This window comes from Schistocerca serialis, chromosome 3, assembly GCF_023864345.2.
Source record: "Schistocerca serialis cubense isolate TAMUIC-IGC-003099 chromosome 3, iqSchSeri2.2, whole genome shotgun sequence".
NCBI classification, from domain to species: Eukaryota; Metazoa; Arthropoda; class Insecta; order Orthoptera; family Acrididae; genus Schistocerca; species Schistocerca serialis.
The window spans coordinates 39,261,328-39,405,506 of record NC_064640.1 but is presented as its reverse complement, the minus strand read 5'-3'; positions in this window follow the sequence as shown (position 1 = coordinate 39,405,506).

The following is a 144,179-nucleotide window of genomic DNA, read 5'->3' as shown; positions in this document are numbered from 1 at the left end:
AGTAAGCAGGGCACAATGAACCATGTATATTTCAAATACCTACCACCATACTCAGAAATACAATCAATAAGAGTGATCCATAGACAGTCCAGGAGGTACAGCACTAGAGCACAGAAAATTCAGTCGATGAACCAGAGATAGAAGCAAATAAAGTTTGCAAATGTTAGTTTTAGTGTCTAATGACGCGATGAACACCTGTTGCTGACAACTGTTCAAGGGGTGCACATGCCCGTGGGAAAAAAATCTTCGCGATACTAGTTGACAGTGCTGCATTGGTTTCTAACACCAAGGCCTGAAAAATAGCAAAATATAATGTCGAAACTGGTTGCCTAACAAATGAAATCAAAATAACGGCTGTTGGTATATTATTACTGGAAATCGACCAGCCGAAGTCCCGCACTCCGGACATACGATGGAGTTACATTTATTGAAGACCACATGTGTCGTGATGAGCTTTCGGTTCGAACGTCGGTTAGCACACGTGACGGCGTGTGGTAGACTGGTGTCAGGTGGCACGGCTCGCTAGTGGCGCCATTGCTAGAGAGAGCTGTCGTGAACTGGAGAGGCACGCATTAAGATCGTTGCCCACGCTGTAGCCGGCCTGTGCGGCCGAGCGGTTCTATGCGCTTCAGTCCGGAACCGCGTGACCACTACGCTCGCAGGTTCGAATCCTGCCTCGGGCATGGACGTGTGGGATGTCCTTAGATTAGTTAGGTTCAAGTAGTCCTAAGTTCTAGGGGACTGGTGACTTCAGATGTTGTCCCATAGTGTTCAGAGCCATTTTGAACCCACGCTGTATTCATAGCAACGGGTGGACGAGCTATGCGAGTGTTCGGCCTGAAATGCGGACAGGAATTAGGCTTCAGGAGCTGACATCACATCCCTCCCCCTCTGCGGTGGATTAGACAAGAGGGTTTAAATGGGTAGAACGACTGTAGACTTGCTGATGATGCTCGGCTAATGAGGCCGAACTTGAGGGAGGAGGGTCCTCATGTAGCACAGGTCGACCCCCTTGAAGGTATCTGCTGCGGTACGCCTGAAAAGCTGGCAAATTGACTTATCTAGGAACCATAGCGGCGACAGCACGAAAAGCGGTAGCGCCATCGGGACACAGCGATTCACGGAGGGACTCCTCGTGCTGGTCCAATATGGTGGCCTGGTTCGGGGAGCTCGTCACGACTGGGCGGATACAACAGCTGCGACAAGGGTGACAGTGGTACGGTGACAGTGGCTGCATCGCTGTCGGAGACGAGGATGGTGATCCCAAGGGAACATGATACGTAGTCGTGGTTCCGAGCTGCGACTGCGACTCAACCGCTCGGTGTAGCAGTTGCAGTCGTGGCGGTGACTGCAACACCGGTGGGAGTGAAGTGGACGGCTGCTTGGGTGCCGGCTGCTGTGGCGACGGCGGTGACGGTGGCGGCGGCCCCAGCGTGAACACACCAAAGCCCGACAGCTATGCGACAGCGGAGCCTCGACGAGGTGGGCCTGCAGGCAAAGGCAACTGGGCGGCAGTATTGCAGCTAGGGGGAGGCCTACGGATTTCATCCTGGTGCCGAAAAATCCTGCCACACTGGCTAAGATTAGATACATCGAAAGCCCCTTGTCACCACAATAATCCCATAGTCCCACTTCTTGATACAGAAATTGCTAAAATAAACATGTTGGCCAGTTGTAAACTTCCGTTTGGTTGCCAGGGTCTCTCTGCCGAACGAAGGGTGTAAGAGATGAAGCAATGTCCAGTGCCGCCGGCCATGCAATAATTCAGCCGGTGAGCGCTCGCCGGTAGGCATGGGATGGTATGAACTTAGAAAAATCAACGAGTCATCTCCTTTTGTGTGGCACTCCTAAAGCTTGAAAATTGGCTGCGTGAACGTGTAAACCAATCGCTCCACCTCACCGTTCGACTGAGGATGGAAGGGGCAGTAAGCACATGGAAAATAGCATTGCGGTGACAAACATCGGAAAATTACAGCGACACAAATTGCGGACCACTATCCGATACGATGATGGTGGCAGTCTGGTGGCAAAGATCTGGGCTACCATGCTGGCATCGTCACGGGCCACTGGCAACTGCGATATGCATCCGCGTTGGCACACTATGTGTACGGGGGATATATGATATATTTATACTCATTTAAAAGCAAGACCCATCGCAGTAATTTGTCCGCCGCCATTTCTCATATCAGTCGGTGAGGACTGAGCAATGCGACGAGCGCCCTGTGATTGGTAATCAGGGTAAATTTTCCACTGTAAAGATATTGGTGACAACGACGAACTGCAAACATGATGGTTAGGACCTCTCTCTCGACCTGTCTGTATTTGATACGGGACAGGTTCAGCGTCTTTTAGGCAAACACTGTCGTTCTGTCACGACTACAGCTTTCAGCAATAAGACGACTCTGACGCCGTACTGGGAGGGGTCGGTTGCTAGCACTAGCAGTCTCGTCGATCAAAGTGAATCAAGCATAGTCTTAACAGCAAATCTTCCTTCATTGTAGTGTAAGCATGGACGCACTGCTGTGTATAGACCAATTTTCAGCCTTTGCGTCGCAATTTGTTAATAGGTGCGGCAATTTGTGCTCCATTAGGAGTAAACCGCTCGTAATAAGCTATTTTACCCAAAAAAGCCAGAAGTTCCTGTAACTTCTTGGAGGTGGATAGATTTATTATTGGTTGAAGATGCTTGCTCAGAGGCCGTATACCACAACCATAGATGACGTTGCTCACGTATTCGATTCGTGGCTGGGAAAATTGGCACTTGAGGCCGTTGCAGCGAAAACCTAAGTATTTCAGTAATTGAAACAGTTTCTGAAGATTGGCGAGGTGGTTCTGTTGATCCTTTCGGACAAAATAGTGTCGTCCAAGTTGTTGCAGCAGCAGTGAACCTTCTTGGTGCCTTGACCAAGATATCGTTGAAATACTGCTGGGGCTGAGGAGCCTCTGGAAGTAACCTATTGTACCTCTATAATCCTTGCACTGTGTGAATCACCAGATTCTGCTTCGTATCGTCCCCCACTTCCTTTTGAATACATGCATCTTTGAGATTGATCGTTGAAAATTATTTTCTCCCGTCAGCCTGGCAACCAAATCTTCAGGGTTTGGCATCGGATAGGTATCCCGTAATGCCTTGTGCGTTGATGGTGACTGTGAAGTCTCCACACAATCGAGTTCCATAATTTTTCTTGCAGACAATCAGTAGTGGGATGTAGCATTCGCTACATGCCACCAGTTCCATGACACTTATAGCTTGTAATCGATTCAATGCAGTTTTCACGCTGTGTAGCAGAAGGAAGAGCACACTGTGTGCTCCGCAGAAGATAGGCTGACAGTTCGGTTTCACGATAGAGTGAGCTTGAAAATACTTGATGTGGCCTAAGGACTCCGAAGACAGATACCCGTACTGAGCACACAAACGATCAACTCCCTAGGTAGAACAGCATTAGACACAAGGTGCACTGCGTCGGTAACAATAAGCCAAGGCATCAGTTCGAAGATATTCTGAATGGCAAATTGGCTGACGACTTTCACTTCCAAATCTCGCAGCATCTGGTTATAAGTAGCAGAAATAGTGCAGAATCCTTTCGAAGGAACGATCGTGTTGTAGTATCCAACCAATTCTACCTGCCTAGGCTGCTTAAACGGGGGGCCTATGAGCTGGTAACTCCCCAGGTTAAAGAGGCTTTTAGCACTTCCAGTGTCTAGCTCAAAGACTACGCCCTCGCCATTAGTCTGCAACGCGATGAGAAATTTCTTCGGGCGCGAGAATATAGTTTTCTGAATAGTATGACGAGCCTGTGAAGAAATTCCTGTCTCGGCATGGAACTGAACAGACCCCGCTGTCTGAGAACGATGTGTGCTGTCACTAGCTACGCTTATCTTATAGGCCTCCATTGTTCTAATTACTCTTAAGCGACAAAGGAATCTTAAAAAACGTAAACGAGTTTGAGAACATACTTCAGTGACGGGTTACTGATGCTTAGTACCTGGTTACGTAGCTTCTGGTCATGGAGGTGCTTTATAACCCAATCCCGAATCGTTTCGTCCGCGTACTTAGCCTGACAGCATGGTTAACGTACTTAAACTGACACTCTCTTGACAAGCCTTGTATTTCCATGATGTAGTGCTTAGGTGATTGTTAAGTGCTCTTAGCCGGTCCAAAAATTCTAAGACGTGCCGTGCTGAAATGTGATGAAAGTGAGCAGTAATTACGGAATTACTGGAGCTACTCGTCATAGTCAGCTATAGTGGGGCTCTGAAGATCGCACAATTTCATAGCTAATATGTAAGCAGTGCTGTCAGCTCACGCAAAACTGCAGGCAGGGTGTCGTGACTCAACGTTTCCTTACGTCGTGAATTGCTGATGTAACCAGGATACATATTCTTTCCAGTCCTCTAACTCAAAGTTAACCGTGACGAACGGAGGTGACGGCAAGGCCAGTGTGGCAGATCGAGTCTGTCTTTCGTCAGTTAGCACCTGCAAGAGTTCAGTCTGCAAACTGAGCAGTTGTTTAATCTGGTCACACGTCGTAAATCGTAGGAGTATAAGAACCTTGAACCAGTACACAGCTGGTAGTCACGAGGAGACAATCGTCCTTAAGTCGTCGTTGCCAATAAAGTATGCAAAATGCAGACTTCACAAGGAAACGTCAAATCAGGATCTGCAATCAGGAAGCTGGGTACAGTGAACCAGGTATATTTCATACATAAAAATATAAACAAGAATCGTGCTCCCTAGACAGCCAGGTAGTATAGCACTTCAAAACATACAGGGCAAACGATGACTCAGAGAGAGAACCAAATAACGTTTGGAAATGAAGTTCGTCTTAGAGACTGACGAGGCGTAGAGCACCTTAGCTATTCACTTGATACTGAAACACAGGAAGCCAAAGGTGCATACCCTTATGACAATCTCAACACTGGAGAACTGATTCTGCAGTTTGTTTTGACAATGAAGAGAGGACCTTAGTTTGAGTCGTACAGTGGTATGAAGTAAGACAGGCTTAAGAAACGAGTGAAGAAGACGAAAATGTAACATATGATAACAGAGTTGTTATCCTATAAACATCTTACTAGTACAACAATAACAATGTTAAAACGTCGCTGGTAAACATTTGAAATATTCCCAGTTCAATCCACATTTATGCTTTTGTATTTTCATTAACAATAAAATCTTCTTTTGTATGTCCTGTAACAAATGTTTCAAAAACTGTGGATGCATTTCTGAATATCTGAGCCGATCTGTAAGTACTATATAGACAGACAATTACAGCAGTATACAGTAACCATATTTAGTTATTACAGTCATACATACAGATCCACTAGTATTTGAGCACAAACGAATGGGAGACAGACAGTCACATACACTTGTACGCTGAGGTTCGACATGCTGCTGAAGAGGCCATGGTATTATAGTCAGTTAACTGAGCTTTGATATTCTCTTCGCATTATAATTGCCAAGAGCAATAGATTAGCAGCGTAGGGAGCTGTATCTGGAAGTTGAGATTGTTAACGGACTCGTACAGTATTTTACACTTTGCTATATACATGGATGTTAACAAGGTTTAGAGACTGATTAAGAACAGATGACCAAGCGGTTGAAGATTGTTTGTAATGCAGTTGATTTAGAGTATGTTCCACGGACACTTCACGAACGCATGGTTTGGATCGTCTTCCGCAGCATCTGATTGCCAGTGGCTGCTAGCGTAGGGGTAATGTGTTTGGACATGAAATTGCCAACTGCGCTTGCTGTCGGTTCAAATACTGGTGACGACAATACTTTTTCCTCCTCTGTAACATATAATCTCGAAGGCAGATCAACAGTCAGCAAAGACATCGACTGGAAACCTCTCAGCCATTGTATCGCTACCTCTATCCCATAGTCCGTGGGTGTATAGACACAACAGAATTGCACACATGTTAATCCCTTTCTTTCGGCATATGTCAATAATATTGACTTAAGTGTGACACTGAATGATTTTTTTCACTTTATCTTGCTAATTCGTAATGATTTGAGGTATTTTCCCTTAAGAAGGCACACTTTTTTGTACCGTTATCATGAGAAGTTGTAATAAATTTATATTTGTATATTACATATTCCATATGGTCTTTTCGGTAGTTCATTAAACACGACACACAACAATGAGGGAGATATTAATCAGCAGCGCTGTAGCTCCCATATGATTCACAACAGTCTGACCAAGTCATCTGTTAAGAATTAGCTTGGCATTTAACGACAGACATTAACATCGCTGCGGCCCGCATCTCGTGGTCGTGCGGTAGCGCTCTCGCTTCCCACGCCCGGGTTCCCGGGTTCGATTCCCGGCGGGGTCAGGGATTTTCTCTGCCTCGTGATGGCTGGGTGTTGTGTGATGTCCTTAGGTTAGTTAGGTTTAAGTAGTTCTAAGTTCTAGGGGACTGATGACCATAGATGTTAAGTCCCATAGTGCTCAGAGCCATTTGAACCATTTTTTAACATCGCTGCATTTTGAATAATGTTTTAATTCCATATTTTCGCATTTTACAAGCATCGTTGCTAAGCGCAAATAAATAAAGAAAAGCAACACGATTTCTGCTCTCAAATAAAAGTTTCAGCAATTAATTTAATTTTTATGTGATTAACGAAAAACTGTATATTTCCGACATTAAATGGAAAAGTATTCACTATACATTGAAGGAACAACATGATTACTATATTTGGGCAGATGGTTCTAAAAATGATCAAAGAGCATATACCTTTCCGTCAATGACATGTGTAGTAGCAGCATAATGAAGATAATAATAGCAATCAAGACAGTAATCATCGAATTATCTGGTAACCTCACATGCTGCAGTTGTATATCTCGAAGTAAAACATCAGTTGTCATAGAAAATTTTCATATTGGCAACAAATCGGAGCTATGAAGACTACAATGGTCCTTATATCACGCAATCATGAGAGTCGAATAACACCCGCATTAGAAAGTAGCAGGTAACTAAGCAGTAAATCTAGAGAGCCGGATTTTTTCACAGCTTCTAGGCGCATCGTCGGGCCTAATAACACAATCAGGACTTGCTAACCGTGAGTTACAGTGATCTACAGGGTTGACTGCAGTGTGATAGTTGTGTATAATTTCGATTCTCACTCATGGCGTATATTTCTAACATTCACGAAAAGATCTAATTCACCTACGGTAACACCTAGTCCCGAATGTTAGATCGCACAGAGATTCATAATCCGCATTAAACACAATATCCCTTCACTACCAACGGCATCAGAGCCTGTTGAAATGGCGCCGTAACAAAGGCTGCAGCCGCCGAGGGCACAAAGTCGGTCGCCAGTAAACCAGCACTAAAAATTTTATTTCATTTAATTTAGGAATGGTTATTACGTTTACAGTGTCCATATTTAATTTGTACTTGAGACATTGCAATTTTGGTCCACGACTGGAATTCGAATTCAGATATCTAGGAATGGAACGTATCTGGGTTGCAATCCTTGTCCAGCACAAACATAATCGTAATTTCAATTTACGCCCTTGCATGTGGACAGTGACCTACCAGCGAAAAATAATATGCATATATAATTTCTGTTCATGAATTGTCAACAATGACGATGGGTACCGTTATTTCTAGTGAAACATGGGAGCACCTCACTATTGGTGAGCAAGCAGTTGATACTTAACGTCTATTTATGGATGTGAAACAGCGACAGTACGCGCCGGGTTCGATTCACGGGCAAGCAAAACAAATTGTACCCTCATCTCATATTGATACAGCACGCTGCTGGTAAATAAATTCTATTTTTAACATGTGATTTTGATTAGTTAACAATCGGATAACGTTTTGGGTAGAAAATCCCGTCACAACATTTTAAAACATAGCATTCCAACTTTCAGCACGTGCGTACTTGGTTACTTGAGAAGTAGAGTATATTAAACATCTTTCGTGGTTAGTTAACAGGGCGATAATTGTTTTGATGCAGTAGAAACAATTTCGGCATTTCCTTTCAAGTTCAGATGAGTTAACTAATATTGGTGAAAACCTTTATATTTCACGTCTCTTTACGGCTAGTCAGCATTGATGATCGTTGACTTGATCAAGTAAAGAGCAGGTGCGAAAGTGTATGTTAGTAATTGTGGCTACGTCTGCTGGGTTTCTGTTCAGATCCAGAACAAAAATTCCGTCATGTCATTTATAGTTCAAACATGTGGGCAAATAATTCCTCACGAACAATTAGTACAGTGACGTTACTGATTACACTCCATTAATATGGAGCTCTTTAGCGCGTTTTCTTTAACTAGTTCCTATAACGACTAGTTTATGCGAAAACCATTCGTCACTCGGACATTTAGCAGGTGCGGGTAAACCTTATACAGAGGAAAAATACTTCGAACTGGCATAGAGCTTTATTAGTCCAGACATTGTCTCAGAATATCTAGTTCATGCAAACATTTACTTTGTTTAAGGATTGCTATACAGTTTATGTGCCACAGTTAGTTGTTTCAGATTGTAATGAGATGGTAACGCTTTTGAAAATCATTGTAACCTGCACAAGCGTTTGGGACTAACTCATCTCTAATTACGTGTTTTTGTAGTTTTTGCAATTTCGTGGTGTGATGTAACATCGAACTGATTGCTTTAAAGAACAGTGTTGTCTAGTGGTCTCTAGTGGTATCCATTTCGTACAGTCGAACGACTGTACCGCAAAGCCATTGGAGGACCCGCTAGACAGCTGCATTATGTTGGTTGCATGCAAATCAGGCTTATCGCAGTTTAGGTCGTTCGGGTATTTTTGTGCATGACAGTACGAGTGGACTGCCTGCATTTGGGGTAGGATTTAGGTTTCAGGAGCCGACACCAATCTTCAATTATAGAATTTTTGGTGAGTAATACGTATTTTTGAGGTAAATTATATGAAGCGTTGACGTTTAACCCTTAATTCGTCGGTCATGAACAATCTTCTACCTTAAAACGGAAGAGGCACTGCCACCATGGAACATGTGATATTTGCCATTGAATTGAGGTTCATTAATGTTTTAACAGCTTTAACTGTTTTGAAAACGGACTTTTGTGAAGTTACTCAGCATATATTTCGAAATATATTTCACTTTTATGTATATTTGATTCTGTTGTTGTTGTTGTCTTCAGTCCTGAGACTGGTTTGATGCAGCTCTCCATGCTATTCTATCCTGTGCAAGCTTCTTCATCTCCCAGTACATACTGCACCCTACATCCTTCTGAATCTGCTTAGTGTCTTCATCTCTTGGTCTCCCTCTACAATTTTTACCCTCCACGCTGCCCTCCAATGCTAAATTTGTGATCCCTTGATGCCTGAGAACGTGTCCTACCAACCGGTCCCTTCTTCTTGTCAAGTTGTGCCACAAACTCCTCTTCTCCCCAATTCTATTCAATACCTCCTCATTAGTTACGTGATCTACCCATCTATTCTTCAGCATTCTTCTGCAGCACCACATTTCAAAAGCTTCTATTCTCTTCTTGTCGAAACTATTTATCGTCCATGTTTCACTTCCATACAGGGCTACACTCCATACAAATACTTTCAGAAACGACTTCGTGACACTTAAATCTATACTCGATGTTAACAAATTTCTCTTCTTCAGAAACGCTTTCCCTCCCATTGCCAGTCTACAGTCAATATCCTCTCTACTTCGACCATCATCAGTTACTTTACTCCCCAAATAGCAAAACTCCTTTACTACTTTAAGTGTCTCATTTTCTCATCTAATTCCCTCAGCATCACCCGACTTAATTCGACAGCATTCCATTATCCTCGTTTTGCTTTTGTTGATGTTCATCTTATATCCTCCTTTCAAGACACTGTCCATTCCGTTCAACTGCTCTTCCAAGTCCTTTGCTGTCTCTGAAAGAATTACAATGTCATCGGCGAACCTCAACATTTTTATTTCTTCTCCGTGGATTTTAATACCTACGTCGAGTTTTTCTTTTGTTTACTTTACTGCTTGCTCAATATACAGATTGAATAACATCGGGGACAGGCTACAACCCTGTCTCACTCCCTTCCAAACCACTGCTTCTCTTTCATGCCCCTCGACTCTTATAACTGCCATCTGGTTTCTGTAGAAATTGTAAATAGACTTTCGCAGTCTGTATTTTACCCGTGCCACCTTCAGAATCTGAAAGGGAGTATTCCAGTCAACATTGTCGAAAGCTTTCTCTAAGTCTACAAACGCTAGAAACGTAGGTTAGCTTTTCCTTAATCTATTTTCTAAGATAAGTCGTAGGGTCAGTATTACCTCACGTGTTCCCACATTTCTGCGGAATCCAAACTGATCCTCCTCGAGGTCGGCTTCTACCAGTTTTTCCATTCGTCTGTAAAGAATTCGCGTTAGTATTTTGCAGCAGTGACTTATTAAACTGATAGTTCGGTAATTTTTACATCTGCCAACACCTGCTTTCTTTGGGATTGGAATTATTATATTCTTCTTGAAGTCTGAGGGTATTTCACCTGTCTCATACATCTTGCTCACCAGATGGTAGAGTTTTGTCAGGACTGGCTCTCCCAAGGCCGTCAGTAGTTCCAATGGAATGTTGTCTACTCCCGGGGCCTTGTTTCGACTCAGGTCTTTCAGTGCTCTGTCAACGTCTTCACGCAGTATCGTATCTCCCATTTCATCTTCATCTACATCCTCTTTAATTTCCATAATATTGTCCTCAAGTACATCACCCTTGTATAGACCCTCTATACACCCCTTCCACGTTTCTGCTTTCCATTCTTTGCTTAGAACTGGGTTTCCATCTGAGCTCTTGATATTCATACAAGTGGCTCTCTTTTCTCCAAAGGTCTCTTTAATTTTCCTGTAGGCAGTGTCCATCTTACCCCTAGTGAGATAAGCCTCTACATCCTTACATTTATCCTCTAGCCATTCCTGCTTAGCCATTTTGCACTTCCTGTCAATTTCATTATTGAGACGTTTGTATTACTTTTTGCCTGCTTCATTTACTGCGTATTTATATTTTCTCCCTTCATCAGTTAAATTCAATATTTTCTCTGTTACCCAAGGATTTCTTCTAGCCCTTGTCTTTTTACCTACTTGTTCCTCTTTCCATCTGAGCTCTTGATATTCATACAAGTGGCTCTCTTTTCTCCAAAGGTCTCTTTAATTTTCCTGTAGGCAGTATCTATCTTACCTCTAGTGAGATAAGCCCCTACATCCTTACATTTGTCCTCTAGCCATTCCTGCTTAGCCATTTTGCACTTCCTGTCAATCTCATTCTTGGGACGTTTGTATTCCTTCTTGCCTGCTTCATTTACTGCGTTTTTATATTTTCTCCCATCATCAGTTAAATTCAAAATTTCCTCTGTCACCCAAGGATTTCTACTAGCCCTTGTCATTTTACCTACTTGGTCCTCTGCCGCCTTCACCACTTCATCCCTAAGAGCTACCCACTCTTCTTCTACTGTATTTCTTTCCCCCATTCCTGTCAATTGTTCCCTTATGCTCTCTCTGAAACTCTGTACAACCTCTGGTTTAGTCAGTTTATCCAGGTCCCATCTCCTTAAATTCCCACCTTTTTGCAGTTTCTTCAGTTTTAATCGGCAGTTCATAACCAATAGATTGTGGTCAGAGTCCACATCTGCCCCTGGATATGTCTTAGAATTTAAAACCTGGTTGCTAAATCTCTGTCTTACCATTATATAATCTATTTGATACCTTCTAGTACCTCTAGGATTCTTCCAGCTATACAACCTTCTGTTATGATTCTTGAACCAAGTGTTAGCTATGATTAAGCTATGCTCTGTGCAAAATTCTACCAGACGGCTTCCTCTTTCATTTCTCTCCCCCAATCCATATTCACTCACTATGTTTCCTTCTCTCCCTTTTCCTGCTCTCGAATTTCAGTCACCCATGACTATTAAATTTTCGTCTCCCTTCACTACCTGAAAAATTTCTTTTATCTCATCATACATTTCATCAATTTCTTCATCATCTGCAGAGCCAGTTGGCATATAAACTTGTACTACTGTAGAAGGCATGGGCTTCGTGTCTATCTTGGCCACAATAATGCGTTCACAATGCTGTTTGTAGTAGCTTACCAGCACTCCTATTTTTTTATTCATTATTAAACCTACTCCTGCATTACCCCTAATTGATTTTGTATTTGTAACACTGTATTCACCTGACCAAAAGTCTTGTTACTTCTGCCACCGAACTTCACTAATTCCCACTCTGTCCAAATTTAACCTATCCATTTCCCTTTTTAAATTTCCTAACCTACCTACCCGATTAAGGGATCTGACAGTCCACGCTCCGATCCGTAGAACGCCAGTTTTCTTTCTCCTAATAGCGACGTCCTCTTGAGTAGTCCCCACCCGGAGATCCGAATGGTGGACTATTTTACCTCCAGAATATTTTACCCAAGAGGACGCTATCATCATTTAACCATACAGTAAAGCTGCATACCCTCGAGAAAAATTACGGCTGTAGTTTCCCCTGGCTTTCAGCCGTTCGCAGTACCAGCACAGCAAGGCCGCTTCGGTTAGTGTTACAAGGCCAGATCAGTCAATCATCCAGACTGTTGCCCCTGCAACTACTGAAAAGGCTGCTGCCCCTCTTCAGGAACCACACGTTTGTCTGGCCTCTCAACAGATACCCCTCCGTTGTGGTTGCACCTACGGTACGGCCATCTGTATCGCTGAGGCACGCAAGCCTCCCCAGCAACGGCAAGGTCCATGGTTCATAGGGGTTCTACTTAATTTTATTTCACCCACTGATTGTTGGTGTGTAGAAAATTAGATTGTAAGAGGTACACTATCAGGTACAGCATAGGCAGAATTTTCTGGAATGCAACACTTTTAAATTTCCACAGAATGTTCCTAAGTATATGATCATGTTGCACATTGGAAAATATTTTTCACTTTCCCGTAACACTCATTGACAGTAGCTAAAAAGTCTGTTAACGATTTGTAGAGGTCCTCATTACAGTGAAGTTGAGCGCTATAAACGAGCCTACGACTGTGCGATTTCTCGTGCGTAAGATACACGTCTATGGCAGACAGTTACTGCGAAAAACATTCGTGACGTGTATCTGAAGTGAAGTTATCCACTCGTATCGCCCGCTTGCAATGTCTGGCTGTTACAACTAGCCCACATTATCACTTTTTATGACGAGTTTAGATGTTGCAACACTTCTCAATGTTTGAGCTCAGTCTATTTTCTAGGAGTCTTCAAAAAATGAGATAGCAAGGTAACTTTGCGCATTCCTTCTATTATTCTTGTTGTTGTCACGTTTGCCCATTGCTTTTTTTCTAGTCACTGAATAGTGTTTTCTCTTCAGGAATCTACAGTATTTTATGGCTAAAATGGGAGGTAACTCAGCTGTAAATTATGTATGGTGTATGACAGGGATCCAGCTGTGCCCTTGAGCATTGCTTAGTTTCAGTGATTTAGTTTATTCTCAACGCTATTCCTCTTTGCAGTGGTGCAAGACGTAAACGGGTTAAGATACGTGTATCTACTTTAGTGAAGGAACATTTGAAATCGGAATTAATTACTTCTGCTTTTGGTATGATACAGTGAACTTCTATTCCTGTGTTATCCGTGAGTGCCACTGACAGCATTGACAAATGAGCAGATTTTCTTCACTTTTGTGAGTGACTTCGGAGACAATAGTCCTTGAACGATTCATTGTCTGCTCTCTTAACAGCCTAACACGTTTCATTCTATATCTATCTGTTGCTCTGTGTTTGATTTTGTACCTGTTACGAAGAGGTCACCCTTTCGTGATTTTCTTTCTACAATTACTGTGTGCCGTGGGGAGTTCTTGCCACAATAAAGTGATATACTAGGTACATTCCTATCCAGCATGTGGTCACCTATGTTTATCTTTTTTTATTAAACTTGACCCAGAGTTATTCTATAAGTTCATTGTAGAGGTAAATGTACTGAGTCCCTCTTCGACACGTCACACGATTGCGTTTCTACAGAACTTACTAAATACGTAAATCTTCCTACTTGTTTTGGCTAAAACTTACCTCCTCCCGAACAGACCATGAAGGCCCAAAGGTACCTACCGGCCTCCGTGTCATCCTCAGACCATAGACGTCACTGGATGCGTACAGTAAGGGGCATGTGGTCAGCACACCACTCTCCCGGCCGTGTGCCAGTTTCCGAGACCGAAATGTTTTAGCTGCTTTATGTAATCCAGTAACCCATGTTGTTTCAACTGCCTCGTGGACGATGGTACCAGTTTTAATACAGACATCCTCAAAGAAGTCAGGTCTTTTTGTTCCCATTTGGTCCAATATATCTTCGTCAGCAGCAGACTCCCTAACTGACCTCGTTTATTTCTTGGAACAATTCTGCAGAGTGTTAGATCCTTTGAAACTCCATGAGCAAGGATAGACTTCTATACCCTCTGTAACAGTCTTTTCAATGATCTAAGCGTGGCCTCAAACCTTAAAGAATAATCTACTATATCCTAGTTGCAGTAAGTCATCAACAGTGGGAATTACAATGTCCGAAGAGTAGAAATCTTTCGAGACCAGAACACAAGCCAGAACGTCTGTCGCATAAGTAATCAAGACATCAAATAAGAAGTGCGTCCCATAAACACACAAATGTCTATGTGACCGAATATCTACACGTGAAGCTACTAAGGTAGTAAACACGGAAATGATTTGGGTCGGCGGCCGGCGTAACTTGTCGCCTCGGAAACCAGAGGCTCTCACCAGTACACACGGCTCGGGCACCCCCTGTCGACGGCCGACGTACCCAGTGCGCTGGCTGCCAACGTCGTTGCCTCTGCGTCCTCCATAGCCATGGCATTATCGGTAGGTCCTGATACGAAGACCCTCCCCATTCTAATTGGTATCCAAAGGATAAAACGCCCGTTTCTGTGTCTTTAAAGTCCGGGAGGGGAGCAGGAGAAACTGCAAGCCCGGCAAGTGGTTCAAACTACACTGAAGAGCCAAAGAAACTGGTACACCTGCCTAATATCCTGTAGGGCTTCCGCGATCACGCAAATGCGCCGCAACACGATGCAGCATGAACTCGACTAATGGCTCAAGTAGTGCTGGAGGGCACTGACACAATGAATCCTGCAGAGTTGTCCATGAATCCGTAAGAGTACGAGGAAGTTCGAATCTTTTTTGAATAGCAAGTTGCAAGACATCTTAGATTTGCTCAATAATATTCATTTCTTGGGAGTCTGGTAGCCAGGGGAAGTGTTTAAAGTCAGAAGAGTGTTCCTGGAGCCACTCTGTAGCAATTATGGAAATGTGAGGTATCGCATTGTCCTGCTGGAATTGTTCGTCCAAATGCCCAATGGATATGAATGGATGCAGGTAATCAGACAGGATGCTTAAGTACATGTCACATCTCAGAGTCGTGTCTAGACGTGTCAGGTTATTCCATATCACTCCTATTGCACACGCTCCACTTCATTACAGAGCCTCGACCAGCCTGAACAGTCTCCTGCTGACATTCAAGGGCTGGTCCCGGCGGTGGTTCGAGTCCTCCCTCGGGCGTGGGTGCGTGTGTGTTTGTCCTTAGAGTAATTTAGGTTAAGCAGTGTGTAAGCTTAGGGACTGATGACATTAGCAGTTAAGTCGCATAAGATTTCACACCAATTTGAATTTGACATTCAAGGTCCATGTATTCTTGAGGTTGTCTGTACACTTCCATCTGCTCGATACAATTTGAAACGAGACTCGTCCGACAAGGTAACATGTTTCCTGTCATCTACCGTCCAATGGTGGTGTTGACAGGCTCAGGCGAGGTGCAAAGCGTTGTGTTGGAAGTCATCAAGATTACACGATTGGGCCTTCGGCTCCGAAAGCCCATATCGATTACGCTTCTTTGAATGGTTCGCACGCTGAAATTTGTTCATGGTCCATCTTTGGAATCTACAGCTATTTGTGGAAGGGTTGCACTTCTTTCACGTTGAACGATTCTCTTCAGTCGTCGTTGGTCCCATTCTTGCAGGATCTTTCTCCGGCCCAGCAATGTCGGAGGTTTAATGTTTTACCTGATTCCTGATATTCGCAGTACACTCGTGAAATGGTTGTGCGGGAAAATCGCCACTTCTTCTTCACTACCTGGGAGACGCTGTATCCCATAGGTCGTGTGCCGACTATAACACAACGTTGAAAGTCACTAAAATCTTGATTACCGGCCATTGTAGCAGCAATAAACGACCTAACAACTGCGAGAGACATTGGTATTATATAGGCGTTTCCGACCTTTCCGCCGTATTCTGACTGTTTACACATCTCTATATTTGAATACGCATGCCTGTCCCAGTTTCTTTGGCGCTTCAGTGTATTACAACTGTTCTTCGCCTAGTACAACAGGCTGCGGAGCTGTTGTCATATGAAGCGGATTAACCTCAATTGGTTGCTACCCGCACGCTGTGGAAGAGGAACGACGCCGCGATCATAAGTAATAATCAGGGTGTGTGGGTGGTGAATCCAATTGCCTCATATGCTGCAGGGAAAACTGACATTTTTACAGGGTGCCAACCCCAAAAGAGGCTCCTGATTTTGCAGCTGACTGTGCACCTGTGTGGCCGTAATTGGTATCAGGGTCTCTCGCACCTATTGTCTTCGACCTCAATAAGTTGGAGACCCCTGTGCTCGACTCTAAGCCCTTCTGTCAATCCCAGTCGATGGCCAAACGTGCAGACACGAACTAATGAACGCTTCCAGAAGTGGGACATAAAACGAGACTGCTTGGGTCAGGCTGTAGGGCACAAGACATACAACAATGTACAGGAGCATAGTCTCACACAGCAGCCCTGTCAGACTACGAACATTTACCAGAGTGGTGCGGTGCATATCTAAGTAGTGGAAAGAGACTTCTTTGCTGGCATAGTTTGCAGTGCATTCCTTGTTTGGGTCTTAAAGGCTCGGCCATCCGATCCACCTACAAGATGGATGATTCCAGAATGAGATTTTCACTCTGCAGCGGAGTGTACGCTGATACGGAAGTTCCTGGCAGATTAAAACTGTGTGCCGGACCGAGACACGAACTTGGGACCTTTGCCTTTGGAGGGCAAGTGGTCTACCATCTCAGCTACCCAAACACGACTCACGTACCGTCCTCGCGGCTTCAATTCTGCCAGTATCTCGTCTCCTACCTTCCAAATTTCACAGAAGCTCTTCTGCGAACCGTGCAGAAATAGCACTCCTGCAAGGAAGGATATAGCGGAAACAAAGCTTAGCCATAGCTGGGGGGATGTCATTTAGAATGAGATTTTCCCTCTACAGCGGAGTGTACGCTGATTTGAAACTTCCTGGCAAATTAAAACTTTGTGCTGGACCGAGATTCGAACTCGGGATCTTTGCCATTTGCTGGCAAATGTTCTACTATGTGAGCTACCGAAGCACGACTCGGTCCGGCACACAGTTTTAATCTGCCTGGAAGTTTCATATCAGCGTACACTCTGCTGCAGAGTGAAAATCTCATTCTGGAAACATGCCCCAGGCTGTGGCTAAGCCATGTCTCCACAATATCCTTTCTTCCAGGAGTGCTAGTTCTGCATGGTTCGTAGAAGGCCTTCTGTGAAGTTTGGATGCTAGGAGACGAGGTACTGGCAGAACTGAAGCTGTGAGGATGGGTCGTGAGTCGTGCTTGGGTAACTCAGATGGTAGAGTGCTTGCCTGCGGAAGGAAAACTTCCTGAGTTCGAGTCTCGGCCTGTCACTAAGTTTTAATCTGCTGGGAAGTATCCGATGATGTATGGAAAGGAACAGTGGTCTGGTGCTGAACACCATTGTGGTGACACACTGCCTGAAATTTTGAAACTACTCGTATAATCAGGCGGCCATTATAAGAGACCAGCTTGAGTGATGCAGCCCCTGTGGCAAAAATGGTTGTGAGTGCACTGATTGTGGGTCTCGATGTTGTGGTGGACATCAATATCACATCGCAGAGGAGTGATGGAGTGTCGACCAGCATGAACCACATCTCCCCAAGACAGGGACTGGCGAAATCCATATGTATCCTATCCCATGGCGGAGCCACATGAGGTTATGATAAAAACTTCTGGGCAGATTCCGCTTCGTTCTTCGAAAAGAAGTGATGCTGTTACACTACAGGTTCGATATGAGTGATCAATTCAGGCCAGTGCACATGCCAACGAGCAAAATCTTTCATGCTAGATATCTCCCAGCTAGACTGCCACAACAGAAGGACGCATGGACTGAGTGAGTGACTATCCACTATGGGACTCCTGTCAACCTGAACTATAAGCAGCAACATTCCCTGACATACACTGAGCAACTCTTTCATCCTGAAATATGATCTAAAATCTGGGGGAGGGTGGGGGGACATCCTTAGGAAAGGGCATGGGCCTTCCCGATTCAATCACTTCAACAATGCTGCACAACATGGGGATGTAACTTGTGACTACCGCTACATCCTTGGTGGTGGTGGGAAAATATTCCAGCGTCGAGTCTAATGCATCATCAAATACAAAACAAACTGCAACAACCCCATCAAACTCCACATCGAGGCTCATGGCAAACATGGACAACACACCATCATTCACATATTGCACAGTAAGCAATAGGCGTAGGTCATGAAAATAATTACTAAGTAACAGCGCTGTGCACTGCAGTCTCCGAGCCACCTAGTCAGGAAGAACAGCCTTATGATTGAACAATGATACCTAATGTTTATGATCCACGATCAATTGAAATTTGGAGCCATACAGGGAAAAGTGGAATTTTTTAACACCCTAGACTGTGGTCAGTGACATCTCTACTATTTGGGAATAAATCATTTGGGCGGGTGAGAGATCCTTAGATGTGAAAGCCATTGGCGATTCCGACCTGTCCGGATTTCTGTGAAACAGTGTGGGATCATTCCCATGCTGTGGCTTGTGTCAGGAGCTAGTAATAAGCTTTTCTTGGGATTAAAGGTAGTAAGGCAGGGAGTAGTAAATAAACAATGTTTAAGCTGCAAATAAGGGTCGGACCAAACAAATTTCACATGTCTCTGGCGATGCTAACTGAGAGGTTGTGAGATGACCAGTGCATTTGGTATGTATTTGTTACAATAGTTTATCTTTCCAAGGAATGACTGAAGCTGCGTCAATTTCCAAGAGGCGGGCACTTTATCTGTCACTACCACATGATCATCGAGTGGTTTATTGCCCTCCCTACTTAAGACTAGCCCTAAATGTTTGACACTGTATGCAAGAAATGAAAACTTGTCCAATGTACAATGCAGAACACAGCCCTCCATTGGCTGAAACACTGCCTTTGTGTTTTGCAAATGATCTTCCCAAGTGGCAGCCATGATAAATCTTCCTGTTAAGTTCCACACTTTGGGATACCACGACCTTTCTGCTAGATAGAACGACGAAATATTCCCGGGGATGATGTAACATCAGATATAAGTTTGTAAGGTGTCAAACAAATAACCCACCTTAATTGAGTTCCTAACAAAATTTCGGTTATCTCGATATGTCACAAGACATAGTTACATGAAACTGCATGAATTTTATTAATATGCAGATCTAATAAATAAGCCAGCTTTTCGTGACTATAAACCACTAACTCTCACACTAGTAATATCACACAAGTAATTTTCCCAACCCAAGCTACGAGACGCAGTTCTGAGGACAAGAAAACTTTACGATGTCAATGCCCATCCCATGTTTGCTGACAACTTCGCTGCAGGGCATCTACGGGACACAATGAGACGCCACAGCCACTGCATAGGCCATTGGAAAAAGCCGCCCTATGTCCCTGCTTTTAACGATGACCCTTCGGAAAGCCATTCTACAGGAACATAGCGGGAGATGCCAGATAAAATGTCTAGAGAAACCCAACACAAAATATTCGTGACTCACTGTAACCACCTGTGTTGAAAACTCGCATGAAAGAAAAAGCTGTTTATCTCAGTATTACATAGCAGATCTTAAACTCTGCCCTACGAAAGAAACGACGCCTGTGACAGGCTGCAAAAACTGTAGTGAGTAGATATATATTAAGCATGAACGCTCTGATTGGCCAGAGAGATAATACGTGGCAACCAGCTTTGATATAGGCAAATTGCAGAATAACTGGCCTTTTCTCTTGCAGAAAATCGTTGAGTGTTTAAGCAAGGCGACTCGCGCCGCTCTGAGACGATTTGCGATAGTCATTACGTGAACACTTGTTCACAGGCTCATCTTAATTAGTAAGGAGTTAAACTGCAAAGTCTCCTAGTACAGAGAATCGCACCGAATACTAACAACGCTTGCGAGCGATTTGAGGACAACAACGTACACGCTGTTCCAGCCGAGTAGCGTGTACCATGCCAATTAACTTAGCTAGGGAATAAGTAGGAGTTTCGGCTTCACCAAGGATGTAGGATACGTATCAGACTGGTGTTTAACAGCAAGAGAGATTTAGAACAGATTCTGAGAGTCACAGCTCTCGCTTACAGCCTCCATCCCGGCACAGATGCAAGCTAATCACACGTGCCTGTGCTACGCTAGCAAGTGATATACAATTGACACTCAGAACTGTGGTCGTCTCCATCACTCTTAATTTTCGTGCATTCAACCACGACCTGCCGTTAAACATATTTATGACCGTCAGGCTTAACTGAAGCAAAAATGCGAGATGTACAATCCAGCGTAAAGGATTTATCAGCCACTATAGAGTTATGAATTGTTTTAATAGTGTACTTCTTTTTGGTTTGCTCTTTACCGACACTCATTCAGTTTTGGTATTTTCATTGTGCTTTTTATCGTAATTGATATCTCTAGGCGCAACTGTATTTAATTTGTTTGTATTTTTATCGACCACCAGACAAGGTGATCAACCATCTTATCGTTGAAGAACCTTATAACAGTTAGGAATTTCGCTTCACAGTTGTGAACAACCAGTATCAATATTTTACCATCCTGTACGTAATGTTGCTAACATTGCTATATCATGTATTCATACTTAGAATGAAAATAAACCTTAATAACGAAAATCAAAGATTTTCATATTTGCTAACATATAGTTACACCTGAACTTGTACACTAATTTCTGTTAGCAATAACGTTTCCTTTATAGGGAGTGTAGTGGAACCTAGATTGAGATCATCGTATAATTACATCACTGTCTGTACTGCTGCGCTCTTCTGAACTCTGCATACATGAGGTGGTATCTTCCTCCTTTGCAGCCGGCCGGTGTGGCCGAGCGCTTCTAGGCGCTTCAGTCTGGAACCGCGCGACCGCTACGGTCGCACCTTCGAATCCTACCTCGGACATGGATGTGTGTGATGTCCTTAGGTTAGTTACGTTCAAGTAGTTCTAAGTTCTAGGGGAGTTATGACCTCAGATGTTAAGTCACATAGTGCTCAGAGCCATTTGAACCATATGAACCTACTTTGCAGGCCTTAGGTTCAACACCAAATTTCTAAAACACTCGCAGAGCGTACTTGTACAACTGTGGTAGTAAGATAGATCAGAACCAGTTTCACACGTGTTAGAAGGCGGTAAACTTGAAGAGGCCAAAAGGCGTATTATTAATTGGCAACTTATGTGACTCATCATCGAAGGGCAGTTGCATATAGACGTCTCGCTAGTTATTCTTCGAGAAATACTCCATCAGCCAACCTCACTAATTCCTCAGTGCGAGGGATTGAATATACCTCTACCTCACTCTGAGAATTAATTGTGGATTTAAATCGCCACACAGCCGAAGTGCCCCATTAATTTCTTTAACCACAATCAGCTGTGCTTCCCGTTGACTGGATGCTACAGGCGAAGTAGCCCCTAAGTGCTGGAACCTGTCTAATTCAGCTTCAGTGCCATCTATCATTCCAAAGGTATAGCACGGCAAAACTTAATGGTCGCAGATGGCTGAAGCTGAATAAGGGCAAGAAAATCTCTTGCATTATTTCGAACAAATGTTTATGGGACTGCGAAAGCGGCTGAAGGTCATGAAAAGGAATAACGGGAGACACTAATCTAATGTGAACAAAACAATTTGGAAATCAAACGCCGTAAAATCGTCCAACCCAAAATATTCGACGCCGGGGTAAAATCGACCACTAATAATGTTACTTGGTACTCCATATTTTTATATTTTGCCGCCACACTAATTTGACCCGTCAACTGAATACGTTGGCGAGGAATCCACTATTTTCGTGTTTGCTTGTAATGGGGCTACCCAGCTTATGACACGTAGCCACATTGATCAACGAGGCTGCTGCCTGAATATCAGTCTGAAACTCAACAGAGAGTCCCAAAATAGACACTTACAGCACAGGCTCAAGACCAGTCTGCCAGATGTTTCAGCTTGGCGTGGAAAGAGCGTTAATAGACAACCGCTCAACACTCCGAACAGGGCGGTACGTAGCACAGACCGCTGTGATGTGACCCCTGCAGTTGCATGTGAAACAAACTTTCTTTAAATGCGGACATCTCCACCACTTCTGCTGGCTGTGAGAACCTGGACAAGCTCTACAATCTAAAAAACCGGCTGATGCCGAAAGAGGACGTCCGTTACTGTCTGACGTGTCGTACCAAGAATTGCAACGACCACTTTGCCGTTTGCGAGAAAGGCAGGGAGAAACGGATATCTGGCATCCAGCGTATTCAGGTGCTTAAGAAGGTGGCAACAAGACTGCCTCTTCACAATTAAAGGTTACCTAGGCTTTTTAGACCCTAGGAAACGAGACCATGCTGTGTTGTCCGACTACGGGAAAAACTACAGTCCATTTCATCTTATTAACTAAAGCTACCTGAGCCCCACAGACAGCTAGTATGACCGTACTAACTCTGCCACGTCAGCCAGATGTCAAAAGACCTTAAGGCGCTTGAAAGGAATTAGTCTGTCTGGAGCCAAGTGAATATTTGCATCGAGGGTAATAAAATCCACGCAAGATACGCCACTCTGACTACAATCAAATTTACTTTGCCACTCAGTAACTCCGCTATCCATTCCGAGTACAAATCATTAATCCGCCTTCATCATTGATTTAACGTAAGATGTTCTTCCACAACGTGCGATAAAAAATGTGTTGCCCACGCCGTACACACCTTATCGGATTTCAACGAAACATGGTCCACACGCGAACAAACCTTTTGCACCAAATTATAAAGAAAGGAATTCGAATAGGGGAGGAGAGCCGGAGAGGACCTTGAAGACGACGTCGCCTGTTCCCGCGGTTGTTCTCGAAGTGCCATGGGCTACAGAAGCTCACCATGTTGCTGTAGTTCCTCCTCCTGCAGCTGCTGCTGTTGTAATTGTAGCTGCTCCTGCCATACAGCGGTCGTCCATAAGGAAACAACCCGACCCATACACCGGTGAGTAAGCCTCCTAGGCACTTCACTACATCGTAGCCGCGCCAAGTGCTCCTCAGCATTAATTATAACGTCCGAATAGCAAAAGTATCGATGCCAGAACACAAGCCAGAACGTCAGCCGCGCAAGTAACAGTGAGATTACACAGGAAAAGATTCTCTTAGCACGCAAACGTGTAAGTGACCGAATATACGCACTTCAAGCGGCTAAAATAGTAAACACACAACTGACCTGAGTCAACAGCCACCTAAATTTGGCGCTTCGGAAACCAGTAGCTCTCTCCGGTGCACATAGCACAGACGCACCCTGTAGACAGCTGTCGTACCCAGTTCACGTGGTGCCAACAATTTTGGTTCCGTGTCCTGCGTTACTACAGCGTTATCGGCGGGAGCGTATATCAAACAGGCATAGTTCGTTCCAACATGTGTCGCATTATTCATTTCGCTGCCTTTTGTTCTCTCAGTGGCTACTGTTATAGCCCCTTCAGAAAATTGAATGGTGCCTCCAGACATAGACTCAGATCACACAACCTGACCTTCCTATAGCTTCCTTCCTTTCCCCTGAGGGGTGCCGTTATTTGCTGTACGTGTGTAAAGTCAACGATGAACAAAACTCAGCACATTTCTGATACATTACACAGCAGCGCGTCTCACTGAATGAAGTTCAGTTCCAGTGGGGGACAGCGTCGTAGAATGTGTTGGTTTGGGGTGAGTTGTCTAGGAAGCCTGCCTACTCGGTTATCTAGACATACAATCAAACCAGTCGTATTTATGAGTTTTATTACAATAAGAAATTTACAATACTTAACATTGGCAATTACACAGATGTGTCGCAAACACAGGGCGACATACAAAATGATTAATCTTCTTCACTACAGACAATCCGAAGTTTGTACTACATAGAGAGTACAAGTGAAGTGATCTAGCGTTGACGCTGTTATCCAAGTCACTATTCTTGAAGCTGCTATTGAACTGGGCCGTCACAAGAAAACACCCAGAAGGGTACGTTTCCACCTCCTGAGGCCATACCCAGATGTCGAAGGCGAAGGCTGCTGTTGTGTGGGCGTGTTCGATAAGATCGGTAGGACTATTGGAGGTGGAGGAGGCGAAGGCTCCGTCTCCATGGGGTCGTCCCGCAGTCCCCTCTGGTGGTTGCTGTTGCCGCGGTGTCCACGGCAATATGTGGAAGAAGATATACAAGGATCACTGTGCACGTGACAGTGGCGAACTTGATAGTAATGTCGGCGCTGCAATCCGTCTGGGCCTGATATGAGATACATGCATGCTACAAGTCAACGAAGGATCTCGTCTCGCTGTCACTAAAAACCCAGAAAACACAATATCATGCGGTGCGAATCGATACATGCAGCCTTCCTTCGGTGCCGGATGCTGAGAAGGTTGGATCAGGTGGAGCACTGTCCTGTGGCGGTGGCTGGGAAGCAATTCCGTCGGCGATGGTCCATCTCGTGAATGCGAACGACAGGCGGCGAGGAACAGTTGCAGTGCTTGATCCCTGGTGTGTGCGGTGCGAAATTTGGCAATCTGTTGCTTGAAGGTTCTGACAAAAAATTACGCTTCGCTGTTTGACTGTGGATGAATGGTACACTAGTTAGATACTGTACGGCACTGCGTTCAAAAAACTTTCCAAATTCATTAGTCGTGAACTGAGGGCCGTTGTCCGACACTATAATTTCAGGCAAACCAGCGAGGCAAAACATAGAGGCCAATGCTTGAATTGTGCTACGTGACGTTGTCGAGTTCATTGGCACAGCCAAAGGAGACTTGCTGCAAGAGTGTACCACAATCAGCCAACGAGTGTTCCAAAAAGGTCCCGCAGAGACTATGTGCACACGTTGCCATGGTGATTGCTACATAGGACAAGCAGTGAGTTTTAGCGGCGAAGCGGACTTGTTTTCCACACATGCGTGACGCTGTGACATCATCTGTTCTAGCTGGGAGTCCGTACCCTATCTAGTACAGTGTTGACGCGCTGTCTGTTTCGTACGAACGATCCCCCAGTGTCCTTGGTGAAGTAACTGCTACACTTCTCTCTGTTAAAGCTTTGGGGATTAACACACTCGACTGTCCACTGTCATTTTGAACAAGAATCACACCTTGCGGTATAGTGAGGCTACGCCGACGTGCAAAGTTTCGGCGCACTGCAGGGATCATTATGGTATGCAATGAGCGTGGCCAATATGTGCGTATGTATTTTATCAAATGTTCAAATCTGAATCAGCTTCCGTGACCTATGCGACTTTCCTGTAATTCAGAGGAAAGGATTGAAGCAATTAAGAATTGTGAGTATCTATGCGACAACAATGTGCAGCAGAAGCGTGAAAGTCTTTATCAGGGCCAGTCGGAAGACGTGAAAGTGCTGTCAGAGTATACACAATCTCATACTGGCATTGTGACAGCAACAAAGTCCATCTTTGCAGTTATTGAGCAGTTCGTACAGGAACTGGCTTCATATGGATGAAAGCAAGACTGCAATGGCTTGTGATCCGTTACTGAGTATAATTTTCTGCCATACAAGTAGTGGTTGAATTTAGTGACACCATACACAATAGGAAATGCCTCATTCTCTGTTTGTGAACAGTTACACTGAACTCTAGACAACACTTCTGACGCGAAAGCAATAAGGCTGTCTTTATCACCAAATCCGTGCGGAAGCACTGCACCGATTCCGTAAGAAAAAGCGTCAACGTACAGCACAGCGGGGTTGTCAGGATCAAAGTAAACCAAGCATCGATAACTGAGCAATTCATTTTTAAGTTTTTGAAAAGTTTCTTGGCACTCACCTCTGCAAGCAAAGGGTCATCCTTGCGACGTATATGATCCAGTGGTGTTGCGATTTGTATTCGGTATGAACCAAATATAATTCTTCATTTTCCCTAAGACTGACTGCAAGTCGGTGACATTACGAGGAACTGGCAGGTCAAGCATGGCTAACGAATGCGACTGAAGAGGATGTACACCTTGACTGTTAAGACATGACAAAGATACTGCAACGCAAGCTTAAATAATGTCACACTTGTCTAGTCTACACGTTAGTCCTGCATCATATAACACACGAAACAGTGCAAGCAAATTTTCATTGTGTTCTATAGGTTTCAAACTTGTTACGACGAAATGAAATGAAATGTCGTGTGACTAGGGCCTCCCGTCGGGTAGACCGTTCGCGGGGTGCAAATCTTTCGATTTCACGCCACTGCGGCAACTTGAGCGTCGATGGGGATGAAATGATGACGATGAGGACAACACATCACCCAATAACTGAGCGGAGAAAATCTCCGACCCCATCGTGAATCGAACCCAGGCCCTTTGTATTGTCATTCTGTGACACTGACCACACAACTACCGGGGACCTACGTTCCGACAATATTGTTCAAATACTTTGAATAGTTAGGTACATGAGCAGTCAGCTGTTCCAAATACCGTTGAAAAATGGAGGGTGCGGAAGCAATGCCAAAATATAAACGCTAATATTTCAACAAGCCCAAATGAGTGTTCACAACACATACGGTTTGAAATTCTTCATCTAGTGGTATTTGCAGAAATACATCATGCAAATCAATTTTCGAAAAGTAGCGTCCCGTGTCTGATCAGTCCATGAGATCGTGGCAATGGATAAGTATCAACCACAGTTTGTGGGTTGACTGTAGACTTAAAGTCAACTCAGAGGCGAATGGGACCTGAGGGTTTGGGTAGCAAAATCAGAGGACATGCCCACTGACTGGCTTGTATGGGTCCAATTGCTCCAGTACCTTGCAGTTGTTTAAGTTAAGCAGTGACTTTGTCCTATAATGCAATTGGAACAGTTCTAGCTCAGCAAAATTTCAGCTGAGCATTGCAACAAAATAGTTAGCATAGCGAATACCTTCAGGAATGAGATCAGGGAATTCTTTTAGCAAGCAAATTACTCTGTCTTTGGCATTTATTGCAGTCACTGAGAACACATTGTGCTGAATTTTAAAACCAAGCAAATCAAACGAATCATGGCCCAATATGTTCTCACAATTGCGTGATTGTAGCACAGTTGCAACGTGGCAGAATAAATGAAGGTCAGATTCGCACCTTACATGAGAGCTTTATGCATCACAACGGGAAGGTGAATTTGGCACCTAACTTAATTCGGCGGTAATGAGCAAGTTTGCCTAGCAGTACATAATGCAAAAAGGGATGACATTCAATCGATGGTAATTAACACACCGTTCCTATAATACAAGTTTGAGCGGAAGGTGAAACAAGCAACGAGAGGCATTTCAGTTTGGAATTCAGAGGGACGACGCAGAGGTAAGGCTGCACTACAGGGGTTACCACGGAAAAAGGGGTCCCAGGCAGAACATCAGTGACCGACCAGGTGACTCAGACAGGAAGAGCGAGTATAACGGCCCATCTGAGGGAGGACAGGAAATAAAGCTTTTAGAAAACTGCATTCCAGAAATCCAAATAGATACGAAACAAGACCAGTGACGCATTTTCGATCACCAGTCCAGCGAGTGGTACTCATGAGATAGAGTCAGTGTACGCCTTTAGGCATCTGGAACGGGCACAAAACGTCCGATTGGCGGAAACGCACTAGGAAGGAGAAAAGAGCCAAAGTTTTGAAGCAATTTAAGGGGGGGGGGGGGGGTAGGACGTCAAACGGACCGACTTGGAGCAGGAGAGGCAGCACAGAACATTTTAATTTCCACTGTCTATACTTTTACAAATAAATTCATAGAACATTGTCAGCATGACCAGAATTCACACTCATAGCAGTGGAAGTTCGAAAACATAACGAAGTAATTTTTCTTACATCTGAAATTTCATCATTTTTTTCACTTACTAATGGCAGCATTTGTTGCTATAGGTACACTTTTCTTCATAAGTAAGAGAGATTTTTCGATGACTTTTGCACGGCATACAAATCATACTTAAAGGTGTATGAAAGTCTAGAATTTTCCAAATCTATTAAAAACTGTGGTAAAAACTGAGGTAATTATCTATAAAATTTGTGTTTTTTCTAAACGCGAACTTTAAAATATAGCAGCTCATTCATTTTTCCATAAATTAAATAAATTATAGAGTTTCATACACCTGTAAGTATGGTATGTATGCTGTGCAAAATTCATCGAAGAATCTCTCTAACTTACGAAGAAAAGTGTACCCACAGCAACAAATGCAGCCATCAGTAAGTGAAAAAATGATTAAATTTCACATGTAAAAAAAAATTTCATGTTTTCGAAGTTCCACTGCTATGAGTGGGAACCCTGAATCCTTCGGGGTGATGCTGACAAAGTTTCATGAATTTATTTGTAAAAGTATAGACACTGGAAATTAAAATGTCCTTTGATGCCTCTCCTGCTCCAAGTCGGCCCGTTTGGCATCCTACCCCCCTTAATGGTAGGGTCCTTGTTTCCACAAAATAAGAGGAAAGCTCCTATATGTCGAAAAAAACCGTGATGTGAAGAACGAAACAACCCAGGTGGAGAGACAGTTGGGCTATGAGCAAGACAAGATGGTAATTTTCAGAAACTCTTCTCTGATTTGGTGTCAAGTGCAGAACGGAGCACATAACGCTCTTTATGACGCAGAGGAGTAATTTGTGTCAACACTGTGTTCACAGCGGCTTATATCCAGCTAGAAATTAGCTGTAGCATCGTTTAGCTCCAACTGTGGAGAAACGAACCAGCCAATTAGTTAACTGCTCTTGCGAGAACTGAGAGTGCATTAAAATATGCACGCTGCTCCAACCATGCGCGTGTATATCGGTACAGTCTAAGACTAGGCATGAGTACATGTTCTCTCACCAAACAAGAAACAAAGGGAAAGATTCTCCTGGGGAATTCAGCACAGGGGTAATTCGTTTTATAGGAATTTCAGCGGAAGAGAGCATTCTAGCAGACGACAGCTCATCGCAACTTAAGGTAAATACTGCCTGCCGAGGTGTTAACTTGTTGGTTCACCAGCTTGCATCCACTGTAAACTCGAGTGGTCTTGGGTAATCTTTAGCTGAATTTGTTGCATAACTTACCATCCACCATAGACTGATTGTCATCCTAAAAATAGTACCGATCTTTGAATGGGAATCGGACGATTTTCGCAGTACTGACCAACATCATAAGTAAGTGTAGGAACAATTTGGTAAAAAAAACTCTAGTTAAACTTTTATATTGTTGTGTTTAGGATAACTTAACCTTCTGTGAGTTAATATTTAATATTATTGTGTTTAGGATTATTAAACATTTTGATGATGACGAGATGCGCTACCCTGACAACTGTTTTTTTCTTTTTGTCACATTGAAAACTTGTAAAAGTGCGTAGTTTTGTGCTAATATTGCGACATTAAACATGTCATTTCAACTTACACTGTTGTCTTCAATCATAGAATAAGAAAACCAAAAATATTGCTCAATACACAGTGAAAGTCGCAGTTCCCGTGTGCGAGCAACACATAGCAGGCAAAGTAAATTTTCGAGAAAGGGAATGTCTTGTCCATTATAAACCATCAGGTGCGTGCTAGTGTTAGACAGGCGTGGGGGGCCTAACAGTTCATATGTGCTATGATTCAGCAACGTAACTGAGGCACACGTGCCCAACTGACATTTCACGTTTTTCGCTAATATACGAATGAACAAAATCTTTGTTGGACTGGCATAGCACTGATGAAACTGTTTGCTTGCTAGTTTTACTAATGTCTGCTGCAGGCTTTGAATACACTGCATTGATAACATGGATCCTGTGACCAGATTTCAGTGAATGGGTGGAATTCCTGTGTTTGTTCCATTGTAAACACACTGATTGTACGAGACCTTCCTTGCCACAAGCGTAACACCGTGCTTGTCTGGATGGACAGTCTTGGCGTTTGTGCCGTGAATAGAACCAAGGGCATGACTTATTTGTGTTCGCTTGTGTTTACGCGGCTTGACGCACAAACTGTTTCTGCCTACTGGACCACTCTTGAGCAAGGAAATGACACAACTCGAGAAATTTATGCTGCTCAACTTTATCGGCCGCTACGGTACTGGAATCATGCTAATCTAGGATTTGCAGTATGTGATGAAATGAAGGATCGGACTGTTTCAGAATCTGTTCTCTAAGTCTGGCATCAGTTACACTGCACACGATCACATCACGCAACATAAATTCTGAATACAAAGCACCACAAGCACATCTGAATTTGCATTTGAAATTTGCTTTTCCTGTTACACTCTAACGATAAGTTTGTTCTGACCTTTTCTTGCAATGAAAGAATTAGTACCTAGCTGCCACCACAATCACTTGTTGGTCATAATAGTTAGTTAGAGAACCTATAACCTATAGCCTGATCATAGGAAAGTTCACTCGCAGAGGCGGTAGAGAACAGTAAATGAAGCGATAGACTGCACTTCCTACTGTTGGCAAAAATGTAATGTAATTTCACAGTACCTGGTACCTTGTGAGCAATGATGTGGGCTTCATACTGTTGCAACCACTAGAGCCATTCCTCTTCTTTTTCATTAAACTGGCGAAAAGGCGGTATGTCACTCGGAGCTGTTGCTTGTGGCGCTGCGGTAGTGGCTTGATTGGCAAGTACCTGCTCTACCGTGCTTAGAAGTATGGCAAACTTCTGCGTCTGAAATTGAAACATCTGTGTTAGCTGCGTTTTATCTATCGCTTGCCGCTGTGGCGCCTAAGCAGGGAGTGGGACAGATGGGATGTTTGTTTTGGAATAGGCAAATGTGATAAACAGACAATGCAAGCAATAAAAATAAGCACACCAGCAAAGAAAATTCCGGCAACGCCCACCTGAAAACACTGAAAGAAAAGAAAACACTATATGACATTGTTAAAATACGTAAACACACCCCTGCAAAGAAAAAGCCAAGGTATAACTAAAGCGCTCGTAAAACACAAAAGCCCATGACAAAACAAAATTGTGGCAGCCAGGTGCTGGGGTGTCGCTGTGAGTTTCGTTCACCTCCTTATCACCAAATATGTGGTGTCTAGGAAGACTACCCACTGGGTTCGCTAGACAAACCATCAAAAAATCGTATTAATGAGTCGTCTACATATAGGGGCCGCTTCTTTTGCGTTGTCGTCCTAAAGGGAGGCTCGGTCTGCGTGCGATTGGCTGTCTTCTTCTCATAGCCGTCTCTCCCTTGTCGTTCCCGACTGTCATGCCGGGGCATAACTTTACGCCATAACATGGAATGTGGGTATAAAACCCTGAACGGTCCAGGGTCGTTGCCTTCCTTTTAACGGACCTCCAGACGTATGACTATCACGTCACTTTAAGTGAATTCAATGAGTGGCCGTAGATCCATTGCTTGTGGTGAACAGATAATATCAGCATAGGAGAACAGTATTTAAAGCTATGTGTTCTTGGTATCTCTGGAACATGTATCTCGGCATTTCACCAAACACACCCTTTCGAAGCAGCATGCAATCGCTTGCCAGCATACAGAGCATTAGCCAGCTGCTTACAAACCGAAACTAATTCATCACATACCCGAGAAAAGCGTTCGGAGTGGAGGGAATTAATTACGAGTGCAATGTTTACCTGAACACCAAAAATTAAATTTTAAATTTTAATCGCTGGTATACATTTTACATCAGGATCTCTTATGCTACCAGTATAGCAAGTTACCGTTCAAAAATAATGCTACAACGACAAAGAGAGGGATTCGTCTACATAAGGAAGGAAAACTTGAATCAGATTTATCGAAGACAACTTTCTCTCGAACTTTTCCGTTTTTATGTTGTCTATCAAACTCGTGACTCAATGTCTCAGACAGTGATAATATAAGAAAAAATGGACGAAGTTGACCACTGTTGAAGTGGTTATATGCGCTACATAATGCACTCTCTTGCTTGTTTCCATATATTACGAACCATAATTATATGTTCTAATAACTGTCTCGTAGTATAAACAACGTTAAAATATATAGTAAGAGCAAATACATCATATTTACAGATAAATAATACTTACATTGCAAAATTGATTTCAGTATCAGGACTGGTTCAATTATTCCTGTATAGTCTATTGAAAAGATTTTGTTCGAGGACGTTTATATGGCACGTCGCTGCAACATTACGTTGCCTTTATCCGTTTTCTTCATTTATTTGCATGTTCTTGAAACACAGTTTACGATCACGTATTTCACACTTTTGAGATACACAGTGTGCAAGTTGCTAGAGCCATACAAAGAATGTGATCGAGTAGACAACAAAATGTATCAAACTCAGTGGATACTAAACTCACCCGCACTTGGTTCCAAAAATTAGTATATATATTACGAACCCAGAAAAGCATATAGTCCAAACTGTATTAACACGGCTTTCTTAATTCTAATTTTTTTCAGATTTAATTCTTGTCTTATTTTCTGAAAGAATTATGTAAGTGAAGGGTTATAGCTTTCGTGATTATTTAAAACAGGCGACAAATTTCGGCAATGTGAAAAATGGAAACTTCCTGTATTTTTTGTAAAATTGATACCAGTACCGATGGTAAAATTACATAAAGTATAAATGGAGATACAAATTTTGTTTACATGGAAACTGGAACATAACAACCTTATATCTACTGTGGTGGCTGGAGTCAAACATAGGGAGCGAAAAGATATTTACAGTTTGTACAGAAACCAGATAGCAGTTATAAGAGTCGAGGGGCATGAAAGGGCAGCAGTGGTTGAGAAGGGAGTGAGACAGGGTTGTAGCCTATCCCCGATGTTATTCATTCTGTATATTGAGCTAGCAGTAAAGAAAACAAAAAAAATTCGGAGCAGGAATTAAAATCCATGGAGAAGAAATAAAAACTTTGAGGTTTGCCGATGACATGTCAGAGACAGCAAAGGACCTGGATGAGCAGTTGAATAGAATGGACAATGTCTTGAAAGGAGGATATAAGATGAACATCAACAAACGCTAAACGAGGATAATGGAATGTAGTCGAATTAAATCCGGTGATGTTGAGGGAATTAGATTAAGAAATGAGACACTTACAGTAATAGATGAGTTTTGCTATTTGGGGAGTAAAATAATTGATGATAGTCGAAGTAGAGAGGATATAAAATTTAGACTGGCAATGGGAAGGAAAGTGTTTCTGAAGAGGAGAAATTTGTTAACATCGAGTATTGGTTTCTGTGTCATGAAGTCGTTTCTGTAAGTATTTGTATGGAGTGTAGCCATATATGGAAATGAAATATGGACGATAAACAGTTTAGACAAGAAGAGAATAGAAGCTTTCAAAATGAGGTGCTACAGAAGAATTCTAAAGATTACGTGGCTAGATCACATAACTAATGAGGAGGTACTGAACAGAACTGGGGAGAAGAGAAATTTGTGGCACAACTTGACTAGATGAAGGGATCGGTTTGTAGGACACGTTCTGAGGCATCAAGGGATCACCAATTTAGTGTTGGAGGGCAGCATGGAGGGTAAAAATCGTAGAGGGAGACCAAGAGATGAATACAATAAGCAGATGAAGAATGATGTACGTTGCAGTAGGTACTGGGAGATGAGGAAGCTTGCACACGATAAAGTCGCATGGAGAGCTGCATCAAACGAGTCTCTTCACTGGATACCACAACAACATCTAATTCAAACTGGTTTTTTCATTATTTAAGTTGACAACTGTGATAACTAAATTTAATCGATATAACGACATGCGTTAATACGAATGATTAAAATATAGTCTAACAAATATAGCTTTTCGGTAATCAAGTATGTTCAGAGAGTTCTATAGATAAGAAATATGTATTTTAAGTAAGGAAATAAGTAAATGACTTTTCAAAATATGTACGAAATCGAAAAGTTCGTCTAACCTGTGAATGTTTCGAGGAGGTTAGGTTGATTACAGCAAAGTAACTATTGCAACACATTTGTTAAATCCTTGAGAGCAAAAATTTACGTAACAATCTTAAGCCTTCAGACACTGACTCAGAGGAAGCATGGCAGTGTGCGAAAGAAGTGGAAATATTGCACTAATCGCCCAAGTAATCAAACAGAAACTGATTACAAACTGAATTGCTGTCGAAATTTCCAGAATAAGCAACTGTCGCTAAACATTTACTGTGGAATATGTTGCGGAGAACACAAATGTCATCCGTGTGCCTATGGAGATTGCTTGTCGAGGAATGTATAAGCATCTTCGCAAAATGCAAGACAGATTCAGAGGTTAACAACAATATAGGCAGAATGGTACAAATTATTTGCTCTGTGAGGTTACAGACCCTTTTCTCTTCGAGCTGACTGAGTAGAATAGGACACACCAGTAGACGCCTAGCTGTGACTTGTTAGATGACTTTGCTACATACAAATTTTGCTACACTACTGGTCATTAAAATTGCTACTCCACGAAGACGACGTGCTACAGACGCGAAATTTAACCGACAGGAAGAAGATCCTGTGGTATGCAATTGATTAGCTTTCCAGAGTATTCACACAAGGTTGGCGCCGGTGAAGACTCCTACAACGTGCTGACGTGACGAAAGTTTCCAGCCGATCACTCATACACAAACAGCAGTTGACCGGCGTTGCCTGGTGAAACGTTGTTGTGATGCCTCGTGTAAGGAGGAGAAATGCGTACCATCACGTTTCTTACTTTGATAAAGGTCGGATTGTACCCTGTCGCGATTGCTTTTTATCGTATCGCGAATCTGCTGCCCGCGTTGGTCGAGATCCAATGACTGTTAGCAGAATATGAAATCGGTGAGTTCAGGAGGGTAATACGGAACGCCCTGCTGGATCCCAACGGCCTCGTATCACTAGCAATCGATATGACAGGCATCTTATCCGCATGCCTCTAACGGATCGTGCAGCCACGTCTAGATCCCTGAGTCAACAGATGGGGACATTTGCAAGACAACAAACATCTGCACGAACAGTTCGACGCCGTTTGCAGCAGCATGGACTATCAGCTAGGAGACCATGAGTGCGGTTACCCTTGACGCTGCATCACAGACAGGAGCGTCTGCGATGGTGTACTCAACGACGAACCTGGGTGCACGAATGGCCAAACGTCATTTTTTCGGATGAATCCAGGTTCTGTTTACAGCATCATGATGGTCGCACCCGTGTTTGGCGACATGGCGGTGAACGCACATTGGAAGCGTGTATTCGTCATCGCCATAGTGGCGCATCACCCGGCGTGATGGTATGGGGTGCCATTGGTTACACGTCTCGGTCACCTCTTGTTCGCATAGACGGTACTTTGAACAGTAGACGTTACATTTCAGATGTGTTGCGACCCGTGGCTTTACCCTTCATTCGATCGCTGCGAAATCCTACATTTCAGCAGGATAATGCATGACCACACGTTGCAGGTTCTGTACGGGCCTTTCTGGATACAGAAAATGTTCAACTGCTGCCCTGGCCAGCACATTCTCCAGATCTCTCACCAACTGAAAACGTCTGGTCAATGGTGGCCGAGTAACTGGCTCGTCGCAATACGCCAGTCACTACTCTTGACGAACTGTAGCAGCGTGTTGAAGCTGCATGGGCACCTGTCCCTGTACACGCCATCGAAGCTCTGTATGACTCGATGCCCACGCGTATCAAGGCCGTTATTATGGCCAGAGGTGGTTGTTCTGGGTACTGATTTCTCAGGATCTGTGCTCCCAAGTTGCGTGAAAATGTAATCTCATGTCAGTTCTAGTATAAAATATTTGTCCAATGAATTCCCGTTTATCATCTGCATTTCTTCTTGGTGTAGCAATTTTAATGGCCAGTAGTGTATATACTTGTACGTTTCAACCATCTATGTAAGTGAGACAGATGGAAAAAAGTAAGTAAACTGATCATCGTTCCGAAAGAAATTGCCATAATGTTAATACATCTATCCCACTGAGAGACAGCAAGATCAATGCGTTCATAGCAAAATGTTTTCTGTTGCCCACGGGATCATGATTTTACCCAGGTGTGCCCCTGTTCGTAAGAAGCAAATCGGCACCCACGAGCATCTTTCTTCAGAGATTCGTAACTATTGAAATCACACGGCGGGAAATTGGGACTCTATGGAGGATGTGTTACGATTTCCCAGCCAAACTTCTGTAGCGCAGTCGAAACGGCCTGCCAATAAAATGCCCTCTCACATGTTTCCAAGGTTGTTTCAACTAAAAGTTCCGCTGGGAAGTCCTTATACGTCCTCCATACATTCCCGATGTCTCACGATGTTATTTCCATATTTTTCAAGCACTGAGGAAAGACATTCGTATGCGTCGATTTGCTTCGTACGAAGAAATGGTTCAAATGGCTGTGAGCACTATGGGACTTAACATCTATGGTCATCAGTCCCCTAGAACTTAGAACTACTTAAACCTAACTAACCTAAGGACATCACACAACACCCAGTCATCACGAGGCAGAGAAAATCCCTGACCCCGCCGGGAATCGAACCCGGGAACCTGGGCGGTGGGAAGCTTCGGTTTCTCAGCATTTATTGATTACGCGTTTTTGTAACTTCGAAACTTTATAACAAAATATCCCGTCTAATTATGATTTTTAATCTTTTAATGCGAACTTCACCACAGAACATGACCTGTAGAAACTTACAAAGTGCTTAAGGCCATTATCTCTTAACCGGACTTGCTTTCAGCAAATGGGTAAGTAGCTTGCAGTATGGACGCGCTGTTGTTGCAGAACTAAGATACAGTCGAAACAGTGGTGCACAATACGGCTAACTAAAATTCTAACCCGTTGCATTTTGGTCTCAGTTTTGACTAGTGAGGACACATGCACGTGGTCACTTATAATAACCAAATATCCTACTAGCCAGATTTGATTTGGCGATCCATGTTATACCCCCTGGGGAAGCGCGAAGAATTAAAATAAAGCAATCTCTTAAATTTTACCATTTCATCACTACAGTCCACGGGTAAAGGGATTTGCTAGTTTCATGACCAACTAGAGACGTCACAAGCAGAACGTTTCATCATAAATCATCCTATTACTCAAAGGAAACTAATCAGTTATTGCGAGACTGGAAACAATTGTTTTATAATAACGTTTCACAAATGAAATGGCTTTCTCATAGAATACACTCCTGCCTCCCGATTCCTTTCCCTGGATGTCCTGCTTGACACTTGGCAGCCGGGGTCGTGCGTCGCATCACCACACGCGAATTTCCACACAGTCTTTCGGAAGACGCGTCGTTAGGGAAGCCCATGGGCGTGGCATCCCCGAAGTTTCCACGCCTGTCCCGTGTCGCCGCTGTAGCCATCGATTCATGAACAGGACGTGAATAACAATTGCGAGCGCCCGCCGCACTTTACCTGTGCCCTCCGTCGCTTTCTCCTCGCCTTCCTCTTTCTCGGCGCCCTTTCGCTCCGTCGCCCGTATTTACATTTATGACGGCGCCGCGGCTGCAGACGCAGACGGTATTCCCCGCGCAGCTGATGCCGCTGCCGCCCCCGCGGGACGCTGGCCAGTAAAAGTGATGAAGCTGCCGCAAACAACGTACCCGTCTTTTTACGTGCTCACATCTTCTCACGCTGGTACTCCTTCTGCCACCGAACGTTGCGGAAACAGCGCGTGGCACATCACATTGTTAGACGCCTAAATTTACGACATATCATTCCGGTTGTGATGGGTCACCGTTCACCGTCATTGCAGCAGATGCAAGTTGGAATATTGGTGGGAGTAGTTGTTAACTGTAGTCATACGTTTGCAGCTTGTAATCGATAAACGGCAGCACCAACGGCTTAAAACTGAATGAAAATGATTTTCAATTGGGTAGATGAGCCTACGCTAGCTTCCTTTATGTTTGTCAGTGAGTAAGACTGTATATTTGTATACAAAGTATGTTTCAATGTGACGACTGTAAAGACCAAGGAAGAACAAATGGCGGGAAAAAGGACTACCTAACATAAATTATAAATGTGTTACGGTTGGGAAAACCTTAACATTTGCTTGGAACACTGTATATTAAGACATGCCGTACTTACAGAACCTTATTTTTAGAGTAGATGTTCCTATGTTGTTGTATGTTCTTACCTTATACGTAACTGATGTGCAAGCGTGGATTTCCGATGAAGTAGTTAAGACACAGACGAATGGAATGGATGTGCGCTGAACAAGGGAAGCATTTGAAGATAGAGCAACACGTTTGGTTTATACTCACTGCAGCTGTCGAATATCAAAAGACACAACGATAATATTATCCGCAGCTTTGTCACCAGCTGATCCACTTCCCTGTGCTTTGATCACTTCGTCAAAAAACCACATTTTCAGTTCGATGACAAATAAGGGGTTCTGCCATATCTCCACTGTTCCAAGTTTAAGATTGCCATGACCAACTTACAGGCAGATATCATAGGAAGCTGATGCAGTAAACCGCATTACAAGTGCCATTTTGGTGTTTTGGTGTGAGATGCTTAAGCGGGTTATGCAGACACCACAGGAAACGTTCCTGAAAGGTGAACTTGCTATGGCGCAGCCAGGGCTCTTAGACTGCTGACGCAACGGAAAAGCCAGGCAGAGATGTCACTGTTGTCCAGTAGCCACGCCTTGTACCTTAACTCAGTTGTGTCTTATAAGAGGGAAGTGCTGTCGTTTAAGAGAAATTTGCTGACGAATCTCGCGTATATACTGCCCATTTTGGACGGGCAGTAGCAGTTGCTACCAGCAGCCAGCTACGAGGGGAGTTCTACGCCAGTGTAGAACTAGAAATGGGTCAATAAGCTGGCATCGTCAGACGCTGTCTGCACTATCTTAGAGTCTGCTCTTGGTGCTAAGTCCGAATGCTGCTGACTTGATGCCTTGCAAGCAGTGGGCCACCTACTGGCCATCTTGAATACATTTATCGCCCCCTACACTCGGGATCTATAAATGCCTGCGCCACCTAGTTGTGTAGATGCCATCGCCAGTTGGCACCATGGCCTGTGGGGAGCACATTACCATTATGAGTTACTGCCATCTGCACTGGAGTCCACAGTTTGATTCTTTACACTAAGGCGTGCTGTACACTGATTTGTATTCGTACGAGTCGACGTAGCTGCCCACTCTGGCTGCCAGTCCCCCCCCCCCCCCCCCCCCCCTTGCTTCGGCTCCTGAGTCAGCGCCACATCGCTAGAATGTTGAGTACTTCGCCTCCTCCGGCTACCACCAGCTGGACCGTACGAGTCTGGCCAGTGTCTTCAGGGCGGGCACCGCCGACCAGTACCACCTTCAGTGAACTTTGGCATGGTATAAAGTATTATGTATAAAATCTATTTTCATGATGAAACCTCTGGCATCTTTCTGGTACATACCCACAACAGTGCTGCAGACAAGCCTAGGGTGGTGAACTGCACGTCTTGCTGACCAATGGCCACCCACCTCTACCACCCACCATACAGATCATTTACCGCCAACGTCTGAATGGAGAAAAATGCACAAGGGTGTCTATTTTGGAAACACAATGTACGTGCTAAATGTGTTAACGTACATTCTATCAAGCAAATTTTCCGCTTTTCACCTAATAATAGCTGAACAGTGTCCTTCCAGATGCTCTGCCGAGCTGTTGCTTCCATTTTATGTATAGGTCATTATCTGTCAGTCATGCCGAGAAAAACTGAGAAATCAATTAATACACGGTACAATTACATTAATGTGGCCACATGTCAAAACCCTGAATAATCACTTTTTGCCCCGAAGGTTCTGGAGGGTACTGACAAGGATGAGGAGCCACGCTGATTTTAGTGGGGTAGGTCAGTTGCACTAGGTATCTCGGTTAAGGATTCATGGTGTAAGCAGCCTGATGGAAATGATCATAGAGATTCTCGGTTGGGATGGAATCCGGGGAGTTCAATGGGCAGAGGATTATATTAAACTCACCCTGGTGCTCCTCGAACCATGCACATACATTCTGAGCTGTGTGACATTTTGCATTGTGCTGCTGGTAGATTGCATCATGACGACGGAAAAACAAACGTATTTAGGTGGGAACGTGGTCCCCAAGGATAGATGCGTACTTTTGAGGATCCAATATACCTTCCACAATGACGAGATCAAGTAGGGAGTGTCACGAAAATGTTCCCTAAACCATAACGCCCCCTCCTCCAGCCTGGACCCTCCAACCACTGTTACAGCGCCATACATACCAACAGTCATCTGCCCAATGTACCCTAAGACATGATTCATCTAAAAAGGCTATCTGTCGCCACTCCAATGATGTCCAATTGTGCTACTGGCGTGCAAATTCCAACCTTCGTCGCCGACGAACAGCAGTTAGCATGGATGCATGAATTGGATAGATGTAGTGAAGGCCCATACACAGCAACATTCGCTGAACGGTCTTTGAGGATCCACTATTGGTAGCCCCTTAGTTAATCTGGGCGGTCAGTTGCTTGACAGTAGAATGCCTATTAGCTTGTACACATCTTCGCAGCCCTGACATCTAGGCAGGTGGTGAACCACAGTTGCCTCGGCGCTGATTTTGAGTAGCGTCATTTTGCAATGCAAGATATACTGTAACCACGACGGTACGCGAACAGTTCACAGATTAAGCAGTTTCGGATCTGCTCTCACCCTTGGCCCGAAAGCAAATGACCATGTCCTATTTGGTCGTCCGATAAATCTCTCCTGACGCTCTTTATATTGCTGCCGCCTGCCACCTGTGATGGTTACTGTACGTTTGTGTCGAACATAGGCAGTGACTGGACCGTGTAACAGTTCATTTACGACACTTGTGAATCTGTTGGTCATAATGTTCTGTAACGTAGTGTCGTTCGTACAGTGACTTGTCCTTGTGTAATACTTATTTCCATATCCTTCGAACACCAGTTACACCTAAACAAAAATTTTACAGTAAATGCCCTAAACTTGTGGCAGAACAAACAGCTCTTCGTATTTTGAAACAATTTTTATGGTTCTAGCCCTGTGAGCCGAGATACTTAAGGCGGTAATATGACAGTAAAGTACGGTAACTCCGGGATCAAGGCCAGAGAGCCACACGATACCGACCGGCTGCGTTATCATCCTTAGTCATTCGACGCCTTACCGGTACCGTATGCAGGAACATGGAGTCATCATATCGCTCTCCCGGCCGTCGTCAGCTTCCCCTGCTTTGCAACCGCTATTTCTCATTTTAGTTTCCCCTTAACTGGCGTCACAAGGCTGTACACCCTCTAGTCCTGTTCTCCCAACGAGGGATAATCCCTATCAGTACCAGGAATTGAAACGGAGTGCTCCGTATGAGACTCAGGCATGGTGGCCATTCAGTTAATTAGACAGATCGCTTTGGTTCAGATGTTTAATGCATCCACAAAATTCAGATAACTAATACTTTTCTCTTCTGTTGATTAATTTGTAACATTTAGGGGAAAAATGGATCTCCAACTACCTTAATTATAGCGACTTGACGACTCTAAAATTTGTTGAACGTTGATGTTAAGGCTTTCTTCGTTAGAAGTAAATGCAAAAATAGTGAAATTGTGTTAAGTTTCTTTGCTTTATTAGACAGTGGGAGCATAAGCGCCGTATACCTTTTTATGAAAGGTAAGAATAGTAACCAAATGTGAATATATCAATATTAATAATGCAGTGAAATAGACTAAAAAGTGTAATCCAGCACAATATATCCCTTTCGTTTCAAAGATACTTCAGTAGCCTACGTGTTGAAATCTTTGCTTACTTGTTGAAGGGATTCTTCATTCGGTTCGACAGAGCTGAGCAAAACCAATTCCGGTCATTCTTCTCACAGTAGGTAGAAATTATAACAACTGGACGAAAGAATGGAAAGAAAAAACATTATTAAAATATTTGTAATACTTCATCTGTGTACTTCTTGGATTTCTATTACAAACAGTTTCCCTTCCACTTCACAATACGAATCTTCAGTTTCCCTTCATCATAATGTGGATGACAAATACCCTGTGTAGTAAGATGAGTAAGTTAACTTGTAAGTCTACAGTCTTATTGAATGTGACCCTTTTTCTCCAGTAAGCGTTTTTGTGTATTAAAAGACACCAGTATCTTAGGGTGCTATATAGTCGAATGGTTTTCTTTAACATTTTGCCGTTTACAAGATCTACTGTAAGGTGTCGAAGCTGTGTGTAACTTCAAGACTAGTAGATTGGCATGGAAATTTGTTCTAAACATTACTACTAGAATTACCCTCACACAATTTGAAGCAGCCTCCTCAACAGTTTTCTCGTTATCTATAATAATTGTATTACAGTCCTCTACACGTTACCCTTTCATACAAAAATTGTAGTTCGATATTTAATAGTTACAAATTTCCTTTTTCTTAAATATTCCGTTAAAACTATATTTTATATCTGTACTGTTCAAAAATCTGCTATTAAATTTGATAATTCTTTCAGAAGTATATCTAATTCTGTTTTACATGGAAGTAGGTGAGTACCCGTCATTGCCGGCTATCTAGATATTTCTTCTCACGCCTATCTGCGTCCCTCTCCTACTACCTCCTCTCTTTTCATACTCTTCTTCCTCTTCTGTCTAAACAATATCACCTCCACCTCACTAGCAGCGTGCTCGTTCTTACCCACACAGTATTCCTTTCCAGATAGTAGGGAATATCTACATCAAATTTACCTGAAAATGATCCAAAGCTTTTAGAGGACATTTTGTCGTGTATGCTTTTGTCACGTATACTTAACACGTTTCATTCTGGTTTGAACCTGTATCTCTAGCGAATTTCGCCACGCTGTTTCGTTTACACGATGATCAATGTTTATGACGTCTTACGTCATAAACTACGTATCGTACACTGGGATGGTTTTACGGAAACAGGTATGTGAATACTGTCTGCAAATTGTGTCGCGAATGCACTGACGGAAAGAAAAATCACACAGCACCAAAAAATAAGTGATATAGAGTCCGATGATGTCTCATATGTACTACACTGGATACAGAGCTGGTGATCGAGCAGGCCAAAGTAACATGTCGACAGTCTGTAGGGCGTGTTGTGCTACAACAGGTATATGTCGGTGAGCGTTTCCTGTTGGAAAACACCCTCTGGAATGCTGTTGACAAATGCTAGGACGACGGGTTGAATCACCAGACTGACGTACAATTTTGAAGTCAGAGTGGGTGGGATAACGACGAGAGTGTTAATGCCGTCATACAAAATCGCACACAAGACCATAATTACAGGTGTCGGTCTGTGTGTCTGGTATGCAAACAGGTTGGCTGAAGGCCCTCAGCTAGTTTCCTTCTAATCGCCACAGGGCCATCGCTGGCACCGAGGAGGAACCAGTTTCGATCAGAAAACACCATTGATCTCCATCCTGCCCTCCAATCAGCTCCCACTTGACACCACAAAACACGCGATCGTCGGGAGTTTGGGGTCAGTGGAATTCACGCTACGCAGCGTCGGGCTCCGAGCTGTCCTTGAAGTAACCGATGTGTAACATTTCGTTAGTCACTGTGATGCCAACTACTGCTCTAATTGCTGCTGCAGATGCATTACGATGAGCGAGAGCCATACGCCCGCACGGTAGTGTCACGTGACCGTCTGGAATCCGATGTTCTTGCCACCGTCCATTCTCTTGACCACCGCTGCCATCAATGATGTACAGTGGCTACATTCCTGCCAGATCTTTCCGCAGTTTCGCAGAAGGAACTTCCAGCTTCCTGTAGTCATATTACAGGACCTCGTTCAAACTCGGTGAGAGGTTGATATTTACGTCTTTAGCGCCCTATAGGCATTCTTGACTAACACCAACTCACTAATTCCAGCCAGTCTCAGAGGTAACTAGAGCTCATGTCGTTACAGTGTGTCTTAAAAACAAACCTGTTTTGTGTCCTCATAGTGGCACTACTAGCGCCACTCTTATGCGACTGGCACTAAATTTGAACCAAAAACATCTTTCAGATGTAGAAACACGCCAACGATCTTTTGCTTATGTCGCACAACTCCTTATTCTTTTCTTATACGAATACCTCATTGGCCTAGATCGTAGTCTTTTGTATAGTAATGACTACTTTCGGCAAATTTAAATTGTCATTTTCAGATCACGTTAATACAAGCAGCATCGATAACGAAGTGTGTACCAGTAAAGGTCGTTCTTGATGCTCCTGTTTGTACTCCTGTGATTTAAAAATGGCAAAAGGAAATTTGCCGAAACTGTAGAAACAATTGCTATCTGGGTAAACAAAGTGTTCGTATAAGAAGACTGTAACACTTGTAATTATAGAGCGCCTCGGTAAAGACTAATTATATCATATAACGGAGGCTATATTTTCTTATTAATAGAGGTGAGACGTTTACCTATTTACGTAAGGGACGTATTAGACCTTTAAAGCTTAGGAAGTGGTACAAATATAGAGCGGAAATATAAGGAGAATATGAAAAGGAATATATTAATGGTACAGAGGGTTCCTTATGTTATCTTTGTAAACTGGATTTTCTCTGCTTGCTAAACAATACCGGAAACTTTTTGTTTTTCGCCCTATTAATTTTATTCACATTTTATTTTATTCCTATTTTATCTTATTCATTTCTTAAAATATCTGTACGGTTTCCAGAAACTCATTCTAAGTTTCTAATTTTTTGTGTACTAGCTTATTCTACTGTATTTTGTAAATATTTAGTAGTAATCATGAAATAACGTTTGTTTAATCTACATCGGTATCCGTTTTAAATTTTGAATATTGTATGAGCCAGTGAAAACTTAAATAAGGGATTATTAAAATACATGATTTTAGTTATAAACTGAAGAGAGCAGGCACACTTTAGAGTGAAATAGGGCATAATTCGAAAGTGGTCTCGTTCTCTGGAATTGTAACTTCTGTACAACAAGGAACTGCCATAAAGTCATATTTGATCCTACTAAAGGAACTATCTGGCCACTTGTCTACAGTGTCTTAAAGGTAACGTAAATATTTTACCTTAAAGATAGAAAATTCTAATTCTCCCTTCTCAAATACGGAAGTTTTGTCGATTCTGCACCTCACTACGTCACTGGAGTAATATTGTGATACAACAATTTACAGAGACTTCTCCAAATCGTTATTCGCTTCGTTCATCCGTGGCAGTTAGGAGAATTTTTACCCCCGTTTATGAAAATTATTGCAGTTGTTGACTGGGGTATATATATATATTTTTTCCGAGAGTACGATTCCCAATCCTTCTTCTTTTATAGTTTCTGGCTGGAGCGCTGCAAACGCATCATTTGCGTCGGTACATTTACACAAGCACGTTCCAAGTCACTTTACAGTGCATGGCGAAGAGTACTTCTTACCAATTATATCAATTTTCTGTCATATTCCATCTGCGTAATGGAAGGAAGACTTGTAAAAGCCTCTGTATGCGAAATATAAGCTCTTATTTTACTCGTACCCAAGATATGCAATGAAGACAGTAGAATGCTAATAGTCTCCTTTGATCACACGTTCTCAAATTTTACTCAACAGGGTCTCGCGAGTACGAAGTCGTATTTCATCCGCGATTTCACATTTGTGTTACACGAGCTGTTTTATTACTACTTTTCGTGGCTGATACCATTCTGTTATCATCCTAGCAATATGGTTCTTACTTTGAGTAGTTTCTGCTGTCATGTTTTCTTGTTTCGGATACGAAACACTGTAGAGCTACTGTGGGAATGGTCATTCTAGTGTCTAGTGTCTCGTGTCTACATTAATTTTATGAAAGATGAGAAGAAAAACTGAATTTCAGCATAGTTTTAAGACCTGTAATGCTTTTGTATCTCCTAAAAGGTTTTTTTTTTTTTGATATGTGGGCTTTTTGAATATTCCGACTCAACTGACGTGTAATACACGAGTAAGATGTACAAAATAAATATGTATATCCCGTGTTTAGTTCGGTGCTGATTACAGAATTAATGTAGAATAGTATATCTTTAAGATTTTTTCACTTGATGAAGTCTGAAACACTAAAAACGCAGGATATGAGAAGTTCAGAACTATCTCTTTCCTAAGAGTGAATATCTTCCATTGAATGTGGTGAGATGTATGAGATAGCTTCACTGTTTGACAAAAATCTAAGGTATCCAGAGGTAGGGGGGGAGACACCGAAATAAGCCTACACAGGTTGAGAAAGTATGTAATGTTATTTCAGTGATTAAAATATCGATTCACATTTGCGAATAACTTGGCAGTATGAGCCTGCTAATCAATACAACGTTGCACCACTTCTCGCCTAGATGCAGACACTGGTATGGCTGGGAAGTATTTCATACCACTGTTGTATTCTCTCCTAAGGCAAAATTACTCACAACTGTTGCACCTGGTATGTGATATCTAGGATAGCGTAACTGCGGCGACAGTGACAACCGAGATGGACTGATAAGGGAATCTTGCTGAGCCCTGAGGCAGTTCATATGGACTCGTGCCCTTCTCCTCACCTTCCCATGCAGTCCAACATTTCGCAAATATTTGAGCTTTTAATTTGGATCAAGCTTCTAGGTATTGTGTAGGAGACTTACGAGACAGCGCTTCGATAAGTAAATTATGTCCGCAAACACACTGCTTGTGTGTAAAATATGTTTGAAGACCAGCTCACTTTCAAGTTTCCCGCTTCAGATTATGTTCGCAGCGAAGCAAATGAGCACTGGCCAGTGTGCTCAACAGGAGCACATGACATGGGCGATGTTGCAAGTTCTCGTCGCCAGGTTTTCTTGTGTGCGACGAAGAACGTTCTCCACAAATTTGAAAATAAGGCGCGTCAGTGGAGGACAGCAGTCAACCCATTTAGTTGCAATCGTACCAGTTTCTCTCAGCCATTGTGGTAGTCGTACGAAGATAGTATGAGACGTCATAAATACAACAGGGACTGACGACGGCTTTCAGTTAATGTCCTATCGTGATGCAGAGATGTAAAAGTGATCCAATCTTCGAAATGGTTTTAAATTATTGCTGTAAGAAGTACATCGTTCTTTGCCGCAGAGCGATATATCTTGCTTTGCTAACATTAGTTCCATATCTGAAAGCACTCACAAGGCTACAACCGAATGAATGTAAAATAAGGGACTATCTGTTATACGGTACTGTTTCTTCAGTGTGCTAATCCTTAAAGTCTTCAGATCTATTAGGTTTCATACATACACTACTGGCCATTAGAATTGTTACACCACGAACATGACGTGCTACAGACGCGAAATTTAACCGACAGGAAGAAGATGCTGTGATATGCAAATGATTAGCTTTTCAGAGCATTCACACAAGGTTGGCGCCGGTGGCGACACCTACAACGTGCTGACATGACGAAAGTTTCCAACACAAACAGCAGTTGACCGGCGCTGCCTGGTGACACATTCTTGTGATGCCCCGTGTAAGGAGGAGAAATGCGTACCATCACGTTTCCTACATTGATATAGGTCGGATTAGAGCCTATCGCGTTTGCGGCTTATCGTACCGCAACATTGCTGCTCGGGTTGGTCGAGATCCAATGACTGTTAGCAGAGTATGGAATCGGTGGGTTCGGGAGGCTAATACGGAACGTCGTGCTGGATCCCAACGGCCTCGTATCAGTAGTAGTCGAGATGACAGTCATCTTATCCGCATGGCTGTAACGGATCGTACAGCCACGTCTCGATCCCTAAGTCAACAGACGGGGACATTTGCTAGACAACAACCTTCTGCACGAACAGTTCGACGACGTTTGCAGGAGCATGGACCATCAGCTCGGAGACCATGGCTGCGGTTACCCATGACGCTGCATCACAGACAGGAGCGCCTGCGATCGTGTACTCAACGACGAACCTGGGTGCACGAATGGCCAAACCTTATTTTTTCTGATGAATCCAGGTTCTGTTTACAGCATCATGATGGTCGCACCCGTGTTTGGTGACATGGCGGTGAACTCACATTGGCAGCGTGTATTCGTCATCGCCATAGTGGCGTTTCACCCGGCGTAATGGTATGGGGTGCCATTGGTTACACGTCCTCACCTCGTGTTCTCATTGACGGCTCTTTAAACAGTGGACGTTACATTTCAGATGTGTTACTACCCGTGGCTCTACCCTTCATTCGATCCCTGCGAAACCCTACATTTCAACAGGATAATGCACGACCACACGTTGCAGGTTCTCTACGGGCCTTTGGCTCTGAGCACTATGCGACTTAACTTCTGAGGTCATCAGTCTCCTAGGACTTAGAACTAATTACATCTAACTAACCTAAGGACATCACACACATCCATGCCCGAGGCAGGCTTCGAGCCTGCGACCGTAACGGTCGCTCTGCTCGAGACTGTAGCGCCTGGAACCGCACGGCCACTCCGGCCGGCTTTCTACGGGCCTTTCTGGATACAGAAAATGTTCGACTGCTGCCCTGGCCAGCACATTCTCCAGATCTCTCACCAATTGAAAACGTCTGGTCAATGCTGGCAGAGCAATTGGCTCGTCACAATGCGCCAGTCACTACTCTTGATGTACTGTGGTATCGTGTTGGAGCTGCATGGGCAGCTGTACCTGTACACGCCATCCAAGCTCTATTTGACTCAATGCCCAGCTGTATCAAGGCCGTTATTACGGCCAGAGGTGGTTGTTCTGGGTACTGATTTCTCAGGATCTATGCACCCAAATTGCGCGAAAATGTAATCACATGTCAGTTCTAGTATAATATATTTGTCCAATGAATTCCCGTTTATCATCTGAATTTCTTCTTGGTGTAGCAATTTTAATGGCCAGTAGTGTAGAGTTTGTCCACAAATAGAGTTATGCGGTAAAGGTATGATATTTCCCTTTTCATTTACTAGTCATCTATTGCTTACATAATTTAGTCCCTAAAATGTTTGGAACTGCTTCACCTCCACCTCCACAGGTAGCACACGCATCGCATCTTCGGTCTGTAGTTTCATTGACCGGAGTCGAATTATCTACAGTGATGAGTCACGCTTCAACTGAGCCCCGATAACATAAAGACGACGTCTGTTTAAGACAGTGTTATTACTCAGGGAACATACACGTTGAAAGCACCGATGATGGCTGTTAATCAGTTGAAATCGATTTGCAAAAGTAAACAAAGAAAACATGATCTTGCGACTGGTTGCTGCTCATTCGGTAATTTTAGAGTTAAAGAGGTTTCGCAGAGTTAGTAAATCCTCATACATTACTGACTGACCATGATGACAATTCCACAAAGGGTATAGTACCATTTCGGCTGGCTTTTGTTTATATATTTAAGTTTTTATTTTGCCTATATTTTAACTGAAGATTAATGATTTTGTTGTAAGACATCATAATAGAATTCTTTCACTCCGTCAAAGCTCTACACATATTTGTTTGAAGCTCTATTGGAAACAAAGGACAGCTTCTGATGTCACTTTGACGTCGAGGTAGTTAGAGACGTGGCACAAGATCGTACTGAAAAAGGAAATGAAAACGGCGTAGGCCTGCTTGAGGTAACCACGCAGACATTTTAGGAAGTAATGGTTAGCCTAAACTTTAGCTCTGATAGAATATGGTTACAACACTGCGCTGCTCGTTAATTCTGTAGCGATTAGTCATAATTCACAGTGTGAATTTTGATACCGTTTGCACTTACAAGTCTGAAACATAAACAATGTAATTTTCTGATTAACAAACGGAAGTAGGTAGGGTCATTCTTATCAGCAATCTCCGGATACTTATAACCGTAAACAAACGTGTTAAACGACACGCATAGACAGCATCAGATGCCCGCCAGTAACCGTCTCCTAACTAGAAATTGTATCTCTTCTTATTAAATAATTATTTTATCTGATTTACGGAATGTGGGAGGCCACTTGTCTTTCCAACTCATTACCGCTTGTCATTTGCCACATCAGATATCACTGCACGTACGGATACCAAGCAGTAAACTTTGTAACATGCATGCCCATAAAAAGGGTGGCTGCTGCTAAACGTGGAACTGAACGTGGTTCTAGTTTTCCCATTTTCAGTCAATGATTCCCACGCAAACAGTTCTCGTGATCAGTGTTGCACATCTTGCTCATATTTCCCCAAACATCATAGCCGGCCAGGGTGGCCGAGCGGTTTTGGGCGCTTCACTCCGGAACCCCGCGACTGCTACGGTCTCAGGTTCGAATCCTGGCTCGGGCATGGATGTGTTTGATGTCCTTAGGTTAGTTAGGTTTACGTAGTTGTAAGTTATAGGGGACTGATGACCTCAGAAGTTAAGTTCCATAGTGCACGAGCCATTTGAACCATTTAGCCAAACATCATAATAGTTCCGTGTAATATCTCAGTTCTGAGAAATCCGAGGGAGCGTCAGATGATACTGACAGAATACACGCACGCATCCACACTTTGTTCAATACTTGTAATGTTCCAGCACCGCAATAACCGGTTTGCACTCTACGGTGATGAGCGCTCTGATATTCGTCGACGAGTAGAAAATTAAAACTGGACTCGCGTCGGCTTTTGATACCAGTGGAGGAGCTTGGTTCGCTGTTGGAATACTTATGTGTATTACAAAACTAAAAAAGTAATGGTGGCTTGTTTGCCTAACAAACAAAAAATTTTTTATGTGCATGACCGCTCATGTTGCTACGGAATCTCATTGCAAACGAGATGACTTAAAGCAAATTTTTTATTCGAAGTTTCACAAAAATCCTACATCAGAGTTATAAGATAAAACTTTTTTATATATACATCTGCGTCTCCACTGTCAGAATAAAACTGCAACACTATAAAATAATTAACGTAGAGTCATGAAATTTTGGGAATACTTTTGTCTAGGTAGCATATTTAAGTGATTAACGTTGCAAGATCATAGGTTAATGTAGACGGGAGACAAGCCATTGCTGGTACATTAACAAGCGGTGTAACCACCAGAATGTTGAACGTAAGCGCGCAAACGTGCGTGAGTTGTGTTGTACATGTGGCGGATATCAGTTTGTGGGAAGGAGTTCCATAACTGCCTCGCATGCTCGGTCATTACAGAGACGTATAAAGCGGTTTGTGAATGACATTGGAGCTGTTGTCCGATTACGTCGCGTAAGTGTTCAGTTGTAGCCAGATGTCGTGATCGAGTAGATCAAGGCAACGTGTCGACACTCTGTAGAGCAACTTGGGTTACAACAGCCGTATGTGAGCGGACGTTATCCTGTTGGAAGTGTTTCTACTGGCATACGAAATCGCACCCCAGACCGTAACACGTCTGCATCTGGAAAGGAAGTGGCTAATAGTGGTAAGGAGTGCCCCCGTCACGCGCTGTAAGGTGGTTTGGGCAGTACCGGTGTAGATGCAGAGATAGTCCACTGAATTCACAAATAGTGATAGTTTGGTGTCAGTGGAGTGCACACTTAGGGCGCCTGGCTCGAAGTTGTCCTTGAAGTAACATATTAGTAACAGTTGGTTGTGTCACCGTGCTGTCAACTCCTGCTCAAATTGCTGCTGCAGATGCAGCAAAGTGCACCAGAATCATACGCCGAACACGGTGGTCTTCCCTCTTTGTAGTGCCATGTGGCCGTCCTGACCGATCGTACATTCTCGAGACCACCGTTGCCAGCAATTATGTACGGTGGCTATGTTCCTGCCACGTCTTTCTGCACTATTGCAGAAGGAAGCAAGGAAAATCCAGCTTCTGGTAACCCTATTACACAAACTCGTTCAAACTGGTGTGTTCGTAAGGGCATCTTTGTCGCCTTAGAGGCATTCGTGACCATAATAAACTCACCATGTCCAACCTCAAAGGTAACTAACGCTCACGACCGTTACACCCTGTATTTAAAAGACGCCTGTTTCTGATCCTCATAACTGCGCCGCCATCGCAACTCTCATCTTTTAGATTTAGAAACACGGCTACCAAAATTCATTTATATCGCTCAGCTCCTTGGTGTTGCTATATTTTTCTATCAGTGTATTTTGCTGAAGCCACCTTGTGGTATGTGGAAAGGGTACAATGCCTACCATTGCTAGTTTCATCCTTTTCCTGTTCCAGACGCGAAGAATTCATGGGTCCAGCTGTTACTGCTTGGTTTCTGTGTGAGCTCGACTACCTTTTATCTTCATGAAAGTTTTGCGAGATGTAGGTATAGGGATGGAATACATAGGATGATTCTTCTAGGGAAGTATGTAATCGGAATTATATCACGTAACCAAAACGTGACGCACATCGCCTCTCCCTCTCCCTACGCGTGTGCCACTTTTGTTGGGTGAGCATCTACATGACGCTTTCGCGTTTACTAATGCCACTATGACGAATCGAGCAGCTTGTGTTTGGATCGTATCTGTTTCCTCTATCAATGCCTTGAGGAATAGGTCCCATACTGGCGAGCACAGTCAACTATCAGTCGAAAGAGCTTTTCGCGTACCACATCCTTTATGGGGAGACTACACTTCAAGACCTTTGTACCCATGAATCTGAGGTTGGTACATGCCTTTCTTGCTATTAATTATACGTGGCTGTCGTACGTTAAATCCCTAACTGTTTAGACTCCCTAGTATTTAATGGATACGACTGCTTCCAGTGATTTTTCTGCAAGTATATAACTACAAAATAAGGTGTGCTATTCCATATTTTCGAATCTGATACATCATGTGATTATATCGAATGTCATCTGCAAATCGAGGACATGGCATAAACCAGATAATCATTTTCTGCTGCTTTCTAAGCCTTCTGAACGGAATAGAGTGAGTTGGTTTTTGCGCAAATGTTGCTTGCGGAACCTGTGTTCGGTCCCACAGAGCAGATATTCGATTCCGCCAGTACCATAATACGTGTGCTCAACACGTATTACTGAGGTCGACAGCAGATTGCTGTCAGCGACATACGTCCATAATATTCTTCGTCTGTTCAACTGCAGTATAATATTCTTCAATGAAATGTTTTGGATCGGGGAATACAATATGTCGCTCTCCGTTCCAATGCTTTTATCGGAGGAATAGTGTTGGGCTTCTCTCATACAGTTTGTGAATTTGCATGTGAACATTCCCAAGTCTCCATAAACAATATTGATGAAACTTTGCGGATGTGTTTAGGGCTGAAGTACTGCAATACATAATTTTTTGTTTGTGCCCAGTTTCACTCTTAAGGAGTAAGGCACACATAAAACAGAGGCTATTTATAACAATAACTGTCTGTTCACCTGCACCAAAATTCGTCACTATGACACTGTAATCAAACCTACGCCAGTGAGACACTGATGTTACACACAAAAGCCCACTTTGAGAACATTCTCACACAGGAAAGAAAAATCATTAGGAAAATTATTTGGCCAAAACTCACTGACGTTGGATATAGGCTTCACTCCAGGGACACCACAGAGTAGTTCTCCAACATCGCAGCAGACATTCGAAAGAAGCGACTAAAATTTTTTGGACACATAAGCAGTCTCCCACAGACGAGACTCACCAACAGAATCCTCAGGTACATCCAGACACTCAAGACCACTACACCCTGGATGACATAAGTCATAATTGATCTGGAAAGACCTCACATAGATTCAGCAGACGCCAGGGACAAAGGCGTCTATAGACACAAGGTATACAAGTGGGAAGTGATGTCAGAGAAAAAGAGAAAACTGCACCTAAAGCCCAAAAGCCAAAGTGGACAGAAAAAAGGAAGACAGCCTATAGTGAATGAATGAAGGAGTACTGGAAGAACATTAAGAACAAGTAGTCATGAATGTTTCGTGTGGTCTGTTAAAAGGTCTGTAACATGTGTAATAATAATAATAATTATCGATCGATGACAGTACGTCTTATTAAATTATATGTAATGTTTGTTAACCCAAATTTAAAGTAGGACATAAAGTGAGAATATGTGAATTGAAAGAAATGTTGGAAAAATGTGTTCTGTAAACTGGTCAACAGAAATTTTCGAAATTGAACATATTATATGTTGCATTGCAGTTATAAAAAAAGTAAAAGAAATTTAAGACAATTTTCATGATCAGTGACTAAAAAGACCAAATTTATGAATATATACCTTGTAGAAGAAGATATAAAAAGAATGAGTTTATCTTAAATGGTAAGGATCAGACAATTCATGTTAAGTTGCTTAAATAGAACTGAAATTATTTTATAAGAGATTTTTTATGTACATCAATAGACTTTCAAGAACGAAAGGAGCACTCACTTTTTTCTGTCTGCATCTTCTCCAGATGATGATGATCAATCTACTTCCACAAGTCGACTCACAATTGTGTCAATTATTAAATTAATGTATGTGGTGATGCAATTTGTATTGTTTACATATATTACAAGTGAGTGTCAAATATATACCTTTATTGCTTAAGTATGTCTTTAGTTAAATTGACTTTTCCCTCATTTTATGTATTTGGAATCATTATTATATAAATGTAGTTGAAACTCTGTCTCATTATTTTATATTTGTTAATTTATAATGGGTAACATTCCTTTGTTGTACGTTTTAATCCTTCTTCACTGAGATTAATTAATATAATTTTATGAATTATCTTGCTAACTTTAGTGCTACATTCTTGAGTGATGAAAGCACAATGTGTTAGTAGATTGTCAAATAATTTACTTTTTATTTCATCAAGATTTCATTCAAATTTCTCTAGCATTAAATAATTTTCATCATCAACAAAACAATTTAGATAATAATAAGTCTCATCAAAGTATACACTTTTAAACTTGTGATCTTTTCCTATCATAAAATATTTAAAATCAGCTGTATATTTTAATTGATTAATTTGTAACTCATACATTTGTGGGAACATAATATTAAATTTTGTTTTCTGAATATTCATCACTAACCTGGGTACATAATCTTGATTTAATAAACCTTTCAGTTGTGCCACTAAATTTCAGGAAATGAACATTTTGATGTAACACAGTTGTGAGTAAACATATTATGTTATTCAACTATATTGTGGATTTTTTTGTAGTTTATCATTCTTAATTTTTAATGCTATATTCGTTTTTTCCTATTCTAATTGTGTAGCAAGGGGATCATTTTCCTCTTCTTCTAATATCAGTTTCTTTTGAGGTTCTGTGGTAGGTTGTTCTAATTCCTTCTGTAATTTATATTTACTATATTTTCTTACCATTGCTAAAACATCTTTTGTTATCTGTGTTTTTAACTTTTTTAGCTTCCCATTTTTTAGATGATACAAGTTAACTAGAAAATCATGATTCATTGATAGATATAAATGGTTTCTCGTTTCCTTCTAATATAGTCAAGCTGAATGGGTTTACATGTAATAAATAATATATTTATGTCATCTTTATTAGTGTCATTATGTATGTCATATGTTTGATTATATCGAATATTTCAGGATGAGGAGGAGGAAATAAGTATTTAAGTCAACAACAAGGTCATTAGAATGGGGAACAACCTCACTTTCGGAAATGATGTAGATGGAAATTTTAATACTTCAACAACATTTTCAGCTTTTCGCCATAGATCAGATTGATTCATCAGTAATAATTAACCTCTGTTTGTTATTATATGACAGTATATTTTTATGACATCTGAGTCATTAAATTTATTAGAAAGTTTTTTCTTTCCTTTTATTAATTTGTATCTCTCCTAATACTTCTGACATGTCTTCTCTTTTTAAAGAATACCTCAAAAAACTTGGATGTTTAACTACCATCAACATTTTGTAAGTTATAATTTTTCTACTAAATAGAAGTGATTAAAACATAAAAGTGTAAAATGTGTGAAAATGGGAAGTCAATAGAAAATTTAGTTTACAGAAATATTACAGATATACACTCCTGGAAATTGAATTTAGAACACCGTGAATTCATTGTCCCAGGAAGGGGAAACTTTATTGGCACATTCCTGGGGTCAGATACATCACATGATCACACTGACAGAACCACAGGCACATAGACACAGGCAACAGAGCATGCACAATGTCGGCACTAGTACAGTGTATATCCACCTTTCGCAGCAATGCAGGCTGCTATTCTCCCATGGAGACGATCGTAGAGATGCTGGATGTAGTCCTGTGGAACGGCTTGCCATGCCATTTCCACCTGGCGCCTCAGTTGGACCAGAGTTCGTGCTGGACGTGCAGACCGCGTGAGACGACACTTCATCCAGTACCAAACATGCTCAATTGGGGGACAGATCCGGAGATCTTGCTGGCCAGGGTAGTTGACTTACACCTTCTAGAGCACGTTGGGTGGCACGGGATACATGCGGACGTGCATTGTCCTGTTGGAACAGCAAGTTCCCTTGCCGGTCTAGGAATGGTAGAACGATGGGTTCGATGACGGTTTGGATGTACCGTGCACTATTCAGTGTCCCCTCGACGATCACCAGTGGTGTACGGCCAGTGTAGGAGATCGCTCCCCACACCATGATGCCGGGTGTTGGCCCTGTGTGCCTCGGTCGTATGCAGTCCTGATTTTGGCGCTCACCTGCACGGCGCCAAACACGCATACGACCATCATTGGCACCAAGGCAGAAGCGACTCTCATCGCTGAAGACAACACGTCTCCATTCGTCCCTCCATTCACGCCTGTCGCGACACCACTGGAGGCGGGCTGCACGATGTTGGGGCATAAGCGGAAGACGGCCTAACGGTGTGCGGGACCGTAGCCCAGCTTCATGGAGACGGTTGCGAATGGTCCTCGCCGATACCCCAGGAGCAACAGTGTCCCTAATTTGCTGGGAAGTGGCGGTGCGGTCCCCTACGGCACTGCGTAGGATCCTACGGTCTTGGCGTGCATCCGTGCGTCGCTGCGGTCCGGTCCCAGGTCGACGGGCACGTGCACCTTCCGCCGACCACTGGCGACAACATCGATGTACTGTGGAGACCTCACGCCCCACGTGTTGAGCAATTCGGCGGTACGTCCACCCGGCCTCCCGCATGCCCACTATACGCCCTCGCTCAAAGTCCGTCAACTGCACATACGGTTCACGTCCACGCTGTCGCGGCATGCTACCAGTGTTAAAGACTGCGATGGAGCTCCGTATGCCACGGCAAACTGGGTGACACTGACGGCGGCGGTGCACAAATGCTGGGCAGCTAGCGCCATTCGACGGCCAACACCGCGGTTCCTGGTGTGTCCGCTGTGCCGTGCGTGTGATCATTGCTTGTACAGCCCTCTCGCAGTGTCCGGAGCAAGTATGGTGGGTCTGACACACCGGTGTCAATGTGTTCTTTTTTCCATTTCCAGGAGTGTAGCTATAGGAAATTTGTAGACAATGCTTTAATGACTATCATAAAGTACTGTGTAATAGTAAACAAATCACAATATATGTAGAAATAAATTTCTAAATGTTATTATAATGAATATTTTAGAAATGTTTACCATTATAAATAGTCAATAATATTACTATGTATGAAAAATCATGAATTAGCTGAGTGTCATAGGAAAATACATTAATTGTTAAAAAATTTAAAAGTTTTGATTGTTTTCAAACAGATTGGTTATCTAAGGACAAATACATAAATCACTTTAAAAATTCTGTTTCAGGGTATAATGAAACAACATATGTAGAATTATCATACTTAAGTTCAAATTCATTAAAGTTAACAAAGAAAAGTGGAACTTTTCAAGATATTAAGAGTTTTGATCATTTTCACTCAAATCGACCATGTAAAGTCCAATATACAAGTAAATATGAAACAGTATCCAAGAATGCATCAAATATAAGCAATCTGATGATAAGAATCAAGTTAAACACAAGTATGAATAATTTACAAATCATCTCTTAATAGAACTTTATCTTGTATTTAATTAAAGTTTTGATTATTTCATGATTCTTCTTATTTTATAAATTTTAACAACTATACACGAAATTTTATATTTTTTACCGTGTACAATCAGCACCATTAAAAGATATTCTTTTAATAATGTTTTTTATTTTATCAGTGCAGACATAATTGAGAGTTCATGATCATTCAACTTCATGATTATTGTAAGTGTAAAAAATTTCTTGGGCTATAGTAATTTAAGAAAAACAGTATTTGGAAACAGTTATCTTATTCTGAAATAGGAACTAATGATCAAAGTTTGAAAAATTGTGAAACTAAACAATTGGAAGAAATATTTCCATTTTCTACTACTATGTTTTGGAAAAAAGGTGAAACAATTGATCAATATCTTGTTAATAACGCATAACGATTTATGGACTATAAATTTAGGGCCCAATGAAAACTTTAACAGTGTTTTTGACTGCATAAAACAAGGACTTACGAATATACTGAAAAATTTAACATTACATATCGTGTTGTAAGTAAATTTTATACTTCACTGTGATTCTGAGATGACATTACAAGATTTTATTGTTCATTTAATAATACTGAACAATACAGTACAATGATTTATAATATAAGGTAATAGACATTTAATTAATTCTTTGAAGGCTCTCAAAAATATTAAGTCCTCATGGTAATAAAAGGTATGCTTCTGACAATAAAATATATACTTGAGAATATGGAAATCATAAAACCATAATTTCATAAAGTTAACATTAAACTTTTTTGATTTCTATAACTTTCCCATTTTATATATTTACACTTCCTACATAAAGGTAGATCATTTGTATGTTCATTGCTGCCAAAGCTATGTTCCCGGCCACCGTAAACATCTTGCAAACTCATAACACCACGAAATTATGAAAAAAACTCTTATCATAATCATCAATATAGATTGTATGTATGTAATTAATATTTCCATAGATTTATCAAGCAATACATTTGATGTTTCTTTTAAGATGTATTTTACATTGAAATTTGCTAACCATTCTAAATGCTTGAAGAGACCCATTGAATTAAAAAACTCTTAAGGAAGTAAATTAGTGAGGGAAGTCGGAAAATTACTAAAAGTTCTACTGACTTTTTTCATTTTCTTATTCATATTTTCAAGAGAAAAAGATGTGAAAATAAGGGAAAGATTTGGAAGCTTCATATCTAGGTTTCGAGAATCAAATGTTTTTGCCTGGAATTTGACAGTTTGTCCTCGAAATGCCTGTGAAGTATTTGGACAAATGAAATAAATGTTCGAAATTAATGGTGAAATTCCTCGAAAAATAGTAAAACTGTTAGAAAAATAACAAGAAATAGTGAGAACTTTTAGAAAATGTTTCAGTTCTATGCAAAAAGTTAATTGTGTTCGGTTTGTGCCAATTTCTCGTTTTTTTTTACTGACATTGGACTTTTTTGAAACATCCTGGTTTTGACGAATTTTTCGATCTTCTTCATGAAATTTATCTGATATAAGATCGTTCCTCAATATTGAGATAAGAATGGCAGAGACTCGAATATATGAGTATATCTGCTTCCAGTTAACAAAACGAGCCATGTGAGAACCTGTACCACTCATCATCCAATACCCTCACGTAAACGATCTCCAAATATTCACATAAACATACTAGCACAAACGCCTGAAACACAAAAATTCCACTGTAGCCCCACACACTGATCCTGTGGACTCAAACCCCATCCCATCCTAATCATCTCCTTTAGCACATTACCTCATCATATACATTTGGAATTACAAAGAATGTTGAAATATATAGAAAAATATTGTTATGTAACGAGAGAGATGGATTAGCATTAGAGTGTATCTACGTAGTGAGCACTGAATATTCAACTACGTAGATTAGGAGAAATGCAAAAGCATTGTACAAGGCTTTCACAAGAAAGTGCCGAGTAAAGTTTCTGATGATCACTTCAGTAGCCAGGATAGAAAGGTTTCTGCTACAGGAAAGAGAGCTTAAAACCATTTTAAACGAAATCAAATTCTAGTAGGCAAAGAAAAGCAGGAAGGTGTCAAAACGAGCATGAGGAACATGCAGCATCCATTGAATTTGAAAGTAGAGATTTGCCAACGAGCCTGACTAAAGTCCTAACATGTTTTATCTTATAAATCGTAAATTAGCAAATCACAATCATCTCGTCCATTGCTCAGTGGCCCTACTGGCACCAAAACAGATAATAACAGCAATAGGTCTGAAGTTCTGAACACTGTCTTCCGACTCTACACTGCCCAGAAAGAAATAAAGCTTCCAGAAAATTTGGGTGGATGTCAGGGTAACAACACACACACACACACACACACACACACACACGCACACACACACACACACACATACTATCACTGGGTTTGTAAGTGATTGAAGTTATAATTCTCTATGACAGCTTGAACAGCCACCAGACTGCATTAGTGTTGCTCTTGTATAATGTTGTTAACAGGCCTCGTACAATATGTAAGGGGTTTGAACCGTGTCTGATGTTGGGAGATCACTGTCAAGGGCACGGAGATGTCGCTTAGGCATGTGTAATAGCTTTATCGGAGTCTGAGAGAGATTGAAAGTGGCCTCATAGTGGATCTGCATTTGGCTGCAGGGTCGAATAGTGCAATATCCGGATTCTGAGGGGTATTCGAATGTGGCAGTGGCTAACGTTGGACTTAATGGGAACGTGAGGGCGACCATATTCGTCATCAACGTACTGGTCGACGACATCTAACAAACACAAGGGAGCTAGGCTGAGTCGTGGGATAGATACATCTTTACCCCTTTACTTCTGTGGCCACCATTCGAGAGAAAGTAATGAACTCCCTGCAGCAATCTGTGACAGCCTGCTCTAGAGCATCTGGCAAGCTGCAGCCCGATCAGGGAAACACCGTCCCATGCGTAAGTTACCATCAGCACCACAAAAGAAACGGCTGTGTTTGAAGTGGTGCTGTGACAGGGAAGTATGAATTGTGTCGCACTGTGTTCGACGATTAATTGTAGTTTAGCACTAGCCCTTATTACCACCGTCGACAAGTATGGCGGTGACATGCAAGAGATCAAGTTCTGCAGATGGGGTATGGTGTCAGATCACGGCTATCATGGACTGAGTGACACCTCCGTACACCCTCGGCTGACGGCACAATGTTATAGTACGCTGATTGTCAGTACTTGAGTGTTTCCTTTCACGCGAGACTATTATAGAGTTGATCTTCAAAAGGAACAATTCTCGTCTAAAAATAGCAGTTATCGCAAGTATCTGCCTGACGTTTTCGTACTCCTGTGACCAGAAGAATCCCCAGATCTATCTCCGATAGTTAATGTGTGGGCCATCTCGGACATCACCTCCAACCCAGTGACAGTATCGAAGATATCAGAAACCAGATCAGGAAGTTATGAGCCATCTCGCCTCAGAAGAATATAGATTGGCTTTATGACGCCCATCCATACCGAATCTTCCAGGTTAGAGCGCATGGAACGTTTAACTGATAACTGATAATTGGGCTCACACTGCCAAGTTATTTCTAAATTTAACTCGATATTGTAATCACTGCACGTACCCATAAATTTTACCTCTTTTCCTCTCCCTTATCGGTGTTTCAGTTGTTTCGTGAGGCAGTCTGTTTCTGCGCAGAAGGTCGTCAATTCAGTCATCAAAAGAGTGGCGAAATAAGTGGAAGGCAACCAGACCGAATGAGGTAACTATGAGGTTGTACAGAAAGATTGCCAAATAAATTTCTCATAGTCTAGCATTTGTCGGAGTAACGTAGGCTATCTTGCGATTGGGAAAAGCTTAGGTCATCCCCGCTTTTGAAAGAGAGTCACCGCACAAACGCGCATAATTGTAGCACTACATCGTTGAAGTCTATTTGCTGCACAGTTATGCTGCGTCTTTCACGTGCAAGCATTGTTTCGTTTCCCGTAGACGAAAATATCCTGTATAAGAATCAACACTGATTCTACAGAGATCTTCCGACAGTCGTCTTCCTGCAGTCTTCCGTGAAACAGAGCGCCGCATTCGAAAACCTCTCAGGCTGATCGCGTGTTTCGTGGCTTCCAGAAGGCATTCATTAAAGTTCCTCACTGTCCTTTAGTGAGCAGAATATGAGCTTACCGAGTATCTGATCAGATCTGTGGCTGGATACAAATCTGTCTTGCAAATAGAAACGTCGAGTTAAGAGGAAAAAAATTGACAAATGTAAGAGTAAGTTCGATAATACGCCAAGGGAGTATTATACGAAAACTACTACCTACAACGTAGATTAAAGATCTCGTGGATAACGTCGGCGGCTCCGTGAGGCTTTTCGGGTGTGATGACGATGTTTACAGGAAGGATTCAACGCCGGAAGAACCGAAATGCAGGAAGAACTGCAGACGAACGACGACTGGAGCAGGGACTGTCAGCTGACAACGAACATAAATAACGTAATGTTTTGCACATAAACAGACAAAGTGATGGGATATTGGAATCAGCTCAATGGAAACAGCAACTACTGCAAAATAGCTAGGAGTAGCCATACAGAGCGACCTAAAGAATATTGACTACATATAATATACAGTAGGAAAGCAGATTGTGGACTGAGATTCATTGCGACAGTGTTAATGAAACGTAATTCATTTGCAAAGAAGTGGCTTACGAGACACTCGTCATGCGTTCGACAGATTCTTCGATACTGCTTATTAGTTTCGGATTTTCATCAGTCAGGATTAAGAGACAGCTAGGAGAAGATCCAACAAACAGCGACGCTTTTCGTCAGGGAATCGTTTAAATTCAGCGAGAGCGTTTCAGACGACCGTTTCAGACGCTACCAAAGAGACATTAAGCACCACAGGGAGATTTACTGTTGAAATTTCGAAAGCGTACTATTCAGCAGGAGTAGCGCAACATATTACCTCGGCCCACGTAAGTATCGTCAAATGATAGCGATGAGAAAATGCGAGGAACAGTGTTTCCTCTCATGTGGCTGTATCGTGGTTCCATTCTTCAAGAAGACAATGCTCGTTAAAAAAATGGCAGATGTCTCAGTTAACTATCTGTCTCAGTTAACTATTTGCGTGAAGCACAGCTTTAGTGAAGATCATTCTTCCGAAGCGCCATTCGTTAACTGAACCAGATAACAGGAAAAAGGTAGTGATGCCAGGAGTCTCTCTTCCACACACCGTAAGGTGCCGTACGGTGCGTAGCCGTGGATGTACATTTACATCAGATGAAAGCTATGACCGAAAACAAACATAAGGAATGAAGAACTAATTGTGGTACAGAGAAATTTAGTATGCAATTGCTAAGAATGAGCGATAATTTTCCTTAAGGACTTCATCTCTTATGTAGTTTTAACTACTATCTCCGAAGTCTGCTTTCTTATAGATACACGAAGAATTATTCTTACTAAATTTTCCACTTGTACAATTCTGAAGATGCGGAATGAATTTTTGTAGTCGAATGTAGCAAAATCCTTTTCCAAATTAAGATAAAATCAATATATTTGCGTCTGGAAGCTTCCTGAATTCTTTCTGATCAGGCTACAAAACGTTCAGTAGTAGATAACGGTGACACGTGGCATTCATCTATGGAATGTCTTTCGCTGAACTTAGTTTCTAACAAAACTTTTGGTATTTCTGCTTAAGTTCATTTTATTTGCTAAGCACCGCAGTTAGTAGCTGAACTAGACTAGCGTTTCAGCTACGTGTACAACTATCTTTCGATCTGCTGTGCTGTTTTGGTATCGACAGCGTAAGGGCTAATCTAAGAACGATCGACAAGTGACTGCTTGCCAAATTTGTTATAGATGGAACGAAAATGTGCGCGTCCCTACAACAGCGTTCCCAATGTTCTCAGTTGAATTTTAACAGGATACATTTTGTCCCACGCGATTTTTCTCAGGTGTATGAGATGCGTATACAATTAATCTCACTCAAGGCAAGAACGGTGGAGGTCTGATTTCGATATCTGTGTGTAAGTCTCTACTTGGATCAGACTTAATGAAAGGAAAAACAATCATGGTCAGGTATCAAAGTACGTTTTTTGACAGAGTCTGGCTGGAAAATTGCTTGTGTATGCAGATAACTTCATATAATTTTCATAAGTTTTCCTACACTAGCAATTCAACGTAGTAGTAATATGCATATCATGTTCTCATGCTACGCGGGCGGTAACTAGCTTGTCAAGTCTCAGCTCACAGCTGTTGGCACCTGGTTTTGTGTCCCAAATAAAACTATCTGGAAGCGTTCTCTTCGTTTCTTTCTTCCCCTAATCACCAGTATTCATTATCCTCCCTCCTAAACCTAAACAGTTTGCCTCTGGTCTCACCCAGACGTCCCTGAAGGAAATTAGTCTTTCTCTGCTGACTTCTGTCAGCATGTTCATGCATTACAGAACCAAGAGAGAACCTAACTGATTTCTACATTTTATCCTTGTAATGAAATCATTTACAGCGCGACTCGCATCGGAGCTATTACTGACTGCCCAACGGCAGCTCCCACAATTTCGACTCGTGTTCGATAATTTGATAATAGTAACTTCACACTGGCAGATTCAATGAGGTGGTTTACGTCAACAGACTACGTTATTTATAACGTCGTTTCCACCATGAGATCGGGAGATTTATGGGAAGGAAGCGGAAGAAAAGGTGAAGTTTACTGTCTCAAGTTAAGGAAATTTATGGAAAGATGAAGAAATATATTTCTACGTCCATAACATGATATTCTGTTCACCCGGATCACGGAAAGCTATTCACATGGCACGGTATTTAAATCTTTAGTAAATAGTCGTCAATCTATGTTACATTTCATTAGGAAATTGTAAAAGGAGAGTCCCTGACTCCATGGCAAAGCCGTGCTATTCTCCAACTTCATATGATCGTAGCATGTTGTGGATAGGACTCACCTGAGCAGCACACTATACAAGGAATGCAAATAAAAGAAAAGCGTCTTTAAATTATTGACTCAGCTTTGGATAGCAACTTGTCCTAATGTCACACAAAACTCCTAGGGAAAGCGCTTGTTCCCTTCATCCCATCTGTTTACTACAAAAGTTACTGCTGTTTATTCGTTGGTATGCATAGAAAAAACATCATAAATCATCTACTAGATAGAATAGATACTGGAGTTCCGTACGGACACCTATTGCCGACTACTACTGGTCACCGACCTTTACACAGCCAGAGAATGACTTCACACTGTGCATTTCCTCCGACGTTCCGACTACACTGATGACAGTCACTTTCTAAGACGTTTAGGTCACTGAAAAATACAGGAGACCGACGTTTTGTTTCAGTAATACACTCTTGTCTCAGTCGCTAAATTCTATAAATATACTCTTTGTATCGTGTTTCGCCTTAACAATGCCTCAGATAGTTCTGTGGTACAAAGACCGAATAAGTGAACCACTTTCATAAAATAACGATCTTTAGAGTTACTGTGATGGCGCATAAACTGAATTATATGGTATCTAGTAAAAGCTAACATGTTACACATCAGATACCAGACTGGCTCTCGTTGTGCGGCCTATTAAAAGGTAAAAACGTTCGGCCACCAGATGTATGGACTGAACGGCGTGTATTCAATATGATTTTCGATATTAATTTAAGAGGAGGCAGTTATTACCACAACTGTAATTATAATTACAGCCTATACATATTACTCTATGATATACGTTATTAGTTTAAAGTAAACGTAACCGGCGTAAAAATTGTTTAGGTTGAATCGCATGATGCTACATTTACAGTACAATTTTTATAAATTGTGAAAACTGCAATTAACACATGTGCAGTACAAAACATATCACTACAGTATGATAATATAAACCATAGCTAAAGGTGTTTTCCATACAGAGGAGTTGTGAACTTTATTTTGAGATCACGATAAGTAAGAGACCCTCTGCATGATATCCTAAATAGAGGACCATACAAAAATAGTAATGACAGTAATAGCTGAATGATATTTAATAATATTTACAACGATAATGTAAAATGTAAGGCAGCTGTTAAGTATTGTCCTAAGTCTCAGATTCTTGTGAAATGTATGTAGAATAAACCAGTTACTAATACTTCACATAAAAATATATGTAATATGTGTAGCTTTGCCCGGCTATTCGACGAAAACAGAAACAAGGTATCAACAGTATACACCGTGTGAATCCATGATTTGACAAATGGCACTCCTCAACAAAACCCACGTAATATGCACTCAATCATTACATATACATGCAAACCAATTAATCCCGAAGAAAGCGCTGTTCTATAAGAGAAAGAGGGAGCAAAAATAGAAGCCAACACGATCACAGAGACAATGAAAGAATTAATGTCCAAAGTAATGAGACTTGCTGTTTCTTAACCTCTGATTATCCGTCCTAAGTCCAATACACCATCAGCAGTAGCAGCAAAATTAAAACTTTCTTAATGTTATTACATTAAATTTAATTATTGAAGCATTTCATGTGACCTTAAGGTCATAACCAGTTACTTTGTGAAACATCTTCACAGTAATAATGAAATGAGAATAAAAGAAGAGTAAAACATGACCAATTGGCTCCTAATGTTAGTCGACTGCATGAGAATTTTTCTGCCTCTACTGGCACGCTGGTTTTGAGGTCTCAAGGCTAACCTAAAATTGATATTTACGTTATCTGTAAGTAAAAGATTCATACTTGAGTATGTTATCACGTGATAGAGCATAAGTGTCTCAATAAATTGCCCTTACCCTAACTTTGATCTGCAAACAAATAATTGCATCTCGCTGTCTTTCAAAACTCGCTAAAGGTGTAAGCAGCTCAAAATTAATATACAGGAAGTTTCAAAAATACTTTTACAAAGTTTGGGGCAGATTCCTTGCACCAAAAGAAGAAACAAAAGTCTAATAAACCTTGACTCTAAAATGTAAACCTTAAGAAGTAAGAGAACTTGATCAATAGAAGAGATGTATTTCACCATAGCGAAGATGAAGTAGTCCCCATAGCTCTTAACTTCGTATTTTAGAGTCCAGGTTGACGAATCATTTATCTCTTGTTTTGTGTAAGGAATCCGCCCCCCAAGTTTGTGAAAGTATTTCTGAAACACATTGAATAGGGAATATTCCACTTCCCGAGTGATTATGATGCTGACACTTACTAATAGATTCCGAAAGAAAGGAATCGTTCACAGTGATTGACAACCTCCTATCTTCATTGTCAACATTGTCTAAACACAATGTAAAAGTTTTCTTTTCAAATAGATTACGTCGGCAGTTAAAACTATCTTATATGGTGTAAACGTTGCAGTCATTTATTATCTAAATAGGTTTTGGCTCTCAGTAGAAAACAGTGTACTGTCGTTTCCAGAGGACCAGAGAAATAACTGCTGGTCAGAAAACGTAAAAACTAGCCCAGCTCAAATTGCTCAAATACGTTAAAGTGATATTAAAATACGAAGTCGTGTCAGTTCTGTTACCCATTAAAGTCTTTTAATTGTGAAATACTGCATCTGCGTAGACTCGCTGTTTGAAAGTAAACAAGTAAAGAGTACAACAGCACAATTCGCTGAAGAAACAGTACCATTTAACAGGCTGTTGCGACCAACAGATATGCAAGTGTCATAAATGAGATATTATATGACATATAACTAAACATTTACGTGAAACAACGTGCGTTAATATATGCGATATTTACAGTCATATTTACAAAACCGAAACTGTTATGTTGTGTACGCTCGTCTCTTATTTGTCATCGAGGTAAAATGTAAGGTTTCGATTAGTGATTAAAATAGAGAAAGTAGGAACGGCTCGTGGCAGAGATTTGGATATGAGGATTACGGCTTTTGCTACTGGGCTACTGCAACAGGGGAGCACTGAAAATGATGTAACACGCTCAATTGTCGCCCTTATTGAATATGCATAGTATTACTTTGAGCTGTGTTTCGGTCTTTTCAGTGAAACTTCATATTTATATTTCGACAACGAATGAAGAAGGGACGTATAACTTCACAGCAACTTCTGTCTTAAGAAATAGTTTCCAGGAAATATTTTTGCAAAGCGACAAACTTCTTAAGAGTGTAATGAATGTGATGGTGATAATTGTTATAAGGTACTGTTTCTCTAAGTTCGTGTCTTCGGTAGTTTCTAGATTCTTTAACATTCAAGCATCGACTGAGCACAGATGTGGAGTTTTACAGATAAATGGCCTTCATTCTTTGTACAACAGTGTTGCCACGTCTCGAATATTAAAATAATTCTTATTCGTTTTCAGTTGACAAAGTGTTGTGCCGCTCTCGTTTATTTATTTAAGACTCTTAATTCATGTAATGTAAGATGATGATTGCATATTTTACTTTAAAATTGTCACTTAAGATAAGAATTCTCTTCTGAAGAGTTCATTTGATAAAAATATTGCTCTACGACTAATAGTTTTGTGATATGATGTCCTTCTATCTCTCTCTCTATCTCTCTCTCTATCTATCCACCTATCTATCTCTCTCTCTCTACCTTCTGTAGCCTCTTTCCTGTCAGACATCATGGTTTCCTCTAGCAATATGTAAATTGGTGGTGCAGAATTCCCACATTTAAATTGGAAGAAGCCTAATAATCGCCTAAAGTGAGCAGGCTAGACGGATGTGGAATCGAAACTGAATGACCCGACTGGGAATTCAATGCGGCACCTCTACATGATAAATTTTCTGTATTATCGAACTGGATTTTGCTTTTAATTGTTCTAGGTAACAGCCCATTGGTAAAACATGAAGTCCAGCTGGCAAAATTTTATTTCCTTGGTACAAACTCATTTTCTCCTGGACTCTGATTAGAGTAGAACTTCTGACTGACCGAGTGTGTATAAGCAGGGAGACCACAGTTTATTTACCATACAGCACATGTGTCTGATTAATCAAGTAGAAAGCTACTTTTTGTGATTCAACAGCATACGAAAAGAACTAACGTATGTACATTTAAGACTACATAACTACGAATAATTCCTCATTTAAATACAGAAACAATTTAGAACACAGCAACCAAAAGTAATAATGTCCAATTCTTTTGGTGGTTTGGAACAGACGTTTCTGTGTCATCTGAAAAGCCTGCCGTAGATGGATTCTAATTTGGCTATCACTTTCTATGTTTTACAAATCTTAAAGTTTCTCCTACGTTATATGACGCCTGAAAGCTGCTGTAAAGAATTTACGAGTGATGCCATAAGGTTAGTGAAATCGGGGGAAGGATCTTCTCATACCTGAAGTTACCAACGGAATGAGAACTAATAGTTTAGACAGTGATTTAGTGCGGTATGCTGATGTGTCTATGGCGTCCCATCAGCCACCGGACGCCATTTGTCCAAATATTTGTCGAACTAATACTTGGTTTACGTTCAATTAGCAGACCCCGACACTGTGATAACTGTGGAGTGTTGTATCGCGACACGCTACGCTTGCTGGCGGCACTTGAAGGAGACCCCAGAGGCAGAATGATACTCTAGGCTAAGGCGCAAACAACGTGTCTCGCTTTAAAAAGGTACTGCTACTGAAAGAATGTATTCCACAACAGATCAGGGCAAGAACTTGATGATTTCACGTTAAAGAAACAGTAAACAAGTGTACATTCTATGCTGATGAGCATAACATTAATGCAACATTAATGCAACAGAGCCATTGGACATGAACATAGTTTAACACCTTTAGATATAATTGTAATAGTCATGAAAGAAATAATATCTCAGTCTTTGGAACAGTATTTTTTTCATAATTTGACGTCAAGACGAATAAATAACAGATGGAGATGCAGTTTAGAAGCGAAAAGGAGAGTAACGACTTAGTTAAAACACAAACGTTAAATGGACTATTGGTGGAAGAGGGGAACGAATTTATAACAACCGTATTGTCCGATCTAGATCACAATATTCAATAAAAGCAGTTCTGAATGAAATTGCATGCAGTACGTTATGCGTGTTACTACTTGTATTGAAAATATATAATATCACTGTTTGTGCACTGCAAGATAAATTTTGTGAAACATGTATAATGAAACGTCTGCACATGCTGATCTTCCTGTGAGCAGTAAGTATCTTTCAATATTCAATGTCATCTTCCACCGCGAGATACAGGAAGTATTAATACTTTTGTTTTGTCGAGCCGTTAGAAAACATTGTCAGTCACATTTCTGCCGCCAAATAAGTCAGTCAGCTTTAAACGTCTGCAGGAATTACATAGAATTTATCAACAATAACAAGACAAAATCAGTACTGCGCAAAGAAAGGGAAGCTGAAAGGTTTAAGGGGTATGTGGACGGTCTATACAAAGTAGATGAAATTCAAGGCAGTATTATAGAAATGGAAGAGTACATAGATGAAGATGAGATGAGAATATGATACTGCTAGAAGCGTTTGACAGGACTTTGAAACACGTGAGGAGAAATAACGCTCTTGGAGAAGATAAAATTGGTTCAGAACAAGTGAAAGCCTTTGGAGATTCAGCTATGACAAAATTATACCATTTGGTATGTAAGACGTAAGAGACAGGCAGAATACGATCGGTTTTAAAGAAGAATGTAATAATTCCACTTCCAATGAAAGCAGGTGGTAACAGGTTATAGTATAACCGAACTACCAGTTTAAAAACTCAATTTTGCAAAATACTACAACTATTTAGTTACATAAGAATGGAAAAACTGGTGGAAGCAGACCTCCTTTACGATCATTCTAGAACCCGTGGATATGTAGGAGAATGCAAGGCAATACGGACCTTACGACTTTTCTTACAGTAAAGTTTGAGCATTGGTAAATTTAGAGACAGATTGTGACGGTGCTGACGGGAATCGTCTCCTTGAATTTCTGAAGGCAGCAGAAGTCAAATACAAGGTGCGCTGGGCTATTTACGACTTGTAGAGAAACTAGACGGTAGTTATAAGAGTAGGGAGGAACGAAAGGGAATCAGTGGTTCAGAAGGGAGTGAGACAAGGTTATAGCTTGTTCATGCTGAATGGTGTTTTCGGTCAGTACCTCAGGGAGGTTTTGTGTAATAATTGTGAATTTATTTTGTAATTCTAGCAGTACATAGAGTTCACTTAAGTTTTCTAGTGTGGCAGGATGTCCATCACTGATATCAAAAGAGAAAGCTATTGATACCGCCAACAATTTGATTTTATTGAAACGGAAGGGTTGGGCTTTGAAACTACGGCAAATTATATAGTTAAATCGTACTAAAGGTAAATGACGTTTAGTATCTGGTGACTTCAAATGTAACGGTTTTGATGGTCGAGTTTCATGTTCTGGTTCAGAATTTCTCTGAAGAATATTATTTAGAAATTGCGTTTTAGGAAATATGGTATTTTGCGCCACCTAACGATACGTCTTGGAATAGCTTCTGTCCATTGTAAATGCTTTTTCTGTTGAAAGTTACGTCAATTTGATCAGTATAATGAACATCAACAGAAAACAAATAATTCGTATATGCCGCGATTGTATTATTTGAGGTTAAATATTCACACTTAAGCCAAGACAGTAGGCCGCTGCAAATTATCCTGCTTCTGAAGCAAGGTCACACAAGATGACTGTAGCCAGAAAGTTAGAAGTAGTAGATTGATACAAGCGAAGGAAGGTTTCTGCAGTAAAAGTACACTGCTGGTATCTGATATTGATGTTGAAACAAAATAAGTAAATATATGTTGACCCCAGTATCGTACGGAACTGAAACATACCCCCCTAGATTTTCGGAAAAGGAACCTGAACCATTTGAAATATGATGGTACCGATGGGCCTTAAGTACGAAGTTAGGAAGTTCTAAGAACTGTCTGATGTCTGTGCAAGACACGAACTGGAGTGAATTTGTGCTTATTTTTCATTTTAGTGTGATTATTCCAAAGTGGTATTAGGAGAGATATGATGTTAATGATAGTTAGTGTGTAGTTATTACATATTGAAATATATTTATTTTAAGAAGTTTATCTGTTTCATTTTACGTTTATACGTATTTATAATGTGTTGGTAGCAATAAAAAAATAATTTACTTCATAAACGTATCTTTGTAGCAGACTTACAGCTACGAAAGTAAAAAATACCTTTGTTAGAATATGTGTAACACACGAGTTAACGCGTGACAATAACAGGCGCGACTGGTTGCAGGTTGAAATCATTGTCCAAATAAATCTAACTTTATTAGAATCATTCTTAGTGTGCACAAGTCCGATAATGATGTTAAAATTGGTGTTAATTAAACACACAGTAAAAGAAAAATTTAATGTGGTCAATGGAATGAGATAGAGGTAGCACCGATTAACTTCACAAGGTTTCAGAGAAGAAGTTGTGACTCTGAAATAATTAAAATCCCAACCAATTAATCGTGACCAACATAGCCGTAGGTGTATACACATCGACTATAGGAACACACCGAACACATAAACACATAAATAACATGTAACAACCCTCGCTAACCAAGTCATGGAAGAGCCCCCAAAAATTGAACAGTCTATCGAAAAATGCTCAACTTCACTCCTTCCTCACCAGCCGATAACCGTAGTCGTAATGTAGGAATACAAGCTGCGTACGATGTAGATGCCTGCCACTGCTGCTTGGCTGATTAGACTAGATTAGACTAGATTAGTACTTTCCATAGATTATGAATACGACACTTCGTAATGGTATGGACCGTGTCATGTTAATAAAGGGTGTCTATGCAAGATATTACATTGCACAAAATATTACATGTCACGTAATATTTTTAATATTTTTTTTAGGTGGTGGTTGGAGAAATTACCCACTTACTATATTCAAAAATTCATCTAATGAGTAGAAGGAGTTGCCATTAAGAAATTCTTTTAATATCCTTTTAAATGCTATATGGCTGTCTGTCAGACTTTTGATGCCATTAGGTAAGTGACCAAAGACTTTAGTGGCAGCATAATTTCCCACCTTCTGAGCCAAAGCCAGATTTAACCTTGAGTAGTGAAGATCATCCTTTCTCCTAGTGTTATAGCCATGTACACTGCTATATCGCCAAAATTTGCAATGACCGCAACAGCATAAGTAGCTGGACTCAAACGTTTCAGCAGATCTTCAGTGTGTTTTTCCCAGTTCAACCACTCATAAATGCATACACCTAGAAGTTTTGAATATTCTACCTTAGCTACGGATTTCTGATCGAAGTCTATATTTATTAATGGTGTCATTCCATTTACTGTGTGGAACTGTATGTACCGTGTTTTGTCAAAATTTAATGAGAGCCCGTTTGCAGAGAACCACTTAATGATTTTCTGAAAAACATCGTTTACAATATCACCAGTTAATTCTTGTCTGTTGATTGTGATAGCTATACTTGTATCATTGGCAAAAAGTAACAGCTTTGCATTTTCGTGAATATAGAATGGCAAGTCGTTAATATATATTAAGAACATCTGAGGATCCAAGACCAAACCTTACAGCACCCCATTCTTGATTGTTCCCCGGTTTCAGAACTCACCAGTTTTTGCATATTGTGTGAACTGCTTATTTCAACTTTCTGCACTCTTCCAGTTAGGTATGATTTAAACCATTTGAGCGCCGTCCCATTCATACCATAGTACTTGAGCTTATCTAGAAATATTCTGTGATTTACACAAACAAAATCCTTTGAGAGATGACAAAAAATCCCAACGGGTGACTTCCGGTTACTCAGAGCATTTAATATTTCATTAGTGAAAGTATATATAGCATTTTCCGTTGAAATACTTTTCTGGAAACCAAACTGACTTTTTGTTAAAACTTTATTTTTACAAAGGTGTGAAGATACTCTACAATACATTACTTTTTCAAGAATTTTGGATAAGGCAGTCAGAAGTGAGATTGGGCGGTAGTTGTTGACAGCGGGCGTATCCCCTTTTATGTGCAGTGGTTTAACAATGGCATACTTCAGTCCGTCTGGGAAAATACCCTGCTTCAGAGAGCTATTACATGTGTGGCGAAGAATCCCACTTATCCCTTCGGAACAAGCTTTCATTATCCTGCTGTAAATGCCATCAATTCCATGTGATCTTTTATTCTTGAGAGAGTCTTTTATCTTCCTAATTTCAGAAGGAGAGGTGGGTGGAATTTCAGTTGTATCAAATGGTGTGGGTAAGGCCTCTTCCATTAACATCCTTGCTTCTTCAAATGAACATTTAGATCCTGTTTTCTCTACATCATTTAAAAATGATTATTCAAAAAGTTTTCGACGTCCAGCTTGTTTATTGTCAATTTCCATTCGCTTTGATGGTAATGCCGTCACCATGTACTCTTGGTGGCCCTGTCTCCCTTGTAATAATATTCCAAATTGTTTTGATTTTGTAATCAGAGGTATTAATCCGAGACATGATGCACATGCTTCTGGAATTTTTAATAACCTTTCTTAATGTAGCACGGTAGTTTTTATAATATTTCGCTGTTTCCGGGTCATTACTCTTTCATGCTGTTAGATACAGTTCCCTTTTTGTGGTTACAAGGTATTTTTATTCCTTTAGTAAGCCAGGGTTTTTTGCAGATTTTTTTACAATTAGATTTAACTACTTTCTTGGGAAAACAGTTTTCAAATTCTCTTACAAATGTGTCATGAAATAACTTATATTTTAAATTAGCATCAGCTTCCTTGTGCGCCTCATCCCAGTCTAACTGCTGAAGATTTTCTCACAAATTTTTAATTGTTGAGTCATTAATTGAACACACAAAATTGGAGGGTAGTTTTTAATTACTGAATAGAGCTATATCATGTACTGTAACTAGCTGAACACCATGATCAGAAAGGCCATTCTCAACAGGACAAGCATTTATGTTTTTAAACTTACCTTGGTCTATTAAAGTGTTATCTATCGACGCGCTGCTGTCCTTTACTATCCGAGTAGGAAAATTACTGACAGATGTCAAACTGAAAGAACCGAGCAAGACTTCTAGGTCATTCTTCCTATTACACCGTTTCAGTGAATTAACATTGAAGTCCCCACAAATAATAATTTGCTTTTCCCTATCTGACAGATAGCACAACAAGGCACCCAAGTATTCCAGGAATAAATGAAAGTTTCCTGAAGGGGACTATATACTGTTACAGTCATAAAAGAGCCCTCCTTCAGTTTAAGCTGACAGGCACATGCTTCTGTACGTTGCTGTAGATAAAACTTTTTTGTATCTAAGCTTTTTACACAATGATAATTTTTGACATATATGGCAACTCCTCCTCTCACCTAATTCCCTCTACTCATATGTGCAGCTAGTTTAAAACTACTGATATTTGCCTTTTCCATCTCAGACACAATGTGATGCCCAGACAGGCACAGTATATCAATTACAATATCATATTCAATGTCATCTCAACATACCAGGAGCTCATCTACTTTATTCATCAATCCCGGAATATTTTGGTGAAAAATGGTAACATTATTTTTTACTTTATTTTTGTGAGAATCTACTTTTTTCTTTAATCCACCAATATTTTCGTTAGGTATGGTAACGTTATTAGTTACTTTCCTGTTGTGAGAATCTTGTGAGGTTAGAACCTCTTTAGCACCTGCCTGCCTGAACTTCGCATTGGACACTGATATTAGTCTAAAAAAGAGGTACAACCATGAATACTACTGTCCCCCCTTATGGATTTCGCTAACAACCCTGCCAGTTTATCCTTCCCTTTCCTACTTTGGTGTAGGCCATGCCTTGTAAAATCCCCCCTATCAATAGCCTCGACAGGAACCAATACAATGTCTGACAGAGTGGCCGCCCTATGGAACTGATCCAACTCCTTATTTAGCCTCTTGACAGAGCGGTTATACTGGGGCTGATCATGCCGCACGAAAGCATGCAACAGCCAAACATTGGTATGGGTCGTAACAGAGGTTATTTTCACCAGGTCACACTCAATACTGTATCCCTGATCCCTATCAATACCGTTTCCCACTCCACCCACTATCATCACACGATCCTGCTTTGAGAAACCCCTGCACAAGGAACCTATATCCTCTACCACCTGGCTAAGACATGCACTACCCTTGAAAAAGTTTGTGAGCTGGTACCTGTCACGTAATTTTTCCTGCAAAATCTGGCCCACACCTCATACATGGCTGCTAACTAGCAACAAATCTTTCCTCTTACTTTCTACTTTTTTTGAAACTGTTGGTTTCCTCGTGAGTTTCTGTTGCATGTTAACTACATCTACTTCTGCTCGAGCCACTTCCTTACTTAACTGTGGTAGCAAGGCAAATCTACTGGTTGTGCCAATTGGGAAACTGTCAGACACTATCCTCTTTCTGTGGCACCTGTTCCCAACTACCACCGCTGTTTATCATCCTCTCCCCTTAACCTCTTCAGTACCTCCCTCGCTCTGTCCAAATTAGCCTGAAGGGCTCTAATTTTCTCCTCCTGTTCAGCTACAATCCTATCTCTTGAGCAAACCCTGCAAAAGAATGGAAGAGTCTCGTTTGGTTCCCCAATTCGCATGCCGCTACAATTTCCCCAGTGAAACCTCCTGTCACAACAGCTGCACAAAACACCTGAACTAACTTTCCTACTGCAGCTCACACACTTAGTATCCATGGTAGCTTGGAAATTAGTTAAGAAATTGACTAAGTGATAACGATAATATATTAAATACAAATGCAAAAGGACACTAAATATGCTTTGGAAACTAATATGTAAATAAACTATTACGAAACGCACTTAAATTTGTGGCATAACGCTAAATATGCACGATCAAAAATTAGGCCTAAACAGCTGCATGTAACCAAATCGAACTTTTTGCGATTACTGGAAGAATATGCAAATAAAGGAAAAAACCTTTAATGGTAAGCTTGAAGAGCACACTAATGAACGTATTTAATTAGTTAATGTATACCAAATGCACTTAAGATTGCAGTATAACGTTAAGTATGCACACTCGGAAAGTAAGGCAAAGCAGCGAAATATAAACAAAACGAACTTTTCGCGATTACTGGAGCAATAAGCAAACAAAAGAAATACCTTTAATGGTGAGCTTGAAAAGAACCCTAATGAACGTATTTAATCAGTTAAACTGCCGCAAATGCACTTAAAATCGCGGTATAACGCTAAATATACGCACTTGAGAAATCAGGCCTAAGCAGCAGTAAATAAACAAACAAACGTTTCGCGATTACTAGAACACAACTCAAATAAAAGAAAAACTTTTAATAGTGAGCTTGAATAATACACTAAAGATCGTATTTAATTAGTTACAAGTCTTTAACTACAATTTATTACAACCTAAATAACTTATCTTTCACGAGAGCTCTGTCTTCGTACGTGCGGCCTTGTGCAGGGCTACCAAACCAAGAGACATTTCATGGGCTAACTCTCAGATCAGTTCTGCTCTCTGCTGCATACTGTGCTGGAAATGTGAAGCATCTTGTCTTAGCACTGGCGTATGTTCTGCTTCGAATCTTCATCCAGAGTCATTTACACTGCATCTCCTATCTCTACCTTGAGCAGTGTCCGTGCCACAAAACATAATCCGCTACCAACACTGAGTCACATGCCACCATCGGTGAAGTGATCCATGTCGTCACTAATACCATTTTTGCCGCAGCAGAATCAGCAATTCCTCGTTCCTCCGGTTGCCACCAGGGGAAGTCAGTGCCTTGGTGGTCGCCGGAAATTGCTGCGGCCATAAGAGACCATAGGCGGGCCCTGCAATGTCGTAAGCGGCACACCTCCCTGGCAAACATTATCGCCTTCAAGCGGCTCCAAGCGCAGATTCGCCTCCTCATCATACGAAGGAAGCAGGAGTGTTGGGAACGCTATGTCTCCACCGTTGAGACAGAAACCTCCCCCTCCCAGGTTTGGATCAAGCTCCGCCGACTTTACGGCTATCGGAACCCAGAAGGTGTATCTGGAATCTCCAAAAATTGAACTGTATCTTCCAATCCAGGTGTAACTGCAGGGCATCTTGAGGAGTATTACGCTGGCATATCTGGGTCGGAGATTTACCACCCCACCTTTCATCTTCTCAAGCAGAGGGTGGAGCGGCAACACCTCCCTTTTGCTCCATCCCTACCTGAGCTTTATAATGCTCCCTTTAGTGAGTGGGAATTTCTCAGGGCCCTTGCCGACTGTCCTGACACATCCCCTGACCCAGATCGCATCCATTCGCAAAATCTGTCAGCGGATTCCTAATGCCACCTCCTTGCTGTCTTCAACCATATTTGGAGTGATGAATTCCCATCGCGATGGTGGAAAAGTGTCATCACTCCAGTCCTAAATCCCGGAAAGAGCACACTAGATGTTGACAGCTATCGCCACATCAGCCTCACCAACGATATGTGAAAACTGCTTGAACATGTGGTGAGGCAGCAGTTGTGTTGGCTTCTTGAGTCTCGGGACTTTCTAGCTCTGTCCCAGGTCGGGTTTCACCAAGGACTCTCCACCATCAATAACTTGGTGTAGCTGTAGTCTGCCATTCGGTCAGCCTTTTTCTGGCGACAACACCTTATTGCCGTCTTTTTCGATCTCACGAAGGCCTACGATATCACTCGGTGACACCACATCCTCGCGACTCTGCATGAGTGGGGGCTCCGGGGCCCACTCCCAATTTTTATACAGAACTTTTTGTCACACCGCACATTCAGAGTTTTTGTTGGTGCTTCCCATAGTTGACCCCATATACAAGAGAATGTGGTCCCGCTGGGCTCTGTCTTGAGTGTCCCACTCTTTTTAATTGCCGTCAATGGTCTCACATTTGCAGTAGGATCGTCAGTCTCTCACCTCCTATTCCGATTTTTGTATTTCGTTCTGGTCCTCTTCTACTGTTGCGGCTGAACGCCGGCTGCTGGGAGCTATACAGAAGGCGCAGTCATGGGCGCTCACTCACGGCTGTCAGTTTTCGGCCGCCAAAACTTGCGTGATGCACTTCTGTCGTCGTCGTACCCTTTTTCCCCATCCAGAACTTTAACTCGATGACCCACTACTAGATATAGTGGAGACCTACCGTTTTATGGGACTGGTCTTCGACACCCACCTAAGTTGCCCTCCCCATCTTCGTCAACTTAAGGACAAGTGCTGGTGGCACCTTAATCTTATTCAATGCCTGAGCGACACAGACTGGCGTGCTGATCATCGTGCACTCCTGCGGCTGTACCAAGCCCTCGTACAATACTATGTTGATTGCCGGAGCGTGGTGTATGGTTAAGCAGCCCCTTCTGCACTGAGTCTACGAGACCCTATCCACCACTGTGGAGTTCGACTTGCGACGGGAGCATTCAGATCCAGCCCCGTGAACAGCCTCCTGGTGGAAGCTGATATTCCTCCATTGCTGCTCCAGCGGCCACAGTTTCTCGCAAATTATACCGCTCACATACATAGTTCGCCTCGCCATCCAAATTACCGCCTTATTTTCCATAAAACAGCGGTCCATCTCCCACAGAAGTCCTGTCACTTCTTCATGAACTCGACGCTTTCTCCTTACCACCTTTCCTGCAGGCCCACTTTCGTATACCTCCATGGTCCATACCTTGGCCACAGCTTCGGCTGAACCTATTGAAAGGCCCCAAAGGTTAAGTTCCCCCTGAAGCTCTCAGTCCGCATTTTATCTCTCTTCTTGGCGAGTTTGAGGGTTCAGAAATAATCTACACCAATCGATCACTGGTCGACGGTCTTGTTGCTACGGTTACGCTCACTTTGGCCGTACTGACCAACGCTCCTCGCTGAATGGCTGTAGTATTTTCACTGCAGATTTGGTTGCCGTTTATCTCGCTCTCGATCACATCCGCTTCTGGTCTGGTTATTCCTTCGTGATTTTTAGTGACTCCTTAAGCAGCCTACAAGCTCTCGACCAGTGCTTCCTTGTCATCCTTTGGTACTGTTAATGTAGGAGTCTCTTTGTGCCCTCTGCACCAGTGGATGCCAGTGACCTTCATTTCGACCCCAGGTCATGTTGGGATACAGGGTAAAGAACCTGCTGACCGCATGGCCAAACAGGCCACCAGTAAACCATCTCTGGAGATTGGCCTACTGAAGACCGATTTGCGAGCAGTCTTCCGCCGCAAAGATTTCGCGGTCTGGGATACTGAATGGCGCACCCTGATTACACCAAATAAACTCCGTGATATCAAGGAGACGACGAACGTGTGGCGGTCATCCATGCGAGCCACTCACATGGAATCTGTTGTCCTTAACCGGCTCCGCATTGGCCATAGCCGGCCGCGGTGGTCTAGCGGTTCTAGGCGCGCAGTCCGGAACCGCGCGACTGCTACGGTCGCACGTTCGAATCCTGCCTCGGGCATGTGTGTGATGTCCTTAGGTTAGTTAGGTTTAAGTAGTTCTAGGTTCTAGGGGACTGATGACCACAGTAGTTAAGTCCCATAGTGCTCAGAACCATTTGAACTATTGACCATACGTGGCTAACACATGGATACCTCTTCCGTCGCGAGGACCCAAATCGGTGGCGGTGTGGCTCTCTTCTGACTGTCGAGCTCGTCTTGCTTGAATGCGAAGTTTTAGCCGCTCTGGGGCGGACTTTTATTCTTCGCCATCACCCTAAATTTGGTGTTGGGCGAAAATGACTCAATGGCAGATTTAGTTTTACGTTTTATTCGTGAGGTTTTTTTTATCGTACGATCTAAGGGTGGGCGTTCGTCATTCTCTCTGGGGCTTCCGCCGTCCCTCCATTTTAGCTCTCTGTCACCCTCTCTTTGCATTTTTTGTCTTGATGTTTGTCTTTTCCATTCATGTTTTCATCTCGCTTTGTCTGTTTCGGGTGGGCATTTTAATTTGTTGCAGAGTGGCTGGTGAACATTTTAATGTGTTGCCGAACGGCTGGCTCATCACCTTTTATTTTTGTGATCAGCCAGCCCAGACCATCTGCTCTATGATGTTAATACCTTCATCTACATTTCCTTATTCCTTATGGTGTATGTTTTCCCCGTTTTTTGTTCGTGCCATTCGTTTTCATTTTAAGTTTGGTTCTGCATTACTTTTCCCCCTTTTACTTTCCCAAACGTACTTTGGGAGTTGTTTTACCCTTAGTCTTTTTTTATGTCAGGAACAAAGGATTGATGACCCTGTAGGTTTGTCCCTTTATCCCTCAAACCATCCAACCAGTGTTCTAATTACAAACCCCATTGGCAACATTATATTCCTCCTACATATCGAACAAGAGACTAACTCGAGGCGTCACTGTGGCGGCAGCTCGAGGCGAACCCTATTCTACTCTTCCTATTAGAGTAAGAGTTCAAAGGTAGTACCACCAACTACAGTACACAGTACACTTAGTGATCCGTTGTGTAAATGATCGTGTTCCACGATGGCCGCCGAGTAAGTGACGCCAGAAACCATTTCCAGAAAGTTAAGTGATTTAGACAGGAATATTATTTAGTTTCACGCCGACAACAAATTAAATACATGCATTAGTATATCATTTAGTCTTGCCGTTAAAGGTTTGACTTTTCTTTGCGTATTTTTTCAGAAAACACGAAAAGATCGTAACTTCGCGAAGTCGCGCTTAGGCTTAAATTTTGTAAACGTGTTTGTTCCTTGTTTCACGGTAATTTAACTAATTTCTCGGTAACAAGTATGTAAACTACCGTAAATAGCGTATAACTTCATTGTTTTAATACAGATTTCAGAAAAACAGCGTAACTTTATATCAGAAACTTGCTTATATATATTTGCTTATAGGCCTAATTCTCGTAACGTTTTTGGAGAATCAAAGTTAAAGTATCTCGTTTAATTGTCCTTTTTTTCATTCCATCGAGTGAAATATAAAATAAATAGCGTATACCTTCATTGTTCAGCGGAATTTTAAATCAGAAACTTGCTTATATACATTTGTGAATAGGCTTAATTCTTGTAACGTCTTTTTTTATTTTCGGTAATTTAATTGATTTATTGTAGCTAAAGTATTATTTTTGCCATGAGTGAGAAGTGCCTGACTTGCCGTAGAATTGTTAGTTCCGGGATTTGGTGTGATGGATGCAGTAGTTTTTTCACTGGGGGGACTACAGTGGCGTGGGTGTCGGGAAAGTGGATCAGGCTCATCAGTGGTTATGTAGGATTTGCAGCAGAGATAGGAAGATAGTGGAACTGGAGGGGAAAATTGCTGCCCTTCAGGCTGAGCTAGATCAGGCTAGGGAAGATCTGGACAGGTTAAGGTGGGAGAAGGACAAAGAGAGGTGGGAAGTGGCAACAGGTAGCAGAAGGAACAGGCCTAGAACTAAGTCTGACAGTTTTGTGGTGAATGTCAAAAATAAGTTTGACCAGTTTCTTCAGTTAGAAACTGATGAGCTTCAAGCAGAGGTAGGTGTAGACAGGACACTACAAACTTTCAATAGAAAATTGAAAAAGAATGTAGGAAAGCCATTGAAAAGGAAGAAAGTTTTTTTGTTAGGCAGTTCTCATTCCAGAGGTGTAGGCCAACTTCTGCTGGAGAAATTAGGACCAGAATACCAGGTCACAATTTTTTTCAAACCAAGTGCTAGTCTGGATCAGGTGACAGAGGATTTAGGTTCACTCTGTAAAGGATTTACCAGGGAAGACACCGTGGTTATTGTGGGAGGGCCAGGGAACAGCATCGACAGAGATCCTGGGTACAGTATAGAGTGTGACCTGGTAAAGATTGCGTCGGCATCGAGACACACCAATGCTGAGTTTGTATCTGTCCTGAGACGCCATGACCGGCCTCATTTGAACTCTTCTGTTGGGAGAGTTAATTTGGAGATAGAACGGCTGCTTGGGTCGGGTGCGGGGGCTCATATTGGTGTGGTTCCCGTTGAATCTCTCAGTAGGTGGGGCTATACCAGGCACGGCCTACATCTCAACAGGAAAGGGAAGGGGAAACTGGCTGGGGTACTAGCATGAAATTTAAGGGGGGGGAGGCAGTGCCATGAATGGTAAAATACCAGTGGTTACAGGTGTTGGAGCAGCACCTTTTTTAGGATAGGTAAGACAGAAAGATGTCAAGATCTACGAGAGGTCAGGACTGAAACAAATCTTCAGTTTAGGAAAGAAATTAAACAGCACAATTCTAGCACACTGGATCACCAATCACAGCTGTCAATTATAAATTTTCACCAATCACCAGAAATTTTATCTCCACCAAGTTGTATCTCAGTCCTAGGTAATTGCATTGATGATTTAAAGTCACCCAACCCAGTTGACATAATCTGCCTCTCTGAACACCATGTGACCACTGGTATAGCAACTAGGCCTAAGCACAATGAGAAACTCAGACAGGAGAGTACTGCAAATGTTAGAATAAGGAAAGGTTCTCATAAAAGTATAATTAAAAATAATGTAAGTATATTTCATCAAAATATTGGGAGTTTAAAGAATAAAATAGATGAGCTTCTGGTTTGTTTAGAAGATTTATAAGCTGAGGATGAAACAGATATACTATGCCTGTCTGAGCATCACATTGTTACTGATATGGATAAGGTAAATGTAAGTGGATATAAGCTCTCTGCACACGTAATGAGAGAAAATATGGAGAAAGGAGGAGTTGCCATATATGTCAAAAGTTATCGTTGTGCAAAAAGTATTGAAACAAAAAAGTTTTGTGTAGAGAAACATATAGAAGCATGTGCCTGTGAGCTTAAATTAAATAAAGGCACATTTATAATTGTAACTGTATATAGGTCCCCATCAGGAAATTTTCATCTATTTCTGAAAAATTTTGACTCCTTGTTGTGCTATGTGTCAGACAGGGGGAAGCAAATTATTATTTGTGGGGACTTCAATGTAGATTCTCTGAAAGAGGGTAATAGGAAAAATGACCTTGAAGTATTACTCGGTTCTTTCAATTTGACACCCGTTATTGATTTTCCTACTCGGGTGGTAAAGGATAGCAGCTCACTGATAGATAATTTCTTTATAGACCAACATAAGTTTAACCTGATAAATGCTCAGCCTGTTGAGAATGGTCTTTCTGATCATGGTGCACAGCTAGTTACATTATATGACATAGCTCCATTCAGCAATACTAAACAGACCTCCAAAGTAGTACGTTCAGTCAATGATTTAACAATTGCAAATTTCAGGGAAAGCCTACAGCAGTTAGACTGGGATGAGGTGTACCGTGAACCTGATGCCAATTTAAAATATAATTTATTTCATGACATTTTTGTAAATGCATTTGAAAACTGCTTCCCCAAGAAAATAGTTAAATATACTCGTAAGAAACCTTGTAACAAACCATGGCTTACTAAGGGTATAAAAATATCTTGTAACCAGAAAAGGGAAATGTATCTGACAGCAAGAAAGAATAGTGACCCAGAAACTATCAAACATTATAAAAACTACTGTGTTATATTAAGAAAAGTTATTAAAAAATCCAGAAGTATGTGTATCATGTCTAAAATCAGCAACTCTGATAATAAAATTAAAACAGTTTGGAATATTATTAAAAGAGGAACAGGTCAACCAAGAGCACAGGAAGACAGTATTACCATCAAATTGAATGAAAACTTAACGAATAAAAAGTCAGAAGTTTAAAATATTTTTAATAATCATTTTCTAAATGTTGTGGATATTGTAGGATCCAGGTGTTCATTAGAAGATGCTAGGCTGTTAATGGAAGAGGCCATACCTATCCAATTTGATACAATTGAAATCTCACCCACTTCTCCCTCTGAAATTAGGAAAACAATAAAATTGCTTAAAAGCTAAAACTCACATGGAATTGACGGCATTTCCAGCAAAATACTAAAAGCTTGTTTCAACAGATAAGTAAGATTCTCAGACATCTGTGTAATAGCTCTCTGGAACAGGGCATTTTCCCTGATAGACTGAAATATGCTATTGTTATACCTTTGCATAAAAAGGGGGATAGATCTGATGTCAACAGTTACCGCCCAATCTCCCTTCTAACAGCTTTATCCAAAATTTTTGAGAAAGTAATGTATTCAACAGTAGCTTCACATATCTGTAACAATGAAGTACTAACAAAATGTCAGTTTGGTTTCCAGAAAGGTTTTTCAACAGAAAATGCCGTATATGCTTTCACCAATCAAATTTTGAATGACCTGAATAGCCGAACACCACCCATTGGGATTTTTTGTGATCTCTCAAAGGCTTTTGATTGTGTAAATCATGAAATTCTGCTAGACAAGCTCAAGTATTGTGGCATGAGTGGGACAGTGCACAAATGGTTTAATTCATACCTAACTGGAAGAGTGCAGAAAGTTGAAATAAGTAGTTCTCATAATATGCAAAGATCAGCACATTCCTCAAACTGGGGAACTGTCAAGAATAGGGTTCCACAAGGGTCAGTCTTGGGTCCTTTGTTGTTCTTAATATATATTAATGACTTGCCATTCTATATTCATGAAGAGGCAAAGTTAGTTCTCTTTGCTGATGATACAAGTATAGTAATCACACCTGACAAACAAGACTTAACTGATGAAATTGTCAATACTGTCTTTCAGAAAATGACTAAGTGGTTCCTTGTAAATGCACTCTCACTGAATTTTGATAAGACACAGTACATACAGTTCCGTACAGTGAATGGTATGATGCCATTAATAAATATAGACCTTAATCATAAGCATATAGCTAAGGTAGAATATTCCAAATTTTTAGGTGTGTCCATTGATGAGAGATTAAATTGGAAGAAACATATTGATGATCTGCTGAAACGTTTGAGTTCAGCTACTTATGCAATAAGGGTCATTGCAAATTTTGGTGATAAACATCTTAGTAAATTAGCTTACTACGCCTATTTTCACTCGTTGCTTTCATATGGCATCATATTTTGGAGTAATTCATCACTGAGGAATAAAGTATTTACTGCACAAAAGCGTGTAATCAGAATAATAGCTGCAGTCCACCCAAGATCATCCTGCAGACATTTATTTAAGGATCTAGGGATATTCACAGTAGCTTCTCAGTATATATACTCTCTTATGAAATTTGTTATTAACAACCAAACCCAATTCAAAAGCAATAGCAGTGTGCATAACTACAAAACTAGGATAAAGGATGATGTTCACTATTCAATATTAAATCTAACTTTGGCACAGAAAGGGGTGAATTATACTGGCACTAAAGTCTTTGGTCACTTACCAAATAGTATCAAAAGTCTGACGGATAACCAACAAGTATTTAAGAAGAAATTAAAAGAATTTCTGAATGACAACTCCTTCTACTCCATAGAGGAATTTTTAGATATAAATTTAAAAACAAAAACAAAAGAAAACACAAAAATATTAATTAAAAAAACACAAAAAATGAAAAAGTTGTTATATTAACTTAAGTACGTTGTTAAATTAACTTAATTATGTCATGTATTGAAAATGTTGACTCATTCCACATCATTACGAAATATCGTATTCATGATCCATGGAACTAGTATTAATCTAATCTAATCTAATCTAATCAGGACAGAGGCATATCTGCATGAACGCCAGCATAAGGGCTCCAGACTTGGACGACCATGTCTTCATGGCATGTTGGTACTTGCTGGTACACCCTACCTTTAAAATATCCCTACAGAAAGAAAATGGGCGATGTAAAATCCGGTGACCTAGCTGGCCAGCTAATAGGACCACCTCATTCGAGTCTAAACACGGTATAATACCTACGGTGCTTCAATTGATTACTGCGCAGACAACCGTCATGCTAAAAACACTTATGTTGTCGAATGGCTTGGGCATCATCCTGCAGCAGTACAGGTAGTTTCTATTCCAAAAACATTCGATATTTTCTTCCATTCAGAGTGCCGGTGATAAAATACGGACCTATGAGTTTGTCCACAATGATGCCTTACCATACATCAACCGACGATGAATGCTGATGGTCAGCTTGCCGTAACCAGTGGGAATAGTCTACTCGCCAGTAACTCATGTTGTGCTGGTAAACGTAACGTGGATTGTGAGTGTAGACTCTTCGGAAAATAGTACTTCAGCAAAGAACGTCAGATTCATTTGCATTGATTGACGTGCACTTTCACATAACACTATCCGCTTACGGAAGCCGGCGCCATTAAGTTATTGATGCAGTGACGCGTGGTATGGGTGATACTTACGACGATGCACTATTGTGATAATACTACAAACGCACATACCGGAATCCCGGTGTAATTGCCGGGCGATTATCCGTGGGTTGTGTTGCACTGCATCTAGTACAGGTATTTCATTGCCTTTTTCTGTAATACCTTTGCTTTGTTTCTTTTCGCCGATCTGCACACTGATCAGACAAAAAGGCGTTCACAACTTTGGGAAGGAACGAAGAAGAGCGAGCTTTCTCTGGGAAACACTCGACATGCAAGGCAATAGCAGTCTCAACATTTCTCCTACATTCACCGTAAATAAGGATCATTTCAGTTTCGTCTTCTGTGGCTGCAATATTCATCGACCACTTGCTCGTCTGTTCTCCCAGTGGTAGGTAGGTGTGCAGGCAGTAAAAAGTGCACACGTTTGTAATATTTAGAGCCGCTATCTTTTCTAAGTCTGGACGATACATGAGCTCGGTCGGAGTGTACTGCATGTCAAGATACGTCGTACCTCACTTCACGACCACGGTGGCACGTCGATTAGTCCCTATTCGATATGTCGGAGGTATACAACGTTGCGAATTCGGTTACTAGTTAAAAGCTACAAAATGCTAGCCTGTCCTACATTCGCAGCATTGAGGTGGGGTCAAACGTGCCATTGGATATTCAAGAGCCATTGAGTGGCATGTGGTAAACTACCACTGTGTACTCATTTCTATTCTTCCGATTACAGTGCCATCTATGGTCAAACGTCGTAACTACCGTCTGTGTAACGTCTGCTCTGCAGCGAGCTACGTTAATTTAAGTATTAACTGTATTTTTCTTACTTGGCAGTTCTTCTTCCGTGTGTTCTTGCTTTTAGGAAGCTGTAATTGTCGAGTGCTAGTAATAGTGTTCCATAGATTTCGTGTTTGTTTTGAATACAGTCAGAGAGAGTCCCTTTAGTCAGCCACAGTGCCAGTAGTGCTAGTGTTTGCTTTGAATACAGTCCAGAGACAGGTAGTGCGATTTTCATTGTTTTCTACAAGAAGTGTCTAGTAGCCACAGTTTAGTCAACTATCAGCCGTCTTTGCTGAATTAGCAGTCTAGTTAAGAGTTGATTAACTCTCTACAGCAAATTGATTTCTTAGGATGGATAGGATGTGTGATTGCTGTGTACGGACGCAGGAGGAGCTGGCCACTGTTCACGAACAGCTGAACGTGTTGATGGCCGCGGTCAGCCGTCTTCAGGCGGCTGCCTCGGAGTGTAGCGGCAGTGGGGAGTCTGGTGCGTCGCATGGTAGACCCCACGTGTTACGTGCTTCACCCACTGTCCCTGCTGTCGAGACATCTTCGCGGGTACCGGGCGAGGTTGGGCCACCCTCACCCAAAGGGGAGTGGCGGGTTCAGCGGCGTTCACGGCGCACGAGGCGGAGGATCAATGTGGAGGCTGGCCATGTGGCATCGCCCTCTCTGCCTGTGAGTGGACATGTGGACGCTCCTTCAGCAAGGTCCGAGCAGGCACACGGGGGGAGGGCTTTATTAGTGATAGGGAGCTCCAACGTTAGGCGGGTGATGGAAAGACACAGATACTGCAAAATCGTATCCTCCATATTGTTCCGACTTGGTCTCATCCGATTTTCATTTGTTTCCAGAAATTAAAGAACCCCATCGAGAGCTTCACTTTCATAATGGTGAAGTGATGCTAGCAGAGGTGAGGTAGTTGCTCCGCCAAAAAGTCATACATTCTACAGTGACAGGTCTCTCGTTGGGAGAAACGTGTTCGTCACCAGGGTGACTATGTTGAGAAATAAATATCTAGATATGAGTTATAAAGACGTAGATTGTAAATAAAGTTTGTTTCATTTCAAAAGCTCTAGGAGTTTTCTCATAAATAATTCGAAGGCTGGCAGTGGAAACCCTGGATACAAATTGATCTTGGACCTCTGAACTTAGGATTATTCACTTTCAGGGTCGGGAAAATTTCATTTGGCCTCTACCCTTACAATTGACCATGATCACGATATGTAATCATGTACCCCATCTCCCTCTCCCCTCACCAGCATCTAATCTCTTTCCAGAGAAACACAGCATGGCATTAAAAATGAAACAGCAAATCAAAATTCGAAAATGATGCAAATGGGCAGATTCTGCCAGAGGCAGATGTAGAACCTGCTCACCTCTCCAGCTAGTCGCAGCTAAGTAAAGAAACTGGTTAGTCAGAAGGAATGTAGTTTCGGTAAGTAAATAAAATAACTTTTAAAAATGCATGTAGTATTTTGTGCTTTATATGGCCGCTTATTCCTGCCACTCACTGTATGGTATGATAATGATGTGTAAAAGTAAAGTTTCATTTCACACATAGAATTATGTATTCATAGATGCATTTGGCATAATACTAAAATTATATTTCATGACACCAAGGTGGAAAACATGAATCACTTCTGCTAGATTTAAGTGAAACTAAGTATGCGCACATACCTCGGCATTGAATCACCACAAAATAGAAATCGTTTATAGAACCTTCTCAGTCAGAGCCTAGCAATTTAGCCACATTAGAATCAAAGAACCAGCTACAATTCGCTCCATCTTAGCTGTGCTCTACAAAATACAAGTTATTTGTCCAAAAATTACTTGTGCACTATTCTCACATCTAAAATACCTGAATATCATAAAATTCTGTCAAACATGTTCTCATTACTGACTACTAAATGTCGTTTGTGTTCTAGCTATCCAGTCACATCTGTGGATTGTATAGGAAGCTACATAACATTAGCAATGGAATATATTAGAACGACAATGAAATATACTCTATAGATAGCAAGGATCGGTCGTTTGCTTGTACAATGTATTCAAGAAGTTAGTAATAGGTAGTTGTGAAACAGGACTAATAAAATATTTTCAGCAACCTTCAAAACCTCGAAATACAGTATTTCTGATCGGTAAACGTTTTCGCTGGCCATAGTCCCGACTGCAGCAGTTCATTACGTACTTAACCTCGAGGATCATTCATTTCTATTACCTGACGATCAATTTCATCAACTACATTTTAATACATTATCTCTGGCCTCATCCTGAACTGGTCCTGAAAACGTTAAGTGATGACAGTACACTGCTTCAAATTTAATTCCCTATTACTGGAGTCTGGTCATGTCAGTTTCGAAATTTTAGGCCTGACTTTGTACAACAACTGTGTGATATTTGTTATGCACTTATCAACGTAAATAGCATACTTTAGATTTCACAGGCATGCTTTATCACCAATATGCGGAAAATAATATTGTGATACTTGATGTTACCATTGTGATATGTAATGAAATGCACTTTTTTCTGTTGCTGATACATTGTTGCAGACATTTCTGATTTCCAAGGAACATGAAGACAACTGAGCTACACTACAGCGATGTATCTTAGAATGTTCACGAGTACATCCATCTGTTGGAGAAGAAAAGGAACAGGGACATAAATCAGAAGTACGTAATTTTTTTGTTGTTTTAAGTTCTGCAGACTATTATTTAACTTAAACTCATATTTGACAACTATATGTTACTAATTTGTTGATTACATTGTGTAATCAAATATTGGTTTTTAACTATTTATGCAGAGTGTATTGTATAGACATTCTAATATTCCATAGAAAATCATATATAGTTTATAAGGAAGTTATCAGGTGCTACTGGCAGGTCGGTCAATAAACTATTTTCTTCGTTGGTAACGAAAACAGAGTTCAAAATATTTTTGGCACTATTGTACGTAATTCAGGAATTTAGATATTGAAACAATGCAAACATAATGTTTTAATTCTTTGCTGTGATTGGCCGAAAAGGGCGTGAGGTTTTTAAATTTACAGTAGCGAACATGATCTACTTCTACCATCTTGGACTTTTTGTCTGTTTAATTTTTAATATTAGTGCATGAGTAATAGGGGAGTCAGGAGGAGGCAAGGGAGGGGAAGCGCTCGTGAAGGTGGAGGAGAGGGACGGTCATAAATCTGTAATTGATTCAAGGTTAACATGAAGATCAACGTCGAAGATCAAAGGTCACTAACTATGCTCCTGACTGTAGGCAACGGAAAAGTCAAAGTTCAATTTATATCCAGAGTCGTCATTGTTGTCCTTCTCATTTAACATGAATTTGCTGACACCAGCTTGGTTCTGATGAATAATTATTGCAACAAATACAATGTTTCTAATGATGCATTTCAAGGTAGAAGTTCATTGCTTGTGGTAAATAAATTCACAAGGTGCGACATGGTCCAGGATTAAAATTGTAATCCAGGGGGTGTGGAATTAATTTATTTTATTTGCCGCCAGTGATCACAAAACGTATGGTCCTTAGAATGTTACGAAAGAAATATGAAGATGGTCATTGGTGAATGAAACCGGCAGTCTAAGGACCAAAAGTTTTCTGAATAAGTTGATACTAAATCCTAGTAGACCCAGATTTTTAATTTTATAATACGCAGTTCAACTAAAAATAACATTCTGATTACAAGAAATGGTATATGGTTAGTGGGTCTTACCAATAGGTCATCAAACTCATCGTAAGCTGTGGTGAAATCCCATGGTCTGAAACGTCTGAACCGAATTCCGATATGTTTACAAATCCAACAGTAACTGCATTAAGTGATAGCCCACCATTTAAGTTACACTGCTTTGCCTACTTTCACTTGCTTATGACATACGGTATTGTTTCTGGGGTATGTCTTTTCATCTAAAAAGGATTTTTTAGAAAGTTCTAGGAATGTGTGATATAGGTTCGCAGACCTCTCGTCGACCGCTGTTCAGGAGACTGGAGATTCTGACGTGTCTCTCAATAAATTGCCTTTACTATCGCATGTTGTCAACAGTATAACGCTATTCCCAAGGATTAGGAAGTTTCACTCACTTCATACTAGGCAGAAATCCAGTCTACACTGGGATCACACGTCCTTGATTATTGGAAAACAAGGGTGTCGTATTCTGCTGCATCCATTTTTAATAAGGAATTAAAAAAAACTTTAGCATTAATCCACGCACTATCAAATCAAAACTGAAGGATTTCTTCAAATCTTACTTCTTATGTTCTGACGGGGAATACCGAAAGAATTATGCAAATTACTGAGTTACATCAGTGATTATGCTAATATGTACACAGAGGCTTATCGCCTGCGTTGAATTCGTGTAAATTTAACTTCATTAATTATTAATTTTTCTGATGTTAATTTCAAGTACAGACATGTTTTACGACCAAGCAAATTTGCTCCTAAATTAGGTCCTAAGGAACCAGACGTGATAAATGAAACAAAATGGTGGTTAGCAAATGAATTTTTGCGTTAGTGTGTCACTGCGAAGTAAAATAGCTCGATGGAACCTTGACCATAAATAGAAAGAACAACTGCAGTAGAGGACAAAAATTAATCGAAATAAATTCGCAACAGGACGAACTATAACGACAATTTTATTCAGAGACAGTACTTACTCTGAAGTCACGGCGAAAGCGGATCCATTCATTCACCAGTGCGGTTGACAAGCGGCGGATGGTTGTCGGTGCATGTGGACTTGCTGCATTATGTCTCTCCAACACATCTCACACGTGATGGATGGGTTTTAAGTTGGGATAAAGCGCAGGCCAGTCCTTATGCCGAGCATCGTCTCGTTCGAGGTACTTGATCGTTTTGGTGGTCACAGTATTATAGCATGGGAAAGCATAATGGTTCCCGTGCCACTGACCGCAAAAGCTTTGAAAACTGTACATTCGGCCATTCCACATGTGCATCTTTTCAGGGATACATTCGGCACTGACTTCATTATTATGAATGAAAATTCGCGACTGCATCGAACTGCACGGGTGACTGAGCCGTTGCAACGGGAGGATATTCGACAAACGGACTGGCCTGTTCTTTCAGTGACTTTTACCCCATCGTGCACGTTTGGCATGCGATGGACAGCCTGTCTGTGTACACCAAGTCGACCATTCAATAGTTGTCAATCCCAATGGTGGAAGAATGGATCGTCCTACCACAAGAACTCCTTACCAACCTTGTGGCCAGCAAGGAAGCACGTAGTAGATCGAACACTGCAGCCCGCGGTAATCACACACAGTGTTAGAAACAGTGCCCAGCCTTCTTAATGTCCATGGGACCATCGTAAATATCGATGACTTCACAGTAATCATAGCGTTTGGTAAAAGTGTCGCGTCTAGTCTTCTGAATGTATATCTCTTTCAGTTACCTTTTAAGTATACTGTAACAGTTCTTTCTTTATTTGGTCCAAGTGTCATCGACCTATGTAACCTAACAGCGACACATCACATGAAAGTTATTTTTGTCCTTAAGTTCTGCACACCAGGCTATTTTTTTTTAATGGGTGAATCAAGTTATATTAGTTATGTAAGTAAAATCCATACCTGGTACATAACAAGTTATGTAAGAGACGTGGCAATATGTAGTTAAATTTTATCCATTATTGAAAATCTAGAGGACCGTGACTTTACATTAAATTAATATTTATTTGACTTTAATCATTTCTTGATACTTATTTTAATTTATCCACTGGCAGCTGGCGTAACGACGGATTACGTTAAGTCCTAAACCGTCCGAATAATTACATTGCTAATACAAGTTAGATGTATTCTTTGAAATAAGATACCATTACTTCTACGATGAGAACTTGGGAACTACTGGTAAGTATCGGTCATGATTTATAAACTCTCTCGTTTCAGATAAATTAGTAGGAAATCTACGCAAATGAAGATTGTTTACGATAGTTGAGTCTTCATATCAGGAGAAGCAGACTTCCTTGAACTGAGAGCAAGTGTAGGTCTCGTGAAGGAATTCACTATTTGGTGAGAATAAGGCAGCTTGTACCCACTACGTGCTGTGAATTTCCGGTGTTCTGAGTTCCTTCTCTACTCGAATAGATGAACGTCTGCAGACAATGATTCTTGATTCATACGGAGACAAAGTACTATTGTGTCAACGCTGGAACGTTGAGGTCCATTATATGCATCGTGCTCATTTCCATCTGGTACCATCCGCATCACATTCAGTTGACTTTGCTAGAATCGACATGATTCTGTGATATAACAAGCGGCGAGTCCGCTATGCAATAAATATTCAAAGTAGAGTGTTTGGTTAAATGTTATGCGGCTGCCTTAGAAGTCGTGTACTAGCCGGGCCACGAAACTGAGCAGACGCTACGTGGCGTGTGGAGGTGGTGGATCCACCAGGCTAGCAACCGCGGCGAAACTGATAGGAAGGAGGTGCTGACACAAGCTAAGGAAGATGTAGTAATTTGGAAAGAAATCAGTAAAACTATTTCTAGACATGCAAAGAAAAATCTGAAAGTGACGTCGGATTCACACTAGTGAAAAAAATCGCTAAAAGTGTTACCATATGTATAAAGTCAGTATTAACGAAGCTGTAAGCATTTACATTAAAATTTATAAATAAAGCAATTACAAATTATAAAAGAAGCCATATAGACTTACGACACAAATTTGGAACGGGGTCTTTTGTAAAATAGAGCGTGGTATTGTTTAAAATGTTGTCAAGCTAATACACAATTTGTTATAAATCACTCACTAAATAATACTTAAGAAAACATTTCTTCACGAGTACACCAGTGGTCAACGCAATGTCTTTAGCTTTATGTAGTGTAATACTCTTTACTATAGATATAGACGTAGATCGTTGGCGTCCAAGTCTCCAACTATACTACAAAAGGTGATCTCAAAATCAATTGTAAATTTTGTCACGGAAGAATTGATGTGTGGTTTGCTTGGTTATTACGGTGATTATCTTTTGCATTTACACTTAAGAAGATTTGTGCTTGTACTCAAGATATACTATTGCTTGCATCATAAAAAAGACGCACTGGCATACCAGTTTCCAGGTACACAACAATCCATATTTGGTTACTTTCATCAAATTATTATTTTTATGTTTCTACCCAGCAGTTAACGGTTCTTTAGACCTATGGGCCTCTCAAACCAGTAACTATCTACCAAACCTGTACAGGGCCGCCAACTGTTACAGAAGACTACAGTTCATACTTTCATTTCGACACATTTGTTTATTAAGATTTCTGAAGCCCGTATCGGGTTTCTCTGTTCACGATCACTTATATTAAACTGCTGACCATCACTCTTGCGGCACTGACGCTGAATCCCATCGTAGACACACAGTGCTAGGGTTTAAAAGTATTAAATAATTGCCTGACATTTGGAGTATTTCAATAACACACATTTCGTCAGCGAACCTCTTTCACCTGTGTCACGTGAAACAGGACCTTCGATGTTATTCCTGCTGTCATTGAACCATTATGATGTAGAAAACTTAAAAACTTTTTTATGGGGAAGAGTGATCGACATATTGTACACTTAATTTGATGTTGGACGTAATCACATATATGATATCAATAATCACTTGACTATCTTTAGATTATATACGCCATATGTGGCATTCGATAAAAGATGAGTTGTTACGCTAAATTTGAGATTGATCTTTTCTCCCCAAATGCGAGCTACCACATATACAATTTGACAACGTCCAATGTACGGCCGGAAGCGCCACTGATTGTTAGCATATTACTGATGGGATTTTTTCAAAACTGAAAATATGTTTACAGATATACGACGTAAGACTATAAGTTGTATTCAGTCACAGTTTAATGGAAAGTGGTCAGGAAGAGCTTTCAGGAGTACATTGTTTCATGATCATTTCCTACGTAGTAAAATATAATATTACTCACACCAACTCCATCGCGAAGAAACTCCTGTTATGTGTACCTTAATATACATATATCCCCATTAAAATGTAATTGTTTCGAGATAAAAGTTTCGCTAAGTACCCTGAAAATAAAGCTGAAATTTATTTGACACGATTCCTTTGCACACTGAACAGCGTCGTTGCAGAATGAGAATTGATGAAGTTAAGAAAATTAGAATGCTAAAACTTACGGATCTCGCTCTGAATACGGCGATAATAGTTTAGATTCCGCTGTCTCACACATCAGTGTATAACTTTTTAAAAGGGATAAATTAACGGTGCAGTGGAGATTTTGTGCGGAATCGCCGTTGTGAATGTGGTAGTAGACAAACATGATCGATTGTGTAGAGACAAACCACGTATTATCTGTCGGTACTGAACTGAGTCTGTGACTCTTTAAGGTAAGAGAAATGTAGCTACAGCAGTCGGCTACCCTAGAAGCCACTGCCTCAGAGAGGGTGAAGGAGCCGAGTCGGCGTAAGAGGATTTGTGACGGCAGCTTTTCGTTGTGATCTAGCTATTCACCATAGCTGTGTCTGTCTCTAACATCGTATTAGTTTAGTACCACGACTGCACAGAAATTATGAAATAAAATTTATTATAATTGCATCAAACAAACGTATCATCTCTTGCTTTCGGTGAATATCACGACTGTCCTCGACTACTGACTTAATTCATTAATACACTCTTCGACAATGTACTAAAACGTACAGCAGAAATAGATTCACTTATCTCAAGTAACAGTACTTACTTTATATTCAGTAGTAAGACAGTATTATTGTTTCTTAGATACCTTTGGTTTTTCTTACATCGCGTAAGTTAAATGGCGCTAAGGATCCTCTTAAAAGGCATGACCTATTTCCTTCACGATTCTTCTATAACCTTATACTCCTTCTCTAACTACCTCGTTGTTGACACGTCTTAATTCCTTACCTTCTTTGTACTTCTTCTTCATACGTGTTCTACCATTTTCTTGCTTTTGTCTTCAATAATTATGGCATTTTCATTTAAAGTCGCCTTTATAATAGTTCATCAAGATATTTTATTGAGTTTTGAGGGAAGAGCAGTTCATTTAAAGTTTACAACCGTTCTGGAAGTGTTGCGTGAAAAACTTACACTGTAATCGCAAGTCATCGCTCTTCATTATAAGTTGTCCTCATCATCTACTAAGATATACCTAACTCTATACTCTGGTCAGCCAAAAGATTATAATCACCGACCTACTACCGATATAAAACAACCCAGGCAATAGGAGAGTCACAAGGCGAGGAATCACAGCTAGTCAGACACAAGCACGGTGCAGGTAATATCATTGAACGTGCTGTCCGTGTTGAGAACGGGTAAGGTGCGCGATGTATCTGAATTTGACCGAGGACAGATTGTGTTGGACAGGAGGTTCGACACGAGCATTTCGGAAACTGCACGATTTGTAGGGTGTATGAGGAGTGCTGTGGTGAGCGTCTTTAACTCACGGTGAAACCAAGAAGAAACCACGTCCAGGCGTCACGGTGTTGGGCGACCACCCCTCATTACAGATGTCGTTGGCTGCTCAGACTGGTAAAGTAAGACTGGCGGCGAAATGTGGGGAACTGACATCAGAGTTTAATGCTGGGCCGAGTAGCGTATCTGAACACACAGTGCCCCAAACACTCTTAACGATGGGTCTCTGCAGCCGACGACCCTTGCACGTGCCAATGTTAACACCACGATATCGGCAACTACGACCGCAATTGGCACATGACAATCGGCACTGTACTTGAGCGCAGTGTCATAGCGTTGCATGATCTGATGAATATCGTTATCTTCTTCACCATGCCTATGGGAGGGTGCGAATCTGTCATCTTCCACGGTAACAGCTCTTTGACACACATACCACGGGACGGAGACAAGCTGATGGCGGCTCTGTGATGCTATGGGGCACATACATGTGAGCGTCCGTGGGTCAAATGGAGCTCGTGCAAGGCACCATGACGGCCAAGAAATATCGTACACTGGTTGCAGACCACGTACACCTTTTCATGACGATCATATTTTGCGATGGCAGTTGCATTTTCAACAGGATATTGCTCCATGCGACTATGCCAGGAGTGTAAGTAGTTCGAGGAACACAGTGGCGTGTTCTAATTGATGTGTTAGTCCCACAGCTTGCCAGATCTCATCTCAGTCGAACATACTTGGGATGTGATTGAATGTGGCTTAAGAGGTCATCGCCCGCCGCACCGGAGGTTACAGGAATTAGGTGACACATTTGTGCGGATATGGTGCCAACAGATGTGGTGCCCACTCACTCTACAGACCTACCAAGGTCTCATTGCTTCTATGCCACAACGTGTCACCGCTGTTGTCAGTGCCAATGGTGGACAAACCGGCTATTACGTTGGTGGTCATAATGTTGTGGCCAGTCCAGCCACACATTCTAAAAAAATAAAATGAAACACATGCACTGATTCAATTTCAATGGTATGAAAATTTCGTAATCATCCTTAGAGTCGTATTTTCTTCACTTTCCAATACATACGATATTGCAATACCTGGAGTATTACCCAAGAACGGTGAAATGTTATGGAACCAAAAAAATCAATGAAATTTATCCAACTAGATGGCGCTGTAAGCGTCACAACATAAATGCGCTCGGCGCAGGTGACAGATGAATTCCTAAAGGACGACATGGTGTAAGCTGCGCATTAAACCCACCATACTCTGCGATGTGCACGACGAAACAAATTAGGCATTCAATAGTCGTGGCACTGTTGGGTAAGCCCATCGACCATGGCAAGGTTGTAGGAAAAGAAAAAAAAAACTTAAATACGTTTTGAACTGTAGTGAGGCTGGCGCAACACATGTTCAATGTGCTGTCCACTAGTTTCTGTCAGAAGTTGAAATCGAGATACAGCATGTTCCGCAACAGCTCGGAATGTCTCAGGGGTCACGTTCGAAATGCATTACGTAATGCGTGGGTTGAGTTAAGCTACGTTTGTGGTCGGAGCTCTGAGCATTGCATCTCTCAGTTTATCCCATAGCCACAATCATACGGATTAAGATCTGATAATCTGGACGGCCAGGGTGTAAGGTAATGATGACCGATAAATCAAGCATTAAAAAACTGATCCTATCCACTCATCCATGTTATTGATTGGCGGCAACGACGTTGTTGTGCAGAAGACTGTCGCAACGTTTGACAGTGACGATACAGGTAACCGGACCCGCAAACCATCTTCCGAAAAAATGTGGCCCTGCGATAAACGGTCGCGGCAACCGACACCAACTGTTACCTATGCGGACTGTAGCGGTACCAGTTGATGCGAGAGAGGAGTCTCCGTTGGCTATATTCCACATTCTGTGTACTGTCATATCCTCGGAGATGGAAATGAGCTTCGTCTGTCCACAGAATGTACCATGGCCTTTCACTGTCCACTTCCAAGTAAGGAAGAAAATCGAGGGCAAACGTTGGTTTGAATGTCAGGACAGCACCAAGTAGCCCCTGAAAATGTATAATTTCGTACGGATAGTAATGTAGTACGTTTCATAGAATTTTATGCATTGTGCTCACAGGCATGTCCAAAGTTTGAAGCATTCTCCGTGTACTCTGTGTTTCCACCCCAGCGCTCGGTCTCTCCTGCAATGCTGTGGTCACATCTTCTACTGGAGATCCATCAGTTCATTTCCTCCCTCTGCCACACCGCAGTTCAAAAGAACCTGCCTTTCCTGTTTCTAAATCATTATCTCCAGACCCTTAGCAGACATTGGTCCAATGCCGTTTTTCATACCCTTGAGAGTCTGGAACTTTTGCAGAGTTATTAGCGCACGCCCTTCTTGTACATGTGCTTTACCAGCAGCGTGATGTAGTGTATTGGGACAGTCACACCGACCTTCTAAGGCGAAAACTGAGGAACAGCCGAGTATCCTGCGTCTTGAATTTAGCATATTTTTTTGCTTACAGCGCCATACTGTAGTAATTTTTTTGTTTAGATAACTTTTCTTCCTTTGTTGACAATATTACATTCAAATTAGACGTCATTGTTAGCAATGGTGCTTTTTTACAGCATTTTGGTACTGGAATTGTAATACTACACTCAATCTGTCCTTCCGTACCCTCTGCCAAATCGTTAAAACTCTTCCTACTCTTGTATCACCACCTTGAACCGTAACGACCTGACCCCCTGTGCAATACAAATGTTACTAAACCTTCTGTCTACTATTGCAATGGACGCTGACAAGCTACATGCACCCACCAATGATGCAATTATCTCGTCCCACAACACAGATGCACCGCAACTTTTTCCAGCCATCGATGAAACTACAGGAGATCTCCAGCCCTCGCAGAAAAGACAGCGGGGCTGCACAGAAGACGAAGGACAAAACGACCAACGAGATAGAATGGAGAGAGCATTACGTATCGATGCCACCTAAAAAGGATCCGTCACCCACCTAAATGTAAGTGCTGGTACTCTTAAATTGTCAGCAACTGCCAACGAAAGTTCTTTCATCCCATTTGTAGGTGGCAGAAACACAAACAAAGGAAGGCTCCACCGTACGTCGCTAGGCAAACTTGTCAGACAGGACAGTGAGTCGTCCTTCAAGCACATAATTTTATGGCTGCAGGGAAAAACTGTGTGAAAATTGAGACTGTATCAGGATTAAATGAAAATTCTTTGGTTCAACATCCTTTCTTAGCAAAATTTAATTCGGAGGCCTGCGTTACACACTTCTTCACTAGTAAACAAGACATCATCAGGAACGTCGGAATCCTACTTACGGGGGACGAACTTGTAACGGAAATGGCGTGTTGCTGCGAAGTTAACGTGTCGTGGCGATTTTGTAAAATTATGAAGGTGAATGGGGGAAAGGTCACAAAGGCAACACCAGTTCCTTTTGAGACATTTACATCACAGCGTCTTACACAGTCCCTTTTATTCACGGAGTTCGCTGTCTAGTGGAAGTGTATGTACCTTCTGCCCTACTATGCTATTGTTGTTTAGTGTATGAACGCGGCAGTAGGCACTTCCGAAGTAACTCAAAATGTGCGTACTGCGCAGGCCCATACTGAACTGATGCTTGTGGGAGGGCCAGTCAACCAATCAGCCCGTATTCATAGAGCCGGTGGTCACAATCTCCTGTCTGGAATCTGCGCAATGTATTTCAGACACATGAAAATTAACAGAATTATGTCTCGTAATAATATTACGCCGGCCGGAGTGGCCGTGCGGTTCTAGGCGCTTCAGTCTGGAGCCGAGCGACCGCTACGGTCGCAGGTTCGAATCCTGCCTCGGGCATGGCTGTGTGCGATGTCGTTAGGTTAGTTAGGTTTAATCAGTTCTAAGTTCTAGGCGACTGATGACCCAGAAGTTAAGTCGCATAGTGCTCAGAGCCATTTTAACCAATAATATTACCTTTAGAGAAGCAGCAGCTGTGTCAGAGACCAGCGTTATGCATTGGTTTAACCACAACCATTACCAGCGTATTCTGAAGCTTCTTCGTAATTTGGTCTCTGCATTTAAAGCACCTAACAGCACACTTCCCAGACAACAGTTAACAACGATAAGAGACTCCATAGGAAAAACCCTTCTGCTAATAGCTGACTTTAACTGCATCCATACAGTGTGGAGCTGCTGTATCGAAGTGGGAGAAATATTGGTGGATGTACTAGATTAGGAAAACATTGTAGTACTTCTTTCCCAAACATTCCGAGACAGGACACAGTATTCTCGCCCCTTCCGATCCAAAAGCATAACAATGTACATATCAGCTACGCCACCTACCATCTGCAGCAACCAACCCATGCCATGACGACAGTGACGCAGACGTCAGGAACGTTGAATCCAGTGGATTCACCGACGATACCCCCCCCCCCCCCACCCTCCCGTAGTAGGGCATGCCCACCTGCACTACCAACAACGCCTAAATTCTATACACCATAGAGTACCCCTGCCAAAACGTGTCACCTAGGAACATGTGCACCAATCAGGTCTTTGCCTTTCTCTTGCGTAAATGCCTCGCAGCCCCTACCCATCTCATTATCACAGATTCTACGAACCTACTGGCGTTAGGAACTACCATGTTAACAACACATTAAATATAATTAAGCTAGTGATGAATGTTATATCGTACCAGCAAACTACTAATGGGCTGACTCCAGTACTACAAACAGTTTCGATTAGAATGACAATCCAAAATATGTTGACCCCACTCCTTAAACACCAAAATGGCGTGTGAAACAAAGTAATGGAACGCGAGATTGCTCATGGCAAACAAAAACCAACTTCACCAAGTTCCCTTAGGGACTAAAGCAGACATTTGTGCAATCACCGAAACATGGTTAAAACCGAACGAACCGTTCGCCTTCCAGTAGAGAGCCTGTCCTGTTTGTAGGCCCTCTAGCCTTCCAGGGACACTCCGTCGTTAGAGACGATACAGATGACGGCTGAGGCGCTAAAGTGTAGTTGGTAACACCAGATATCCACTTTTTCATTGTCAATACTGGCACTCAGCGTGAAACATTACAAATGGTTGGTATCCACCAACAGAGTAAGAATCCCAATCTGAATTTGGTCTCTGCATTTAAAACATCTAACAACAGACTTCCCAGTCCACAGTTAACAATAATAAGAGACTCCATAATAATACACTTTCTGCTACTAGGTGACTTTAACGGCTACCATACAGTGTGGAACTTGTCATGCAATGGGTAATAACGAGATGCGATTTTTTCCTTTCGTTTACTGCTTTGCAATCCATAGATATGTTTCTGATGACGTAGAATCATTTTCATTTTGTTATATAGTGTAGAACAAGACATGTGTGTGACTTCGTATACTCTGTTTTTTTACATACGAGTTCCTTATCTAAAGACTTTGATTGCTTTCTGGTGATCTTTCAAATAGTTTTATTAAATGTATTGTGTGAAACGGAATGCAATAGGCAGATATGTTGTAAGATTTGTGGAGCAGGAGAGGTATCGATAGCAGTCAGGTTGAACAGTGACCAGACAGTGGCAGTTGGCGCGAAAGTATGGTGGTATGGAAAGAAGTACTGACTCCTGTGTATAGCAATGGTGTGCACTTAACGCGATATTAATACCCGACGTTTTGTGTTAGACCGGTTTGGAATTTGACTTTATAGTGAATATTCTGAAAGGATACGCTAAAGATGTTGGTTTTTACAGAACGATGCCTGTGGCAATGACAAGCCACTCGTGAACAACAGACAGTAATGTCGTCGGTTTAGAATTGAACTGCGGTACATGAACTGTGAATTTAATATTGCTCAGTTTCTTGACTACCGTATGTGGAGTGTGCTAAAACACTAACTGCGAATGTGGAAACCGTGAACTGTGTTGCTAGGTAAGAGACTGTTGTCGTGGTAACAGTGTTATTATGAACCGTGAATATTAACAGTATATGGACTGTCTAACTTCGCAATTGTCCAAGGGTAGCAAGTGAAGTGAAATGTTAATACAAACACGTCATGTGGACTGTGCCAAACTCTCATGTGTGAAGTTGCAGTTGCACTAATACGACCTTCAGGTGCGCCGGTCGGGGTGGCCGAGCGATTCTAGGCGCTACAGTCTGGAACCGCGCGACCGCTACGGACGCAGGTTCGAATCCTACCTCGGTCATGGATGTGTGTGATGTCCTTAGGTTAGTTAGGTTTAAGTAGTTCTAAGTTCTAGGGGACTGATGACCTAGAAGTTAAGTCCCATAGTGCTGAGAGCCATTTGAATCATTTGAACCTTCAGGTGCTCCATAAGCAGTTACTTTGTTCCGGCCTACGACAAATGGATGCTAAGCTACTTATTAGCACCGCCAGCCCAAGCAGAATGTAAGGAAAGAGGATGTTTAAATGCCAACGATACTACTGGATGAAATTACAGGATTCATTTCAGCAACTTCACACAGTTTCTACCGCCATCGCCACCTCACGCCGACGCAGAACAGCTAAGACCTAGAAGTATTCCATTCTTCGAGAAAAACAGTCGTAACCAATTTTATTCCTTTATGCTTTGTAATGTGTCTTTAGGAAGGACTGCTTCGACATGTATCTGCAGTAATTTAGACAGGAGAATTTATGTGTTGCAGTGCGAAATGTTGCTATACGTGTAAGCTGAGGCATCTCCCATTGACGTTATTTGCGGCAACCAATTACAAAGAACTAGCTTATTAGCCATTGGTTGAAGTTATCCTATTTGAGGGAACATTGAATCCGACAGTTGTTAAAGTACGCGATCCTTGTTTACAGGCCACTTAATGTCATATTCCCATTCATTCATGTTTAGGTGCGAATTTAACTGTGTTTAACTGTTACTGGTAAGCAAAATTACAGTACACTGTGTCATTATTTATCAAATTAGCTTCAGATTGTTTTAATGTTTTTTCACTATCAAAGGATTTTATTATCAGGTGTTTAACAGGATTCGAAACTCCTCATATAGAGGTATGCTTTCAAAGTTTCCCAAAGGAAAACGGGTTCGTGGAGTTTACACTATATTAATTAATTCATTCAGCTTTTCTTGAAAAATGTTGTGATTACAATTTCATAATCATAGTAAATCTCCCGGAACTATTTTCTTCACAGTCTGCAGACATCCTAACGAAGTGGGAGAAACATAAATGGATGTACTAGATTCGGGAAACTGTATACAATTCGATAATGACTCATCACCACGAAGAGTCCGACTGAATAATGTCCCGAATGCTGCAGACTGAAACGTAACATTCCCTCCACTGTCTACGGGAACAACATCAGAAGTGGTACCAGATACTTAAGGTCGCGATCACTTGTCAATTCAGATCATGATAAGCGCAATTCCTAGGGAGATTTTCAAACATGCATTCCGTAGAAAATGGACCACAAACAAAGCCAATTGGATCTTATAAAAAACACTGCTGGAAGAAACACTGGAAAAGATAATTGAAGCTGAGGATCCCGATAGAGGCTATTTGGTCTTGGTATCTCTTATTAATGTTGCAGTGGAAGTCTCGATACCTCAGACAGGACAGAAGCAGACTATTATAGGCAGTCATCCTCGTTATGGTTAAAACAAAAAACTGCCTCTAATACTAAAGAAAATTAATCATCTTCAGAAAGTACAAGCTACAGCTAAGAAAATATGCAGGTACAAAAAACTAAAATTGCGGCCAACTTTCTGCACTGCAGTCTGCAAAGAAACGAAATCAACCAGGCTGTGGTATATAATAAGGAACGCCAAAAACGGTAAGACAAGGGACGTGTACACATCTCCACTGTCCTACCAATTTTTAGAATAGTTCTTTTGTATAACAGCTCTACCTGACGTATCGAACAAAGCAGATGAGACGGAGACGTGATGAACCAGAGTCGTACCATCCTAGTATCCTACTACTGTGCTCGACTGTGGTAATAAAAAGGATTATTAAGCGGCGCTCAGAACGGTGGTGTGAAAAAGTAAAATATTACTAGAAAAACAAATTAGATTTCGACATGGAGGAAAGACTACTGAAATTCTTAAGAAATTGGTTACTATCCTGCAGATAACTTCTCCCAGAGTAAATGTGTTGTAGCGGCACCACCGTTTAGGATAGGGAAACTTAGTTTTGTGCAATATTCTGAGCACAAGTTACAGCTAGGTGCGGGCCAGGTTGCAGTGAGTTACGCATACCAAAATTTGCGAAGTAGATTAGAGGCCATAGGGTCGTCAGATTGCTGTAGGAGAATGTGTAGCAGTTTTGCATGTCGCAAATCAGTCAGAAGGGGCCCACTGGCCAACCTAGCATTTTATGAGTACGTGATGCGAAGTGGGGGTATGGAAAAACAGAGGCACACACAGCCGCACAGCCTGGTGCGGGTTTCTAACGAGATTGGTTCGAGTGTGGCAGGTCTCCTGGACGGCAGGGCATGTCACACCAGCAGCTTCACGCAGCAGGAGATGGGGCGCTACTGCTCCAGTCCACGGCGGGACGCTGGTTTGACCCTCTGAGCACGACGTGGGGTCTGGAGCCAGCCAGCGACGGGTCACTCCACGGCTCGCTACCGTGGGAAGTCGTCCTCTCTTCCAACACATGCTAGAGGCATCCCGAGGCGAGGACCGCAGATTTCGACGCAGGATCGCAGGCGCTTGATGTCAACACGATCTCAGCCACGCTGGCGAGAAGCATGCAGCTGGCTGCCTGTGGCTCACACCAAGTGGCGCTGAGTCGTTAAGGACGTAGACCACGAAGACAACTGTCGGCATCCCGACGACGACGCAACTCCACTGGCATACAAGACCTACACACAGTGCGTGCACGGGTCGCTGAGGACGCCATTCCCCACCGAGCCATTTCGCAGGCAGTTAAGTGGTGTCCTCAGCATTGTGGGTCCCCGTGATGCAGATTGGGAGGAATAGGAGCACTGTAGTGGGAAACAATAATTGACTTCGAGTACTCGATCGACTCTTAATACGCTGCCTTCTACGTCTTCCCGCTACATTTGGTCATCCTAATACATTCGGTGGCAGAATTTGCGACTACATTTGGTGTCAGAATAGCGGATGTCGTCTGTCTAGTACAACATTTGAGCCCACTGCCCGCATTACATTCACAAGTTGTGGTGAGTTTTGACCAGTTTCCTATTGGGTATTGGACGTTTTCTTGTCTTTTTGTGGTTTTGAGTATGGTTTTTAGATGTTTTGCATAGGCATAATATTTCTTATCATCAGAATTAGTGTTGGCGTATTTGGGGCTGTAAGATTCATTATTTTCTGTTTTCGTGGTATTTCATTAGTTTTGTATTTGTATGAGTATGATGTTACAAAGTAGGATGATACTGAGGTATAGGGAATTGGGTTATTCTTGTACTTAAATATTTTGTTTCACAACTAACTGGGAATGAAAGCAACACAACGGCACAGTCAGGGACGCGAAGTCTGTCGAAACCAGAAGTGGTACGCATTTTGTTGGAAAAAGTAGCCCAACTGACAGCAGACAATACGCAGTTGAGAAATGAATTAATATCTAGAAGTTAGCGGGAAACCACATCTGATCAGTCGTAGCCTAGGGTGCAGGAGATTGATCCAGCTGCCCCGAGTTTGATTATTCTGTTTTTGGCAAGGCATCTGGGAATATGCGTTCGTTTGTGGAGGACCTGGAAACTTCAGCGGTGATGAATGGTTGGTCTGATGAGCAGTTGTTATATATAGCCAAGATTAGATTAACGGGTGAAGCGAAGGCATATGTGAGGTCTTCTGAGGCCTTGTGGAAGGCAGGACAGTTCAAGCAAATAAAGGAAGAGCTTTTACAAAGGTACAAAAAACATAATAGCGCTCAGTACTTCAGAGAGGTTAAGTACGATGTCAAAGAGACAGGGGGAGACGATGGAGAAATTTGCGGGGCACGATAAGGGAAATTAATGAGTACGCTTACGAGTTGGGTCAGAGCGATAAAGCGAATAGTGTTCTGTTGCAGGAGGCCGAGCAAAGGGCACTTGATGTATTTTTGAGAAGGTTACCAGCTCATTTGTCACGGAAAGTGCGTGAAGGGTCTCCGAAAGATTTGTATTCGACCACTGAGCTGGCAATTCAATGTGAGGAAATAGACCTGACATCAGGGGCACGTGAGAAGGAAACAGTGTTTACAGCAGGTGTGAAATGTTTTTAAGTGTGGTCGTATGGGATTTGTACAGAGGCAATGTACCCAGTCACCAAGGAATAAAGGAAGGGGTGGAAATCGGCATCAGGGAAGATGGAGAAATGGAGATAGGAGAGGTGGACAAGCGTTAAACGGAAGAGGGGCCCAAGATCCACTTAAGAGGGTTCCCATTTAATTTCAGTGCTACAAATACGTAGGCAGAGGTGGAATTACCAGTGGTAGGATCCATAGGAACTAAAAAGTTTAAGATTTTGTTGGAGACAGGGGCGCACTTGTCAGTGGCTGCTAGGAATATAATGCGACGAAGGGAGCTCGACTCACCACGTTGCAGGTAGCGTGGAGTAGGGGATAAGGAGGTCACGCCTTTGGTGTCGGTGACACTTGACTTTCGAATAGAGAAAGTATAATTTAATGCATGCATGGAGGTCTACTCATGATCCTAGGAGTAGATTTCTTGCATCAACATCACGCCAAAATTGACCTTGGACAAGGAACTGTGGAACTCGGTTGAATGTTATTTCAGCAAGGGGAAACGTTTGTCAATGCAGAGCTGTCACAGGAGGCGTTCTACGTAATGAACAAACCAGTTGAACCGCGTACATTAGCATTAAGGCTTAATTTGCATGAGTGTGTGTCTAGTTGCACTGGGAAGTCGCTTTGGGTAAGTGTGAAATCAAATCTACTTGTGGGTGCAGTATGTGTTATCGAACCATTGGAGGATAGTGAAGTTTGGGGTCCATTGGGCTGTTTTGTGAAACGAAGGGTTCTACGCGTACAGGAGGGAAATGGCGGGTGAGTAGTTCCCGTAAATGTGGATAATTTTAGCGCTGTAGACGCGACTTTGGGGAAAGAGTCTTAGTAGCAAATTTGGATGAGCCAGATGACGAAGACTGGTTTTCGTGAGATAGGTGATGTGGTGTCACCGCCAGACACCACACTTGCTAGGTGGTAGCTTTAAATCGGCCGCGGTCCATTAGTACATGTCGGACCCGCGTGTCGTCACTGTCAGGGATCGCAGACCGAGCGCCACCACAAGGCAGGTCTCGAGAGACGGACTAGCACTCGCCCCAGTTGTACGGACGACGTAGCTAGCGTCTATACTGACGAAGCCTCGCTCCTTTGCCGAGCCGATAGTTAGAATAGCCTTCAGCTAAGTCAATGGCTACGATCTAGCAAGGCGCCATTAGTAACATTGGATGTATCTAAAGAGTCTCACTTGTATCGCCACAATCTCCAGATGTACCAAAAGGATGGATTAAAGTTAAGTATTCCAGAAGTTACGTACTTTTCTTTATAGCATTCATTACGTATCCTGTTTCAGACCTCACGCCATCCTGCTTTAGCTTAGCGCGTGCCTTTCGGCTTCCTCTCATTGTGTCTAGGCTGTCTTGTCTAGACACAACAGGTGAAGCAATCAACCACTTACTGCCGATAGAACTGCATTGCGTGGCAAAATTAAGCATTTGAAAGGAGGAGAAACAGGGCATATGGAAGAAATATTGTGGGAGTTAAAGTATTTGTTTTCTTCACAAGGGCCGTTACCAGCAGCTCCATTAGGTAAGCACAGAACACCAACAGGGAATGAAGCACCAGTTTACCGTAAACCATACAAAATACCGAGGTATTTGCAGCCGATAGTGGAGCATTTCATTGATCAGCATCTAGCGGACGGTATTAAAGAGCATAGTAATAGTTGCTGGGGAGCGGGCATTGTCGTTGTGCCTAAAAAGTCTGTGGATGGAACTAAGAAACAAAGGTTCTGTTGTGACTACGGATACCTCAATAATAAGCCAATAACGGTCGCATACCCCATTCCAAACATAGCGGACACTTTGGATCACTTAGGACAGTGCCTGTACTTTCCTACGATGTATTTGACAAGTGGTTATCATCAGTTAGTTGTGGCTCCAGAGGATCGTCCAAATACTGCTTCCACTACTCCTGGAGGCCATGATCAGTGCAGTAGAATGCCATTCGGTTTGAAAAACGCTCCGGCAACGTTTCGGTGGTTGCTAGACAGTGTCTTGAGGGGTTTGAACTACGGCAGTGTCTGGTCTATTTGGATGACTTTATAGTGTTTTCTAGTTGTATGGAGCAACATAGGCAGCGGTTAAGGGAAGTCTTTATCCGGTTAAGAACAGTTCGTTCGACCCTGAGCCTGATGAAGTGTCATTTTGCGTTAGAAGAAGTAAAATATTTGGGTCATATTATCAGTAAGGACGGAGTGCGAACAGATCCAAGGTTGATACAGGCCGTAGGGGACTTTCAGGGGCCTAAAACAGTTAAGGAACTGCAGCCATTCATCGGAATTTGCAATTTCTATCGAAAGTTCGTCAAAGGTCTTGCAGATTTAGCGTTGCCGTTGACGCGATTGTTACGGAAATGTGTGAAATTCGAGTTGACAGAAGAGTGCCAGAAAGCGTTTGACAAACTGAAAGACGCGTTAACATCAAGTCCGGTTCTTGTGTTTCCAGATTTTGAAAAGGAGTTTATACTAGCATGCGATGCATCGAATCAAGCATTAGGGTGTGTTCTCAGTCAGGAAAGTGATGGGAAAGAACATCCTGTAGCCTATGAGTCTAGGCAGTTGAATGCAGCAGAGAGGAATTACTCAACAACAGAGAGGACAGAGAGGGAGAGGCTTAGCGTAATCTATGGAATCACATATTTTAAATGTTATTTGTGTGGGAGATGATTTCGGGTAGTGACAGATCATGCTACATTAAAGTGGTTGTTGAGATTGAAGGATCCTTCTACTAGACTCGCTATATGGGCTGTGAGGCTTAGTGAATTCGACTACGAGGTGGTGCACAAGCCTGGGAAGAAGCACGATAATGCGGATGCACTGAGTAGAAAGGTGGCAAAAGTAGATCTTAGCTTATGACCTAGCAGTGTGGCAAGAATTACAGGACGTGGACAACGATTGCAAATTGTATCGGACACAGCCTCAATTTAATATGTACGATGGTCTTCTGTGCAGGGAAATGAAGTTAGGGGCAGGATGAGATTTAAAAGGAAGCACATGATCACGTGTTATCTCGTCATGGAGGGTGTAGAGCGACGAATAGGAGAGTGGTGGAGAGGTATTGGTGGAGAGGTACGAAAGTAGATGTGGATCAGTATGTCAAGAATTGTATACCATGTGAACAGAGAGCAGATTTGAGTCAGAAACAGATACAGTTACAACGATTACCGGAAGCGACCTGTCCATTTTCTTTGTTGGGGACTGATGTCTTAGGACCTTTTCGGCGAACACAATCGGGGAACAAATTCGTTCTCACAATAATAGACCATTTTTCGAGGTACGTGGGGTTGGTGGCTATGCCAAATCAACAGGTAGCAATGGTCGCCCAAGCGTTTGTGAACAACTGGATTTTGAAGTTTGGGGTACCGGAGAGAATAATTGCTGGCCAAGGGACCAACTTCGTGTCGTATTTAATGAAGCAACTGTGAAAATTGTTGAACGTAAAGAAATTGAGGACGAGTGCGATGCATCCACGGGCCAACAGAAGGACAGAACGGGTACACCAAACAATCGGGAAGATGCTGAGTTTTTATGTGGATTCTCATCACCATCAGTGGGACGAGTATTTTAAGCATATTGTAAGCACATACAATGTAAAAGTCCATACATATACCGGTTTGTCTCCATATGAGGTAGTGTACGGGCGAAAAATCCCGTCACCGTTTGATTTGCTGAGGCTACAGAAAGGAAGGACCGGTGAATTACTATGTCAATTCGCAAGGACAATTCAGGATGCTTGGAAACTCCTACAAAAGACGAATACAAAGGCTTTGGAAAGGCTGGAAGTTGCAGCCAAGCGGAAAGGAAGTTTACCGCTGTGTAGAGTGGGGCAATGGGTAATGCTGTCCAGCCCCTATACGCAAAAAGGGAAAACGAAGAAGTTCCTTACGGGGTAACAATGGCCATACCAAGTTGTTGAAACCACATCCGACGTTAATGTTCAGCTTCAGCTGCCAACTAGAACAACGACAGTACACATTGGGTGGTTACAGCCATTTAGGGATTGCCCGGATGTGATCACACGCATGTCACAGGAAGGAAAGAGGAAGAAAGAGAAAGTGAAAAGAGGTGCTAAGCACAGACAAAACCAGGAAGATAAGAGTACAGCATGAAGCACCGTATGCTTTGTGATCCAGAAAGTAGTACAGTATTTGTAGTTTTTTTTGTATTCCTGTTATGTGTCATTGGGTTGGCGTAGATTAATTAGGTATTGTATATTCATATGCTTTATGTATTTTCGAATATAACCTGCTGCGGACAGCAGTCCTTTTGAAGAGAGTGGAAGGAAGGTGGTGATCCTTGTCCTTAGGTCACTGGTAGGGGGAGTGTTGAGCGAGTTTGTGGAAGTGAAAGAAAGTTGGTATTGCTGATTTCGGCAGCTAACAGCCGGTACGTCGAGATGAGAAGGGAGGAATTACAGAGCTGCTATAGAGGGAAAGTAATAGTGTGTCCAGCCAGGGTGGTAAGTACCAATCCGGACACATGTACGGTGCAGTTATTTTAGCCACGGGTAAAGGAATAGACTGTCCAAGGGACATCTTGCAGCCAAAATTGAGCTTGCAATATGGCGGGATGCATTTGAGCTTCCCCACCTACGAGAATTCGGTAGTAGTAAGTAGTTATTTTGAGCAGGGAGGATTTGCAGAAGCGAAACGTATAGAGCTCGAGGGGAGCGGAATTTTAATCAATGGAACTAAGTGTAACATAATAGGACCAACCTTCCACCAGCCAGCGTCAATTTCAGGAGTCATGCAATGAATGTTACGCAGCCACAGCTGTACTGGCCAGAAGCCACTTTAGAGCTTTTGGCAAGGCAGAGTCGGATCTTATTAAATCTAACTCTGGAGCCAGGTCTGTTGAGATCGGTAAACCAGTTCATTTTAGAGCAAGAGGGGCTCATATCAGCCGAACGGCTTGTGCAGTATGTCGCTCAGTATAGGGAAAGTCAACGGCAAATAACGATCATTTTGAGCACCACTGTTCCAAGTGTCATCGGAGCCTTAACTTTGTTATGTGTTGCTTTCTTTCTGATCAGGGGGAGAGCTAATTCCAAGAGGGAACCAAGGGTAGTCCATGTCCCAGTGGATTAGATACCGAGGGCGTTACACGAGTAGATAAGGAGTTGACCGATCAGTGCCTACCCAGTAAGGAATTTTTACGTTTTGTTTCATGTCATGGTCTTAAGGGGCACTAGAACACATTTAAGTTTTCTAATAGTAAGGAAATATGTCATACTTGCGCCGCAAACAACTTAAGAGCCAGTTAGGGGTCGGCCTGGGGACCGGGTCTTTCCAGAGAGGGAAACAATGTAGCAGCACAACCATTTAGGATAGGGAAAGTTAGTTTTTTGCAATATTCTGAGCGCAAGCTACAGTCAGGTGCGGGCCGAATTGCAATGACTTACGCATACCAACAGTTGCGAAGTAGAATAGAGGCCACAGGGCCGTCAAATTGCTGAAGTGGCTTTGCATGTCACAAATCGCAGGCTGAAGGGGCCCACTTTCCACCTTAGTGTGTTATGAGTATGTGACACGAAGCGGCGCATATGGCAAAACAAAGGCGCACAGCAGCGTGTAAATAGGTGCGGGTTTCTAACGAGATTGATTCACATGTGGCAGCTCTCCTGGACAGTGGGGCGTGTTCCACCACCAGCTACATGCAGCAGCAGATGGGGCGTCAGCGTTCAAGTCCATGGTGGGTCGCTGGTTCGACCCTCTGAGGCCAATGCGGGGTCCGTAGCCAGCCGGCGGCGGGCCACTCCACAGCTCGCTATCGTGGGAAGTCATCCTGGCTTCCAATACACTCCAGACGCATCCCGAGGCGAGGGACGCAGATTCGGACGCCGAATCATAGGTGCTTGTTGTTGCCGCAGTCTCAGCCACCCCAGCGAGAAGCACGCAGCTGGCCGCCTGTGGCTCACACCGAGCGGCAATGAGTTGGCAAGGACGCAGACCGCCGAGTGAACTTCCGGCATCCTCACGACACCGCAACTCCACTGGCGTACAAGGCCGACACAATGTGCATGCACAGGTCGCTGAGGAAGCCATTCCGTGCCAAGCTGTTTCGCAGACCGCGAAGTGATGTGCTCGGCATTGTGGGACCCAGTGACGCAGATTGGGAGGAATGGGGGCACTGTAGTTGGAAGCAATAAATCGCTTCGAAAGCTTGGACGAGTCTTAATATGATGCCTTCTACCTCTTCCCTCTACATTTGGTCATCCTGATGCATTCGGTGGTAAAAGTTGCCACAACAGTGTGGTAGAAATATTTCTAGTCCAAAACACCACTGTAGTTAAGTATCTAATCAATTAGTTAATCTGATTTGTGTCTGATGTGCACTGAGTATTGTGGGACCTTACTAATATTGATTATTACCGAATAATGATGAGGACTATCAGCTACTTTAATGAAGAATGTTTACAAACATGTACCTCTTATGTGTTGTAAATGCAAATGATTGCTCAGAGCAAACAAGGATCAAATACTCGTCACCGGAGAATGGGTTCTTATACATATGCGAACACGTGGTAATCATGGATCTTCAGAAAGAAATGGACCGAAAAGTTGTCACAGAATAAGCTGAATGGATAAGAAATCGTGTAAACTGCCTACAAATCGTGAATTGAAATTGGTGGTGATGGTTGCATTGGAAGACTAGGAGTTGAACGAAAGAGAATCATCAAGAGTTAAATCAGGGGCGAGAGGTGACCGTACAGTGACTGATTAAAAAATCTGAAGCAAGCGCCTATCATCCTATGAGAATTTGACACAGCGTTTCGCTGCGAAAGTTGTGTCTATAGCGGTAAACAAGGCGTCGCGAAATTGCAGGTGGAGTCAGATTGTGGCGTGGCACGGCCCATCAGCTTTCATATCGACTGCTCCTTTCCAAGTCCAGACTTCGACTCAGCACCAGCTTCAGAGATTGACTACGACTATCCTACTCCTAATACCGAATCGCCTTACTCTTTAAAATTCCTTTCCTCAAAAGATGAAACTTGTGCTCTCCTATTTCGTGGTGTGAGCCCTCCAAAACCACCATTCCACCAATCAGAGGTCACTTACTTCATTTCTCCAATCAGAAAACTCCTAACAGTTTTATTCTGCAAGATATGGCTTCGCTTTTTGGTTATTTGCGTCTGTTGTCCGACGACAAATAGCCGCTCCCGGAGTTGTGAGGGCCAATCAACCAAAAACCGTCCTGCCAAAACCTCAGAAATTTACTCCAACTGACAACCAGTCACTGAAACCAGACATGGCTTTCTCAACTAAGCACTAACTTCTCAGTAAAAACCGAAATACAGATGACAGATACAAATTTAAAGGAAACAACTTCATTGTTTGACATATTCACATACTTATTACAATTTCATACATTTATATCAATGACCCAAGTGGTTGTCTACATTAACAGGAAGTGTACAAGCATATATAAGACACTGATAAATCATTACAACACTAGTTCATACGCTGTGTCATGTAATGTCAATCGCAGAAGGCGACGACCGAAATCCTTGAAAGAAAATACGTAAAATATCGATAAACCAATCCAACACCAGAACATAAACTTAATCCTCCTAAGTCAGTCACAGAAGGCGACGACCAAAATTACAGAGTGAAATTATATACGACATCGAAAAATCATCACATATGAGAAAATGCACTACATTACTCAATCGCAAAAGACGGTGACCAAAATGACTGAATTGAAATTGAAGAGGAATGATAAGAGGATTCATTCAACTCATGAAGATATTTACGTTATCTATTGTACACGACGTACTAAAGAATCTGATCCATAATTTCACGACAAACACTACTGTTGTTAAAACTCCAAAACGAAACATAGTACTTTACCCAGTCTACAGAAAAGTAACATCAACGCGCCTGAAAACAAAATGCACACCATATGTCACTTGGTAAGGTTCAACTAGAGAAACTAATTATCGTTCAAGGCAGGTAAAATTCGAATACTGGGCTCAGTCTAATTGCAAATGACATTAACACATTAAACAATAAACCAAAATCATTTGTCCCACATGAATATACTGAAGATCTTTGCAGATGAACTGAAATAAAAACCTATGGTGTCACTATCTGCACATGGCATTGACACAAGAAACTGGCACTTGGCGGGTAGCAGAATCTGGACGGTTCGTTAAGCGCCAGGGGAAAAGGCCTCTTCTGTCAGTGACTGCATCTGCCGCTTCTCGGAATAAGCGTCGTCATGTATATCAACCGCCATGGGAACTTCGTGAATTTGCAGGTTACCGGAGCGTTGTGTGCCTCTAATCGTCATGTGCCACAGGTTGCCTCAGGAATAAGGACAGAAGATTCTCATCCATGGTGTGAAACTGTATCTATGAGGTACTGCAGATTTTATTCCAACAGGAATCAACAGAACTGCCGGATTTTCAGGATGAGAAAGTTTGCGTCGCCAAGGGGCCGCAACGTAGTGTTTTACCACCAAACAGACAGGTATGTGAGGCTGGAGACATCTGGCGTGGCGTTCCATCCAAAGCGAATTACGAACTGCCTTAGGGCGAACAAAGATGCCTTGGCAGAGGAAAGTTTGTAGCTTCGCACACTGAGAAGAATGTTGAGCTTAGCTCTGGGATTAGTCATGTCTGGTGCCACTGATTCAGTCAGGCAATTTGTTGAAGCACGATGTTGCTGTTGTAACTAAACGTTATGTACCTTACCAACACGACTAGGTTCATTTACAAATGTCCACGCTGTGCTGAACTGACAAGGCCAGCAATAGGCTGGGGAAACAGTCGCACCGGTGAAGCGTCTATCTGTCATCATTGCTGGATCAGCTGGCCAGTCTGTTGACAGCTGGTGTGGCACGGGACGTATTGGCCGGTTGGCTCTCGACGGCCGCAGTTGGTCTCTGGCATGGGATCAGCTGTCTATGTTTTGGCAGTAGGCGGACACGCAGCATGGCGGCAAGCTAATACTGGATGACCATAGTCTGTCACCTTCTAGTATCAGCTGGCTCTGTATTGACAGTCGGCTGCAGCGTAGCCCTGGATGGCTGCACCTTGCAGTGCCACCCATTAACGGAGACAGGTTTCGGGCATCATAGGTGGATGGACCTCTGTTCTCCTCCGAATGTAGTCCACACAACTGGCCCCTCAGCATGACCCTGCGTGTCGCCATGTGCCACCACTAAATGTCGGAATGTTAGAAGCCACGTGTCATGCCCATAGTTCTCTTTGACGTCCATGTAGCTTGACTGATTACACCATCTGCACAAATCTGGTACAGCATTCTCTGTTCTTGTGTCTCACATATTGTTGTTACAAGAAAACTCTGTACAACTTCACTGATCAATACAAATAAGCCTACCTCCACACAGGCACAGAATGAGAAATCGAAAAACAGCACCTTGTGCCAGAACTGTTCTCAATGGACTCAGATAATACATTCAAGAGTGTCCTTATGGGACACGATGCCAAATTATGCATATTAAACATTTCCTTTAACAATTCTCGCCCTCAAGGTACATATTTAATATCATCAAAGGGCCAACCACACACAAGATTCCTGTAAGGAAGCAATACTTCGTTACTGACGCTCAGCCGGGTTAGTATATTAGTTCAAGAAGGTTAACTAATTTATTCCTATCATGCCTCTAATTTAAAAAAAGCGCAACAGCTGCTGCCAGTTAAATCTGACACTCTTCATGCTCCCAACTATACTGCTGGATCACGAAGATTATCTTATAACATATCGATCGTTTCCTAATGAAGTGGTCGTCACCCTGCCTTATACCATCCATCACGTCATTTTTAACAGACTGTAACATAAACGTACACACATTATCAAGAAAATTGAATGCACATCCTTCACATCACATTTGTATATCAGTTGTTAAAACACTACCTTATATGTAATTGTATCGAGTGATGTATATTTACTGAAACCTTAATTCACTTTGCAATACATGGTTATTACCTATTCGCTCTTAGTTCATTCCTTTTGCAACTCTCCCTTTGCGTGCAGCCTCAATCCCTCCTTCACTTGTTCTGGTCACCTCGTGCATATATGAATGTCTAGTGCTGCAAATTATGTGACATTTCGTCTTACTGCATCGCAGCTCTCATTAGTATCTTACCTACTTCTTCTCCTCCATACCATTCAATGGCTCTCCACCTCCTACTTTCGACAGGTAAAACAAAATGTAAAGTAGTCACAGTATTATGCGCGTATTCTCTAAGATTGGTAGTTGGACGCCAGACAGCTACAAGACTATATCACTCATCTGTGAATCTAAGTGCTGTCAGTCCTCTACAGTCGTCACTTCACTGCTTGAGTAAGACATTACAAGAAACCTTAAGTTCATAAAATGGTCTACACATCCCTTAGAGAGTGCCAAATCAACTTCATCTCAGCACTCATGGCAAAAGGACTGTAACTCCCTCTTAACGCGCCACATCAGTGTCACGTCAGCTACCACCTCTAACATTGTTTCTCACGGGTGCAAGAACTTCATTCACCTACTTACTAAACTAAAACGACAGCACTTCTGTACAACACAGACTTAGGTTTACCACTGACGTTGATTGTGTAATGAAGATTTCATCAGGCATGAGCCAGCACGCCCGCTCTACATCTTGCTTACCCTGTATACTGCCGGACTGTCACATACAAAACTACTTCACTACCTCCACAAAAAAATAATTCGGACCAACTTACTGCTCTGTGAACGATATCTCATCTTAATCATAGAGGTACAACTGTATGTACAGTGAAGTCAAAATTTAAATAATTGCTTGAGGGTGATCCTCAATTGCTTTAACTTTTAAGACTATAGCAAAAAGCGTAATCAAACTAAAAATTAAATTTTCTTTACTCATATAACCATATTTATCCATAGAATTAATTTTAAAGATACGCGTCGCTTAAACCTAGGACATAAGTCTATGAAGGTATCACGCTACTTATGTGATATATACCACCGGATTTACGTAATCTGATGGACGGAACGTCAATAACGTTGCTGTGAACAAATTGTTGAATTTGTAGCGAACCGTAGTAAAGTGGAAAGAATTTCTCTATTAAACCACTTTAGCTTGTTGAATCGCATGTGAGATTTAACAAGTGCCTTTTTCCTACTTGATACTGTCGGATATTCCCATTCTTACGGGTGTTTCGTAACATTTCTGTCCTGTTTCACAAATCATTTGTGTAGCTGTGGTAATAATACCTCAGTGACGGCGATTCTCGCTGGGTGGATATTCCACTAGCTCCCTGATCTTGTCCTCTGGCAGCTGATTCGTGAGTAGGTGACCAGAGCCATCCTGGTGGCAGCATGAGGAAGTTTGTTCCTAACATCCTGGAAGTCTTACATCGCATGAGGTGTGCTGTTTTCCTCAATGTAGGCGGTAGATAATGATTCAAATGGTTCAAATGGTTCTGAGCACTATAGGACTTAACTTCTGAGGTCATCAGTCACCTAGAACTTAGAACTACTTAAACCTAACTAACCTAAGGACATCACACACATCCATGCCCGAGGCAGGATTCCAACCTGCGACCGTAGCGGTCACGCGGTTCCAAACTGTAGCGCCTAGAACCGCACGGCCACCCCGGCCGGCAGTAGATAGTGCCCAGCTCACGGATGTTCCTCTTTATGTGGTTTCAACTTCCATGAAAGCCAAAAGAAAGACTTACCGAATCTTGTTCATCCTCAAGATAGGTTCCCGACACCGAGATCGAAATTTATGAACATTACCCGAGATCAATTCTTCCACTGTTCTCATTTGCTGTAAAAGTCCTCACTGTTGGGCAATGGACACATTTTTATCATTTTCCTTGCGAAATGATCCTAAGTTACAAATTTTGAAGACAATTCGATGGTAACAAGCACAGAGAAGTGTCCAATCCTCAATGTGAAGAGAGGCACTAGGAGGTGTCTCATGGAATGAAGTAGTAGGTTTCGTCTTTTGAGATAGCTTGCATCTTGCCAACACCCCCGGATTCTGTATTTCATATTGCAAAAGTAGCATGTGGCACATAATGCCTAAAAACATTTTCATGTCTCGTAGTGTGCATGACTTAAATACATATAGCAAATCAATTTATTAACAAGTTCTTGCGGATACATAGCAGACAGACTCATCTAAATTGGGTCATTGGAACATGATGCCTTCCCTCAGGAGATGGATTAGTTAGATGGCTGTCTCTTCAATGCCTCTTACATTATTCCTTAACCCCTTCGGTGAGAGACGATGGTGCTGTTCTTTCTGAATGTCGCAGTGTGAATACACTGTGAAGTTCCTGAACGCCACGCTTTTCATATAAAAGAGACTAAAATGTTTATCTTATAGCTCATCAACGGTATTTCCTTTTAAGTCTATGGGAGAACATTAAAGTGCATCAAGCAGAATGTTCACAGAACCAGGGCTATGAGCAAACATGAAGATAATTCTTGATGGTACAGTACCAGGCGAAGCAAGCACCCATGTAATAACTTCGCGTTTAACAGGAATTGCAATTCCTTGTGGTCTGTAAATACCCAGGTCTTCCTTTCATACAAGTAATACTGGAATTTCGTTTAGCCTCAGACTACTGCAAGAGCCTCAACCTCCATAACTGAATGGTCTTCATGGCTCTTCTACAGGACTGTACTACTGCATGCAATTCCTTTGCTCAAAAGCTGTCAGAATTCTTCACTCTCCAGGAACAGAACCCCACCCAGTCTCATCCTAGTGGTACCCATGATCATGCAGAATGCTTTAGGCAAGTTCAGATGCACAAGGAATGGTGCCTCTAACAGTTCCTGTCTTAGAGCCTGAAACTCTTTATCCACAGAACCGTCCCATATCTGTAGAGATTTGTTTCCCACCTGTCCTCGTAAGCGTGGGGTGGACAACGCCTGCATGATGATGGAACGCTTATGGAAGTTTAAGAGTCCCAGAAAACCACACAAACGCTTCTTTGTGGTGGGTGTGGGATGCTCACATACTGACTGTAATGGCGAGAGGTCCGGGTTGATGCTGTCCGCACAATGACATGTCTGAGAAACTTGATCCGCATCACACAGGAACTCGATTTCTCTACAAGGGCCGTCACACCTTCCTCTTGAATGTTGGCAAGTACGCCTCTGAGTACTTTGTTGAGTTCCGACCATGATGCTCCAGCTTCTAAAAGATCATCCACGTCCCTATTCACCTGATCCAATAATGATTATTGCAGGATGCTGCTGAGCGCACATATGAATGCCGCTGGTGACATTGAGTATTAATGGCGAGCATATAAATCTGTAACAATGTCCAAACTTTAAATATGCCCTATATAGGCGACAGGGTGCCTCAAGCTCTATACGCCAGTGGCTACGTCGATCGAAGAACTAATGATGAATTCTAATGATGAAACCAAGGGTGGTCTGTGGAAGTTGTGGCGTAGCTTCTCTATATTCTTGCACTGATCGGTCTCCGGTTTAATGGTGGTGTTGATCTGCTATCTCAACTAACTGAATTACATATTTTCTATACTACCTTTAGTGGATTTTAATATAACGAGCCTGCGGGTTCAATAACTTATGGTTCCAACATTTTTCATACTTTTTTGTGCGCTCCTTCAGCTCGAATTTGTACCGAAAACATTTAATAGCACTACTTGTGCATGCTCATTTATAATTACCAGCAACTGTTCCTTCTCATCGGAAATTGCATTTGGTATCGTAGTGACCTTTTCCTTTATATTCTGCCTGATTTCTTTCATTGGAAATTCCCGTATATCAAACGGATGTTACTTCCTATTTTCATACTGATCATATGACTCAACCCGTATTTCTTGCATTACATAGCGTAACTTGAAACAGTCCATGTGAATTTCTTGAAGACGAATTTGTTCTCGGAACCCATGGTGTACACGGCTCAGTGCTTGCAACACACCTTATCCCCATCTGATAACCAGAAGTGCCAGATGTGCTTTTATAAAGTCCATACCCAAGTTTAAAGGGAAGACTAAATTTGGTACACCCCAGAAACTCCATTCGAGTTTCCTTCCTTGGGGTAGGAACTCGAGCTGACCTTGCTGGCCGGCCGTTGTGGCCGAGCGGCTCTAGGCGCTTCAGTCCGATACCACGCTGCTGCTACGGTCGCAGGTTCAAATCCTGCCTCGGACATGGATGTGTGTGATGTCCTTAGGTTAGTTAGGTTTAAGTTGTTCTAAGTTCTAGGGGACTGATGACCTCAGATGTTAAGTCCCATAGTGCTCAGAGCCACTTTTTTTTGAACTTGCTGCCTAATATCCTTACCTTTTGCTACAATACAACAACGTAATTTGGTTTCCCAAAGACACAAAGTGTACCAATTATAATCTTGCTAATACCAAGCGTGACCGTTCTTGGAGATTATAGAGCACTGGCTACCACTATCACTTTTACCACTGCAGTTTAGTCCTCCTTTCATCCATCATATACCTATTACGATCAACATTATAACACTGGAATTCATTCCACTTGCTTCGATGCAGGTGATGCTATCTACTACTGCAGCCTCAATTCATGTGCACCCGTTCAATCCATCTAGCATTATGCTGTCACTGCTTACCTGCTGAACTGCATCTGTCATCTTAAGGACACTTCAAGCTACAGTCATCCCACTGCACTAACTTCAGTTCATACTATAGGTTTTTAGTTGCCTATGTATTATCGCTGGTCTTGCCCGCAAGAATATAATGAAACTGTGGAGGTAGTTCCTGATAACAGAAGTGGCTAACTGAGTACCCCTTTGCAATAACACCGCAAGTGGAAAGGAAATGTCTGCAGCTACAAAGCAATGAAATTTATTGCGGACATTTTACTTTGATATATCAGTGCCTTGCAGATATTCCTATTGCGAAGAGTATACTAGCATTTTACCTTCCCTTCATATCACAAGATCTATATTCCATATCTGACCAATAGTACGTTAAATAAATCTGTAAATGGAACATTTACCTTATTATTGCGTATCCCGCTGTTTCAGTTGACAGAAAAGTACGCCGGCCGTTGTGGCCGAGCGGTTCTATGAACTTCAGTGTGGTACGGCACTGCTGCTACGGTCGCAGGTTCGAACCCTGCCTCGGGCATGGATGTGTGTGATGTCCTTAGGTTAATTAGGTTTAAGTAGTTCTAAGACTAGGGGCTGATGACCTCAGATGTTAATTCCCATCCAGCCATTTGAACCATTTTGAATAGAAAAGTACGTTTGAAACATGGGATCACTGTTCCAATTTTATGTAGTGAGATACAAAAGGTTACAAAATATTACCTTTTTTATTGATTTTATCTTAGATTTTGTGTTTGAAATAAGGTGACTGCAGCAGGGTTTAGAACTCCAGAGCTGATGCATCCATTTCTGACTCTGCCTCCTTGTCTTCAAGTCCCAACACACCATTAGGGGTCAGCAAGATCTTGTAAAACTGAGGCTTTGCAGGGGTAAAATATCGCAACAGAGATTGAACATCCTTCTTCTTTGAAGTGTTGATGTGTTGTTGGTCTGGCTTCTTGAGTGGTGACAGAATGGTATCCAATTTTTCGTCCCTCACCAGGTAGGCTTTTTCTGCTATGCAACTATAGTTTTCCGCCACTGGCATACTTCTATTTGCTTTGTATGTTACCTTTACCTCTTTTCAGATCTGGAGGTTTTCGACTTTCTTAATCATGATGTTCATGGCTAACTCAAAGTCATCTCGCGTCCCATCACAAGTTCTGAACAGAAATTTTCGTTTTGATCTGTTAGGTAGTCTGAAATTTGCCTTCTATTACTCTTGCTAAACAGATAAACCTTCCTCCCTTTTTTAATATTCCTATTTACTTCCATATTCAGGGATGCTGCAACGGCCTTATGATCATTGATTCCCTGTTCTGCGCTTACAGAGTCGGAAAGTTCGGGTCTGTTTAATATCAGTAGGTCCAAAATTTTATCTGCACGAGTCTGTTACTGTTTAATTGCTCGAGGTAATTTTCGGATAGTGTACTCAGTATAATGTCACTCGATGCTCTGTCCCTACCACCCGTCCTAAACATCTGAGTGTCCCAGTCTATATCTGGTAAATTGAAATCTCCACCTAAGACTATAACCTGCTGAGAAACTTTATGTGAAATGTATTCCAGATTATCTCTCAGTTGTTCTGTCACTAACGCTGCTGAGTCGGGAGGTCGGTAAAAGGAGCCAATTATTAACCTAGCTCGGTTGTTGAGTGTAGCCTCCACCCATAATAATTCACAGGAACTATCCACTTCTACTTCACTGCATGATAAACTACTACTAACAGCGACAAACACGCCACCACCCGTTGCATACAATCTATCCTTTCAAAACACCGTCTGTGCCTTTGTAAAAAATTTTCGACAGAGTTTATCTCTGGCTTCAGTCAGTTTTCCGTACCTATAACGATTTCAGCTTCGATGCTTTCTATCAGCGCTTGACGTTCCGGTACTTTACCAATGCAACTTCGACAGTTTAGAACTACAATACCGATTGCTGCTTGGTCCCCTCATGTCCTCACTTCGCCCTGCTCCCTGTGAGGCTGTTGCCCTTTCTGTACTTGCCCCAGGCCATCTAACCAAAAAAACCGCCCAGTCCACGCCACACAACCCCTGCTACCCGTGTAGCCGCCCGCTGCGTGTAGTGGACTCCTGACATATCCACCGGAACCCGAAACGCCACCACCCCTACGGCCCAAGGCAGGTCAACAAACTTTCTTTTTACATGGTTTCCCAGGAAGCATGGTAAGTTGACTTGCCTTGCTATTGCAGAGGGTCTTGGGGTCTTCAGTCTCAGCAGAGCTGTACGGCGTCTCCAGAAACTTCTTGTCCTTTCACAATATATCTAGGAAATATACCGCACATCGCGTACCTAATGCCTCAGATTCTCTTCCCATAGTAATTTCTGTCTCTACCCTCTCTTGGACTGCCTTCGACAAATAATTGTTCCGGAATGCATCGTGAAATTCTCTGGAAGTCGGAACCCGTTGAGCAACCGGCCACATTCCCATGGCGGATTCTGCTTCTAACAGGCACAAATGAATTCAGGCCGGTGCACTAGCGACCAAGTCAGCGGAAACATTAATCGTCTGCTCCTGTCAACCTCGGAGATGGAACGAATCACCGTTATCTCTGAATGTCTCAAATTTACGGACTTTTAAGAAGCATTTATGGTGAAAATGGTCCAGTCTTGCTGTCATTCCTTGGCATCCAAAGTCCGACTGTTGTCCCGTAGTAGCCCTGGTCGCATCTCACAGAGCAGGACTGCACTCTATCCACTCCCGCACATCATGTGCTAAACAACACGTATTTACTCATCTAAATGGTGCACAGTTATTGGGGCTCGCGATAGCATCGCGTCCACGTAGTACTTCACTGACAGGTGCCCGTACTGGTCCTACGACGGAAGCTAGTTTCGCAGACGTGTCTTTCTGCTGCCCAGTAAAGGTCTCCTGCCAGGCCGAAAGTATTTGAAGTGATGGAGCTTCGCATATCGGAACAGCACAGGTTTCCCCAGACTCGCGACATGCGGCCTTGATCCGCTCCCTCATTAGCTTACGATAAGTAATTTTTACTGATCGGTAGCCGTGCAAAACTTCTGTTCGGTTTGTTCGGATGTCTGAAGAGCTTTCTCCTCAAATGTTGCCACCAGCTTTCCCATTTACCTCGCCTTATATTCGCTTACATCTTCCATATTATTACTTTTCTCCAGCTGGTTGTCAAGAGATGAATGTGTTCTACCACCTTACTTATTTCGTTGACCCGCAGCCAACAGTTCTTCCTGGGTTTCATTTCATTCGAATTGCACTGCTAAATAGATAGCATTCCCGGTCTCCAACTATTCATCTAATTTCTCTTAAGCATCTTTAATTTACTGCGTCAGTATTCTGGGGTAGAGACCGGCGTTACCTCACGATCCTTGTGACTGTCTTCCCCTCACTATACTACCGCATCCAAGGGGTGGTAAGATCGCGTCTAGGCCATCAAACTTCTTATTACCCATTCCGTCACCCGACGTGCTACTAATTACATAAGGCACCTGATTGGAACAAATGCTTTCATATTTGTTGCAACTAAATCGCCCACTCTTCTCATGCTTTTATCAATTGGATTTACCTCTGTTGAGGCATAATGTTAGTTTCGAGAATCATATCGCCTCTCACTTGACCTCACGTTCTCATCAACTGTAACTTCCGACAGGTCTCCCCACTAACCCACCTTCTTATTAAACAACCCACCCATAAAACACATACGAATCTCTACAAAGTTTACAACCAACAATGCTTAACAACTTAGACCAAACAACACCTGTAATCAGAGCTACAAGGAACACAAAGCTGGAGAAACTGCGTGGAGCAAATTAACTTATATAATTTCACAATGTAGCGAAAAAGCTATGAATTTACGTATGATCCTCAGCTTTAATATATAAAAAACAAATAGGACTCAGAATAACCATTACTGAATGCAGTCCTCAATTAAGTTACGCTGCCACAAACTACTTATATTTATCTCTCTGACTTTATCAAAAGATTGCCTAAAAGTAAGGTCCCATTACTTATGCAAGACACTCTTGGGGCTAAGGATCTAGTCAAAATGATTTGTCACTGACATAAATTGAGCAACTCCACTCAACCTGCAAGTACTCCGCTACAGTCCAGGGGTATGTCAAGGAAACGGAAGGAAACGGTTGGCCCTTACACCTGGACTGTTACGAAGCACTGAGACTATCAGCTACTTTAATGAAGAAAGGGTAACAAACATGTACATCTGTATGATATAAATTCGAATGATTGCTCAGAACAAATAAGGATCAAATACTAGTCGCGGGAGGCCTGATAATCATGTATCTTCAGGGAGGAAAGGGCTGGAAAAGTTCTCACAGAATAGGTTGAATAAAGAAAACACAACTTATTACGAAATTAAATGGGTGGTGATGATTGCATTCGTTGGTTGGTGAGTAGAAACAAATAAAGTACCCAAGAGTCAAATCAGTGCCGAGTGGTCACAGTACATTGAATGATTAATGAATCTGAAACAACATGCCTATTATTCAGTACGACATCCGTATGTCACTTCGTTGCCCAACTGCATCGATAAGCGACCGCGAGGAGTGGCGAGGTCGCAGACGGAGTTAGTAGCTGGAATGACGTGGCCTATCTGCTCGCAAATCGAGTGCCCCTCTCCAAATCCAAACCTAGACTCTGCATCAGCTCAAGGCATTGACCACCTCTCTTCAGTTCCTAGCACCGATTCGTCTTACTCTTTAAAGTTTCTGTCCTCAAGGAAACTTGTGCACATTCTTCTTCGTGGTTTGAGTCACAAACCTGCCATTTGAACGATATGAGATTTCGTAAGTTATTATTCCTATCAGAAAACACCAAACAGGTTTATTCTGCAAGGTTTATTGACGCTTTTCTGGCGATTATGTGTGCCAACCTATGATAACTCCTCGTTCCAAAATGTTGTGAGCGCTGTCCTATGTGCAATAGCTGTTCCCAAAGTTGTGAGCATCAACCAATCAAATGCCGTCCTGACAAAACTCTCTGTAACTTTCCCTCCTCAATATTTGCACTCGAGGAGCCGGTGGCCCGACGGCACGTGACAAAGGACCCACCAATGCAGTGAACTTGAGGCTACTTCAAAACAGTGTTATGTTATCTTACAGGCGATGCGGCTTGTGTGTGTGGTGTGATTGCTTTGGAGGAAACTCCGTATTTATAGTCATCATTACAGCGAGGACCAGGAGAGTTCACTGAAAACAGTTCGCAAGAGCTTTCTTCTGCAAGCGTTGTTAATCCTGTGAAAGACGCGCCCTTCAGTCTGCGCAGTGAATCAGACTCAGGCGGGTGGTATTTACCTCCCGTCGCATGCGTCAGGTGACTTGCCACGCCGTCTGAGGGCAAGCAGATGCCAGCGGAAACCGCCGGGGCCAAAATTTCACTCCCTGCTAACTACCTGAAGAATTAATTCAACATGCACTTTAGAGTTAAAAAATATCCATAGTAACCTTCTACAATCACCACGCTCTCCCACAGATAATGCCGCTTCTTTGCGTAGGCCTATACATGGGAAATTTCCGAATAATTAGAAGTATCATATTAATGAACCATGTTAACTGAGTCAAAAAAGTTAAATACGGTGCTGGCTACAGTATGGCGTGTTTCACTAGATTCACTAGACTTGTCTAAACCATATCAGTCTGATGAAAAAACTCGAGAGTCTTCAGCTAACAAACTTCTCGTGTGTAACTCTGCAAGCTTCCTGAGCAATGTTAAGAACATCATTTTGCAAGACGGAACTATACTGGGACCGAGAAAAAGTAGCAGGTGACACCCAAAGCGGTCAGTGTCATCTACCCTGTCGTTCAACCTGTATACTGCAGACCTCCATGTTCTCATTCCAAGTGACATCCAAATACTACATACCCAGACTAAGTATGCATATATGCCTGTGCTCTTCGGTCTTCTCATCTTAAAACGCATGTCTGCGAAAGTGGTATACAGAATGTAGCCTTGATATATCTCTCAGCAAGTCTACTCTAATGAAATTTACTCAGCCGAGGATTCCACTTGCCCAAATATGAAACTGGGGCAACATTATTTTCCAGTTGCGAAAACAATATCTTGCAATGTTTACGGAAGATCAACTAAGATGGTATCATCATATCCGACATATCATTAATAAATGTGGAAAAGCATGTAATCCCTTAAGAGCTACGAGTGAACTTGGGTGGCGCTCTGATCAGCAGACAGCGATGACTTAATTCCGGTCCTTAATTAGGGCGCACTTTGATTAAACTGATCGACAGTGCAAATGCTTCAGAGATAAAAGGAACCATTTTTTACTAACTTTAGGGCGCCAATAGCAAATATGACATTAGTTTTTGAAGACTGGTTCGGGTTTCGAAGAAATGCGTTATCGCTGGCTATCCCCAACTGCGCATAATGATTCATGACAACAGCAGTTGTCTGCTTTTTTTAACAAACATCTATTGTTTGGCGATCAGCTACATCGCTATTTTTATCGCTAGCACTATAACGCTGATAAAGAAAAATCAACAGCCTCATCAGTGTTACCAGTTCAGGATTTGAGATAATCTTCGGTGAGAAAAATTTAGCAAATTTTGCGTTCTTTGTATTGTAGTTTAGCCGGCACCTAAACTACTGCGTAGGTGAAAAATACAGTTTTTATTTAAATTGAAAATATATGTTAGAGGCCACTTTTACCAGCGTTTGGTGGCTTTACTTGAAGTTAATTAGTAACACTGAATATCATATTTTAATTTGTATAAAAAACTACGCCAGGGAAAACATGTTTTGCACAGTTCATGCGAGATTCCAGTATGCGTTCCCTAAGGTGGTAGTGGTAAGGTATTAGGTTACCTGCTGTATCTATTATCGTCAGTTGAAGTGACTAATTTGACACATAATGCCTAAACGTGTTAACAGTGAACAGAAAATTGATGTTTACGATCATGTGCCAATTGTTAGGCATTTCGTGCCCATAAAAAGAAGGCCTTCCAGAACTTTTATGTTTGTAGTAGTCGTAATGATAATCTGAACTCGCAAATGTGATCGTCGTGTCATATTTGGTCTATATGGTTTTTTTTATCTATACTGACCAGAAAATTTCTTGTGAATTTGTGAACCATTTACACAATTATTATGTTGGCGATGAGGCCAATCAGAAAATAAATTTCACACCAATCGTAAAGCATGTCTTCTTTTTGTGTTGTGGTTGTGACGTGGGAGACATGGACTTCAAGTGAGCGCCACGCGTTTGTAGTAATACATGTTCCACAAACTTTCGGGACTGCGTGTATGGAAAAAGACCAACCATTTGCTATCCCCATGACATGGAGAGAGCAGACTAATTACTCTACAAACTGCTATTTTTACATGATTCCTCCAATTAGTGGCACATCTGGAAAAAAGTGGGCTATAACTTATCCCAGTATCTCTTCAGCTATTCATCCTGTGCCACATTTTGAAAAGCTAGTTTTGCATTGTTCCTCCAATTAATTGCACATCTGGAAAAAGTTGGCTATAACTTATCCCAGAAACCCTTCAGCTATTTGTCCTGTGCCACATTCTGAAAAGCTACTTGTTCCACAAATTTCGGCAACACACTCCAGTGGTTCATCCGACTAACGGCAAGACAGAGACAAACTCGACGCATGTGTGCGAAATAATGTTGTAAATTCATTGTCATCCATTGATTCTGAGATCACGTCCTACGTATCATCATATAATCGCCATCTGATCACTCGGCATGACTTGAATGATGTTCTGAGGAATCTGGGGTTACCAAAATGTGATGAAGAATTGCTGGCATGTACAATCAAGCAGTGAGGAGCTCTTGCTGAAAATGTGAAGTTACCTGTTTTTGGACTCTGGGATATTATTTTTCAGTGGAAACTGATCAAGTGCATTGCAAAAATTCATCTTCTCTTACGAGTAAACTTCAGGTAGATTATAGTACCGATGGCTGGCGATTGTTCATAGTCGCATCAGGTCTTACTCTTAAAGCTATGTTAGTGAAAAAAGGAAATGTATTGCCATCAAGTCCGTTATGCAGTGCACTGGGAGTCGGAATATGCCAAGTTGGAAGATATGTCGAGAGTTATAAATCGTATGGCTACACAAAATATTTCTGTTCTCAATGCAAGCGTGATAGCCGAGATAAGTATCTCTAAGGATTCTTTGGAACTGGGGAAGAGGATTGTTTCAGTCGTTCCCTTGGTAGATTCTAGCAACGTATTACTTCCTTCTTTACGCATTAACCTCGGTTTAAAATGGTTCAAATGGCTCTGAGCACTATGGGACTTAACATCTGTGGTCATCAGTCCCCTAGAACTTAGAACTACTTAAACCTAACTAACCTAAGGACATCACACACATCCATGCCCGAGGCAGGATTCGAACCTGCGACCGTAGCAGTCGCGCGGTTCCGGACTGAGCGCTTAGAACCGCTAGACCACAGCGACCGGCTAACCTAGGTTTAATCAAGAACATTGTTAAGAGTATGAATCAAGTCAGAGACACATTCAAATACATTCACAGTAAATTTCCACAAAATACTGAAAGAAAAATCAGGGAGCGATTATTTAGTGTACCCCAAACTCGAGAACTACTCAATGATTCTGAATCTGATGCGCTGTTAATATTTAAGGAGAATATTGCGTGGGATTCTTTCCGAAACGTGGTCACTAATTTCTTGGAAAACGTTTGGCCTCAGAACTACATGGACCTGGCAGAGCACCTTATATCACCGTACCAAGCAGTGGAGTGCCCCATGTCTCTACAAATACACATGTTACACTCCAACACAGACTTATCCCAGAAAACTGCGGCGCAATCAGCGATCAACAAGGGGAACATTTCCAGCAAGTGATACCTACAGTGAAAAACCGATATCAGCGCCAGTCAAGCAAGCCTATGCTTGCTGGTTATTGTCTGAAGATCGCTAAAGATGTTCCAGACGTACAATACAAGCTAAAGGCAAAAAGGTGCCGTTTGTGTTATCCAGGTAGGTTACGTTTTTATCACTTCCATTGTGTGCGCTTCTGTTTGCTTCTCATTAACACTAACCAATTCTGACCCTCCATAGTCACTTTAAATTCGAACCAATTCAGCATTTTTGTTGTCAATTTCGTATTTAGCACTCTCGGTTTTATAAGAAAACTCACTTTTCTTTTCCGAAGCATGAAAAAAATTTAATTTAGTGGTCCATTATTGGGGGCACATGTATTACGGAGAAGTGTCAGAAGCACACTCCAAAATCTCGACGCTATGCATTACAAAACTTTGTGTGTAGGTGCCGGGCCGTTTACGTCAACCACAACCAATTCATTACTGACTTAGGCGAAGGAACTACCATTAAAACTACGAAGAATATTTTTCTGTCAGTATTCCTCCAGCAACTGTACTTCGTGAAATATGGAGCCTTCGATAGAAACATCCAGTTATTATCATCCTGCTGTGTCAGAGGAAGATACTGGATGAATTACCTACTTCCATACATCGTGGGTAAATACAGAATACGGAAATACAGGCATTAATGCACAAGGTGTGGGAGGGTCCTCTCACACCGCACTACAACAATCATACGAAACGTCGACTCTGTAGATCGACGCCAGGGTCTGTTTAACGATTAAAACCATTACCCTATTAATTCCCCGTCAAAGGAATCCTGTCCCACTTTCAGGATGCGTGCGTGGTATATTCAGATGGGTACAAGTATAGCGCCAGTGCTGGTAGTTCCTATGAGTACCCAAAGTAAACGACAAGTCCTATACAAGCTGAACTCAGACTCTACTGTTATGAAAGCCAAGATGGTTTCCATGTTAGATGCACTGATACTCGCATAGAAGATCACCGCAGACACAAGAGCCACAATATCTGATTTTATGTCAGTCCTACGACTGGTTAGAACGCTGAAGGTATGTCTCAGCGGGCGACGATCATTGGATAAGCCGGTTGGTGTGGGTGGTATCGATCTATGACACAGCATTAGTAAAGCAAGGATCCTTACGTGGAGCTATTAAATATGATAGACTACCTGTCGCATATATGATAATCATACTCCGAAAACAGGGGTTATCAGATCAGCAACAGGAATGGTCGAGAACATCTAAATTCAAAGGGAGGCACTACACTCTCATTCATCCCACGATTCCACGAGTACCATGGTATAGTAAGACAAAAACCTGAAGGACCATCATGTCAATTATAGTACGACTGAAATTTCCTCATTGAAAATTCAACGAACGCCTGCTTCGGCTCAACCTTACTGCTGAACCTCTGTGTGTTTATGGTGGGGAAGATTATCCAAACAATATAATCCTACAGTGTCCCCGGAACACGAATGACATCAATTTACTTGGTATTCTTCTGGACGCTGATCATCAATTTCCAGGCAGACTCCAATCTTGTTAATATCCAACGATAGGGTGACGTATAAACTACTGTACGAATTTGTCAGTAAAGCCAATATCCTGATATAGCTCCGTGCGCTGCTAATCTAATGTTCATGGTGATTATAATGCAAGACGTATACTGAAGCACAGTTTATCTGTTGACCTACCCTCGTGCTACCGCGCAGTAACTGGAACGTTCAGCCTATACTGTGTAACACCTGTCTTTATGTGCCAGAATACTAGTATATCTACACACATGGCTGTAATATCCAATCTAGTTCTGTTCTCATGTTCTGTGTAGATCTGTAGATGGTACTAATAGACCTGCTCTAACATTCGGCTCTGTACCCCCAGCCTGTGCGACAATTCTTAATGGGTATAAAGAAACTTTTATAATTAGTTTAGATTTTTTTTTCATCAGTCTACTGACTGGTTTGATGCGGCCTGCCACGAATTCCTTTCCTGTGCTAATTTCTTCATCTCAGAGTAGCACTTGCAACCTACGTCCTCAATTATTTGCTTGACGTATTCCAATCTCTCAGCTCCCTCTAGTACCATGGAAGTCATTCCCTCATGTCTTAGCAGTTGTCCTATCATCCTGTCCCTTCTCCTTATCAGTGTTTTCCACATATTCCTTTCCTCTCCGATTCTGCGTAGAACCTCCTCATTCCTTACCTTATCAGTCCACCTAATTTTCAACATTCGTCTATAGCACCACATCTCAAATGCTTCGATTCTCTTCTGTTCTGGTTTTCCCACAGTCCTTGTTTCACTACCATACAATGCTGTACTCAAGACGTAGATCCTCAGAAATTTCTTCCTCAAATTAAGGCCGGTGTTTCATATTAGTAGACTTCTCTTGGCCAGAAATGCCTTTTTTGCCATAGCGAGTCTGCTTTTGATGTCCTCCTTGCTCCGTCCGTCATTGGTTATTTTACTGCCTAGGTAGCAGGATTCCTTAATTTCATTGACTTCGTGACCATCAATCCTGATGTTAAGTTTCTCTCTGTTCTCATTTCTACTACTTCTCATTACCTTCGTCTTTCTCCGATTTACTCTCAAACCATACTGTGTACTCATTAGACTGTTCATTCCGTTCAGCAGATCATTTAATTCTTCTTCACTTTCACTCAGTATAGTAATGTCATCAGCAATCGTATCATTGATATCCTTTCACCTTGTATTTTAATTACACTCTTGAATCTTTCTTTCATTTCCGTCATTGCTTCCTCGATGTACAGAGTGAAGAGTAGGGGCGACAGGCTGCAGCCTTGTCTTACACCCTTCTTAATACGAGCACTTCGTTCTTGATCGTCCACTCTTATTATTCCCTCTTGGTTGTTGTACATATTGTATATGACCCGTCTCTCCCTATAGCTTACCCCTACTTTTTTCAGAATCTCGAACAGCTTGCACCATTTTATATTGTCGAACGCTTTTTCCAGGTCGACAAATCCTATGAAAGTATCTTGATTTTTCTTTAGCCTTGCTTCCATTATTAGCCGTAACGTCAGAATTGCCTCTCTCGTCCCTTTACTTTTCCTAAAGCCAAACTGATCGTCACCTAGCGCATTCTCAATTTTCTTTTCCATACTTCTGTATATTATTCTTGTAAGCAGCTTCGATGCATGAGCTGTTAAGCTGATCGTGCGATAATTCTCGCACTTGTCAGCTCTTGCCGTCTTCGGAATTGTGTGGATGATACTTTTCCGAAAGTCAGATGGTATATCACCAGACTCATGTATTCTACACACCAACGTGAATAGTCGTTTTGTTGCCACTTCCCCCAATGATTTTGGAAATTCTGATGGAATGTTATCCACCCCCTCTGCCTTATTTGACCGTAAGTCCTCCAAAGCTCTTTTAAAATCCGATTCTAATACTGGATCCCCTATCTCTTCTAAATCGACTCCTGTTTCCTCTTTTATCACATCAGACAAATCTTCACCCTCATAGAGGCTTTCAATGTATTCTTTCCACCTATCTGCTCTCTCCTCTGCATTTAACAGTGGAATTCCCTTTGCACTCTTAATGTTAACACCGCTGCTTTTAATGTCACCAAAGGTTGTTAATACTTTCCTGTATGCTGAGTCAGTCCTTCCGACAATCATATCTTTTTCGATGTCTTCACATTTTTCCTGCAGCCATTTCATCTTAGCTTCCCTGCACTTCCTATTTATTTCATTCCTCAGCGACTTGTATTTCTGTATTCCTGATTTTCCCGGAACATGTTTGTACTTCCTCCTTTCATCAATCAACTGAAGTATTTCTTCTGTTACCCATGGTTTCTTCGCAGCTACCTTCTTTGTACCTATGTTTTCCTTCCCAACTTCTGTGATGGCCCTTTTTAGAGATGTCCGTTCCTCTTCAACTGTACTGCCTACTGCGCTATTCCTTATTGCTGTATCTATAGCGTTAGAGAACTTCAAACTTATCTCGTCATTCCTTAGTACTTCCGTATCCCACTTCTTTGCGTATTGATTCTTCCTGACTAATGTCTTGAACTTCAGCCTACTCTTCATCACTACTATATTGTGATCTGAGTCTATATCTGCTCCTGGGTGCGCCTTACAATCCAGTATCTGATTTCGGAATCTCTGTCTAACCATGATGTAATCTAATTGAAATCTTCCCGTATCTCCCGGCCTTTTCCAAGTATACCTCCTCCTCTTGTGATTCTTGAACAGGGTAATCGCTATTACTAGCTGAAACTTGTTACAGAACTCAATTAGTCTTTCTCCTCTTTCATTCTTTGTCCAAAGCCCATATTCTCCTGTAACCTTTTCTTCTTCTCCTTCCCCTACAACTGCATTCCAGTCGCCCATGACTATTAGATTTTCGTCCCCCTTTACATACTGCATTACCCTTTCAATATCCTCATACACTTTCTCTATCTGTTCATCTTCAGCTTGCGACGTCGGCATGTATACCTGTACTATCGTTGTCGGTGTTTGTCTTCTGTTGATTCTGATTGGAACAACCCGGTCACTGAACTGTTCACAGTAACACACCCTCTGCCCTACCTTCCTATTCATAACGAATACCATTTTCTGCTGCTGTTGACATTACCCGATACTCATCTGACCAGAAATCCTTGTCTTCCTTCCACTTCACTTCACTGACCCCTACTATATCTAGACTGTGCCTTTGCGTTTCCCTTTTCAGATTTTCTAGTTTCCCTACCACGTTCAAGCTTCTGACATTCCACTCCCCGACTCGTAGAACGTTATCCTTTCATTGATTATTCAACCTTTTTCTCATGGTAACCTCCTCCTTGGCAGACCCCTCCTGGAGATCCGAATGGGGGACTATTTCGGAATCTTTTGCCAATGGAGAGATCATCATGACACTTCTTAAATTACAGGCCACATGTCCTGTGGATACACGTTACATGTCTTTAATGCAGTGGTTTCCATTGCCTTCTGCATCCTCATGTCGTTGATCATTGCTGATTCTTCCGCCTTTAGGGGCAATTTCCCACCCCTAGGACAAGAGAGTGCCCTGAACCTCTATCCGCTCCTCCGCCCTCTTTGACAAGGGCATTGGCAGAATGAGGCTGACTTCTTATACCGGAAGTCTTCAGCCGCCAATGCTGATAATTTATCAAAATTTAGCCAGTGGCGAGGATCGAACCCGGGACGGAAGACGTTTTGATTATGAATCAAAGACGCTACCTCTAGACCACGGGACCGATACATAGTCACTAATATCGATTGAATTCGTGAATTGGGAATATCACAAATGTGTACCAACTACGAATTGTCAAATCATACTGTATTGCTAGTACAATTTGTATTGCATAATACCTGTGTGTACCCTGCGTTAAATTTTCGTCTTGTAACTCGCTTCAGTATACTTTGTACGTGACAATTTGTTTTATGTCGGAATCTCTCCTTTGTTGAGCCTGTGTAACTTCTTACCGCGATAAGAATTAAATCAAAGCATACTGTGATGTGTCCTATAACATCCCCAGTGTTGAGATCGTTGTATGAGCACGTTCCCAAAACAAACAAAGACATATAATTACTCCCAAATAAGTATTGGGAATTTTGAGGAGGGTCATTAGCGGTTTTGTGGCGTTCTCCCTTCCGTGGAACGGAGGGGTGGATCATTATGCAGATCTGGCAGGAAAGCGTAAATGTATTCGTAATCTTAAATATTTCGATACACTGCTTGACAAGAAAAGGTTAAGAACTTAGAATGGGAAGAGGAAACGACATGAACTCTGCGGGTGGAGAGGGTATATGATGATATTTCACAAAATCGAGTTTTTTTTAGAAAGAATTTGACAGTTTGATCCTACTCTTAATTATGCCCTTGTAGCCCTTCCGTCCTGGATGCATGCACTAATAGCAATAAGAAGTTTGGCATAAGGCCTCTGTATCCTCTTCTGGGGGACGCTGACCCACAACTCCTGTAACTGGTTCTTGATATCCTGGACACTGGTACAAGGACGGAATTGACGTCCGTTCTGGCGGCATACGCGCTCCATCTGGGGTCTTACCGGCAGCAGAAGTACCTCAACATCACACACACAGCTGACTGAGATATGTGTGGATAAGCATTATTGTGTTGGGAAATGGCCACATAATACTGTTACATAAAGATGTTGGATGACCGTGACATACCGTTGTGCCGTTAGAGCTCCCTCAGCCGTGACCTGAAGTCATATGTGATGGTTCCCCACATACTGACCTCAGCAGTAGCAGCTCTGTGCATCTCGAAAACATTAAAAGAGTAGGAACTCTCCCAAATTCGCCGCTGTACTCACCGACGACGGTTATTCAAAATACTACAGAACCGTGATTGATCACTGAACATATTACCACGTCATTCATGAGAAAACGGCGCAATTCACAGTGCAGCCGTTTGTGTTGTGGCGTTAACGGCAGTCCACGCATGGGACAGTAATTCCGTAGTCGGGCTGCTGTTAGTCTCCGACTATTAGTTCTCCTCAAATGGCAGTAGCAAGAGTGGAAGGGCCACAATGTGCATGTTACACAACACTGCAATCCTCTTTGTGTTCATCAGACGTGGTCAGCCGAAACCCAGACGATTAGTATGCCTTCTCTTACGATCTCATCCAGTCAAACATCGGTCCAATGTCACTTCCTAATGCCACCAAATCTGGATATTGCCTGATTAGAACAGCCGGGCAAATGGGGACCCGCAATGAGGCTGCTTCCAAATCCTTTGATATGCTGATTACATTCCCTCACACGACTACCCCTTCAAAGTGATCACATAATATATGACGGCGTTAGCGCCCTTTATATAACCTAACAAACCCGGGAAGAACACTACGCAAGAGAAACCTTAATGCGCCCTAATGGTCGTTCTACGTGTGACAGAAATGGAACTCTAATTATTTTCATACTGCCCAACGGCGTGTACGTGTATGAAGAATCATTGATATGTAGCTATAGCTTCTGGGTTCTTCCCTTGTTTGGAGATGCAGTGTAAATGAGACATTATAAGAATCTCCTTATAGGGAAAATCTGTTTCACTTTCTACTGTCTGAACGTTTAATCTGAGCAATAGAGTCATTCAGCAAATATTTATTGCTGCAATAACGTCATGTGGCATAGGGACATAATGCAGGGTGTGTCAGATATTCCTACAGGAACTAGTATTGCTGTAAAATAGAACTGCTTATAGGAACTATAGGAACGTGTCTGTTAATTATTACAAATAATACCTCACGAAGAAATATGTAACAGTTTTTTCGAATACTCTTTATGAGAAGCAAGAGACTGCTGATTGTCAGATGTATATGTCAGTATCATTCAAGGACTATGATAACATAGTTGTTCAGAACCCCAATTCACACTTGTGTTTTCTGAGTAACGAATGAGACAGGTCAGCGGTTAAGACATATTCGGAGGGAAAGTGTTTAAGATTCCATACCTAATTGCTTGGATGTTTCCTATGAATAAATCGCGGCCGAGTTCCTTCCCTAACCTTAATAACTCTGACCGTGTGCTCCTTTTCTAATGACCTCATCTTCGACAGGGCAAAAGGCAACATTGATCGTCCGATACTTTTGTAGGCATGGTTGGCCAGTTTCCGAGACCATGGCCCCAAAATCTACTAGTAGTAAATTGAACTCACAAGACGAGCCGTACCTTTTTACATTTACCGTTGTTTATTTAAGTGGATTTAGGCCTGTGAGGTGACGGTTCCTTTAAACCAGTTTCCTACACAGGCCTTTTTGATCTAAAGTTGTCCTCCGTCTCTGACGATCTCGTCCTAGACGGGGCAGTAGAGCACAGTATTCTGTTCCTCCTTTTTAATACATCTTCTTTGTCTGACACGAAATTTTTTACAATGAATATTCTGTTAATTCAATAACTAAAGCAAGTGGATTTTTATAGGTTGTGGTTTTCCATAGTTATAATATTGGACAAGACGTAGGTGGCCGGTGATCTAGCGAGCTGAGAAAATGAGCTTATCTAGACCAATGATGTGAGCTCATTCACTGGGGTCTTACAGACGCTAGCTTATTCACAGCTGATCTCAGTGGAAAGATATTTTGGTTCTAAAAATGAAATCCTCGTCACGGCGAAAATATGTATCATTACCGCTGCGCCCTTTGCGTCAATGTAATATCAAGTTGCCAATAATCTTACAACAAAACCTCTTCCATACGTGCCACAACGATGCGGTCCTTGAGAAGCATGTCCGCTGTTCGTTGTCTAGTGATTAGCGTTGCTGTCTTTGAATCATGGGGTCCACGTTTCAATTCCTGGTTGTGTACGGGATTTTCTCCACCCTGGGTCTCGGTATTTGTGTTGTCCTGATCATTTCATTACCATTCGGGAAAATGGTGAGACTGGATAGTGAAAAGATTGGAAATCTCTACGGGCGCTGATAACCACGCCGTTGATCGCTTCAAAACAAAATCATCGTCTTAAAATGTGTCTCGCTGGAGTTCATTGCAAGATTTTGATCGCTTAGCAGAGGTATGTTCTAGGCCCAGATCTTTACTATGTCTAGAAGTAGGCGGAAGGTGTACTACGTACACATTCTCATTTATTTACATAATGTGAAGATTTTCTTTACAGTATCTCAAAGCACTGAGGAAGGGTTGTCACACTTGACGCCTTTCCCTCCTCACTGCAAGTGTACTCACAGAACGTTACGAATTTGCAGTATGGTACACCCAATTATGCAGTTAAGCGTTGCCTCGCTTTTTAGTTGTTTACAAATAATGTCAGATAATTCCACAACGAAGCAAGGAAGAAAGCGTATTATATTTGTTTTTTAAGTATCAGGCACGGGCAAAACTTGCGACATGTGAGTAAGAGGTCACCGTAATTGTATACGTTCGAACTACTAAAATCTGTCTTTTACCCAAAGGTAACGAATTAGAGCTAAGAAAGGTAGCATTTATCAATGACGCGCGTTGGAGACGGAATAAAAGCTAGGATTCTAAATCGCTGGTCACTAGAATTTCAAAAGCGTGAAGGCGGCATACAAGAAGTTTCAAACTGGCATGAAGTGTTTTACTTGCATGATTATTCGAATGTTTAGAACTCCTCACAGCCACAAAAAGTAACTATTGAGACGAGCATGACTAAAGTTTTAAAGTTTCGTGATGTGTCAGGATTCTGGCCTAAGCTTTTAGGCTGGAGGTTTTATTATGTTGCAGAGTGGCTAACTCATTTTTCTTATTCTTCCTGTCAGTCAGCCATGTCCATCTGTAATATTGTTTTAATTCCTTCTACTACTTCCTTCATATTTAGTTGATGTTTTAATATTGGAATTACACTTCGTTTCATCCTTCCGTGTGGGTATGCACATGGCTTTCAACACTTTGTTAGTTTCCATTTCCTTGGTGTTTTATACATTTGTTTAGTGTATTTTCCGGACGCTCGTCCTAAGCTGTTTTCGCGTGGGTGCTGAAGACCTTGGTGTCGTGGGCCCATACCAACGTATCAATCCATACATTCAATATTATTTTCCCAAATAAGTTAATATATTTTTTCATGGTGCCAATGGTACATGGGATATCATCTTGATTGAGGTGAGATGGCTTTGCTTATGGGTGTTGGTAGTAATGCGAATTTAATTAAAATTTTTAATTCTTGTCTTGTTTAATTCTTTTCAGGAGGTTTAATTCTGAACAATAGAATATATAATACTACTGCTTCCTAATGTCAGACATTGTGAATTATCAAATAATCTCCATCTACATCTACCGGTGAATCACCATTCATCCGCACTCCTGCTATTGGTTCAAATCTGATACCGTATACATACTACGCGGTTTACTGTTTGTTCTACAAAAAATTATGCTGCCAGTCTACCCTCCAGCTCTTCTTCACCCCTGGCACCGTCTTCCATATAGTATCCATCTTCTTCTCCTGCCTTCATGAAAGGCTTCTTCTTTTGTCCTCATATTGGTGTATCTTCTTTCGGAAAAATCATCCAATTACTTGAAGCAGTTGAGAATAATGACGTAAACACATTTCCCAGTAGAGAGTCAGGAGCTACAGCTTGACCATTTTCAAGCAGTCTGTTTTCTGCGGATATTTCCAAGAGATTTCAAGACCCGTCCCTTAAGAATACTCTTCTGTCCAATCGAATTGAGAGACATGTTGCCAACTGCAGTGCTCAATCAATACTGAACCTGTTACAGGGGAAGTCTCCGTTTATATCACTCCTCACGGTATTAGGCGTTGTGTGTTCTGTCCCTTAAAAAAGTTTTATAACCCCACATGAACGCCGGCCGCGGTGGTCTAGCGGTTCTAGGCGCTCAGTCCGGAGCCGCGCGACTGCTACCGTCGCAGGTTCGAATCCTCCCTCGGGCATGGACGTGTGTGATGTCCTTAGGTTAGTTAGGTTTAAGTAGTTCTAAGTTCTAGGGGACTGATGAACATAGACGTTAAGTCCCATAGTGCTCAGAGCCATTTGAACCCAGATGAACGCTGCGCGGGGTAGCCGCGCTGTCTAGGGAGACTTGCACGGTTCGCGCGGCTTCCCCAGTGGAAGGTTCGAGTCCTCCCTCGGGCATAGGTGTGTGTGTTGTCCTCAGCGTAAGTTAGTTTAAGTTACATTAATTAGTGTGTAAGCCTAGGGACCGATGACCTCAGCAGTTTGGTCCCATAGACCCTTAACACAAAAAAAGAAGAAAACAGAAGAATGTTAGCTGCTGGATCGGGAAAACTATATTTCCTCTGTGATATATAATACCATTGTTGACACATGCCGTTTGGCCGTTTGGTATTAGTCGTTATGTGGTAGCCGTTACGCGTTAGCCTTCACCCCTTAGCCATTCGGCCCTAGCCGTTAGACGTTCGGTATTAGCCTTGAGGTATTACTAGATGGAAACCGAGGGGGAAATGTAAGCACGTAGGAGAAATGGTCGACACCTACTAGGGGAATGGTCCGACTCCTAAGAGTTCTCTTACATCCTGCCGAATTGAGAGGCACGTTGACAACTAAGATCGGCAGTCACATTTGAGCTAGTTTATATCGGGCGCATAATTTGAATACTACGCTGTGACTGGTTGGAGACATGGAGACAGAAGAAGGGCAGGGCGAAGTGTACATCGGAAATAATGTAATTGTACACTATTTTTACACATCATTTAAATCACAGATGACATCACCAATGAGCGAGATGATGTCCCCCAAGCCATCTCATCGCCTCTTGGTACGTAGTCACTTGGTAATTGATCTAATTAACTTGGACTTGTCATAGGAATATTAATTACGTTGAATGCGAATGCTAAGCGACATTCCGCATAACACAAAATATTCCATTTGCTTTAAAGGATAAAGTAAAACACAAACTTATCACTATGACAGAATGACATTATAGAATCCATTACCATTAGCCTATGGGAAACACCAATTGTGTTATAAGAAAAAACGAGTGGCGCCATATATATCTGGGGCTGTTTCAATGCAGCAATCAGTGTGCAGTGCATAACTGTGACCTACCCCATAAAAAAAAACCGGAAGAAATGATGTACAGATTAGGTGGCCTTTTTTGTTTTTTTTTTACTAAACTTCGTTTGAAGTAAGGCTACCTGCAAATATTTCTGATTGAAAAAACCACGTAGAAAGAAAAGAGTATTTCTACTAGGGAGCTGTCATAGGAGAGGTGTAGACCAATTACTACGGTAAAGCTAGGCATAAAATACCAAGTTACAAGCATAGTGAAACCCAGAACAAAGCTTAGTTAGGTGACAGAACGTAGAGCCACTGAGGAGAGATTATGATGGCGAAGATTAGGTACTTACACTAGCAGAAGAAGAAAACAGCATGGCTAGCGACTTAGAATATAGCATTAAAGGTGACATAGACGAAATAGGAATAGCAACAGCACACACTACAGAGAGTTTATCGAGGTTTTGCAGCGATATGTCCAGCCCTGGGTTAAACGGCTGTTTGTCATGTCATCAAAGAGCTGAGCGAATTGTTTTTCATGAAACAAAGTCTCATATCTGTGCAGTGTCTGTTACTGCGATTGGGAGATGTGGTTACAGTAATCGTGGCAGATCCTTAGTAGGAAGTAGAAGGAAAGAATAGCTGAACACGTCGCAAGAAAATGTTAGTTGGGAGGAAGTGCACGAACACACAAGACAAACTGCCTGCCATTACTGGAATCAAAGGGTCACATTTTTCAGGTTTTTGTGTTAATCAGAGCCGACAAACATGTGCTAGTGAGTTGTTACTGCAGAATACTTCTCTGAGAACTGTAACAGTCTGATGATCCCCTCTATGAAACTTTCAGCTATTTCTGAGAAATCTCCAGACATTATTGACTTACCTGTTACACAAGAAGAAACAGTAGCTCCTTTTAGGTTTCATTGTAGATATCTTAAAATATATTTACTGAAAAAATTAACTAGATGTATGATTTGAGCGTTTCAATCTACTTACAGTAGCCAGCTTTCCAACTCTCTTGCAGCCAAATAATAGGACACTGATTGATAATATTTTTACAGCTATGACTCAGATGAAAATATTTCATGCGTACAAAATCGCTACTGGACAATCTGATCATGATGTACAATTAATGGAAATAAATAGTATGACACATTACAGCCCTAAGGAGCGGGGTGAGGATTATGAGGATTATGTAGAGAGAGATGCTAACGCCAAGTTCCTTTTACTACATAGTAAATTTGTGTCAGTATTTGTAAGTTGCTTTCTGAACAAATTATACAGAAGACCCATTAAAAATACTAGTAAGTCATGAAAGTAGCGTAATTAAAATCTCATGTAAGAGGAAAAGGGAAATTTATGTAAAGGCCAGAGTAAATCAAGATCCGCCATTACTTGCACTCTACAAAAAAATACTGTAGTATTACAAGGAAAGTCATTAAAATCTCCAGATGTATAACAGAAATAAATAGTTCCAATAGTAAGATAAATCCTATAAGGGATACTGTCAAACCGGAGGTGGGATAGTCAGTCAGTGTAAAATATTGAATACAAGTTAAACAAAATGAAACTGTTGTAAATAAATATTCATAAGCTGGAAGTACTTGTAACAACTACTTTCTAAACGTTGCAGCAAGAATAAGATTAAATGGTCCAGTTGAAAAAGCAAGAGAATATATTCCAAATGTTATTCTACAAATCTTTAAGCAACTGGAAGTTCTACCAACATCCTCCACTGAGATTAACAAAATTATGAAAGCTCTAAAAAAGAAAGGCTCATGTAGAATTGATGGAATTCAAAATAGAATTGCGAAAAATTGTTTCAATGTAATACGTTATGTCCTTAGTGATATATTCAATCCATAATTGAAGCAGAGATTTTTCCAGAGGGGTTAAAATAAGCTATTTTTAAACCACTTTATAATAAAGGTGACAAAACAGGGTTAAACTGTTATCATTTGGATTCCAGAAAGTCTGATCGTCTGAGAATGCTGTTTATACATTCACTCGTCAAATAGTACAAACTCAAAATAATAGTATACAGCGATTCTGTATTTTTGCGATCTTTCCAAGGTGTTTGAGTATGTAGACCCTAACACTCTCTTAGAAGTCAGGTTTTTATGGAAATTATGGCTTTACATGTATTAGTTTGAATCATATTCAACAAAAAAGTAAAAGTTTGTGCTGAATAATTAAACAAAGTCGGAAAGATAGAAAATTTAAGTGACTGGGGAAGAGAAATAAATCACAAAGTGAGCCCCACAGAATTCCATTTCAGGACCACTCGTATTCCTTATAAATGTGAATGACCTTCCAGTCAACATTCAAGAAGCTAAATTGGTATTTTCTGCAGACGATACCAGCGTTACACTAAAT